Source organism: Amphiura filiformis, chromosome 2 (assembly GCF_039555335.1).
Source record: "Amphiura filiformis chromosome 2, Afil_fr2py, whole genome shotgun sequence".
Lineage (NCBI taxonomy): Eukaryota > Metazoa > Echinodermata > Ophiuroidea > Amphilepidida > Amphiuridae > Amphiura > Amphiura filiformis.
In genome coordinates, this window is record NC_092629.1 from 59,198,410 (window position 1) to 59,342,588 (window position 144,179).

Genomic DNA, 144,179 nt, shown 5'->3' on the forward strand with positions numbered 1-144,179 from the left:
ATTGGCGTAGGTGCGTATTTTGACATGCACATACATACCCCGGGATACATACAAAGGCGTTTGTTGGCACGCTTGCGGTGCTATGAAAACACTGACGTCACTACTAAACTTGAAGTGAAACGAAGTGTTCATGTGCAACCATGATACTTCGAATTTGTAAACAGCATAAAGATGTAATGCTTTAGAATTGTAATATATAACATGGTACTATTGGCATCTTCATTAGAATGTGCTATTATTTTGGCGCTCATTTAGAAGAGAGTGGTGATTTAGTATATCATCTGTTTGTATTAAAAGCAAAATTGTAATAATAAGAACTGCTCTTTAGAATTATTATTGACAAAATGTACATATGTGACGTGTCATGTCAAAAGGAGACACTTTTGGGCAGGATCGTAAATGGAGAAACAGCCAAAAATCTACCCGTGGTGATTTTTTCACAATTTGGGTTTCTTGCGAATTTGTGATGTTATTAATGTTAAAAATATTGGCCAATAGTTTCAGACCGGAATATAACTGGCATCTTGTATTTTTTTGAGACATTTTTCAAGGTAATTCCTACTCTCAACATTGTCAATAATATTTTTAAAGGCTGATATCTCAATTTCCAATTTTATAATACCATAACTTACGAACTCAATATCTTCGCTTAGGAATGTCCGATTTCATTGGGGAAAACGGCGTTGTGGAGCAAAATATCTCTATATTTAAGATATGTAAAAACCTCAAAATTGATAACCTGCCCAAAAGTGTCTCCTTTTGACATGACACGTCACATATGGTTTCCATATATGTAAATAAAGTATTTAAGTAGGTAAGATAACTATTTTAAGTAGATTATCAAGTGTTTTGGATTTAGTGTCATTTAAAGATTTCAACGTATTTGTGATGTAAACCTTATTATCCCACAAGTTGATGTTGTTAGTGTTGTTTTAAAACAATACATGTATTATTTTGGTTGATATGGTTAAAAAGTCCGAACGGATAATCTCGAATAGTTGAATGAGCAATGACAATGATAGAAACTTAGAAAGATTGGAACTTGAAATCGGGCACTATCGGTGAATGATAAGTCGTTGTAATTGTCATTAGGTGTTTTTTCATTATGAAAAATATTGGCAAAACGGAAGAAAACATGCAACAATATGATTTTCGATTATTTGTTTTCGAATTTCTGATTTAGCGAATCGCTGATTTATTGCTGAAAAACTAACACCATTCCCGAATAAAAACGCCGATTTGAATGCATGCCATTGGCCTCATTATCGAAATTATTCATTTTGGTCATTTGGTCTACTGGCTTTGTTATGATTTCGGCTAGTAGTATTCAGGTTATAGAAGCCCTAAGCATGCTGGCCTATATGGAAAGTGAAGTGAGAAACAGATTTGGAGTAAAAGATCAAACAAAAGAAGGCCACTCCCAACAATCAAGTAAACAATTTCACTGTCAGCTTTTGGGTCAAGAGAAAGGAAATGCTTAATAAAGGATCACGATTCTCAGACCTGACCATTTTGTTCTACGAGTATAATAAGATTTATTCAACCATTTTGTTTTGATGTTTTGACTCGTATTTCAATAATACATAGTTACTAGTTAAAATAATAGTGCTAAGCTTAATTGAATACTTGTTTTTAAGTGTGCTTATATTGTTATGTACATATGTAACAATGTGAGTCTGAAAATCCATTTGTAAGAAAACAAATATGGGAATAAAATCTCTCATAAATTTGGTAAACAATATGACGAATTGTTTTTATTTACCATGATGATGTTTACGCCTGCGTTTATAGGAGAATAAAGGATAGGAAATTTTGTTTTTAATATCCTCTATCCTGTGTTAGACGACAGAAAGGTCCAATATGCCGGCACATTTCATTCTTAGTCAGTTAAATATTATTTATTGAAAAACCTTCTTCTTCCAAATGATTATTGGATGCTCTTGAAATCCCGGGCTTGAAATGTCCAGAATGTATAGTTTATGACTTTTGTCATTGTACAATTAATATACACATTATTTGGATCGTATGTTGAATTTTGATGCGTGAGACTCTTCCATTGTATTTTATATACAGACTAGACCAAAACAGAATTAAGGTGCCAGTTATTTTCACGCCTGTACATCCTAAACAAAGACAGATATGTCATAATCATGATAGTTGGAACAAGCAGTCAATAATTAATATATGCATCTCTTAGCTTGGATTTAAGACCACATTCGTTGAAATGAAGATACGATGATCCAAAAGCCTAAGATACAATGTCAAGAGTTGCAGTTTACTCCATTGGATACTCGATTGATTTGTACACTAACTGGAACAAGAACTAGGACCTTTACGTGTTTATATATATATATTATTGATTAAAACATTACCTGCAACTTTGGGATTTCCATTCCTTCCTTGAGTTTTAGATCAGCGTTTGTTTAAGTAAGAGCTAGTAAGTAAGGGTACAGATATCAGGGTGAACATAACTGGTACCTTAATTCTTTTGCTGTTTAAAATACTTTGGCAAAACGGGGTTGCTGATCCCGAGCGGGCCGAGCGGCGATGGCGGGTTAAGTTTGGGTCGATAGAAGACCAGGGTGGTGATGGCTAAAAGTAACTGAGACTTCACGCAAGATGTACATAATCATTCAACGTTCTTGTTCTTTTCTTGGTTCATTAACATCACAATATGAACATGATGAAAGTACTTTCAATATCTCCAATGTTTAAGCTTATTGTACAAAATCACCCCAAAATCACTCAGTCAATCGTTCCAAATCATGCTCTGCAATCACAATATTCCTCTGCAATTTCAATGTCACCTCATTATTATTGATTTGATATGATTTTCCCTTGTATAAAACGGTTTTTCAATCAAGTTTCCCATTGTAAACACACTCGTGCAAGCAGCCATCTCCAATTCACGTGCAATCAAGGTCAAAGGTTACTACCAAAAAATAACAGCTTACGGGCGCACACCACTAAATTGAATGAGCAGAATACCATTTTACTACACAACCCCCTCCTTCGCGCAAGCGCTGACCCAGCGCGTCCAAAACAAGAAACAACAAAAACAAGAACAAATAATTTGGGTAAAGTAATTTGCATTGCCAAGAACTTTAAAGCTGCCCCTTATGTCTGCAGAGCAGTATCAACGATGAATGTGTCTTTAAACAGCAATATTTGGCACATAATATTACATGATAAAAATGAAGTACACGATTGATCACTCAGAAAAGCTACATTTTTCCCTGGAAGTCAACCATCCAACTAGTAAAAGTAAGACAGAGGACAACCACAAAATTTCAAGTCTCAAGCCCAACCAGTTAAGACAAGACTGGAAACTTGAAATATCTAAATCTAAAAAAACCTTCTCCTGGAAGGCAACTATCCAACTACTTAAAGCAAGACAGATGACAACCGTGGAGATCCAAGTTCCAACCCCAACCAGTTAAGGCAAGACTGGAAACTTGAAATATTTATCTAAAAAAAACCTCCTGGAAGGCAACTATCCAACTACTTAAAGCAAGACAGATGACAACCATGGAGATCCAAGTCCCAAGGCCAACCAGTTAAGGCAAGACTGGAAACTTGAAATGCTTAAAAAAATGATTACGATTTGCAATTGTGTACCAGAAACATTTTGAATACATTTTAACAAGCAACAAGAATGAACCTGGCTGTTGAAGATCAACAAACTCGCAGTTGCACACAAAAACCCAAAATGACAAAAGTGAATTCCTCTCCCAGTACAATCTTCTAGTAAATGTCTTTAATGCATTCACTAACGTGCTAAACACTCCACAGATTTTCGGTGCGAGCAATTTCCTTCCTAAGTTACAATCTCATAATAAATGTCTATACATGCATCTATATAACAAATCTACAGTTTATCACTTCAGTTCATTAATGACATTCAACACACAAATATAAATAGGCAAGTCAGTCCTTCTTCCATTGTTGCACCTTACATGTATAATAGATCTCAAATATCTACTACATTCCTCACATCGAAGACATGTCCATGTTCGTTTTTAACTAACTTATTAGAATTACACGGAGCCACAGTCACACTTGACCCCAACTTCAGGATCCAAATTATTTATTAATTAGACCAGTTTTTCTCGCTGTCAGCCATGCACACTTTTATCTACCGCGAAAGATCATTCATTTCCCATTAAGTTCATCCGCACACGGCTCACACGCGACAGTTTGCCACCAACAGCAACGCTCTCTGGAAACCAGCTCCTAATTTTACTCCATCCGGCAATTCCCTGATCACCTTTTGTCGTAATTCCTTGAGATCCACATGGCTCAACCAGAATCTGGTAAACACCCATCAGCTCCATCAACGTAACAGCACCACCCTCTGCATGGTTCGACTTCTAGTTAACACCTTTACTACTACATGAATTACTCTCCACTCAGTGCCTGCACTGAACGATAATTGGTTCCAAAATTACTGTTTCTCCACATGACCACATCACAAAATATCCAGGCACCAACATCCTGAATTCCGACACACACAAACTCTCCAAATCCCCCGACGAACATGAATAATCTTCACTTTTTAGTTCTCTTCTGTACCTGATGTTCATGTCATGTTTCTAACAACAAGAGCAGAGTCTTTTACTCATTGGAAGAAGTTCTCGGTGAGACAACTTTCTGACAAACCTCTACACGTGTTGGCCACCACAATCTAGGTTAATATGTGTGCTGAGTTCAACAGTCTCATGTTTATAATCCTGTTCTCATCAATGATGATCCATGCACCAACAAAACAAAATCCCACCGCTGCCACCATGTTTGGCAAAACGGGGTTTTGGACACCGAGCTGGCCGAGCGGCGATGGCGGGTTAAGTTTGGGTCGATAGAAGACCAGGGTGGTGATGGCTAAAAGTAACTGAGACTTCACGCAAGATGTACATAATCATTCAACGTTCTTGTTCTTTTCTTGGTTCATTAACATCACAATATGAACATGATGAAAGTACTTTCAATATCTCCAATGTTTAAGCTTATTGTACAAAATCACCCCAAAATCACTCAGTCAATCGTTCCAAATCATGCTCTGCAATCACAATATTCCTCTGCAATTTCAATGTCACCTCATTATTATTGATTTGATATGATTTTCCCTTGTATAAAACGGTTTTTCAATCAAGTTTCACATTGTAAACACACTCGTGCAAGCAGCCATCTCCAATTCACGTGCAATCAAGGTCAAAGGTTACTACCAAAAAATAACAGCTTACGGGCGCACACCACTAAATTGAATGAGCAGAATACCATTTTACTACAATACAGTAAACAGTTTGAAAAATACCAATGAGGTATTTGGTCAAAATGTTTTATAGTTGATAGCTGAATCAACATCTTGTTCTCCCACAGTCAATGGCGTGTGCTCATTAAAGGACTCAGTGAGATGTGTAAAATGCAGTTGCGCAAAAGGCAATTAAAATAACATGAAAATCACAGTTTCACTGCACTTTCCTTTCAGTATAATCGACAGAAAGCCTTGCAGAATTGTTCGGCAATCGTGTGATTGCTTTGAAGCACAAGTGGAATGGCCCTAAGATCTCCTAATCTTACACCTTTGGATTTCTTCTTGTGAGGCTATCTGATATTAAGTGTTTTCACAAGTCCTCCTGCAAACCGACCTTGATGAACTCCAGAGACACGCAGTGGCGGATCCAGAGCAGTCATATGGGGGGAATGGTCGCGAAGCGGCCATCCCGGAGCGCTTGCGCGACGCAGGGGGCTGTCTGAGGGGGGATGTGCCCCGCGCCGAAGTTAGAAATCCTTGAAAAATGAAGACCCAATTGAAGCCATTTGGTGGACCATTTTGTCACTATTATTGTGTAACATTTTAGTTTGAAAAAGCCTAAAATTTGCGAAAAGACAGCCGAATTGAAGCCATTTGTGGACAAGTTTAGACTTTTATTGTCTAATTTATTGTTTTACAATTATGTACCCATAAAGTTGCGCACGCAGAGGGTGTCTGAGGGGGATGTTCAGAAATGAGAAAAATTTGTAAAATGAAGACCTAATTGAAGCCATTTGGTCGACTATTTTTGCACTATATTATTGTGTAAAATTTTATGTTTGAAAAGGCCGAAAATTTGCGAAATGACGGCCCAAATAAAGTCATTCGTGGACAAGTTTTGACCTTTATAAATGATCCGATATTGCTTTAGACAAACATAAAGTTGCGTACGCAGGGGTGGCTGAGGGGGGATGTGCAAAATGAAGACCTAATTGAAGCCATTTGGTGGACCATTTTTGCACTATTATTGTGTAAAATTTTAGTTTGAAAAAGCCGAAAATATCACATTTGCGAAATGACAGGCCAATTGAAGCCACTTTTTTCACTGTTATTGTATGAATCATTGGTTTAAACATCAAGTGGTTGGTGTTAAATACAGACACGAAAACGGGCACTTTGTGTGATGTACGCAGGGGGTGTCTGAGGGGGATGTTCCCCCTCACCCGTCATAAGTTTGGAAAGTTTTCAAAATGACCGTCCAATTGAAGCCATTTGGTGCACCATTTTTACACTATTATATCATTGCTTTTTAAAACAAAAAAGGGCCCGAACTCAATTTTAAATGTTACACTGACACTTTATAGGCCTAAGACTTGAGATTCGCAATTAAAGCATGTGTGGATCGATGTTGAATTGAAGTCATCACGGAGTCTGTTGTAATGTCGTAATAGGCCTACTGACTTTGGTGACAAAATGTGACGGGCCCTACATATCGGCGGGCCCGCCGTAATTTTCACATGCTTTTGGGCAGAGGACCCGCCTTCAAGCAAAATAATCACAGACCTATATAGGTTGACCCGACTGCGATTTAGGCATGGGCCTGCTATACGTGTAATTTAACCTTTCCCCTTCTCCTTTCCTTCCTTTTCTCTTCTTTTCTCTCCTTTTTCCTCTTCTCTTCTCTCCTTTTCTCTTTTTTTTGGGGGGGGGGGCCGCCGCCCCCCTGAATCCGCGCCTGGAGACACGTAATTGCATAAGTTGATATTTACAGGCAGGATATAGACCTCTCATAGGACGTGATGTGAATGAGGTGGCCATGTGGAAGATTCAGACTGTAAATTACTAGTACTGTAAGTAAGGGGTAAAAAAATGTGATTTGCATGTTGCTTTGATTTTAATTGACTTTGTGCAACTGCATTTTTTTATTCGGCTTTTTCAAAAATGAGTAATTTTGTCCAAATTGTCGGGTTTTTCAAAAATGAGTAATTTTGTCCAAATTGCAAAAATCACGCAGGATCACTCAAAGTGGGATTTTTAGACATTGTTTTGCATTGTATCTTTAAGGTTATTAATTATTTTAAACTGGTGTGATTTGGTAGTTCACAGCATCTGACGAATGGTAGTGAGCTTTGGCAAAAACTGTATCGCTCAATTCATAGCGAGTGTGTAGAAGAATTAAAATATCACAGATATACTTTTATAGGTGCCGCGGTTCTTGAGTTACGTTGTAAAGAGGGCTGAAACAACAACACTTTTGTAAAACGTACATAACTCATTAACAACAATAAATTAAGCAAGTTTGCAAAGTATATGATTTGCAGAATGAACTTTCGCAAAACATCAAGGTGTTATTTTTTAATAATATATTGATCTAGATAATGAAAATCGATTTTTAGGTTGCTTCGACCAACAATACCTCGTCTACCCTTAAAAGTATACATTTTCAGAAAGGAAATGATGCAAGGAATCCCACGGTTGTTTGATGTGATCATTTATAATTTTTTCTAACAACACATTATTATAATGTTCAATTCTAGACCTGAATAATACCAACAACTATCACACTAATATACTGTATATACACATATATTTTGTAGCAATGTTTAAGATAGATTTGCGATTCTATTTCTTTTACTGTTTTTTGTGGTAATTTTAATTCTATAAACTGTACATTTGTGTGCAAATTGAGGGCGATATTTACATATATTTTTAATTCAAATTAGCCAAATAATATGAGTTATACCTTACATTTTCATGATCAAAAGTTTTTTGCAAATTCTTTTGTCACTTGTTAGTGTTTACGCCTTGTAAAGATGCAAACAAGATTTTAGATAAATAATGTCATCATTGTTCAACTTTTCTTTAAAATGACACAGTTTACATGTCATCAAACAACCGTGATCCAACTAGCATAGCAGATTTGAATTTTTGATAAAAGCGCCAAATTGATTTTCCATTTTTTTTTCGGCCCATAACAATATAACTTATTTATGTTATACAGACATAAAACTAGAAACAGTTTTCTCAAATTTTAGAATTTTTTCTTCGTTTTAAAAATATGGCCCCAAAAGACCAACATTTGACTTTTTTGAATTTTGACCAAATTTGTTTTTGATAAATAAAAAGAGTATCAGGTCTTAAGAAGTTATAATATGCAATTTTCATCGAATTGGAAATTTAGGGCAAGATGTTATGGCGCAGCAGGTGGACAAAAAAATTGGGATGGTAAATCAAATTTGACACTTTTTGTAGAAATTTGCCATGCCAGTTCGATTCCTTGCATCATTTTCTTTTTGAAAATGTAAACTTGTATGTACTTATCATCATTACTTTTGAAGATAAGAAACAACGCAATGTCTAAAGTGATCCTGCGCACAGTGACATCGCCCCGATATCTTCATAGTAGAAATCGCCATGGTAGGTTGAATCCACAGCCACACATGGCTATTTTATTCGGACCTTATGAGATGCATATTATTAGCGAAGTGACCTGACTAAGGCTATGACAATAGACGGGGTAATTGATTTCTCGCTGTGTGAGCAAGCTTGTATACGACATTGTGGTCAATGGTTAATATACTGTCTCCACTTGAGTGAGTGCCGCTATAGCCTGCTGCGCGCTGTAGTCCATAGGCCTACAGGACCAACGCAATATAAAATTGAGAGTTTTGGTCAAATTTTGAGTTCAAAGCGCACGGCCAATTTTCAAAGCGCACGCTAACGACTATAATATCTGTTCAACACGTATTTTCAAGTGTATGGGACCACATCTGGTTTCTTGAGAAAAATTCATTTACGGGAGATATTCATCATTTTCTAACTCAGTATCCGAAGATTTTCGTCTGATATCAAAATCGTGCATAGCAATTCACGTGTATCGATCCCGTGTATTCATTTTAATGTCTCTGCTGCACCAAATAATTATTAGCCAGGCGATGTCGGTGTGCTGCGTGCCCCCTTAATAAAGGCATGTGGTGCCATGGACAACGCATAAACGTGGAACTGGTAGATATCTTCAGTTGTGGAATAAATTCACCATTCTGTACAGTGAAATTGTGGCTATGGATTTAAGTAAAAATTGCAGTAAAACCAATCCAGTGTGAACAAGATTCCTGATAGAAATACTAGTATTTCGAGTGAGTACCTGATTAATTTAATTTGGATCAGCTTTGGAAACTTTTGCTATATTAATGACTTTTAAGAACGATCCCGATGAATCTGTTTCGAATTCCCGGTGCTGTCACTGGATACATATTACCTACCAAAAAGTCAAACACAATAATTGTCAAAAAGTCGAACACAGTGTTTAAACATTTTATTATCATATTTACAGATTACAGATTGTAATTAAATGCATCAAATTAATTGTAGAATGTAGATACATACATAAAACAATGGAAATAGTAGATGAGAAGGAATCACAACTAACCATCATCAAAGTTCCAAACACATTGCCGACATGTACATTGACGTCAACCGCTATAGTTATATCATAATCCTCAGGATTATATCCGAACACGATCGGTGACGTAACATTTCTATGACATGACATTTCAATTCTAAAGCTGCAGTCAAGCGACCAATGCTTATGGACTAAATGCGGCCTTGTGAGCAGGAAAGGGCGGGAAATATGAATGCATTATGGGACAGATGGGATAACATAGCCAAAAATAATGCCTTGTGGGAAGGATGTATTACCAAAATCGGAAGTAGAAAGTCATATATTTGAAACATTTAGGCGCAAATTTACCTATGTGGGCGGTCTGGGGCACATGTGAAGGCAATTTGATAGAATTGATTTTCCGTTTGTCTTATGATAGAATCTGTTCCCATTTTTCGGAAACAATCGGAACAACCTTTACATTTTAATTAAATTTGGGGTCAGCGAAAATACGATTATCCTTACAAAATGTAAAACTTTTTTAAAAGTGTCTTTAGTCGATGGTCGAAAATACAACGTATTTTGATTAAATTTCCCAATATTTGTATTGTTTTGACTTCTCTGCATCTAAAAATGCAGAAATCTGTTGCAAATGTTTATAAAATCCAGTCTAAACGAACGTTAAAAGTGCGCTTCATCAACTAAGGTCACAACAACCGGTTCAAAATTTGTTTGTGCGCAAAGATTTATCGCTATGAATTTCCAGTTATGCTACCAAATCACGCTGATGGCGGCAATATGAGTGTCCTCAAAAGGGAATTTGTTGAGTCCTCTTCCTTTGTAATGAAGAATAGATAAGCGGGATTAGTCACAGGCGATCGATTTCGTTGTGATTCCTTCTCATCTACTATTTCCATGATAAAACGAACATATAAGTTATGGGCTATAACTATACAACCATTTTAGATAGGTGATAATCTTAAGGGAGGTGGAATGGGCGTGGTCCAAGACCCCTCAAAAAATTTTCCAAAAAATTTTTTTTGCCATATTTTGTTTAAGAAAATCATAAGCTATCAGGTCAGCCAGATAAAGTTAAAAATTTCCTTTTCAAAATGCGAATTTGAGGGGAATTTCATCTCTTTCAATTTAAAACGATTTATGGCAGGGTTGACTTGCTATACATGCCGTAACCAGTTTGGTTTACGACTGGTGGGAGACTAATCAACGAATCAGCTGATCAGCTGGATTGGTATATATATGTACACACATGCGAAGAAGAATTCCAGTCATCTTATTCTTTCTAGTGAATAATTCATCCACTAATATTACTTTTACTGATATCCTGGCATGCCTGGAGAAAGAAAGAGGCGTCGTTAGCAGCTATCACCTATATTAAGTAAGTACTTCAGTCTAAAAATATGTGTGACGTGTGTTTAGTAACTTAGCCCGGGTAACAACATGGGTAAGCTTAAAGTAAACATGATAAAGATATTTAGCATTCTCTCGGTCGGGGCTGTTCCCGGGCATGCCGGGGACTGTTCTATCTATTGCACTATACCTACTTCTGACGTAGGGGCTGTGCAATAATTATGAGCCGGGGGTTGCGGGGTGGGGGAGTGCGATGTAAAATTGCCACCCCACCTGGAAAAAAGTCCACTTGTACAAAATAAGCACCCCCCTAATGCCCTATAAAAATTCCTGGCGGTAAAATGGGAGGGGGGGGGTGCCAAGAAATTTTTATCGAGCCGAAAGGGGTGGGGCAAGCAATTTTTGGCAAGCCGAGCCGAGGGGGGGAGCAAGTGATTTTTGGCACACATGGGTGCCTTGCTCCAAGTTGCTCGAGAAGAGATAGCCAAGAATTTGTTCACCGATAGCTTCACATTCTAGGTATGCCAGGCAAACACATTTGCTAGTCAGCCAAATTCGCCGACAATGTCAATGCATTTTTACATAGAAATGCCCGAAACTTGTGCCCGAAGAAAGAAACCTACATAAATAGGTTTTCTATACTTCACTTGACCCAAATATATGATTTTTTATGGTGATAAGTCACTCGCACATGGAATTTTGATTTTGATAGCAGTTCCATTAAAAAAGCTGCTATCATAATGAGACTAAGATCTAGAAACACCCCGAAATGCCGCTTTGGGGAATTTTGCTAGCTGAATCTTTTGACATTGTTTGATGAAAGTCAATCTTTGACAAGATGTAACTTTGCTACGGAAAGTGCTATGAAAAAAGGTTTTCAGTTTTGGCTTTGTTTACTCAAGGGCTTTAATTTGATATATAAAATGATGCAGTTTGATGGCAAATTTGAATTCACCTAGCATACCTACATTCTAGAGACCATTGCATTCAAAATCTAGTCGGATTTGCTGAAGCATGACACGTACCGTGTAAAGCAATGAAAGTTCAGAAGTAAAATAGTAAATTACACAGCTGATCACGACAGACAATCGCATCAAAAATGTTGCTAAAATTAAACTTTAGCAAAATTTTAGACTGTTCAAAATAGGCAAATCTTGCTCAAAAGATACCGTACTGTAGTTGACTCATCAAAATAACTTTCATCCAAATTTCAACATTTAAACAGAATAAATATAACAAAAGATTGCACCGCTGTCCCACCGAAAAACATTTTAGCAATGCACTCTAGCATCGAATGCGTAACTATCGTGTGCAAAAAAATTTGAAATTGAAGCTAGAGTTATCAAGTAAGGGCGCCTTTTAAATAAAACACTCTAAAATGGCTTTATAAAGGAAAACATTTACGGAAACACTTTGCCAATTTCCTGCTCGCTGCGTTCACAACAAGTATCATGTACATTAGGCTTCCTCAAATATGTTGAAGTGCCACATGAAATAAAAGAAAACAGCAAAGTGCCACTCAATGGCTGCTTTAGCACCTGGGGTGGGGGAGCCAGAGGGGTGTCCCCCCTGTGAAGCGATTTTTAAAAATTTGAGGTGCAAATGACGCCATTTGGTGCAATATTTTGTACTATTTTAGCCGTTGGTAGAGGACATAAAAAAGGGCAGAATGGCAGTCAGGAAGGGCATATTTTACCTGTATCAAATTTCGTGTCAATAAAATACATCATATAAAAAATTCGATATATACATCATGCATTATCTATAGTATATTCCTTTGCTAAATCGTAAATAAAAAATTGAAATGTAGAATATTGGAGATATTCCTGCTGGATGAAGTTTGATCAAGGCATTTGATTTGATTTTTATTTTATCCATTCTGAGGGATAAATCACAAATAGTACCACAAATAGTCTTGGAAGCTACAATCAAGGAATTTAATAGTTGGTACACCTTGACAATATGTTGGAACTCTTCATTGCCGCTCTGAGAGTTAAGTGAAATTAGTATAACTATGTTTGATGAGAAGTACATACCTTCTCCTTTCCTCTTCCTCCCCATTCCCCTCAATCAATGTTGGGGAGACTGGAGAGCCCAATGGAAAAAGTGCTTTCATCAACATTGAACTGGGGGAGAGGGTGGCGATTTACATTTAGTATGCCCGAGTGTACCAACATTAATTTCTTTGATTGTAGGGCTTAGGCAGCCAGCAAATGTTACACACCCAAATTTGTACACGCCCAGTTTTTGCCCACATGGCCTATACTTTGTACACAAATGTTTAAATTTACACACCCAGTTTTTTCAATTTACACACCCAAACCTTCAAATCTTGCCTAAGACCCTGCAAAGTGATCCATGGATGTTCTTTAATAAAATTATTTTTTATGTGCAAATGCCCCCTGCCCCTAGTAGTGCCACCACTGTTTAGAACTGAGGTATACTTTTATTTAGACATTTGATGAATTTAGTTGTACAGCTGTCTTTCAAAAGTTTCTTTAAGGGTGGTTATTAGGAGAAGGGAACTAATTATGGTGAATACAGTACCTGTAGGCTACTTGTGTGACGTTGACAGCTAAACAAATTTGAGCCAATTTTTTATCTTTCATTCAATCTCCATGAACTTTGCCAGTAAGTGTTATAATTATACTGAACTGTTTTACTACTTCCAGATGGTGGAGCTTACTCCAGGCATGGCAGTGTTTGTGTTTCCAAGTACACTGGATATGGAGAAGACATTTGCAAAACTATGTAGAAGATTGATGGATGATTTTTACAGTGGGGCAGAACAGGATTAGATGTGATCAAACAAGACCATGAATGACACACACCAGCCATTGTTGGTAAGAACAGCTATTCCCGTATATATGTTTCTTTTCATGTTGCCTGGTGTAGCTAGGGGTTGTGCGCCAAGGGCAAGGATACAAAATGGATGTGCCCCAAAGCTGTGAAAGTACCAACTTGTCAAAATTATCACTTGGTCATTTTGTGAAATGCAGTTACACAAATATCTAGAAACAAAATCAGTGGCTCCAGAATAGGGTACATCTCGTGCCCCCCATCACCTCATGTCACACAAATTTCTTGTCCCCATTGCAAATTTAAAATTATTCCAAAGTCGTTTTGGGGGTCAATAGCCATACCATATGCATAAGGCAGCTATTTTATTCATGCATTGTGTACATTACAAATGACTGCTGTACTAGTAACTTAGTCCTTACTACTATCAATGAATAAAAGATGATCAAAATAACAGTCTTACTCAAAAAATAACAAGGCCAAGTTTATGTAAACAAAATTGGCTGCCATTTGCTGTCTTTACTGTGTAATTGTGAATACATAACGTTACTGTTTTTGTGCCAACTTTGACCTGTTAGGCTGATACTACTACAGAAGAGTGATCGCACATTTGCACATTTATAGACCTTGCTCAATTTGATGAGACAGCAGTCACAGCACCCAATATGTTAAAAGAATGGAGGCTGAGGTTCTTCAAATCTTCAGATGGGAGTTCTCAGCAGAGGTGGTTTATATCGTGAAGTTGTGGATAGGTAGTGGTGAGCAAACTCAGAAGTTTAAAATTCTAGAGCATTGTAGATGCTAGGCCAGATGAAAGGCAAAGTATGAAGCAGAATGACGTAAATAATCATGACACATATATGCCTTATTGGAACTGGATTTGGGAAACCCTCATCAGTGTCTACAGAAATGACTCCATCTGCAGCCCTTGCTGATCTAGCTGTGCAATGTGCATGATCCTTGGATCACACTTCATATTCAGAGATAAACAATATGGTCCTGATTTCCTTTCCCCAGAATGTTGAGACTCTGAAGCATACATGTACCAAAGCATCACTCAATGACATTAATGCCCTCAATATCAATGAGCGTTGAGCATGGAGTAAAACCCAGCTCTGATTTCCTGCGAGTGCCAATCGAAGATATCCAATCTCAAGATTTGAAGAACCTCAGCCCTCTGGCTAGCCCTCTAAGTTTCCTCCCTGTGTTTTAAGTTGAACAATCAAACTCCGGTTGTGCCTGCGAGCTCGTATGGCGAGACAAGGCTGTTTGGCGGTTCGTAGACTGAGCCCAAGTTCAATTTTTCAGCATACGCACGGTCATTAATAGCTGTAATCTGTGGCCCTCACTGACTTCATGAGCCCAAAAATAGTTCAAGCAGGAGGAAATCTTAGAAGGCCTTGAACAAGGCTACCCTCGAGCTCATCAGGCCTGTGTGTGTTGTCTCATCAAATTGAGCAAGGTCTAGATGCAAGTGTGTGATCTCAAGTCTTTAGTATTATCTGCCTAACAGGTCAAAGTTTATAGCACAAATAGGAAAGTTATGAATATTTTAGCTATTTCACAATTACACATTAAAGACAGCACAAGGCAGCCATTTGTGTTTACATAAACTTGGTCTTTGTAGATAGCTCCCTTATGTTTAATTTTGAGACAAGTATGCTTTTTTAACATCTTTATTCATTAATAGTCCTAACTGCATGAACTAAAATGCATAAGGCAGCAATAATTTCTAACATTAACATTAGGGTATGGTCATTGACCAACAATTTCAGCATCACGGAGGCCCCTATTATGATTTTGGAATAATTTTAAATTTGGTATGCAGTAATATATTGACCAATGGCATGTTTTGAGACTAGGGACAAGAAATTTGCTTGACAAGAGGGGCATGAGATGCACCTTACTCCAGAACCAGGGAAAGGTTGGGACTGGGGGTGGCACCCAGCATACAAAATATGCCCGGTCAGTCGGCCATTGGCATGTAACTTTTTGGCCTGGCCGGAAATTTTCTGACTGGCATCTAGTTGGCTGGCCGGTAACTTTTTTAAAAGGTCAAGCCTGGCTGGCCTGTAACTTTTTGAGGCATATTTCGAACACTGGTGGCACCCCCAATATACGCCACAGTATTGTTGTGATGAAAATGAGATTTTAATATGAAAATTTTAATGTACACAAAATCATATAGATCTACATCATGGTTTGTATTTACACAGTGCACTCAAACTAGCAATTTTGAGTTAAGATGTTATGTCCCTGAGCCCTTGATTTCTTGTTTATTAGGAGAAGTAATTATGGTGACAATTAATTGAAGATAATATATACAATGATTTGGTACATTGTAATAGTGTTTTAGGAATGAGAACATTTCAACAGAGATATGTCAATAATAATCGTATTTTTTTCTATCCACAGCATACACACTTGCTGCACAACTTGATGTGGATACTGTTACAGAAGCCAAGCGAGCATCTTAAAAATAAGGAATACATTTACCATGTTTACAGGGGTTGCTATCCCACAATAAGAAGATCCAGTAGACATTAATGTGGGCATCATTGTGAATCTTGGAACTCAGTACCCTCCTCAAGCCACGTCAAGCTTCACTATTTTCTTCTTCTTCTTGGATACCGCTTTACGATGATTAAGTTTAGACTTATCAAAATGAACTTCTGGGTGAAGCTTGAACTAATAAAAGCATTCGTATGATTAAGGTTAAACTTGGCTTTCGCTTTCAGGCATTATTATCGTGAACCGATGCATGGTGACAAATTGAACGCATAAATGGTGAGACAATGAAAATCCTTTTGGATGCATGGTGAAGCTTGGCCCAACAGAACACTTTATATAGTGAAAGTTGACTTCAAATTTGTGAGCAAAAAGTAAGCTGATCGAGGTGAAGCTTGACCTCCAATATCAGTTAAGGTGAACAAGGATGAATGCTTCAGGTTGGCTCAAAAGTGCTGAATGACCTTTGCATAAAAGACAATTTTTGTGCATTTAGGGGGCTGTCATTTTCTTCAGAATGGGGTCATGAATATACTAGGGGTCATACAAATTGTATACCAAAAATAGTGAGGGTCATAATTTTTTTACACCAAAAAAGGAGGTTATAATTACTACAGTTTCCTTCAAAGAAGAATGGCACTTGTTTACATTTTGAGTGGGCACAGTGTAAACACGGTAGTAGGGTTCTGATCAGTGGCGTAACTAGGTTTGGTAGCGCCTGGGGCAAGAAAAAAATTTATGCTCTACACCCCCCAGAATATCTTAGACGTGGGAAATTTTTAAACATTTGCTTGCTGGACGACGCGCAAAATTTTGGACAAATAAGGCCTACCACTAATTAATTTTGGTTACCAGAAGTTGCATATCGGTCTTAAAATGTTCTTTCAAGTGATTTTGTGCTGAAAATTTTGACTTTCATCGCTTGAGAGGCGCGGAATCGATGCTGAATTGGTCAATTTGGTGCCCCTTAAGGGTAGCGCCTGGGCACGTTGCCCCCTCTGCCCCGTAGTTACGGCACTGGTTCTGATTGGCTGATTCAATCGCCTGACAAACATAACTACAGACGTGATAATTTGATTGGCCGACACGCGCTTTAGACATTGGTCTGCACAAACAAAGCTCCTTGTATATGTCGCTCATTAACAGAATAACAAGGCATTCAGCGTCAATCTGAGCAAGGGCTGCCGTTCTTCTCTGAAAACGAAAGTGAAAGGGCGTGTGACTTAAAAAAATGTGGGTGCCCTACGAGCACATTTACACTTTCCATCACAAATTTTACAATCTTTAGTTACAATGACAAAATAATGTTTCTGTACTGTGCACACCTTTCCATCAAACACACATTTCTTAACTTTTTGGAAATTTGTCTCTGGTATGCATGTACAAAAGGGCGGTCATCAAAATATTCCGCCAAAGATAGGGGGTCACAAAATTTTCAGCCCACGATGGAAGGGGTTCATAAAATCGACTCTGCTCACTGACATATTCATGACCCCTCACCTTTGTTTCATAACCACTAAGGCCAAATAAAAAATAAACATGTTTCACGCCCCTCCCGCTTCCTTTTTGAGGTTTCTTCAATTATATTTTTATTTTTTGAAATTCAGTTACAACTTTTCAAAAAATATGTCTAGGAAGTAGAGATGCTTTCTATAGTCTAAAGGTTTTGTGATAGTTAGAGGGGCCTATCTCTCAGAACAACAAATAAAAAGAGGCCTCCTCCTTTTTCCAGGCATTATTGTATACGCTAAAACAGCTCTAATTATGGGTATTTACACTGATTTTGCGATAAAAATACAAAATAAAAGGCCCTCTTCCTCCTTTTTTTCAAAAACCCGGACGTGAAATATGTTTATTTTTTTACTTGGCCTAAGGTGTAGGACATTTTTTTTGTTTTAGCTATAGCCCCCACTCCAGACGTATTTTTAATTGGACTTGCTCAAGTGACATTTTCTATTTTATTACACAATTTGTTGCCATTTTTTATGAACTTGTAAGTTCTTAAAATAGCCTAAAATGAGGCTATAGCATCCATAATTAACAGCCTTCTCTAATATTAATCTCCATAGACTTTACATGTAAAATGAAAAGGTCCATAAAAAAGAACGGTAACAAATTGTGTACTAAAATTTGCACAAAATGCTAATTGAGCAAGCACAAATGCAATGCACTAGTTTTTGTGAGGGGGCTATACTGAAATATTTTTTATGTATTGTATATATATGGTCTTTTAAAATAAAATGTCCATCTGAAACATAGGTGCCCTCCTGCCCGAAGAAAATAACAGCCCCTTAGCAGCCACATATCCTGGCTATATGCACCTGGTCAACTTTACAAGCAAAAGTTGATGGTAAACTTTTTGTTACACCCTGTATATCCCTTTTCTGTATCTTTTGTGTAGTTATGTCAATGCTATTGTTGATAGTAAAGTAATTGTGTATTTTTGTATCACACAGAGCATACTGCATATATAGTGTAGCACACTGAGCAAAGTGCATGCTGCTCTCTGCATGTATCATATTAAAAAGGGCATTTTGTTTGTATTGCATGGTTTGCATTAACCAATTTTTTAGGAGCTTCAAAAACATGCATTCATAATGATAGTCAGAAATGAGTGAACTATTTTGCATCTGACGATCATGTCAATCCTCACCACGGCCTGTGATATGTTTAACTTTAAAAGCACACAAATCAGAGACAATGGCCAATGATGTCTGAACTTTAGGAAGGAAAAGGGCAACTTTTCTAGGAATTGTTTTCTAGCATTAGTTTCCTATTACTAAGACCTAACTTTTTAGAGAGTTTGTATGTTTAAAGGTAAAAAACTAACCATAGGGCATGCTGTTTCCCGATGGGTTAGAAATTTCAATCATCAAAAAAAATGTATACAAACAAACTGTTTCTGAGTTTGATTGACAGGTGAACTAGGCCTACATTGTAGTATCTTTAAAGGAAGTCTCTGGCAATCACAACATTATGCCTTATATGTAAAAAATAACTATCAACACGAATCACATGGTTTTATTTAAAACAAACTCGCCATCGTGACTATAAAGCGATTAAAAACACCCCGTCTCTCAGCAGGCGACATTCAAAATTCCTGGCGCTGAAATTGTCGAGTGTAATGACAATTGAGTACTGGTACAAATAACCATTATGTCATTGCACTTAGACAGATTCAGCGCAGGAATTTTGAATATCGCGTGTTGAGAGCCGACTATTTTATTCGTTTTTATAGTCAATATGAGTTTGTTTTAAATAAACCATGCGATTCATGCTTCATAATTATTTTTCTAACATAAAAGGCACAATGCTATGATTGCGGAGACTCTGATTTTATGCATCATTTTGTGCATATTGGCATATGTGAAATTTATTAAGTTATTTTTTTTTTGTTAATAAGGCCGATATCAAAAAAATAAAAAAAAACTGTTTCTAGAATGTCGTCTCAAGATAAAAAAAAGTATTTTTGTGTTATGATGTAGCAACAAAGGAATATTCTGTCCCAAGAGGTATAGGCAGTAGTATTAACTTCAAGATCATTCATCCATGGTAGAAATATCATGCGATGAAATTTGACCAACCTCCTTTAATGTTACTTACACCTAAACCTTGATGTACATTATAAATTGAAGGCTTTAAGGTGGTATGGTACTACGCCCCTTGATAAATTTTGTGACTAATTTTGCATTTTTCTTAAAAAATTACTACACTCTGGTAACAAAAGTTATGTATAATACTTCACTGACATTTCAGTGATTGAAGACAAGTGGTTCATTATATAAAGAAATGAGGTACATTCTAGCGGTACCTCTTTTCTTATCATCAATAACATACCGCTTGTCTTGAGTCACTTAAATTACAGTGTAGTAACTGGATTCCTTGCCCCTATAATATACATAACCTTTAATTGTTACCAATGTGTTATTACTTATAGAGAAAAATGCAAAAATAATCGCAAATTTATCAAGGGGTGTAGTACCACCTAGGTTTTGCCCGTAATGGGCATTTTTCAGTTGTTTGTTTCTTTGTGAAAAGGCAAAACTCTAATCATTCATAATTTTTAAGTGCAAGTATTGTATTCAACCAAATAGCTCTTTGGGTGCTTATACAAAGACAAGCGGTTTGATACTTGTGATAGAAAATGAGGTACATGTACCGCTAGGATGTACCTCATTTCCTATCATATTTACTGAACCGCTTGTCTTGATTCACTGAAATTTCAGTATAGTAATTGGATTCCTTGCCCCAATAATATACATAACTTTTGTTACCAGTATATGTTATTAATTTTTGAAAAATGCAAAAATAGTCACAAATTTACCACAGAGGTGTAGTACCCCCTTAAATGGGTTATGATCAAGTTTGAAAGTTCAATGACCTTTTCCCACTGAATGCAAGGTGTTGTTGAAATGGCTCCATAGCCTAGATTAATAGTGCTATTTCTCAGCCAAATATGGCAACTTGTAGTGCATATGAACTGAAATCATTGGATTTTGAAATGTTTGCAAGCTCCGAGACATAGCATTTTTTTGGAAAATGGCATCAAGGGTGTATTAAATTCATATTGTTTCGATATCACGCCCGCCCCCAACTCAACACAAAAGTTGACAACCATGAGAGTTACCAAATTACGTGGAAAAGGGGTTATTTTTTTACCAGTAGCAAGGACCTTGAAATTGGCAAATTTTCGTGAAATTTGACAGTGAAATTAGCATAATAGGGGTATTTAATTTGCACTGTCCGCGATATTTTGATAAAAAGTAATTGAGAAAATCCAGAAATTTTATGTCAATATTTAGTGTCATTGATAAGGGGTGTTTGAAATTCTAATCATTGAAAGCGGATGTTTGAAATTCTAGTCATTTAAAACCGCAAAAAGGGGTTGTTTTTGGCCATATTTAGTCCTCGATTTTGCATGAAAAAGGGGTAAATTTGATGAAAAATCATTGCAAAAGGGGCTTTTGAAAGATGAAAGATTTGGTAACTCTCATGGTTGTCAACTTTTGTGTTGAGTTGGGGGCGGGTATCTACGCTAGTCCTGTGGTGAGTCTGTTGACATGATAAAACAATATAAAAACTTGATCTCGAATTCAAGCGATTAACTGAAACACTCCTGGGGAAGCAATTCAACAAATGGGGACGCTTTATAGTTATATATTTAGTAAGTTGTTATTCGGCACTCTGTCATGTTATAACAGTATGATATACTAGTAATACAATACAAGTGGCAAATGATGTCAGTAATTTATATTCAACAAACACATTTATTACAAATGGAGATAACTTTATTTAGCAAATAAAAGATATTAATGATTAAGTACAAACTTGTGATAAAGTGTGTTTTTCATTGTTATTATTCAAACACATTGTTATACACCAAATGGGCTATTCAGTTGAAATCCATACACCCCTATGGAATACATGACCTTAATCTTTGACACAGGTGATGTAGATTTCAAGTGGAGTCACCCATTCAGGTAACCACAATTGAAATTCACACTCCCTGGGAGATTAAGGTCATATCTTCATATTGGGCTATTCCAGTTACAATCCTTCCACAGGGGAGTATGTTTTTCAAATGTAATTGGTCAGGGTTAATTATTTTGAAACCCATACACCCCCTGCATTATGGCTTTAACTATAGACCACTTGACATCAATGTTTATCAACAAAGGCGACTAGGCGAGGGATTGGTCTTTCGATTTGCTCGAACGAACCGCTTCACAGTTCAATGGCTTTCTTGTACCATATGAAATGTGGTGGGAGATTTAAAATACACACGCCCTGAGCAAACTACGATGCGCACGCACAATGCAGGGCAAAGAACAATGGAAAGTGCCATAATGCGTGTGCATACTGCCGGGTAATGACGTCACATGTCAAGTGGTCTATATCTTCCATAGATGGAGTGAGTATTTCAAATGGAAGTTACCCAACTGTCTATTCTATTCGAAAACTCATACTCCATCTGTGGAAGACTTTGGCTAAATCTTCCACAGGGGTAGTGTGGATTTCAACTGGAATAGCCCAATGACCAAGTGGATGGTGGGAATATTGGCTGCTCATGATAGAAAGTGTGCAAATTATTACCCCAAGGTGATCTGGAGAGTATATGTCTACTATTTTCCAAGACTGAAGGTATAAGGAAAATAGTAGGCCTACATTCTTGAGTCACTGAGGGGGTAATGGAATTCAGCATTCCCTGAATACAGATCAGTCAAGAAGCGATATCAAGGTTACGATGTTGGTAAGGCGCACCATTAGATTTCCAGGGGGCATGGGAGTTTTTGAAAAAAAAACTTAGCCCACTAGTGAGACGAAAAAAAAAAACTTCACCCGCTAGTGAGACGAAAAAAAAAAAAAAAAAAAATTTTGCCTCACTGATGAGTAAAAAAAATTCCCCAACCAACTTTGTATAAAAGTATACATTAAAATTGAAAAAAAAATATCTAGCCTTTGGAGGCGAAAAAAAAAATGAAACTACACAAATGAAAACCCATGATTCCTTTATTATTATATTATAGGTCATACACACATGTAGCTGGTTTTAATAGCAAAACAAAAATCTACCAGAACTTTTCTTTCTGAAAAAATGCTTTTTGGGAGGCCTATCCATGTATGTGAACCACAGACATTGGTTAGAGATCAGTGGGGTAATCTCCCGGGTAATGTACTATCCAGCGCCATAAAAATTTAAAAATATCTAGGACCCAAGTTTTTAAATATTAATAATTTAAAACAAAATTTTGGCCCAAGAATTTTTTGTTACGATGTACGAAAAAGAAGTGGGCCAAAAACTGTTATTTGTGGGATTTTGGGCGAAAAATGGCATTTTGGCCCACATTTGACCTCACAGATGAACTTATCAAGTCTTTGCCATTCTAAATATGTATACTTTTATATACTTTAGACCAACAATTTAGAGGCCGAAAGTTTCCATAATTCCAGGTTTCAGACCAACCTTAAGAAGTATTACACCCTGCCCAATTTTGTGCCTATTTTTGCATTTTTTTTCTTACAAATTATAGTGCATTGGTGACAAGTAAGATATGTATATTATAGGGGCAAGGACTACAACTACTGCACTGAAAATTCAGCAACTCAAGGAAAATAGTTATTGATTTATTGATCAAATATTGGTTTTCCCTCATTTTTGACTGTAAATCCACAACTGTTGTCGGTGCTGAAATAAAATTTCCAGTGCATTAGTTGTAGTCCTTGCCCCTATAATATACATATCTTACTTGTCCCTACGCGCTATAATTTTAAGTGAAAAATGCAAAAATAGGCACAAAATTTGGCAGGGTGAAGTACCCCTTCAAGTTGGACGTTTGAAATTGTAAGTGCAAAGTGTAATGTGTACAAAATCTTGAAAACGTACATGTTCATTTAAAAATGATTTGATATACCTGAGAATTATTTTCATCTTGTAGCGATAGACAACAAAAATATACCCTTCAAATATGAGAATGAAGTTCAATGAACCATGTTATTATATAGCCATAGCTAGTGGGGGGGGGGCAGGTGGGGGCACGAGTAAGTGGTAATAAGAAGTATTTCCTAGGGAAAAAAATGGAGGAGAAAATATTTGGTCCACCCCTCTCACTTTGGTCAACAATTAAGTGAAATTGAGACACATCTTTAAAAAAAAAACCTCTGGGCAATGTGTTCCCAGCAAACACAAAAATGTTTTTAAAACGTTTATTCAATACGTTTTAACTAAGGTAACACTAGTATATAGATTTTTTTTTCTAATTTAAAAGTCCATGCTCTCCTGATTACAAAACTGAAATTTTGATTTTAATCGGACATTCGGTTCTCAAGATATGGTCTGTCAAAATGGTACAAAACCAACAAATTGGCAACAACTTTCTTTTTATAATTTTCTTTATTTTTGGCATGAAGTGTTGTCAGGTAATTTTTTCATTATATATGCATGAATTATGCAAAGTAAAGTTTTCAGATACAATTATAAGAGGTATGGTAGTACTGAAACTTGGTACATGGGCTATACACATAAAATGCAACAAACCTATGGATGTATTTGGCAAATTTCCATAATTTGCATAAAAATAATTAGGACCCTAATCAACTTTTCTAATTAGTGGCCCTAATTGATTATGCAAATTGAAATTTGTCAAATGCAACTGTAATTTTGTAGCACCTTGTGCGTACTACCCATGTAACATGCCTCAGTACCTCTGTGAATACTACCCTTTTTACATGTTTTTATTATTGCGGATGGTGTACATGCCCCTGCAGGCCACAATGGGGTATATGTAGGCTCTTTATTATTATTATAAGTGATCACTATTGCCCAGGCGAGGACAAATTACTGACCAACTGTCCTGTTTTAAGCATTCCCTGGTTTTCCTACAAAATCATTATTTTTGTTGATGGGGATGGGTAAAAGCCACAGACTGCTACATGTATAAAATGATATAAACCCATTATAATTCTTTCCTAAATGACACTTGATAATTTGCATACCCTGTAGAGCGGTCACTGCCAGCCAATCCAATTACATAGCCCATCTCCATAACATAATAATTCATTTTATTTTAATCTTCCTTGAAACTAGCTTTTTTTTTTTTTATTAAACCAAATTCTTCCTCAAAGGGGTAAAATTATTTCCTCCCCTGGTGTGTGTGTGGGGGGTGAATAATAGAAGAATAGACTGGCCCTGACATTTATTTGATGTCTGTAATCATACACTTCAAAGTATCAAAATTGAAATGTGTTCATGGTTATCCAAAGCAGTGTGTCAAATGTCAATAAACTTCCTATAAATATAATACATAATTAATGTCTCCGAGTCTGTTTACATCACTTGAAGAACACTGAATTGTCTCACTTAGAATCTGCAATTCCTTAACTATTGACACTCATCATAAAGCCAGTCATCAACAAAGTGTCATATACACCATTTCACTTCAGTTGTGCTGATGTGGTTTTACACGGCATAGCTGTGAACTGAAAATGTCTGCTGCAGCCTTTATTGTTGTTTTATAAGAAGAAATATCTTCTCTGTCTGTCTCTTTTACCTGCTCTACGAACAGGTTATTCAACTTTTTGAGTCTTTGAGGCTCTTATGACTTTCTCTTGAACACATGAATTCACAAACATAAACAGCTGGATTGCTGTATCTACAAAGTATACTCTACATGTACATTATTCCTGGGAGTTGAAGTTGAGTTGGTAATTAATATGGGATAAAATCCCTGTAGCATGTTGCATGATACTTCAAACCACTAGCACAACACAGTTTGTCCGGTCCTGTAAGCTGCTGCATGCACCTTCAGTCTTTGCTATGATTTGTCATCTACGGCTTTCGTCAATTTCTGTCTTATGAAAGTACAAGATGTCAGAGCCCCTTGGCATCTCAATCTGCTTCCTTTGTGGCAGGGTATTATACTTTGTTGCAGACAATGCAAATATGTGACAGCACATCTTTGGAGTGCTGCTGTGGCTGTTCAGTTGAACAAATACTTAACCGTTATATGCAAGTAGATGTTTTTTTCTTGGGAGTACATCCTCATCACTGCTTGTGTCCATGTCAGCAACTGCATTTGAGATACAAAACAAATGCGATTCAGTGTATGTGTAAAATATTGCCAGCATTATCAAAATGAAACTCAAAATTTTAATTCCCGACCAAACTGCTTATATTGCCAAACAAAGGGTTTCCATGTGTTAGCCTAAATGCAATGTTTGTGATGCGAGAAATTAACATATAGGTGAGTTTGTCTAAGGGGTACTACACCCCTGCCCAATTTTGTGCCTATTTTTTGTATTTTCTCAAAATTTAGAGCGCATTGATTGGTGTCAAGTAATATGTATATTATAGGGGCAAGGACTGCAACTCTTGCACTGGAAATTTTATTTCAGCACAGACAACAGTTGTGGAGTTACAGTCAAAAATGAGGGAAAACCATTATTTGATCAATAAATCAATAACTACTTGCCTTGAGTCGCTGAATTTTCAGTGCAGTAGTTGTAGTCCTTGTATGCCCCTAACATATACATATCTTACTTGTATCAAATGCGCTATAATTTTTGAAAAATGCAAAAATAAGCACTAAATTGGCCAGGGGTGCAGTACCCCCTTAACCTGACCAACTGACAACTGTAAAAAAAACTCTGCTGAGTGTGATTTTTTGTTTCAATCAATGTGCACAAAGGGGTATATGACTCCAATTTGCCACTAAGTTTGCTCAATCTGTGGGAAATGTTGATTACAGCGAGAAAAGTGAACCAAAATATTTTGAATTTCTCGAAATAGGCAACATTTGCTCGAAAAGATCAAGTAAAATAATTGACACAATATTTTGCTAAATTTCTGACATAAACACAAAAGTTCTCCTGTGTTGAAACCATGAAACGCAGCGTAAAAATGACTGCACTTACCACCTACCGCTTTGATATTTTAGTGTTCTCTATCGTAAACTAATGAAGCTCTCAGAGCCCAATTTTATGCAAGACTGGGGTGCGGGGGGGGCAGCCCCCCCCCCCCCCCAATTTGCAAAAGTATACAAAAAGCCCCAAAATGTAATAATTTGCAAGCGATTTTTAAAGCTTTTTTGGTCAAAATTTGTGGAAGAAAGTCTACTTCCACAAAATTGCCCCCCAATCAGCACCCCCACAAAGAATCATGGTTACGGTCTTGACAAAATAAACATCTTCCCCATAAATCCATTATCATATTATTATTAGCCTGGGAATGCATAAGTTTCACTTAGAGGCTTTGCAATAATTATGAGCCCTAGGGGAGGGTACCGTATATATATTTTTTTTGGGGGGGATTTTTTAACGAGCCAAAAGGTGAGAGGGCAAGCAATTTTTGGCTGGCTGGGAATGGGGAGGTACAATTTTGGCATACATTTACAGAGCACCCTTTAAATTACACATGCTAAAATAGCAACACACTACAGAAACGTTTAAAATGTACAATTTCCTGCTCGCTAATCATGTAATTATAAATCTGAGAAAGTTTGCAAATTGGGAACCCAAAAATGTGGCATGTGCAAAGGGGGAAGGGGAAAAGATTTGTTGGCAGGTCGAGGGGGGGCAATTTTGCTGAGCCAAGAAGGGAAGGATTTTTGGCCAGCTGAGAGGGAGGGACAAGCGATTTTTGGCACATATTCATGCCGGGCCGCCTTTAAAATAAAACGCTCTAAAAAGGCTTAGGAAAAAAGTACAGAAACGGTTTTAGTATGCAAATTTTCTAGCACGCTGCACTCGCAACATGATCTAGGCCATTTAAGGTTTGCAAATTGGGATCCCAAAATTTGACATGTGTAAAGTTGGGGAGCAAAGATATTTTGGCGGGCGGGGGAGGGAGGGCAAGCAAATTTTTTGGCGGGCCGAGGGGGGGGGGGCAAGCGATTTTTGGCAACCGTTTGGAAATCGGGGCTCACAATTTATTGCACCGCCCGGCCATCTTTTAGAATACCCTGGTACCATCTTTTTACATTCACACTGTATGTGTATGGGTCGTTCATAAAAGATGACATTGAAAATCTGCAGTGGTAGGTAGGGTATTCCAAAAGAAATCCCACCGCCCCATATTGCACACAGCACAGGCCCAATAGTACACATATTCATCATAGCTGGCTTCATTTTCATGCTTTATCATGTTTATATTAAAATCAAACATTACCTGGTTCAGGTTGAAGTTTTTGTTTCTTCTGCATCCTTTTGACCTTGTCTTTGTGCGCCGGGGTACGAACGATGTGTCTTAATGGTTATAACATCTCTGGTGTGGTTATACATGTTATAATAACTATGATAAAGACTGCCGAATTTTGATCGCAACGTTTGTGATTCTTGTTTGAACATTATGCTATAGCTAGGCAAAATAATTCCATTGAATGATTATAGGGACTAACATTCACGGATAACTGGACAACAAATTTGAGCAGCAAACAGTCAGAAAAGTAGGAAAGAATTGCCATAATAGTGCATGATCATGAAAAGACATGATGTGAGCTGAGTGATCTAACTTTTCTTCGCATGTTTGACCTCTGTGGGGAAATTCCCACTATGTAGTCTCATTCATATTACTTGTGCACGCTAAGCGCAATAGGACGTTAATAGGACGTGACCTGAGATCGTACGTAATGATACTGATAAATATTTATATTTTTGGGCTTTAAAATGGCTGAAAATGTCTTTTTTTTCTAAATTCTTGCAAATGTTGCAAAAAGCAACAATAAAAATTAGGTTTACTATGCACAGTTGAAGTAGAATTGTCATAAGGAATTACTTTCTGCCTCAAAATAGATCACGTGTCATCATGGGTCAAGGACGAATAAATAAAATGGCGTGCCATTTAAAACCATATTAATTATACGAGCTAGCTCGACTTTCTACCAGAATTGGACTCAAAATAGACTATAAAAATAGTCTATTTCAGAAGAAAATGGAATATCTAAACTGCAGGCACTCTGAGGAAAAACAATGTGAGTATAAATATCAGAATTACCCCAGAAACCGAAGTTTTTCACGAAACATCTAGACTGCCAATTTACGAGAAAAAATTTTCTCGCTTTTTTACATGTGTCTCACTGTGTTTATATCACTTGCAAACTTCGGTAGCAACCAAAATATACACATAGAGTGACTTGAATAAAATTCGGTTGTAATGCGCATAATGTTTGCAAGAAATGCCGACGGTCAGACCAAAATTTTGAGCATGTCATTGTGAAAACGATTCTTAATGCGAAAACATACATAAAACCGACAGAAAACAGCAAAATGGGAAGACAAATTCGAGTGTAATATTTAAATGGAAAACTCGCAGGTGCTAAAACCATACTGAAATTTTGTGTGTATGTATGTATAATAACTGTCCAACAGCGATTGTTTCTGACATTTCTCTTTAATGAAAAATGTGCAAAAACCGATTTTTCACTAATTTGCCCCAAAAATCTGACCAGATATAAAAGTTAGTAAAAAAGAGTATACATGACATGTACTGACCCATGGCAGTTATCACACATGATAATGAGTGTAGGGCATCTTTACTTTTCGACAGGGGCTACCCTGACCAACGTCGCTACCCCAGCCCTTAAGGCCAGGGTATAGCTGGGACGTTTTGCGGGCGTTTTTTCTCTCATCGATGTATGTAAAATACATGCGACATTCTATTGGACTGTGAATGACAGCAACAACGACACAAAACCATGAAAACGATGAATGCAATTTAATTACCAGTAAGGTATGCATCATTACAATCTTATTGCATTTATAAATCTAATGATATTTAGTTAAAATATATGTAGCTGGGAGGAAAGCCGACGATCATTTGAACATTGACTTCTCGTATTAATCGTCGGCTTTTCCTCCCAGCTACATACACTTTAAGTACATATCATTATATTTATAAATTGTATTTCGAGGATCGACTGTATTATGAAAAATTAATTAAAAAAAAAATAATATGCCATAAAATGTGTATTATGTCGCCAATTTGTGCTCTTATGTTACACAAAAATACTGTGCAAACGTTACTTTCCGATCCTTTACAGCCATAATGTGTGATTTGCTCCACAGCGACGCCCTCAATTTTTCTCGAATTTCTTTTTGCATGATTGTATTGCCCAAAGGTGTACTAAAATACCACGTGAAAAGAATGGAGTGCTCTAATTACAGTAAAATTTACCGATCGAGTGGTGGCTAAACACATCGCGTGCGTGTGAATCATATTGAATCAATGTCGTATCAACTGTGTGCATATCACTATTCGTCTTACTTCTTGAGCGTAAAGCTACGCCATAATAATACGATCGGCAAGCTAATACACGCATTGTAGGCACTGGAATGAAATGGCAATTTTCTTCGTTTTATCCCATTTGTTTGTCTTGAAATTAAAAAGGAACAATGTGATCAGTGAAAACTAACATTTAAATAGGAACATTATTCTTTATGCAAATCACACACTATGGCTTTAAAGTAATCTGTTGAGGCGCGGAAATATGGAACATCAACTGGATAGTGGAAGGAATCATCAACATGCATTTACAACATTGTCTCCATTTCAATGTAACAATTCGGTCGTAATCGATCTACAAAATGATTGGACACGCGATCAATAGCATGTAACATAAGGTTACCATTAAACATAAAAGAAAATTGAGCCCAAGAAATATTCCAATTGAGAAATAGTTCCCTAGTTTTGAGCCAATTTCGGTAAATGTTTGCAACGAAACATGATCAACTCGCGTGTCCAAGGGATACGTTATTGCAACGTTTCTATAAATTTTCTCATACAGTTTTCTCCTAATTAATGGTAACCCAATACAAACATCTGAAAATTGATACAATTTATCATCATACAAAAAGATAGTAACAGTACTTAATGCAAGAGCAATAACCCATGCAAATGATGTCATTTTACCGAAGAGTTTGCGGGTTATGAATATTTTTCTAAATGCCCAAACTCTATCAACAGCTATGAGTGTTAGAAAAAGAAGGGATGCTTCACTTGATAGTACGGATAAAAATCCTGCTGCTATACAAAACGCACTGTTTCGTCAATGTTTAGCATATAAAGGAAAATATTCATTGTAATATTGATCCGCAGATGCAATTAGCAACAAATACAGACCCATAAGTAAATCGGCTAAAGCTAAATTAGTTATGAAAACAATTTGCTTTACATGCTTTTCCTCAGCTGATTTAGACGTCATCTTTTCACAACCCCAAATGAACACTACGATATTTGCAAACAAAGCACAAAAACCAAAAATCCATGTACAGCATTTGACTGCGGTGGATGGAAGAAGCTGTTTACAGGTTAAGTAAGGAGATTTCTTATTTCGTGGAACGCATTGAGACTGACTTGGTGGTTCAAGAAAACAACATATGGATGGATCATCTAGGTTGATATAACTATTATTCTGCAGAGTCAACCCCGTAAAAGAACTTTTAGATATTTTAGTTAGATTGTTGATGGCAAGGCTAAGATATTTTAGTTTACTTAATCCATAAAGTGATTGACTTCGGATTTCTTTCAATTCATTGTTATGGATGTCGAGGGCCAGTAACTCTGCTAAGTTTGAAAATTGATGCGGGTAAAGTTTGTTAATTTTGTTTGAACTGATAGCTAAAATCTTTAGTGGCATTCCCTTATTGTGGTGGAAAATATCTTCAGGTAGTTCAATTAACCTGTTGTTATCGATAGCGAACATTTGTAAGCTTTTGAGGTCTTTTAATAGAGCAGCAGGTAATGATTCAAGGTCATTTGTACCCAAACGTAATTTTCCTAATTTTGTCAACCCATTGAAAAGATCATCTTGAACCACATTAAGTTTATTTTCATTCAGCCAAAGTTCTAACAGCTGAAGAAGATCGTTGAAATTTGTTTTCATGCAGATAAAGCTTTTGCAATTGATGAAGATCTCTAAATACACCTGATGGTAATGAGTCAATGCTGTTGGGTCCCAAACTCAATATCTCTACCTTTGTTAACTCATGGAACAGGTCAACTTGAATCACCTTTAGCTTGTTGCTATATAACAAAAGGTTTTGCAATTGGTGAACATCTCTGAATACACCGAATTGTAATGATTCAATGGAATTGTTATATAAAAGTAATTTCTTTAAATTTACTAGTCCATTGAATAGGTCAATTTGAATCACCTTGAGTTGGTTTTCATGCAGATAAAGCTTTTGTAATTGGTGAAGATCTCTGAATACACCTGACTGTAATGATTTAATTTTATTGTTACTCAAATGCAATATCTCTAGTTTTGTCATCCCGTGGAAAAGGTCAATTTGAATCACCCTGATTTTGTTTTTATGTAAGTAAAGCCTTTGCAATTGATGAAGATCTTTGAATACATCTGACTGTAATGATTCAATGATATTGTTATATAAAATTAGTTCCATTATATCGGGTAACCCATTGAACAGGTCAATTTGAATCACCTTGAGTTGGTTTTCATACAGATGGAGCTTTTGTAATTGGTGAAGATCTCTGAATACACCTGACTGTAATGATTTAATTTCATTGTTACCCAAGTCCAATATCTCTAGCTTTGTCATCCCGTGGAAAAGGTCATTTTGAATTATCGCTATCTGGTTGTTATTCAACCAAAGATTTAGCAATTGGTGAAGATCCCGGAATACACCGGATTGCAATGATTTAATGCTGTTGTTACGCAGACTTAATACCTTTAAATGTATCAACCCACGAAAAAGGTCAATTTGAATCACCTTCAGCTTGTTGTTATACAACCAAAGTTCTTGTAATTGATGGAGATTTCTGAATACACCTGGTGGTCTTGATTCAATGATATTGTCTGTATGAATCACCATAATAGGATTTTCATATAGGTAAAGTTTTTGCAATCGATAAAGATCTCTAAATACACCTGATTGTAACGATTCAATGCCATTGCTACTTAGATCTAATATCTGTAAATTTGTCAACCCATAGAAAAGGTCAGTTTGAATAATTTTCAGTTCGTTGTTATTCAGCCTAAGCTGTTGCAATGATTGCAGATCCTTGAATACACCTGATGGCAATGATTCAATGCTATTGTCAGCCAGATGTAATATCTCTAAATTTGTCACCCCATTAAAAAGGTCCCCTTGAATTACTCGAAGCTTGTTACCAAACATCCAAAGCTTTTTCAATTGATGAAGATCTCTGAATACACCTACTTGTAATGATTCAATAATATTGTCACCAAGATGTATTATCTCCAACCATGGTAACCCATGGAAAAGGTCACTTTTTATCACATTGAGTTTGTTGTCATACAGCCAAATCTCTCGCAATTGATGAAGATCTCTGAATATACCCGACTGTAATGATTCAATACTATTGTTGACTAGATTTAATACCTTTAATTTGGTCAAACCACCGAATATGTCAAATTGTATCATATTCATATTGTTTTCATACAGATAAAGCTTTTGTAATTGACGAAGATCTTTGAATGCACCTGACTGCAATGTGTCGATGCTATTGTTGCCCAGACATAGTATCTCCAACTTTGTCAGCCCGTTGAAAATGTTAATTGTTATATTCGTTAATGAAGTGGAATTCAAATAAAGGCGTTTTAAACTATTACTGAACATGGCATTTGGAATATAAGATACATCATTCCGTGATAAGACCAGTGATTTCAATATGGATTTATTGTCACGAATTGTTTGGTTCAGAAAGGAAAGTTGATTGTTGTCAAATGATACGTGGGTCAAATTCTTTGGCAGATCCAATGGAAAACTTGAGAACTGATTTGATGCAAGATCCAACAAAAGCAGTTCATTAGTCAGGTTTGGTACTTCGGACAAGTGGCAATTAGGTAAAGATAAGACTTTTGTATTCTGAATTTCAGAAAATATATCTATCTGTACTTTCCTTATATCATTTCTACCTAGATACAGTACTTGTACATTGACTAATCCATCTACCCAACTGTGTGCAATATAAGTTAACTTATTTACATTTAAGAGTAACCGTTTAAGCGTAAACAAAGGCGAGAATGAGTCCACTTCTATACTTGAGATTTGGTTAAATGACAAGTCCAATGTATGGATGTTTCTTATACCTTCGAAAATACCCGGTACTATGGTACTGATCCGATTTTGACTCAGCAATAAAGTGGAAACATCGGATAGAGTGAAGAAGCTGTGGGGTTCTATGTGAGTAAGTTCTTTATCAGAGAGGTCTAATGCAATGGGGTTCGTAGATATCAGGGTAGAATATTCGCTGATCAATAGAATTGTATTAACGGACACACCTGGACAATCAGCAAGAAACATCTGGAAGCGTATGGAACAGGAGCAACCAACAGGACAATCTGGAAATTCAGCCAAAACTATATCATCTGGAGGACCTAAGTCCAATCCAGGTAGTTCATATGGATTGAAGAACGGATCACCTTGTAATGTTATCTTCAGAGATGGGTTGAACTCTTGCAGTTGAACATAAGAAATGGCGTAATATGGAATTTGATACGTTTCAGCAACAATATGGATATTTTTACACTGGTGAAACTGAAGGTTTTCCGAGACATGAAGTTTCACTGATTCAAGCAATTCGATGTCATTTTCTGATGAGATCATACTACGCTCTTGTATTTCCAGTATGGACGAAGCTCTTATGGTGACATGTACTGTGCTACAATTAAGAAGCATCGCGCATGCTTTTAACGCCATGGATCCAATCCAGCCAAAAGACCCATTGAAGCAGTCTTCTCCCGATTCTTTCAGGATAAAGTAATCATAAAAAGACCACGAAGACAAACCAAGAACATTCACCGCAATTCCGCGGCTATTAAAAGAGGACACAGTGAAGTTGCACGTCTCATTCTTGTAGGTTTGAATTATAACTGAATCATTCCGTGTGATACTGAAGTCCTGATTTTGACATCGTCTAATCTTGTAGCTTTCCATCTCTTGTGACCCTGTCAAATCTACACAGGTCATCACAAGCGTAGACAGGAGAAGATAATAATACGATCTGCCTGTCATCATGTAAACGGTTCGATCATTGGTATAACGTCAAAAATGAAGCACTGTAGACCAATCCGAAAGAGTCTACTTAATGTGTATCAATATGTTTATGTGGTTTAAGGGTACACGAGGTATTGTTGGTCGAAGCAGCCCAAAAAAATGCAAAAGTTCATTTAACAAATCATATACTTTGAAAACTTGCTTAATTTATTGTTGTTAATGAGTTATGTACGTTTTACAAAAGTGTTATTGTTCAGCCCTCTTTACAACATAACTCAAGAACCACAGGACGTACAAAAGTATATTATGTGATATTTTAATTCTTCTACACGCTCGCTATGAATTGAGCAATGCAATTTTGCTAAAGCTCACTACAATTCGCAAGATGCTGTGAACTACTTTTTTTCTGCTGCTTCGACCAACAATAGGCCTACATCGGAACCTTAACTGAGGTAAAGAACATGGAGTCTTTTCGTGTAAGCGGTTACCCGTATTAAGCAGTTATTAGATTTGCGTATTTCCACACAGTGGTTTGATAATTTGTTTTAATCAATGCAACAGACCGATAATTTGTACATAATGAAATCTTCTTTGTATCAAAGTACACTGATGCCAGCCGCGACAAGTCCGTTCAAAGAATCAGGTAAGACTGACGCACGTAAACATTGTAAAATCCCGGAGTAAACTCTATCAATTCAAAACCAATAATTCATTTTGCTTCTGTCGATCCATTGTCTGTTACATACACATGTAGTTTGTTTCTGATGTCTGTTACCTACATATTATAGGCATTTTCCCCTCTGTCACGTCACATAGACAGTTTGTTTCTGATGTCTGTTTTACCCACATATATGTTGCAGAGCTGATGTCAGTTCTCAATGCTCAACGGAATTCGACATTAACACCTTCAATTCCCGCTTCCGATTTACTGAAACAACAGTTACTGAGTCGTCCGTTGTCTTCGCTTTTCTACTGCAATTAAAGCTCCAATCTGATGGTTCACTTTCATTTGCAAGAAGTATGTTAATCAATGACACCATCAAAGGCACTTCTTTATTCTATAACTATTGCTTTATCCAATGTACTTGCCCAATATACACTTCATAATAGTTTGCTGTTAACGTTGAAAGCTGAATTCAATATGCTATACGTCGTCGTGGTCCTATGGGTCATGACTGACCCTTTGTGACCCTGTTGATGATGGTATTCCAGCAGCTTCTGTCTTGAGCCAGACGGTGGGCTGCGACGAGAGAAAGGCCTGTTAATTGTTTAATTCCATCAGTCCATCTAAGCTTCTGTCTACCTCTTCTACGACTGCCTTCTATGTGACCTTGCATAATTATCTTCTCAATGCTGTCACCATCTCTTCTAGAAATGTGGCCAAAATACGCCAGTTTAAAACGATCTATTTTATGGGACACGGAAGCATGGTCTCCAATTTGGTTTCTTACAAATTCGTTGGTCTTATGTTCTTTCCAAGATATTCTCAGCATCTTCCGCCAGCACCACATTTCAAACGCCATGATCTTTTTTCTTATCTGTCATTCCAACCGCCCACGTTTCACAGCCATACAAGGCAATCGGGAAAACCAGAGCATCCATAATATGAATCTTGGTAGCTTTAGAAATACCTCTGTCTTTCCATATATCTGTCAACGCAATTGCCGATGATCTTGCCATGGCTAGGCGTCTTCTGATTTCCTGGGAACTGCCCCTGCATTGTCTATTAGTGATCCCAGAAAGTTGAAAGTGTCAACTTGTTCCACATCTTCTCCATTCACCTTCACTTGCTGATTTGTATCTCCTCCACAGATCATTATCTTTGTTTTCTTGACATTGAGATGCAGCCCAAATTCCTCACTATTTGCTTTTACTCTGTCTATAAGGTCCTGAAGCTCATCTGATGACTTTGCAATAAGGGTGGTGTCGTCAGCGTATCTGAGGTTGTTAATCTTTCGTCCTCCGACTGACACCTGACCTGTAACACCAACAAATGCTCTCCTCATGATGTACTCTGCATATATGTTGAAAAGGTACGGTGACAGAATGCATCCTTGACGAACGCCTTGGCCAATAGTGAACCACTCACTGTCTCCACTCTCTGTTCTAACGGTGGCTTCTTGGTTGTGATATAATGAGCAAATCAGGTCAGTCACATGCTCGGAGAACCCCATTTCTTTCATTATTCTCCACAGCTGCCTATGCTGCACACAATCAAATGCCTTTGAGTAGTCAATGAAGCAAAGGTATAATGGTTGCTGGAATTCCCTATTTTTCTCCATTAAATTCCTCAAATTGCCAATTTGGTTTCTTGTCCCTCTTCCCTTCTAAAGCCAGCCTGCTCTGGTGGTAATTCATTCTCAAGATGATTTCTAATTCTCTCAGCAATGATATGGAGGAGGACTTTACTAGCATGTGAAATTAAGGCGATGGTGCGGTTGTTAGCACATTCCCTTGTGTCTCCCTTCTTTGGTAAAGGTAGGAATACAGCCTTTTTCCAGTCCTCTGGCCATTCTTTACTGTGCCAAATCTTGTTACATAGTCTGTGAATTATTGCAACACCTTCCCTTCACTCTCTTTCAACAGTTCTGCCTGGATGTTGTCAATTCCTGGTGATTTACCATTCTTGAGCCTCTTCATTGCTTGGTTAACCTCACTCAACAGGATCTCTGGTTCACTGTCAGTGTCTTCGCTTTCAACCCCATCTTCCTCCTCTGCATTGTCTTCTTGAGATGCATATAATTTTTCACAGTATTGTTTCCATCTTGATTTAATTTCTTCAACCTCCGTTAGGATGGTTCCATTTTCATCCTTCAGTACGTTGAGTCTTGGAACAGGTTTGGAAGTCAGTGCTTTGATATTTTTATACATATCTTTGGTGTTGCCTGATACACTATCCTTTTCCACTTCAGCACATTTCTTGGTGATGAAAGAAGTTTTATCTCTTCTGATTTGTTGCTGGATTTTCCTGTTCAACTCACGATACTCTCCACGTTGATCTTTGTTCTTCAAACCATTTGCTTTAACCTTTCTTCTTTGATCAGCCAATTTGAAGACCTCTTCTGTGAGCCAGGGTTTTTTCTTCCTCTTACATCTGGGAAGAGTCCCTTGAGCTGTTTCTGTCACTGCTTTCTTGATGTTTTGCCACAGTTCTTCTGGAGTAGATTCTTCGGAGTCAGTCTCCATTAGACTCTGGAACTGGTTCTTAACTTCCACTCTGTATTGGTCATTGATCTTGCTTACATCAAATCTGGCTGGTTTTCGCTGTCGCTTGATCCTCCTTGTTTCATTTTCATGGTAGATATCAGAAGTTGGTGATCAGATCCACAGTCCGCTCCTGGGAGGGTCTTCGCAGATATGAAACTAGATTTCCATCTTCTTTGTACCAAGATGTAATCAATCTGATTTCTGGTGCTTTGATCTGGTGATGACCAGGTATATAGTCGTCTTGGGTGTTGTTTGAAGTAGGTGTTGATGATTGCAAATTTATTCTCTTGGCAAAAGTCAACAAGCATCTCTCCCCTCTCATTTTGTTCTCCTAAGCCATTACTGCCCATCACATATGTATTGGTACTCCTTGCTCCAACTTTAGCATTGAAGTCACCTGTGACGACAAGAATGTCTCTCTTGTGAATGCTGTCTATGGCCTGTTGTAGCTGGTCATAGAATTGTTGGATTTCTTCATCACTTGATGCAGAGGTGGGTGCGTATGCCTGGATTACTGACATATTCATTGGTTTGCCTTGGATACGAATGGTAATGATTCTTTCATTTATCGGGTTATAACCTAGAACACATTTGGCGACTTCTTCATTGCTATACAGTATATTGTATTATGTGTACTTTTTGCTTCAATAACTATGAGTATAGGCCTATTGGAAAAGTCCCAATACAGTCCATGACAAAAAACAACAACTAAAATAGCTATATAAAGGGCAGTTGTTTACAAGGTCACCCATTCACCCATTATATTGAATGGCATACAAGTAATTTAACGGGGATTTCCATTTGACTTTTTAGTTTCCTTATATTACACAATATTCTTCTTCAGACAAAGTCAGAACGTTACTGGTAGTCAAAACACATGAAATACCTGATACATGATCGATTATTGTCTTAATAACACTGACTATAAAGTGATTTTGAATAATTTTACTTCCAAAAAATAAATAATTCCATTTGCGAAGAGTTATATTTGTATCTTTTTGGAGTTGTGAATATTTTTGTTTTTTATGGAGAGGTGAGCAACTGTGGGTGGGGTGATATAATCGCCCATAGAGGGTTAAGCGGCAAAGATAGTAAGTGAGTTTTCTTCTATTTTACCTCATTAAAATGATCAGAAAACTTTCTTGTCAGTTGTTACCAATAATATTTTCTAATATTTGGCAAAGAATAACCAAATTAAAATTTGATCGAAATCAAATGTCAAGATTTTAACCCTTTAGTTTCATTATTTGTCATGTCAGGCCGATGCACACATCGTTAGCGGCCAACTTCGCACAGTAAATCGCAAATGCTTTTTGGGATTTTCCGAAATGATCTATTTTGAATGGTATAAGCCTAGGGTGACTTCACTTGGAATTCCCATAGTTGTTCATTTCCTTCTATTGCACAATATTTTGTTATGATGTACTCAATAAAGCGAGTTTATCTAACAAAGATAGTATTAAGGGCTTCTGTTATAAGCCACCTGACGATAACTATTGCCGATAGCAATGTTGTTATGCTATCTACTGAAAATGGCAATGTTATATCTAACAAAGGCAGTATTACACGTTGTTGTTATAAGCTATCTATTGAAGATAACTACTGATGAAAGCATTGTTGTTATGCTATCTACTGAAGATAGCAATGTTATATCTAACAAAGGTAGTGTTATAAGCTATCTAATGAAGATAACTACTGACGATAGCAATGTACGGTTATACTATCTACTGAAGATGGCAATGTTATATCTAACAAAGGCAGTGTTATAAGCTATCTACTGAAGATAAGTATTGACGATAGCAATGTTGTTATACTATCTACTGAAAATAGCAATGTTATATCTAACAAAGGCAGTGTTATAAGCTATGCTATCTACTGACGATAGCAATGTTGTTATACTATCTACTGAAGATAGCAATGTTATATCGAACAAAGGCAGCGTTATAAGCTATCTACTGAAGATATTACTGATGAAAGCAATGTTGTTACACTATCTACTGAAGATAGCAATGTTATAAGCTATCTACTGAAGATAAGTATTGACGATAGCAATGTTGTTATGCTATCTCCTGAAGATGGTAATGTTATATCTAACAAAGACAGTATTACACGCTGCCGTTATAAGCTATCTACTGAAGATAAGTATTGATGATAGTAATGTTGTTGCGATATCAATGTTATATAATATATGTGCAGTCAAGTTAGCTCAATCGTTAAGGCGTTCGACTACGGTTGACAATATACGCGATAGCAATGTTATTATGCTATCTCCTGAAGATAGCAATGTTTTATCTAACAAAGACAGTATTACACAATATTGTTATAAGCTATCTTCTGAAGATAGCAATGTTATATCCAACAAAGGCAGTGTTATAAGCTATCTACTGAAGATAAGTATTGATAGCAATGTTGTTATGCTATCTTCTGAAGATAGCAATGTTATATCTAACTAAGGCAGTGTTATAAGCTATCTACTGAAGATAAGTATTGATAGCAATGTTGTTATGCTATCTTCTGAAGATAGCAATGTTATATCCAACAAAGGCAGTGTTATAAGCTATCTACTGAAGATAAGTATTGATAGTAATGTTGTTATGCTATCTTCTGAAGATAGCAATGTTATATCCAACAAAGGCAGTGTTATAAGCTATCTACTGAAGATAAGTATTGATAGCAATGTTGTTATGCTATCTTCTGAAGATAGCAATGTTATATCTAACTAAGGCAGTGTTATAAGCTATCTACTGAAGATAAGTATTGATAGCAATGTTGTTATGCTATCTTCTGAAGATAGCAATGTTATATCTAACAAAGGCAGTGTTATAAGCTATCTACTGAAGATAAGTATTGATAGCAATGTTGTTATGCTATCTTCTGAAGATAGCAATGTTATATCCAACAAAGGCAGTGTTATAAGCTATCTACTGAAGATAAGTATTGATAGCAATGTTGTTATGCTATCTTCTGAAGATAGCAATGTTATATCTAACAAAGGCAGTGTTATAAGCTATCTACTGAAGATAAGTATTGATAGCAATGTTGTTATGCTATCTTCTGAAGATAGCAATGTTATATCCAACAAAGGCAGTGTTATAAGCTATCTACTGAAGATAAGTATTGATAGCAATGTTGTTATGCTATCTTCTGAAGATAGCAATGTTATATCTAACAAAGGCAGTGTTATAAGCTATCTACTGAAGATAAGTATTGATAGCAATGTTGTTATGCTATCTTCTGAAGATAGCAATGTTATATCTAACAAAGGCAGTGTTATAAGCTATCTACTGAAGATAAGTATTGATAGCAATGTTGATATGCTATCTTCTGAAAATAGCAATGTTATATCTAACAAAGGCAGTGTTATAACCTATCTACTGAAGATAAGTATTGATAGCAATGTTGTTATGCTATCTTCTGAAGATAGCAATGTTATATCTAACAAAGGCAGTGTTATAAGCTATCTACTGAAGATAAGTATTGATAGCAATGTTGTTATGCTATCTTCTGAAAATAGCAATGTTACATCCAACAAAGGCAGTGTTATAAGCTATCTACTGAAGATAAGTATTGATAGCAATGTTGTTATGCTATCTTCTGAAGATAGCAATGTTATATCTAACAAAGGCAGTGTTATAAGCTATCTACTGAAGATAAGTATTGATAGCAATGTTGTTATGCTATCTTCTGAAGATAGCAAGGTTATATCTAACAAAGGCAGTGTTATAAGCTATCTACTGAAGATAAGTATTGATAGCAATGTTGATATGCTATCTTCTGAAAATAGCAATGTTATATCTAACAAAGGCAGTGTTATAACCTATCTACTGAAGATAAGTATTGATAGCAATGTTGTTATGCTATCTTCTGAAGATAGCAATGTTATATCTAACAAAGGCAGTGTTATAAGCTATCTACTGAAGATAAGTATTGATAGCAATGTTGTTATGCTATCTTCTGAAAATAGCAATGTTATATCCAACAAAGGCAGTGTTATAAGCTATCTACTGAAGATAAGTATTGATAGCAATGTTGTTATGCTATCTTCTGAAGATAGCAATGTTATATCTAACAAAGGCAGTGTTATAAGCTATCTACTGAAGATAAGTATTGATAGCAATGTTGTTATGCTATCTTCTGAAGATAGCAAGGTTATATCCAACAAAGGCAGTGTTATAAGCTATCTACTGAAGATAAGTATTGATAGCAATGTTGTTATGCTATCTTCTGAAGATAGCAATGTTATATCTAACAAAGGCAGTGTTATAAGCTATCTACTGAAGATAAGTATTGATAGCAATGTTGTTATGCTATCTTCTGAAGATAGCAATGTTATATCTAACAAAGGCAGTGTTATAAGCTATCTACTGAAGATAAGTATTGATAGCAATGTTGATATGCTATCTTCTGAAAATAGCAATGTTATATCTAACAAAGGCAGTGTTATAACCTATCTACTGAAGATAAGTATTGATAGCAATGTTGTTATGCTATCTTCTGAAGATAGCAATGTTATATCTAACAAAGGCAGTGTTATAAGCTATCTACTGAAGATAAGTATTGATAGCAATGTTGTTATGCTATCTTCTGAAAATAGCAATGTTATATCCAACAAAGGCAGTGTTATAAGCTATCTACTGAAGATAAGTATTGATAGCAATGTTGTTATGCTATCTTCTGAAAATAGCAATGTTATATCCAACAAAGGCAGTGTTATAAGCTATCTACTGAAGATAAGTATTGATAGCAATGTTGTTATGCTATCTTCTGAAGATAGCAATGTTATATCTAACAAAGGCAGTGTTATAAGCTATCTACTGAAGATAAGTATTGATAGCAATGTTGTTATGCTATCTTCTGAAGATAGCAATGTTATATCCAACAAAGGTAGTGTTATAAGCTATCTACTGAAGATAAGTATTGATAGCAATGTTGTTATGCTATCTTCTGAAAATAGCAATGTTATATCTAACAAAGGCAGTGTTATAAGCTATCTACTGAAGATAAGTATTGATAGCAATGTTGTTATGCTATCTTCTGAAGATAGCAATGTTATATCTAACAAAGGCAGTGTTATAAGCTATCTACTGAAGATAAGTATTGATAGCAATGTTGTTATGCTATCTTCTGAAGATAGCAATGTTACATCTAACAAAGGCAGTGTTATAAGCTATCTACTGAAGATAAGTATTGATAGCAATGTTGTTATGCTATCTTCTGAAGATAGCAATGTTATATCTAACAAAGGCAGTGTTATAAGCTATCTACTGAAGATAAGTATTGATAGCAATGTTGTTATGCTATCTTCTGAAGATAGCAATGTTATATCTAACAAAGGCAGTGTTATAAGCTATCTACTGAAGAGAAGTATTGATAGCAATGTTGTTATGCTATCTTCTGAAGATAGCAATGTTATATCTAATGAAGAGTGTATTACATGCTACTGTTATAATCAATCTACTGCAGATAACTATTGACGATAGCCATGTTGTTATGCTATCTAGTGAAGATAGCACTGTTATACATGTATGTAACATGTCTTTGCTTCTCATATCAAAACGACTGGAGCAATACAACTCAAAATTTGGAAACATTGTTTTAATGGTAGGGCAAGACTTGAAATGAATACATTAATACCACCTTTTTTTTTTTATTTCGTCTGATTTTAATTTCATTATCATTTTTGTCAATTTACAATTCATAATTAAAACATCTATTATGAAAATACAAAATTATTACATTAAATTAAGAAATGATACTTTCAGGACATAGAATTAAGACATTTTCCACAAACAATACACCATAAATCAAGATGATGAAGTCCTGATGAAGTCAGATCCATGCATGACGAAAGCTCAACAACATTTTCAATCTGACGGTGCACCCGTGATCCTGGTCATAAATTGGATGTTGTTACCGAATGCATGCTTTATGAAGATAGCAAGATCATTATGCATATTCCATATTCCGTCTGCAACTTGTGGTACAGTACCACAACTGATTCACTTGTCCCAAAAGGCAGCTATTCATTAAATTGAATCCAAAACTGAAAAATAATCAAATAAGTATCAATTTGCAATAAATGTTTTGCTCTCTTTAACATCGCCTTATCTTATAAACTAATAAAGAAAAGAAGATGTTTTAGTTCCGAGATTCGAAGCATAAGCATCCAGTTTGGCAAGCCCTAGACCAAAACACTATGAAACTGATTGCCGCCAGAAAGACATTCTTTTTTCAATACTTTGATTTTAAAATGGATAAAGTAACAGACTAAAAGGTTCATATTTTGTGATTACTGTAAATAAAATGAATAGCGCTGTTATTTGGTTGTGGTAAGGTGTCACAAAAGTTGCTGATGGAATCGGTTGTCATACAAGATTCTGCCTAGTTGATATTTCATACGTGCTGAAAAGTTAATATAAATCAACATGCAAGAAGTCATCTCTACATTGTTTCTATGAAGCCATGACCTATGCTTTGTATACCGGAGGTTTGTGTAAAATTTGCCATATTCTGTCGGTCAGACATCTGGGCATGAACCGGCGGACAATAGCACTGGAGTGAAAACAACATTCGCATTCACTTAACTCTGGAGTGTACCACAAGCTATCACACTATTTTGCCAGGTTCGACTCTCTGCAAATAAAAATATGCGATAAGTTGTTTTCACTCCAATGCATGAATGGATGTGACGTGGCCCCGACCGAGAGAATTATACTGTATGTGCTCTGATTAGTAAAAAGTACTAAACTTACAACTACATACTGTACATTTACAATATATTCACATTTCAAATATAAATTTATTGGACCAAAATGATACTCGACTACTTAATTGTTTCATATCTTTGTGATACCAAAAACATATGGAAATTTTCCATTATCAAGGTCTACAACAGGGCTGCTAGTCTTGTTTCAAAACATACATTTTTGCAGCTTTTAATTTTTCATTACAGTCTGAAAACTGATTTACCTTTCAGAGTTTCAGTGTGGACCCTGGGGTGTGGAGAGGGAGACAGCTCACCTGATGATACTTCTTTTTTTTTTTAACCCTGTTTACCTGATCATGTACCGTACTACCTACTTTGACCTTCATCCCATCTACATTTTTTGTTTTCTATTGGCCTCTTGCTCCAAATTTTTTTTAATTGGTCAAAAGTTCCATTTATATGTTTTAAATGAAATTTATTCTTGTCTGGAAATCAGAGTATCAATTGGGTCTTACCCTATGTCATTACACAAATCATACATCAAGATGTCTAAGTAAAATACTATGAGAGCCTGAAACAGCTACAGCCTATCAACACTAGAGGTATATAATAGTTTAAGCATATGATGGGATCAATGTGATATATTCAGAGGCTCACCAGGGTTGCCAAACCCACGATTTGGTAGCCCAATGGCTGTGCAATAATTATGAGCCGGGGTAAATTTTAAATTTATCAAAAATTGCTTGTCCCCTCCCCCTATCGACCTGCCAAAAATTGCTTCCCCCCTCAGCCTGCCAAAAATTGTCTGCTCCCCCAATTTTACCCTACCCCAGGGCTCATAATTACTGCACAGCCCCTAAACACTATTTTTCTCAAAAAGAATGAAAAAATGTTTGTTTTATGGTTTCTTTATAATAAATATTAGTACATGGAAGTTTCAATTTCAGTTCTAAGAAATTTGAAATTTTTGAGCAAGGTGTGATAATTTCAGAACCAATGGAATAACTAATATCACCTTTCAATGTTTGTTTACAGTGGTGCAATCTTATCTCGTCAGACGAAAGACAAAAATAAGGACCAATAAAATACATCAAAGTCATCTTCCATGGGGGTGTATGGAATAGCCATATTTCTGGTTACAGAGCAAGCTGATCATGATGATAACTCAAGTTTCAAAATGGACTCCTTTGGCCTGGTCAAATGAGACTACAACTAACATAGAAATATCATTATGAGTTTGGCAAAATGTTGAATAGCAATTCATCTTTCAGGTTCATGTTCTTGAATTGGAGGACAGGGATCAGATGACATGGCACAACACCATTAACTAATCCTGTATGCCGCCCTCCTTAGCTCCCTTATCATACTGAATAAATAAATTGTGACAGTTAAATACTAGTAATTGATATACTGCTCTCTGGCTGTCTACTGCCTGACCCTTTGTCCTCTAAGAGGTGAATCGCTGTACGGGATTCTGCCAAACTCAAAATATGATCAGTTTTGACAAGTTGAAGACTATTGTAAAGCTTGCTCATACAGCCTACAGAATGACCAATACTACATCTGTATGTTTAATTGTTTATGTCAAGTACATCTATAATCTCCTATTCCAATTAATATCCATAGACCCCCTATGGAAGACATGACCTCATCTTCCACACAGGGTGTGTGAATTTCAAATGAAAGTAACCTGAATGGGTGACTCGATTTGAAATCTACACCCCCTGTGTGGGAGATTAAGGTCATGTCTTCCATAGGGGGTGTATGGATTTCAACTGGAATAGCGTAATATGATTTCCACATAATATCAAATACCAGATTATCATAAAACCACCCCTATGTAACCAGTGTAGCTTCCTACAAGATTCACTAAGTGCTGGCAGTGACAATGGCAAAATCCTACTTCACCCTCTATAGTTAGTATAATACAAAGGTACCAGTTTATATTTATCTGTGATTCGTCAGTACGTGAAAATCAAGATGATATTATTAGTTCTTCAAGTTGAAGACTAGTGTCAGGAATTGCTCATAGCCGATTTGAATCCATCCATTGCGGTTTCTATCGTGGGCTTGAAATGAAGCAGACAGCGTCTAAAATAGAAACAAAACATTCATTGAATACACATAAATGTTTCCCCAGAAGGTAATTTCCCCAAGCAGTACTGCAGACATGGGAGGGGGTAACTCCCTCATGCTAGCAGCTGAGAGAAACAAGGGCCAATAATTAGCCATTTGGCTTTTTAGAGAACCACTTTTGTTGGAAAAGAACTAGGGCGCTTTATTTTCATCTATCATTTTTGGCAGGTTCACTTTTTTGGGACAAGTTAAATTAGAAAAATAATTTTTCACACAACATACTGTGAAAAATGCAAGAACATTGCATGTACCTTTGGTTTTTCATGTATTTATTGGCAACACCAATTTTTTTTTTTGTGCAAAAATATCAATATGTATCAATTTTGGCATTTATAGAACGGAAAAACTTTTTCGCTACCTTCAAGCTGCTTAAGGTCAAATTTGGATCACATGCACTGTATTGTAGAATATCATAATTCAAGTGACTTTTGGTGTAACCAATGCTACCCATACTGTTTATTCATGGAACCTCATCGCACATCACCCACTATATGCGTTAACTATGTCGTTGACAGTGAGGTTACCCAGCTCTTTCTTTTCATGTTTCTACTGGGGCCGTGTATTACCTCACATCACCCCACACTACCTGTTAACCTTTTGCTCAGTAGAAACATGTTTATTGTTATCTGCTACATTCTTGGGTTCTTCAATAACAGCTTAGAACTTAAACTGGCTACTGGTTGTTATGCTGGTTTCATACTTTCCTGTCGCTCTGACAACGATTTTGCTTCACTGTGCAGTCGCCAGTGCTGTACGGTGCGACCAATTTAGGCTTTTTTAGATTTTTTCTGATGCGACTAAACCTTTAATCCTTGGCGCCAATGGCGACCAACTGTTGAAGCTTTTATTCGCCAGCAAATGCAAAATGTGTAAATAATGTAGTGTTCAATAGTACAAATGTACAGCTATGAATATCATGACATCTCAATGGGGACTTTCTGGAAAACATATCTATAGGCCTACACAGTACATGCTGTGTATGGAGTATGTTGATTGAGTACAGCAGCTATGATTCATTCAACGCAACATGTGGCTGTGACAGGGAAACCCCCTTAAAATTGAACGTAGATATAAACATTGTGGCAGAATGACTTGAGAAAAGTTGGAATACGGTGCGTTGACGCCTCAGTTTTTTACTTGGGAGCAAAATTTGGGCGCCTTAATTTATAAAGTTAGGAGCCATTGGCTCCTCAATCAGTTTTTGCACCGTACAGCACTGGCAGTCGCACCAGAAACGCCAGTGGTGACCAACGGTAAGCTGATTTGTCGATCACTCCACCGCTTTACCCAAAGCGGCAGATCACTATGAGTTGAATTCAAGTCAACTCGACGAGGTGCTACTCTAATGTATGAGAACAGAATAAGATTTTGGAGCGGTGCTGAGCGTCCACATTGCATGGCTTTCAGAGTCATGCCGCTGCCACTCAGCGGTTTGCCGATGGGCTGGCAGAAAGTACAAGCGGCATGATGAAGTGTCACACCGCTCAGCGGCAAGCGGCATAAAATATGAAACTAGCATTACATGTAGCCAGTTCTGGTTACAAGCACTCAATATTCTCTCCTTATTTCATCAAATCGTGAGACTAATTTCTCGGAAAATCATGTACATTATATTACACAAATTTTGTACAGCAGTCCTTTAATACAAACATGGTCATTGTTTTAAGCTGAAAACAAGGTTTAGAAACTGCTCATATCCAATGTTTATCCAACCAGTTTGGCTTGTGTCATAATATCGAAAGGCATTTGTCAGGGTCTGCAATAAGAAACGAAGAAGAACATGTCATCAATATGAGAATTAAAAACAAACACAAAGTGATTTTAATATACAGACTGCAAAGCAATTCAGGTACCAGTTATTTTTGACCCCTGTATACCATAAACAAAGACAGATATGCCATAATCAGAATCATCTTTAAGGGGGTACTACACCCCTGGCCATTTTTTTGCCTATTTTTGCATTTTTCTCAAAAATTATAACGCATTGGTGACAATTAAGATATGCATATTGTAGGGGCAAGGACTACTACTATTGCTCTGAAAATTCAGCAACTCAAGGCAAGTAGTTATTGATGTATTGATCAAATACTGGTTTTCCCTCATTTTTGACTGCAACTCCACAACTGCTGTCTGTGCGAAATAAAATTTCCAGTGCAGTAGTTGTAGTCCTTGCCCTATAATTTACATACCTTACTTGTCACCAATGCGCTATAATTTTTGAGAAAAATGCAAAAATAGGCACAAAATTGGTCAAGAAATAAAGACATGATGATCCAAAAACCCAAGATGCAAATTCAAAAGTTGCAGTTTACTCCATTTCATGCCCTATTGATCTGTACACATTAAGTCAACTATTGATTTTGTTACTTCCTTGGGTTTCAGATCACAGTTTCTTTAATTCTCAAACTAAGCAAACAATACTTTTTTTTAAAAGATTGTTTGTAAATTATCAATATTAATAAAAATTTAATCACTACATTCTGGTTAACACTATTCACTGCACTCTCAGCATCACAGCAAAAAAAAGGGTTTTTTTTTTACGAAAGGCAGACACCCTCCACAAAAATATTATTTGGAGTTTGAGCAACTATATTACTGACACAGATAGCTGAACAAACATGTAATATAGTAAACCAGTGTATTGTAATGTTTTGTGAAGGGTGTCTGCCTTTTGCCTCTTTTGTCAAAAAAACCTTGTTTAGAGGCTTGTAGATGGAATTTTACGGTATTTTAGCAATGTATTGTACAGGCGATACAGTGATTTTGCAAGTTTCCTAGCCATTTATTATGTTACTCCCAATTACAGAAAAATACAGCTATAAATATTTGAATTGCTAAAACGAAACAGCTCAATCTTAATTATTATAGTTTGACCTTAGAAGTTAAAGTTCCATATCCCATCAAGTTGAGAAACAGGGGGCTATTTATTAAATATGCATTTTAGGGTATGTTTTTGTGTTTGTTTGTACATGTAGAACAATAACTCTAAAAAGAATTGTACAACGACTAATTTGTACAAAAGATATATGAATTGAAGGGGCTTCTTATTCTCTTATAATAAAATACTAGTAAAGAGGAAAGAGCAAAATAAATAAAATTGATATCTTACCCTACAAATTTGATATAGAATGCTTAGACTTATGACCAGTCTGTGAATTTAATGATTTGCAAGAAAACATTAAAAATAATGGTTTCTGATCTTTTCGCCCTAATAAATGTATTTAATTTGAATTCAGGATTGAGTTGATTCATCTAGCAAGAAAAAAATTTAAGCAAAAAAAAAACACAAAATAGTTGTGTATTTTTCTGTTATTGGGAGTCCCATGCAGGCAAAAGTTCTCACTTACATTGTTAGGTTGCAATGTGGTACTACAGCATCACATGGGTGGCAGCATAGGTCACTCCAGGTTCACAGCATGCAATAGAATCACAACAAACAAACACACATGGGGGTTTGTATGGTAGCCCTATACATATACTTTATAAGACAGGGTTCGCAGGTTTTTGCCGCAGGTGGAAAAAACCGCGGTTTTAACCATGGTTTTAACCGCTTAGCAAAAACAGTTTTTGCCGGAAAAAAAAAAAAAAACTAAAAAAGTGATTTAAAGTTCAGATTTTTGATCTCAAAATGAATTATTAAATTAAAAAATTATTTTCGGAGTGTAACAAGGCCAGAATTTGTAATTAAAAATAACATAAACTCCTCAACAAAAGTTTGGAAAGTTTTTTCAAGCATCTGTATCTCAAATTATTTGTAACATATTCATATCGTGTTGCATATCAATGAATAGCTACAACACTCCCCTTTACAATGACACTTCTGTTTGAGACCCCACTACATTCACAAGGCGCATACTCAGCCGTGAAAAATGTTATTGTTTCAAATGGGGTGTCATTGTAATGGGGAGTATTGTAGCTATCCAGTGATATGCAACACGATATGAATATGTCACAAATAATTGGAGATACAGATGCTTGAAAAAACTTTCCAAACTTTTGTTGAGGAGTTTATTAAGAAATTAAAGGCATGCATTTTCATTGCTCACTTGGTGCATTTCACTGAAATCTGGCATATCAAATTCAAAACTTTTTCATTGGACTTGATGAGACAAAAAATATGGTGAATGATTCATTAAAAGTTGTATGTTTACTGTTTATGAGCTTTCTGTGTACTTGTTAACATTTGAGTGACTATACATAATTTTTTTGCCAGTTTTTGCCGGTTTAAACCAGGCAAAAACAGGTTTTTGCCGGCAAAAACCGAACCCTGTTATAAGATGATGAAAAAAATCCTGTTTTACAGGCTTGACTGACCCAGATTTTATGCTTTGGGAGAATTTTTGTTAAAATTATTTAGCTAAAATCAGCTGTTTTTTTTGCCAAAATTTGTTGATTTTGACTGAAAAATTTAGAATATTTTACAAAATGATAAATTTTATGTTTGCAAAACAATCATCAAGTTTTTGCCAGATTTTTCAAGCTTAATTTATAAAACATACTGTACAAGTAAGTATGGTATAGAGCTGGATGGTTTAAGCAAAACTGATTGGACTGGGCTATTGTAGTTGAAATCCAAACACTCTCTATGGAAGACATGACCTTAATCCATTACTCGTTGACTGCCGATAAAACGCCCAATAAAGACTTAGTCACCGGACCGCACCGGCCAGTTAAAGTACATGCCCTATCACACCACTCCACACCATACATAAATTCTCCCAGTCACATTTCCCAAATATGAAATTAAAAAAAGTCAAATTTTAATTTACTTCTTTTAAAGTTTGGCAGAGGCGGGGTTCGAACTCACGGCGGCATAACGCTTAGTACTCTATGAGCCTAGCGCCTTAGACCACTAGGCCACTTGTCTTGTTATTCAGCTGAAACTTATTTAAAAATATAATCGCAACTTCAACATAGGCCTACCACGTGACAAGCAAAGGCAGAAAACGTATTATATTTTGGAATTTTATCTGCTTAAAACATTAATGTGTATTATAATAGAGCTACCATTATTTATATTGTTGAATTCTCAAGCGCATAGAGACAATTAATACGAAGCGTCCTATGATACATACACAATACATAAAATCGATTTTGATCTTCGGCATTACTCGGTGACCTCCGATAAAACGCCTAATAACGCCGGTCAGTTAAAAAATGCTTAAGTACATGCCCTATTGAGATAAGCAATCCTTTTGTGATATGTCCATTCATCCATATAATAATAGCAATCAGATTTTTGGATGGATGTTTTACACAGTGATTGGAGAAGAAGCTATGTAAATAATCAAAAGTACATGTCTACAAATTGACAAGGACAACTCCTTTTGTCAAAATTGTTTTCACCTATTGCTCAGTATGTTAATTAATCCGATTAATTACGTAATTTCGCCAGCGTATGATATATCAGTAGGCCTACTAATATGTAGGCCCAAGGAGGTTGGATATAGAAAGAAGAGGAAATAGATTACGTATCGCATATTGGTCCTTTGTGCCTATTAGAGTTTCCGCCAAGGGGAGGAAGAAAAAAAGGAAGGAGGGGGGGGAGGAGGATAGGGAGAGGGAGACCGATGGAGTCACAGGGCTCTAAATTACATAGGCGTAGATCGGGGGATAAATGCCACAATATTTTGCCAGGGGATGGTCAATATAATCACCCCCAATATTAACGCCTGTGTATTGGTTTGTGTCGAAATTAACCTCATATTTGGCCATTTTATAGCCACAGAATGCCATTTTAGCGCTTTGCATGCAATTTATTCCACTTTTGTCCCATATTTCACCAGTTTAGTTTCAATAGGCCTATGCTAAAATTTTCGCACGCATTTGTACCATAAGGTTCACTGTACTGGGTACTTTAAAAAAATCCTAACCTAACCTAAAACATAACTTTAACCCTTAGATTGGAGCTCTACTAGAAGTAAAAATATAGATAGTGAACGAATTTAGTATTTCTATATCTATGTGAGAATGATACAATAGAGGCCCTGCATGAAATTATTGATTGGCTCCAAACAAAGGTTTTCAACCGTGTCCTTCACCGTAGTTATGGCGGAGTGCAGTCCATTCAATCAAATGTTGTCATCAACCTATTTGATCGTAGTGCAGGATTATGTGTGTGAGACGAACTGTCACGGTAGATTGCAATCATGCTTTTGTTGAATGCATTTGAGTAGTCCGCCATATTTACGGGATGATACGTCGCATGCAAGGCCTCTATATGACATGATGAACATAGTCATTGATGCATCAGTTTTAAAATAGACTAGGCGGTTACCCATATTTGGCGGTTCTCGGCTGGGCGCGATTACCAGGCTGATGGTGACATGCCCATATGACAATTTTTACTAATTTGACCTCAGATGACCCCAGGGTGACATTGGATGACCCCAAAATGACCTAAACTTATAACTCTAAATGTTGACTGTACCTACCAAGTTTCATGCCCATATATGAGCTTTTACTAATTTGACCTCAGATGACCCGTGGTGACCTTGGATGACCCCAAAATGACCTTCAAAAATGCTGCTTTAAATGTTGACTGTACCTACCAAGTTTCATGCCCATACGACACTTTTTAGTAATTTGACCTTAGATGACCCCTGGGAGGGGACCCCGTGGTCGGATGACTTAACGAACATAGACATCTTCTTGCCAGGACAGAACTACACCCTCCCACCGAGTTTGAGCCCGTATGACCCAGTTTCATGCCCATATGGCTGTTTTTAGTCATTTGACCTCAAATGACCCCTGGGAGGGAGCCCCGCGGTGTCGCACGACTTAACGGACATAAACATCTTCTTGCCAGGACAGAACTATACCCACCCACCGAGTTTGAGCCCCGTACGACCTAGTTTCATGCCCATATGACAGTTTGTAGTCATTTGACCTCAAATGACCCCTGGGAGGGGGCCCCGGGGTCGGACGACTTAACGCCCATAAACATCTTCTTGCCAGGTCACCCACCCACCGAGTTTGAGTCCCGCACGACCTAGTTTCATGCCCATATGACAGTTTTTAGTCATTTGACCTCAAATGACCCCTGGGAGGGGGCCGGGGTCGGATGACTTAACGAACATAAACTTCTTCTTGCCAGGACAGAGCTACACCCACCCACCGAGTTTGAGCCCTGCACGACCCACGACGGCCTCACATTAGCAGTCACAGACAAAACCTAAATCTACAGAATATATCCATTACTCGTCGATACTCGAAAGAGCTCAAAATAAATAACTTAGAAAATTTTCTTGATGTCCTTTAACATGTTTTCATAGTTAACCATCGTTAGCCATGGATATCTATCATGAGAACTGACCGGTGACTAAGTCCGATTTATTGGGACGTTTATCGGCAGTCAACGAGTAATGCTTCCACACAGGGAAAGGTGTGAATTTCAAGTGGGGTTACCTGAATGAGTGACCCCATTTGAAATCTATACCCGCTGTGTGGGAGGTTAAGACCATGTCTTCCATTGGAGGTGTATGGATTTCAACTGGAATATCCAAATAAGCATGTAGATAAGGAGGAGTTGCTTTTATGTCACTTCAGCAACATGCCCAATGTCATTATTACTGATGATTGAAGCTAATGTGGGCAGGATGCAGTGGCGTAGCAATGGGGCCAACGGGCAGCTTCACCCTGTGAGACACCCCTCCCTTTTGCCCTTTCAATGGTGGGGTAGGGGTGGGGGGAGAGCACTACTGCTAAACTGCTTCAGATGGGAGATTTGGGCACATGTATATTAAAATCAAAGGTTTAGGGTTAAGGTTAGGGGTTAGGGTTAGGGCTTCTCAAGTCTATATTAAAGTTCTGGGTGAGGGTCTATGGACTAATATCACAAATATGCCTTCAGGGAAATGTGCAAATTGCAAAAATTTCATGCCGTAGAAACATGGGTTCTCTCCAAAACATTTTTTTAATGCTGCAAAAATATCAGGCCAATTAGAGGCACTGCAAGAGAGGTATATGTAGTGCTGTAAAAGTGGACATTTTCGTGCTACATTTATTTTCACACTTTTCGCGTTCCAAGCTTCTACTGCAAAAATACCAACACGCGAATATATTCCTTTTGTGTACAGGTCAATGTTATGTAAGGAAACTTAGAATCGTGAATTTAAAAACAAGCGAAACAGTTCAAAATTGGCAAAGTGCAAAAAGTTAATCACACGATAATTTCCACTTTTGACAGTAGGGTCAATGGGGTTCAATCTTTGCACACAATGAATTGACCTTTTTGGCAAATCCCATAAGCCTTCACAAATAGACCTGAGTTGTTGTCATTTGACATCACCCCGATGTGTGCACATCATTTAGCAAACATTGTTACTGCTTAATATTTCAAAGCCATAAAGTGCACAGTAATGACATCACAGGTCTCCCCGCAAAGGCTTATGGGATTTACCAAAAAGGTTAATTCTTCACACAGAAGGACAACTACAATGGATGCTTCACTCAAGGAGAGTTTAGTGTAAGAATGTCCCATCTGCAATAGCTGCCAGGTGACATACCTTTAGATTGTATACAATAATACAATGCTGACATTGTCAGGCTCTATGGGGCAGCTATTACAGATAGGCTTTCTTCACTAATAACCCTCTATATAGCTAGTTCAGAACAATTGGAATGGTTTTAAATTAAAGTCTCCTTCAAGTTCTAAAGACTGCCAAAGTTTTTACCTTTCAACAAGTAATGTTCCTTGCTTGGGGACATAAAACTTCACTCAATATTTCTGTACATTTGCACTTATGATAAACTTAAAATATTAAGGCTAAAATAGTTGTAACTTGTAATCAAGTTGTAATGATATCACAACAAAATTGCCAAATCATGTTTTATTTTGACTCTCTCTTGGTTTTGTATATGAAAGTTTTTATATTATAATTTACACGTAAATAACATCACACCAATTGCCAAAAAAAACCCCATACCACATGTTTACAGAAAAATGTCGTATTTTTTTATTGGACATATACCACTCCAAGTTGACTCTGTGGACTTGGCTCACAGCACATCAATACAATATTATTTCACAGCAACATGTTTACCCTCCCGAGTAAAAAAAAAAGGAGGGGTGGTGGTGGCCAAAAATGTCCACTTTACGAGCATAGCAAACAGGGGGATTATGCATTTCAAATGGAATTATCACATTAACCAACTCATTGAAACTTACCATCCCTCTGCTGATGATTCTAGTTGAATCTATCTCAGAGTGTGTATGAAATTCAAATGGAGCTGCCTAATGTGTTAATTCCATTTGAAATTCATACCCCCTCTGTGGAAGATATTTCTAACATCTTCCACAGGGGAGTGTGGACTTTAAAATGGAATTTTCCAATGTTAATTATTTTTTGTGGGTATCTACTGAAAAATGTCATAAAAAGAGCATACCATCACAAAATACTCTTTTTTTTGGGGGAGTTATTACTAATACTACAGCAAACAATGCACATACCTGGATGACTACACAGCATTGGATGAAATCGTCAAAAGCAATTGTACCACGGCCACTGCGATCAAATTTTCTGATTAAGATGCCATAAAACCTATCTGATAGACGATAGCCTGCAATGGAAGTATTGAATTTATTAGTTAGCATTAACAATCATGTATATTACAACCAACAACCATATACTTAGTTTGCGCAAGAATAAAAACACAAAAGTTCTTTTATTTATCCAACCTTCGTGTTAATAGTAAAATGTTCACTTGTCTAAGATTGCCTTTCATATTTGTCATTTGAACCATTTTAGTTGCTTGAAAGATTAATTAAAATGTTTATTCTTTCTTTCCTTTAAAAGTGTAATAGTGGTTTTTCATGTATATTTATTAGTTATGTATCAACTTTTAATGGAGAGAAAGATATTGGAGCTATGCAGACCTGCCAAATCCAGTATACTTCAAATCAAATTCAACAATTCTTCCTACAGCTTTTTACAGGAGTTACCCCGTTGTTAATATGTGATGAATCCAATTGTACAGTAAAGTGTACGCGAATGCAAGCGTGAATATGTGTTACACATGAGCGCATAAATTTGTCATGCCTGGAACCTGTGTGCGCATACACACTTACAAGTTGAATTATTTTTGGAGGTAGCTGCTAAACATTGCCGCTTTTAATCTGTAGTTTTATTGCTTTTTGTAAGGCTGAGTGGCAATGATTAACGGACATTCCTCATGAAATAATCATTTGAATTTTACAGCCTTTAGCTTGTTTTCGTTGTTGAAAGGGATTCAATCATGTTTCACCACTATTCATCACCGTTTAACAACTCGCGTCCGGAGCATCTGTGTGGTTTACTTCACTCGGGCAGCTAAAGCTACCCTCGCGAAGGTAACCATGCAGACGACGCCAACACATCGTTGTTGAATAGTGATGAACAAGGGTGAAACATGATTGAATTGCATGTGCATGCATATAATTTTAATTGAGACTTTTCAACTTTGTGTCGACAACATGTTGATGTCGGGATTGATTTATGTTGACATGAAAAACATGTGACAGCATTAGAAGCACTGTTCAAGGGTTGCTGTGTGCCACACTACTGTCACCCACACTGGTTGTTTGTTGTTCGTTCTATGTTCTACTGGATTTATGGGTAGACAACTATGTACCTTGTATCGCGTTCATCTTGTCATCTTGAACCTAGAGGGCTGACTACAGGTATCAGAACAGAGCTTTTGAAGAGCTCCAACATTTTAACATGCACAAGGGTGACCCGCGTCCTGTACACAGGACCAACGGCTACCTGACTTCTGACTTCCTTCCTATACCTGCACATGCTAAACAGTGTATGGGGTGGGAAGAAATTCTTACATTCTGTGGTGTAATTGAACTCAATTGCAGGATTTCTGACCTTTTAGGAACATTTTGGGAGAAAGAGAAAGCACAAGGCTTGAACCCTCGCAGATCATATTCTCCCAGCCGACAGTGCAACGCCTTAACCGCTCTGCCATCTCACCCTCTCACCTTGTAAAGCGTGCTGAGGCTTGTGGATCAACGTCTAGGCATTGTGCCTGTGTGTAGCGCACTATAAATCAATGCGCTTTAAAAAAAAAATTACTCACCGAAGCTTGTCAAAGCCTGTTTGAGTTCATTCTGATCGATTGATCCCGAGTTGTCCCTGTCGTAACCGCGAAACGTCTGCTGCCAGTCTGTGATGTACTTCCATAATGATCCAAATTCTTGGAAGTTGATTGTACCACTGTGGTCTCGATCAAACATCCCAATCATGAGACGTACTGTTTCTGGATTGAAAGGGGTCCATGTTCCTGTTCAGAGTTTACAAATGTATCAAAGGATAATTAGTGTAACTCATCTCTTACATAAATGTATCATTCCAAATTGGTTAATTTTTTTCAAACTTGATTTTTGTTTTGGCTTATTTGTAATGCTTACACATGACCCACCTTAAGTTAAGGGGGCTATCATTTTCTTCAGAAAGGGGGATTCAAAATTTACAAAAAGTCAGCAGCAATAAAATTACACCCCCACTATTTTGGCAACACAAATTTTACGACCCCTCACCACTTTACCACCTAAACAGGCTAAAATTGAATTGAAATCAGTCATTTTGAATAAAATAAACACACTTTCTGTGGTCATCTTGTGACTTCCTACATTTTGGTCATCAAAATGTTATAACCCCCCTATTTTTCTTTCCAAAATTTATGACCCCCCTTATATTTGGGACCCCCCTTCCAAAGGAAATGATAGCCCGCTATATGGTCATTTTCACGGTAAAGGGTGTAACTTTGGATTTTTAACATTTTGATCCGTAGTTTTCTAATAAAGCCACAGAATTCCATGATTTTTGGCCACATAAGTCATCTAGTTAGCAGCTACCTTGGGTAGCATAATCATCTTCGGGAGTTACTGCGTTCAGTTTTAGCAGGCTTAAATGTACCTAATATTGCCATTTTGAAAAACTGTAAAAACAGTAACATTTTTGTAAAACCCTGTGTTTTCTTCAGTTAGTTCATGGATAATTTTTCTTATCCTGAAAGTACGGTCATATGTTCAGTAAACACTGCCACATTAGATTTAATTGTGAACAGCCCTGTATTTTTGAGAACCGGACTTGATATTTGTCGCTTTTCGGAGGCTTCATTTTCCGTTAACAATTGTTAACAAACTTTGTGGGTATAGCTTTGGTTCATAATTCTTGGTTATTTCTTCACTTCTTCTTGATTCATAACAGTTGATATCTTAACTTGAAATGGGTAACAAAAATTAGTTGATTTGCAAGCTTTTAAAATTTTTATAAAATCTTGACTTCAAAGAGCCGATTTTCCGTTAACTCTTTTGAAGCCTCCGAAACAAACTGTTCAGCAAGCTTGGGCAAATATAAATAAAAGAGCTCATCCAATCTATTTATCAAAATGTAGCAAAGTAGATCCTCAAGTCACTTGTTTTTAAATCATGGAGATATATATCACCGTTTGAAAATGGGACCCAATACAAACTTTCCGTTAACAATTGAAGCCTCCAAACAAATGAAGCCTCCAAACAACAGTAAACTTAATTATCATCTATGCATATCTAAATTGGTATGTTCCATATTGATATCTGCATTGTAATTGTTGCATGATATGTGCAGAATGTCATAAATTTAAAAAAATTGATATTATGGTTAATGCTTGAAAAATATACTGATATCCAAGAAAGCCCGTTCGGAGGCTTCACATGCAAATAACACCATACTTAACAAATGGGTGAAAAAATTATCATGTTATAAATCTGCAATATCTGCCGCATAGAATCATTGATTCAATACACACAAGAAAATAACAGCTTAGATGATCCCAACAGTGTTGTTTTCAAAAAAACTACTTCTGCCATGTTTAACCATTGTAAACATGAAGCCTCCGAAACAAAAAAAAATGACTTGCTGTGATAATTTAATTTTGTCACAACTGAAATTCAATACTTAGAAGCAAAGCATGAAAATTGGTAATTGTGATATTTTTACCTATTTTTTCATGTCAACTTGTAGTAGTTAGCCAAATATTTTACTTTTATGATCACCTGTGTTGTTAACTGAAGCCTCCGAAACACAAATCGCTTGAATTGCCAATTCTAAAAATAACTCCAATTTCTGTGAAACTTGGCTGGGAGGTTCCTTTCATCAAGTAGTATTTGTACATGAAGTTAGACATTTAAATTATTTTAGGAACCCAATTAAAACTTAAAAAATATGTTGGGAAATTTCCATTGCAAATGACCCTTGATGTTAAAAATTTTCAAAATTGCAATTACAAACATAGCAAAACATGGTATAAAATTTAACTTATATCTGTTGACTTACTTTGGAATGGGATTTCACATGTATTCCAGCTTTCATGTCATAATTTTCTGAGCTTATGTAAAATACATTTTTTCTTAGATTTTAACCAAAATGTTATGGAAATGTCAAATTTTTATCAGAAATCAAAAGGTTTAAGCCTTGAAACACTATTTTACTGGAATTTAAGTTGCTTCTATGCATGATTACAGTAAACAGAAACATATTTAAGTGGTTTGAAATTTTGACCCTAAAAATCAAAAGTTACACCCTTTACTGTGAAAATGACCATATACCAAAATGGAATCAGCATCGTGGATTGATATAGAATTGCGCTTTGCTTATTGCATGAATGATGTGCACTTTTGTGAAATTACGCAAGCGTAAATTTGGACTTTATTGAATCGCGCAGTTACAAGAACCGAATAATCCCGCCTATTAGGAGCTGATCATAGTATAAATTTGTTGTGTTTGTCAGATCAACAAAGCAATTTTGACATAATGTCATATTGCAGACATAAAGTCTATGTAGACTCTATGTTATGCCAAAATAGCAATGGGTTTCTTTTAGTTTACCTTGTTATTTTGGCTCAGGGGTAGCATTAAGGCCCGAAAGTTGGGGTTGTTTTCCCATGTTTTTCACTCCCGAGCTTGCAGAAAATCCAAATACATGGGGTGAATATTAAATCTCGGGGGTGAAAAATATTTTGCAGAGGGGTAGGAGTAAGGTCCAAAAGTAGAGGGTCAGAGTTCACCCCCGAGCTTGCACATTCCCAATATATGGAGGGTGAAAAATTAATATTTTTTAAATTTAGGGGGTCATTCACCCCCGATCGGGGGTTAATGCTACCCCTGTTTTGGCTTACAGGTACTAAATATTATTTTGAGCATTTTGAGTACAAAATAACCAAATTAATTTGAATACATCATGGCTCTGGTATGCAAATATATGCGCTATCAAAAAAACAAACAATTAGCTATCTTAGCTAAGATTTTCATTTTGCAGACAGTTTTAATATATGGCTTTTTTTACCTTACATCATATCATCATTTGAAACACTAAGTTCATAGAAGCAAATAAAATTATACTACAGTAGCTGTTTAGCGCAAAATACCAGCAAACTTAATATTCCACAAAAAACGTCCTTTTAAACCATAATGCACAATTTCCTTCAAATTTGTTAATCTACATGGTATATACAAAATGCTTATAATACTAATAACTGTCGGGAAGGGTTTCTGTCCATTTTAAGCTGAAATAACAAGGTATAGTGAAAGAAACCCTACTGGTTATTTTGGCTTTTTAACATGTAGTTCTATATAATGGGAGCACATAAAGTCATAATATTAATGACTTTATGTCATACTTTCCTTTGTTAACCTACAAACACAACACAATGAACCAATCCATAAGACAGTACATTAAGGCTTTAGGCAGCCAACCCTGGTGATAAATGCCTCATTTGGCCTGATCATGCAAATTGATCAATACAATATGAGGGCACAGACTGTTGGTAACCAACGCTTTAGAAAGGGTGGGTTTGAGAGGTCCAAAAAATGCTTAAAAGGGTGGGTTTGAAAAATTTCTGGTTAAAATATGTGTCCAAATATAAAGGGTGGTCACTGATAAAAAGGGTGGGTTTAGAAGTCAACAATTGCAATCTCAAAGCTTACTGTAATTTCCGATTGAATGACACTATTAAAATGAAACACAAAAAACATTGAAATCCCATTCTGTAGTGTTTGGTCATCTAAAACATCAATATGTAATTCTCTTTGGATGCAAATCTGCACCTCCGAACCATCATAACCACTTATCTATGATTAGTAACCACGCTTAGAAAGGGTGGGTTTCGGAGTTTTGGTATAAACTTTATAAAGGGTATAAAATAAAAAGGGTGGGTTTGAAATAAAAAGGGTGGGTTTGTATCACCACTGCCAACTATGGAGGGTTGGTGCAAAAAGGCACTAACTGCAATTAGGCCAAAAAAAAAAAAAAATTGTTGTGTTGCCCTCAAGTGGGAAAATGGGAAAGTTGGGTCGGACGGTCGGATTTCTTTTTTTTTTCAAACCTTCAGTTTTTAAAAATCCCCTCAAATATTAAATAAATGCTTCTTCAATTAGGGACATTTGTCAATTTTGACTTCTGGATACCTGTTAGACATCAATTAAAGACTAGTCTTTCAATAAAATATTAATTTTAAGTGAAAAACATTGATTTTTTGAACAAATCTGTAAAAATCATCATTCAAAAAAAAAAAAAAATGCTGACCCTGATTTTTCAGGATTTAGGGTCGGTCGGTTGAGGGCAACACAACAATTTTTTTTGGCCTTATAGCTGCCCTTGAGATATCTGACAATATCTGCATTCTATATTGCACCCATCTCTAAAAATGTGACAGCTGGCAGCTATTATGGGCTTTCTCTTATCTCTTCAATAATGATTTTTACATACCATTAGATAAAGCCTTCTGTAATTCTTGAGAAGATATGGCTCCACTTCTATCACTGTCAACCCTGTAAGAGACACAACAAAAATAGTATCAATGTCATATCTGTCATTTGGGTGACCTCATTCAAATTTCTCACGGCTTAGTCCATGTAATTTTCAGGACCTCCTCCTGTATTAAATTAGATAATAAAGTCTAGAAGCCTACTATATGTTATGCAGCACATCAAGGGCATACCTGCCAAACCCAGAAACCCCAAAAGTGGAACACTTAAGGGCTGGGGTATGAACGTTTGGACAGTATTTATTGTGGGACATTAGAGCACATCAGACATATCGAATTGCATTCTGAATACGAAGAACGTCATTCTGATATCAAATAATTTTGATTTTTTGAAATTCGCAATTTAATACACATTTTATGGCAAATCATTAAAAATTGATATTTTTGATATTTAACGAGGACTGTTATATATCAAAAATTTGAAAAATATTAAATTTTTATAATATAATTTGTCATAAAATTTGTATTATATTGTGATTTTCAAAAATGAAAATTATTTGATATCAGAAAGACATGCTTCAGATTCAGAATGCAATTCGATAGGTCTGAGGTGCTCTCATGTCCCACAAAAATACTGTCGAAACGCATAATAAACGCTTCATTCTAGATCCCTTAAGGGTAGACAAGATTATTGGTTGAAGCAGTCGTAAACAAAATTGATTTTCATTATGTAAATCATTATATATTATTGAAAAATAACACTTTGATGTTTTGCAAAAGTTCATTCTACAAACCATATACTTTGAAACCTTGCTTGATTTATCGTTGTTAAATGTTAGAGCTGCTAAGAATACGCAATTGCGTTATTTGCGCAGCAATTTGCGTATTTTGGCTCCAGAAGTAACTGATTAGTCTCGACCCCAGAGTGCAACGTGGCTGTATCGCGAACATGACTTGACGGTCCAGAAACCGCCTGTATTAAATGAGGTGGGTCATCTCATGACTTGCATTGTTTCACCACCGAACAGCGAACACGCTCGTCGGACGTAGAGGGTCGATGGCTTGGAAATTATCTTTTTATAAAGTATCAGAAATTGATCATTGAATAAGTCTTAAGATAATGATTTGGAGATCAGATATGAGTACCAATTTCATATAGTACAACAAGTCATACAGGAATATTTTCTCAATTTGAATTTGATCCTTTCTAGGTATGACTGCTTTTTTACCGTAAAATTTGCGTCAATTCCCGATCATGATATGTGCGCCACGTTTTTTAGGTTCCGCGATTGCCGATTACATATAGATGAGAGCAACTGGTAACCAGCGATCTAGCGAACCTGTGCAGTATCGGGCTGCTATTCAATTGCGTGGTGCATGGGTTACATGTATTTTCAATGTAAAATGCCTATACGGTGATACACCCAAAATAAAAAAATCACCGTATAAATAGATCCCTGTACTAAATTTCATATAAATTGACTGAATTGCAAAAAAAAAATTGTTGAAATGTTTGAGCTGCGCAAAACGTTAAGTGTGTAAATCCCATTGACTCCTGTTCACATCTTATATTTTTGTAATGTCTTGTTTTGTTTGTATTTGTATTTTCGTTTGTACTGTTTGCCGGCAACCCGCACCCTTCCTTCCTTCCTTAAAAATGCAAGCTCACATAAAGTGAGAATAGACACACTACGTGGCGTGCATGAGCCGGAGCAACAGCATGAAAATGATGGCAAGTGCAAAATATATACAGTTTTGCTAGTAATAATAGGCTGGTGGTGAGACTACTTCAGTGGACAGTCCCTCAACATGATCTTGAAGCTGTTGAGAGATTGGTACTCCGCTGGATCCACTGGAAGATTATTCCAGTCCCGGATGGTACGTGGGAAGTAGGAGTTTGCAAACACTGAAGAGTTGGTGTGAGGCTGCATGAATCTAGATGAATAGCCTCTGGTGGATGAAGAGTGAAGGGTGAGGTAGTGATTCCATGGGATGTCAACCAGGTCGAAACAGATCTTGAACATCATGAGAAGGCGACTAACCAGGCGTCGATCCTGGAGAGAAGTCCAATTGAGATGACGGAGCATTGAGGTTACGCTGCTTGTTCTCTCGTAGTCTCCCATGACGAAGCGGGCAGAGTTTCGTTGCACCTGTTCAAGTTTCTTGTTGTTACGCTGTGTGTGTGTATCCCACGCCGATGCTGCGTACTCCACAGTTGGTCTTATGAAGGTAGTGTAGGCTGCTTCCTTGACTTTCTGGCTGCAGTGGCTGATGTTACGAGACAGGAAGGCCTTGGTTGAGTTCGCCTTTTTGGTGATGGTGTCTATGTGAGTGTTGAAGCTCAGTTTGGAATCAAGATGGACGCCGAGATACTTAGCCGACTTCACGATCTCCAGACTGTGGCCATGGATGGAGTAGGATGCAAGAGTGGGCTTACGTTGTTGGTCACACATAGCACTTGGCAATTCGAGGTGTTGAAACTCATCAGCCAGTCAGATTCCCACTTCTGGAGAGCGTCGAGGTCCCGTTGGAGAGCGACTGAGTCCTCTGGGGATGTGATGTTCTGGTAGATTAGGCTATCGTCAGCGAACAGTCTTGTTGTAGAGGCAGACACACAATCTGGAAGGTCGTTGATGTAAATATAGAGTGTGCACCTTTGGTAGCACCTCGCATCTGTCTCTGAAACAAATTAGTCCCAAACAAAAATGTTTGGTAGACTCATAACCGGTGCGATCTTACCTTTCCGATGTTGATTAAGATACTTCTTGCATCGATCCCGAGATGCGGAAAAAACCAATAGTCATTTTGTCCCACATAAATGAATAAATAACAAAACCCCGATCCCGAGTGGACTCACCCATTCGGTGACGCACACACGATAATCATCCCTTATCCGACTTGGGCAGCCCCTACCGCCAAACTTGTAGGGGCGGCCGGGTCGGGATAATCAACATCGGAAAGGTAAGATCGCGACCGGTTATGAGTCTACCAAACATTTTTGTTTGGGACTAGACTCAGTACACCGGTCGATCTTACCGCTTCGATGTTGATTAAGATACTTCTTGCATCAACATCTGAAAGATCGATCTAGCACGTAACCGACGGATGGAGGTACAAGATTGGCCAGCATCTGATAAGGATCGGGAGAGTGGGTAGCATGGTAATCGCGAGGTCAAACTATTTCCCCCCCTCACGGACGAAAAACAGAAAGACTACGTGAACAGACAAAAACCCTGAACTGAAAGTTCAGTGGTTAAGAATAGAAACACTGGTTCTTACCATGTTGGAATTCTGATTGTCCATAAAACACCTGATACCCAACCACCATATTATCTCCGCGAGAATAGCCCTGGAGAACTTATCGCCTGGTCGTTGGTTTACGCTTTTTGTAGTAAACCGTGGAAAAGGACGCACGGGTTCTTCCAAGACACAGCCTGACAAATCTCTTCTATGGGGACCCCCTATGGTAGGCCCACGAAGATGAGATAGATCTGGTTGAGTGGGCCTTGGGGCGAAGCGTCTTTTGTCGCCCGAGTCCACCAACACCTGGACCAGCCACCGTGCCAGAGTCTGTTTAGCGGCTGGACCGTGCGGTTCTGGCGTGAGTGATAAATAAGCGGTCATGAGCCCCTCTTAAGGTTTGTGTTCGCCAAGGTAGTGCTGTAGCGCCTCACCGGGCACCACAACCTGTCTTCGGCTATTGATTAACCCTGCCCAATACTGGGGAGGAAGAGGGCGAGTGTCGGAATGTACTTCGCTCATTTTTGCAAGGAAATCCGGCGAAGAAACAGCGCCGCCCGTTGTTAGTAGTAAAAACGGAGGCTGACTTCGAGACTGCGTGCAACTCTGAGCAGCGCCGTCCCAAGCCAACGCCAGAAGAAAGGCCGCTTAAGAGTGCGTATTAAGGGTCGCTTTTGACAGGGGCTCAAAAGGGGACCCTTAATATACTCCAAGACTGTGTTGAGGTCCCATGGAGGGACCACCTTCCTTTCGGGCGGGCGCGTTGAACATACCGTCGAGAAGAAGACTTAGGGACCCATCTGAATTGATAGTCGACCCGTCTTCAAATCCCCGATGAATCGAGAGAATGGCTGACTTATAGTTGGCTATCGTTGCCTGCTGAAGTCCTGACCTGAACTTTTCTGTCAGAAAATCTGCCACTAGAGGCACAGAGGCTCTAGTGGGAGATGTATTTCTCTCATCGCACCATGCGTAGTAGGGAGCCAAACGCTGACTATACGTACGGAGGGTAGACTCTCGTCTACCCCCGGCGATGAGAGAAGCAGCTTCTGATGAAAAGCCTCCCTCCGCCGCACGTTCCCTGATAAGGGCCATGCAGCTAACTGCAGGTGCTCTAGTGGAAGACTTGGTACCTCTCCTCCGGCATCCGGAGTAGATTTGGTAACTCGGGGAGGACTCGCGGCTGTGCCGCTAGTAGATCCACCATCGGTCGAAACCACAGGTGTTTCGCCAGAACGGTGCTATCAGAATGACGTTGCAATCCTCCCTCCCGATCTTGGTCACCACCCTTGCGAGTAGTGAGATCGGGGAAAGCGTAAGCAGTCATTCCTCCCCAGTCTACGGACAGAGCGTCCACGGCGAACGCCTGTGGGTCTGCGGCCCTCGAGCAGTACACCGGCAGCTGATGATTGCGATGAGATGCGAACAAATCTATCGAGGGGTGGTACATCACCTCGAAGATCGTCTGGGCGACCTGCGGAGCAAGGGACCATTCTGTAGGTCCCGACACCTTTCCTCGTGACAGATCGTCCGCGAGGATGTTGGTGACTCCGCTATGTGCATCGCTCTCAACGTAATCTGCCTGGCCTTGCACCACCCTATCAGGCGTGAAGTGCGTGCAGGCACAACCGTGGTGACCTTGTGCCCCTTGTCTGTTGAGGTAGGCCACCACGGTTGTGTTGTCCGCTTGGACAACGATATGAGATCCACGATCACCTTCTCGAAATGCTGGAGAGTTCTCTCCACTGCCCAAAGTTCGAGAAGGTTGATATGGAACTCCGTCTCCGTGGCCGACCATAGGCCCGAGACTGAGTCCTCGTGGATGTGGCCCCCAGCCCAGTTTTGACGCGTGCCGGTCGTCACTACGTGGACGCACCGCTGGTGCAGGAACCTGACACCTTGAGTCAAATTGGGCTGATGGGTCCACCACCAGAGTTCCTCTCGCCGATCTCCGACATCGGAACCGCGAGGGATATTGGTGACGACTGGGCCTGTAAAAGGCTAGAAGGTGTAGTTGTATAGGCCTCATGTGAAAGCGGCAGCACAGGCACGAGGTCTACCATACTGGCCATAAGGCCCAAAACCTTCATCCATGCCACAGCGGTGCTCCCTCTGACTCGGCCAAGAGTCGGGCACACCTCGCCATGTTCGTCACCCTCTCGGGTGAGGGCGCGCGATCCCTCCTTGAGGTTGATCTGGGCCCCTAAGAATAGTGGTGTCTCATGTCGGGACCAAATTGGATTTCTTGACGTTGATCAGAAATCCTAGGTCTCGCACCGCACGGACTACTAACTCCACGAGACACTGTGTCTCCAGTGGGGTGCGTCCGTAAATGAGCCAATCGCCCAGGTAGCAACACATGTTGACTCCCCTGCGCTTCAGGTACGCTGCCACCGCCTGACCAGGAGTGTAAACACTCTGGGGAGGTGGACAAGCCGAATGGCAGGCATCGAAACTGGTAAGTTTGACCCTGTACCTTGAAGCGTAGAAACCTCTGATCTTGAGGTGCGATCGGAACATGCAGATATGCGTCCGAGAGATCTAGCGATGCCGCCCACATACCCTTGATGGGGCAGGCTAGCACCGAAGCGAGAGTCTCCATTCTGAACCTCTTGGGCCTGATGAACTCGTTCAACGGCTTGAGGTTCAGAATGGGCCTCCAGTCGCCGGTCTTCTTTGGAGCCAGAAAAAAAGTGCTCCAAAACCCCTTGGTGAAAGGGGTAGACCGGGACAATCGCTTGCTTCGTGAGAAGCTGAGTGATCTCTGACAGTAGTGCCCGACGCTGGGGGCCGTCTGGCGGCACTACCGTGGACCTCTGAATCGTGCAGGCGCACGAGGGGTGGCTGGTAAATTCCAGTCTGTAACCCCACTGACCACTGACAATACCCAGGCGCCCGGTGAGATGGCATGCCATCTCTGGGCGTGTAATGCACAGCGGCCGCCCACAGGGGAATCCCTGTGGAAGTCCAAGGCCTGCCGGCATGGACTGTCGCCCGCCGTGCCCTCAGGACCGATCTGGTTTGCCACCCTTAGAAGAACGGCTCTTCTTAGGGGGCTTGCCATACGATCCAGCACTACTCTTGCGCTTCCCAGATTTTTTGGGAGGTGCTGGAGTAGCCTCGGCTCGGGTGTAGTCTGTGGTGCGCGCCCCTGCTGAAGCCGGAGCTGGCGCTGAAGAACGCTTAGAAGACTTCTTCTTCTTGTGCTTCTTCTTCGCTTTTACTGCCCTTCCCTTGGTCAGGGCAGCCTCTGACTTCTTCAGAGTGCTCCCATTGGTGGCCTTCTTTGCCCGGTCCGCCACCGTAGCGCAAAAGGCCTGTCCAAAGAGTAGCCCCTGTCCCACCGAGTCTGACTTCTTCATTGCTTCAGCAAAGTCGGAGCCGTAAGTTGACTGGAGGGACAGACAGGCATTCTCCGGCGGCGAGATGACATCCTATGGGCTAGGCCCATAGAACTCTCGTTGAGGTTAGCTGTTAGCACCGCTAACAGATTAACCTCGCGGAAGAGTTCCGACGGTGCCCCGTGGTCGTTCGCTACCTTCCTACCGAGGTGCTCGGCAAGCGTGGTAGCGACGCTAGAGACTCTGATAAGCGAGCGTGCTCGCTTATCGATGAGCTTTAGCTCCTCCTCCCACTGGGGGAGAACGACCCGCGCCTTGGCCGCCAGCGGCAGGCGCTAGCAACGTCTGGATCCATGTCAGGGACCCTGAGGTAGGTTTCAGAGTCCTCCTGCGAAACACGCAGTGGAAGCGTGCAAGCACGCGGCGTCGAAGCTCCAGCGAGCCTGACAGCCCTACTGAAACCTACCCTTGAGGTCCGCCGGGAATGCAAGTGCGGGCGACCCTTGTGTGTGGACGCTAGCTGGGCATCCTACTGAAAAGATGCCCTGGTCCTCCTGAACGGACTCCTCCTGAGAGAAAGCCAGGCCCAAACCTTGGGCCACACGGCTCATCACCTCAGCGGTGTCCGCAGGCAGACCATTGCTAGCGAGTTCCTCACGGGAAGCGGGGAAGGATACCTGAAGCTAGCTGCACAGTCTCATCAGACTGTGAGTCGCTACTGGTTTCATCTTCCGACTCCTTTCCCTCGCCTTCAGACTCTGACTCACTCTCTGATGAGGAAGAGATCTGACGACGGGCATCTGAAGGTGGACAGGGAGGTGTCGCCACCGTGTGGCTAGCCAACTGAACACCAGCAGAAGAGGGAGTACTCCCGCTAGACCCCGAGATGCTAGCTACAGCACCCCGGGCTCCGCACGCTCTCGCTGCTGTCGCCCTAGCCATAGCAGTGTGCGGCCTACCCTGAGCTGTATCAGGGTTAGCCACTCGCCGCCGGTTGGGTAACAACTGGTGGTACTGCTTGCCCAACGCTAGGCGGCACTTGCCACGGTGGTAGACCGTGGAAGAAACCACCCTGCGGCGGATACCACGGGCATACCCTGTTGGTAGCTGACCCTGAAAGGATCCGCCACCAGGGAAACCCCATGGAACGGCAGTACCAGTACCGCCTCCCCCTGTTGCCACAGAGACTGTGGTAACCAGGGGCAGTACTGCGGTACCTGCGTGGTTGTAGCGTAGGTGCCCGGTAGGGCTCCCGGCTGCGCACCACTGTACCCATGCCTCACAGCGTTCCCCGCTAGAGGATCAAGCGTGTGTATGGGTACCCGCTATACTGGCTGTCCCTTGGCTAAAAGGAGCTTGCCTAGTATCACGGGTAGCTGAGCGTGTATACCCTCGATCAGTCACCTCGCTACCTGAATAGGCAGTATCAATCAATGGAGCCATGCTCCGCTGAATAGATAGTGATCGATCATAAGAGGGTAATTGACCCATTGACTGTAATGGATCACCACGCTCTGCTGGCTCTCGAGGACATAAGTGGGTTGTTGATCAGCCAGGCTGTTCAAACTACCTACTCTAACCTCTTGAGCCTCGCCCAAGGTCGCTGTGTGTGGCGGACCACTCACGGCAGCTATGGGCGCGTGCATAGTGGCGGCCACTGAAGTCAAGCCGTAGCTCGCCTCGGTAGCTGCCACTGTTTGCACTTGGGTCGCTGTCCCGTGAGAGACTGCGAGCCCAACCCCGTATAGCCGCTAGCCAGTCCCGGAGGACAGCCGGCAGCCATTCCAAGGCCCAGGGAATCACTCGGCGGTCCCACCATGGAACGCTGCCGTGTGACAACCCCAGTTGGTTCTGCTAAGACTACACCTGAAGCGTTAGCCCCGGTATCGTCTCTGCTAAACCCATGCGCGTTTTCATTCGACCCTTGCGGGGAACGAAGGCGTGCTGCGTGCGTGGATCAACCCAGGCAAGCCCGGGTTCCACTGGCACGCTGCGTGCTACAGACCGCCGAGGCAAGTCCGCTGCACGCTGTATGCTAGATTCAACCCAGGCAAGCCCGGGTACCCTTGGCATACTGTCCGTCGCCGGCTAGTTCCGCGGGGGCTGGCCCCTCTCGTTCGCCAGCACTAGACGGGTGTCCACCTGCAAGAAGCTCGCTAGAGATCTCACTGGTAGACTGGTACTCGCCTGTTAGGGGCAAGTACCGCCTGCTGCCTGCTACTAGCTTAGACGTTAAGTCAGTGCTTTCGCTGGCTGCTAGGCCTTCGGGCTCGCTAGCAGTCCCCGGAGGGTCCGCCTGCTTGCCCGGGACCGGAGCCCCAGAGGTTACCTTAGCGTGGCCCTTGCTGGCCGCGCTAGTACCTACCATATCAATCTTACCTGTAGGCTTCTGTTTCTTAGTCTTCGTCTTCTGTCTGTGTCGAAGACCTAAACGAGCGCTACTTTCTAAATCCTGGAAGTGGATGTCCGATAAGCCTATGCAAAAGGAAGCACACTTATTTGATTTAGAGCACTCCCTGTGGGTGTAGCAGAGTGGATGCGGGTCCCACTCTGCCACAAGGGAAGGGCATGATTGACAAGGCCTAGACATTGTAGTACTCGGGGAGCGTACAGCACTACCCCCCCGAACACAAGCTCACGCCCAATAAACAGACCCACACGCACAGTGGCTGACGCTGATGTAGTGGTATGATATAAAAATATATATACAAAGGGATGAAAACTGAAAACCTTTTGGGAAGATTTGTCAGGCTGGTCCTTCGAAACCCACCGAACTCTTAGCAGTAACTCGTCATCAGACGCAGCACTGAAAGATATAACGATAGAGCACACCATAAACATAGCGATAATCACTCACCATACATGTATACACAGTACTGTACAAACATCTATTGTAACTTACTAGTCTGCTATAGTTGTTTTACGTGAGAACAAAAATAAAATGGCGCCCTAAGGCGGCTATTTTGAAAACGTGTGTCCCGTATATGAACGGAAACACACATACAAGCTAAGTTTTTGGATCGTTTTTGTCACTTTTCTAGGCGAAAAATGTCGTCAAAACTATCTCCCTAGCGACTATACTGGTTGGTTTTTACCTCAGTGTAACAAACAAACTGTATATCTAAATCCTTTGGTTCGTAATGATACTTAGCGTTGGTAAAGAAAAATCCACACGTCTATCTCATCTAGAAACCAAGGAGGATAAGGGATGATTATCGTGTGTGACGTCACCGAATGGGTGAGTCCACTCGGGGATCGGGGGTTTTGTTATTTATTCATTTATGTGGGACAAAATGACTATTGGTTTTTTCCGCATCTCGGGATCGATGCAAGAAGTATCTTAATCAACATCGGAAGCGGTAAGATCGACCGGTGTACTGAGTCTGTGATTTCTCCAGCTACGGTGCATTTGCAACCTTCCATTTGATGTACATATGTTTGGATAACATTTGTGATCAAAGTGGACACATTGTTTTGGAGTTTCTACAACTTTTGAGGAAATATTAACTGTGACTTGTTTTTTCATCATCCTCTTGTATAATCTAGCCCATGGCTGCCATACTTGTACACAGTGTTAGCTTTTCACTGTTGTTGTTGGCTGTACAGTCAATTACACTTGTTATTCCATCAATTGATCAGTCTAATCATCTGAATGATCAATATTTTCATCTTCAAAGTACTTATCTGTGTGATAATCCAGCTGATTATCACTCTACCACAATGTGTTATACTAGGAGTGATCTCCTTAAGTACAATACTGGTATTTCAACTACATGTAGACTGCCTCAAGAAGTTTGGTACAACATTAAGTCACTTGGTTTAAATAAACAGAAACCAACTCGTCGAGGAAAGAAGAAGATACTTTCAAACAACTTTCCAATTATGAGCTGTGTGGATCCATCTGCATCACCTGCAATGATTTCTCATTCCAATGAGCAAACTGTTCAGCAAAACCAATGTGAGCACTCACCAGGTAACCATAGCAACATGAAGTTAGGTCTATGGAATGCCCAGTCTGTCGGCAATAAAGGGGACACAATAACTGATATAATCTTGAATGCGGACTTGACTTCTTCTTCCTCACGGAAACCTGGCTCCGTTCTGATGATCGTGTCATCACTGGGCAAATGTGTCCTCCTGGTTACTCATTTTTGGGTGTACCCCGTAACTCTGTCCATCGCGGTGGAGGAACTGCCTGTGTTTTCAAGAGCCAACTGAGTCTCGAACTCTGCGAAGAGAAACTACCTAAAAGTGACACTTTTGAACATTCATTATTTTATATGAAGAACCAGAACCTTTACTTTGTTGTTGTGTATAGATCATCATCTTTAAAGCAAATGCCTCAATACTTTCATGATTTTGAAATATTTCTCAATGCAGTTGACCTCCTTCCTGGACGATCAGTGGTATTGGGTGACTTCAATATCCATATGGACATGCCCGATGAAAGCGACACCAAATCTATGCTTGCTATCCTTGAGTCTCTTAGTTTCGAGCAACTTGTTGATGAGCCCACTCATGTAAAGGGACACACTTTGGATTTGGTTATGGTTAAAGAGAATGATCATGTTGTCAAGCCATATGACATCCACCCTGTTCATGTTTCTGATCATTTTCTCATACTTTGTGACATTGATTTTAAGAAGCAGTCAATTGTCAGAGCCACCAATGTGTACAAAGCGCGTAATTTCCGCAATATTGATCCTGTTGCTTTTGAGGAAGACCTTGTGTTCAAGCTCAATACCACTGATGATTCCATGGATGAGGCACATGTAGACCTTGTGCAGTTTTATAACAAAACCTGTAGCCAAGTACTTGAGACCCATGCACCTGCCAAAGAAAAACCATGTACCGTTAGCATCAAACCTGAATGGTTTAATCAAACTGTTCAGGATGCGCGACGCTTACGTAGGCGGAGTGAACGGCGCTGGCGTAAAACAAGGACTGAAGTTGACCGTCAAGCCTATATTGATTCCCAGAGGAAGCTGCAACAACCATTAGCAAAGAGAAAGCATCTTTTATAATGAAAGGTTACTCAATTGTAACACTAAGGACATGTATAAGACTATAAATGCTCTTTTGAATAAGACCTCACGTGACCTTCCTGATAGTAGCTCTCCAGCTACATTAGCTAATGATTTCTGTAAATATTTCATTGGTAAAGTAGAAACAATTCGTGCTGATGTTGATGCTGTCCATGCTACCTCTTCAAACACCACTTCTCAATGTTCTACATCTAGCACATTGCAATGCTCGCTTGACAAATTTGAAGTTGTGTCTGAAGAAGAGTTATCTAAAATAATAACGCCATGGACCTCCAAGTCATGTGACCTAGACCCCCCCCCGACCTGGTTGTTAAAGAAACATATCCATATCTTTCTCCCTATTCTTACTAAGATCGTCAATAACTCCCTCCTTTCTGGCTGCTTTCCTGCTGAACTACGAGGGCTACCATCACGCCTGTGCTAAAAAGGTGTCCCTTGACAAACAGCAGCTCTCGAACTACCGGCCTGTCTCCAATCTGGCCTTTGTTGGTAAACTGATTGAGAAGGTTGTCAGTGTTCAGCTCACCGAGTATGTCAAGTGCAATAAACTGGCTGAGCCTTTGCAGTCAGCGTGTCGAGCTGCTCACAGCACTGAGACAGCACTCTTGGCTGTTCATAATACCATCCTCAGAGCTATTGATGACAACAGGGCTGTCTTTGTGGTGTTACTGGACTTGACTGTCGCATTTGATACGGTGGATCACCGTATTCTGTTGCAGCGGTTGAGCCAAGAATTTGGCATCATTGGTGATGCCCATAGAGTGTTCCAGTCCTACCTTGAAAATCGCAGTAGTCAGGTCTTTGTGAAGGGATGCTATTCTGATAAGGTTCATCTGCCTTATGGTGTCCCCCAGGGATCGGTCATTGGTCCGATATTGTTCACCTATTACACTCATGCCATCGGGAACATTATTCGTAATCATGGCCTCCAATATCACCTCTATGCTGATGATGTTCAGCTGATTATCACCTTTAATCCTGCCATCCCGGGTGATGCAGCTTGTGCCTTGTTCAAACTTTCCAACTGCATCCATGAGCTACAAACTTGGCTCACCAGTAACAAGCTCAAGCTCAATATGGCGAAGACTGAGTTTTTTACTGCCTCTTCTGATTATCACTACATTAATCTCAAGCATCTCACCCTTTATTTGGATGGGTTGGAGATCTCTGTATCTTCATCCATAAAGAATTTAGGGTCATTTTTGACCATGACATGAAGATGTCCAGTTATGTTGCACATTTGTCCAAAACTTTGAACTGGCAGATTGGCAATATTTGGAGGATTAGGCGATTCCTAAGTTTTGATGCGTGTACCAATGCGGTTAGGACTCTTGTCCTGTCCAAGATTGATTACTGCTCCTCCTTGCTTAATGGCATCTCCCAGAAAAACCTCACCCGCCTACAGCTTCTCCAGAACAAGTGCGCCAGACTCATTTTCAGAGAACCAAAATATACGCATACTTCTCCTTTGCTTCATAGTCTGCACTGGCTTCCAGTTGCTAAACGTGTCCAGTTCCGCACTCTCGTCCATGTTTATAAGGTTCTTGCTTCATCTACACCTGAATACCTGTCCTCCATCCTTCACACCCGTCATTCTGGGTACTCTTTGCGCTCTACTGCTGCCACTTGTCTTTCCATTCCTAGATCCCACAAGTTGGCTGGTGACAGAGCATTTTCCATCATTGCCCCTGTTCTATGGAATGGCTTGCCTTCCCACATTTGTGACTCTCCCAATGTCCAAACTTTCAAAAAGAACCTAAAAACTCACCTTTTCACCTAATGTTTCCTCCCTCTTGCATTTTTCCTTTTCCATAGCGCTTTGTTTCTTCATTTAAAAAGCGCTCTCTAAATCTGTGTATTATTATTATTATTATTATTAAATGACGAAGAGTAGAGGGCCCAAAACACTTCCTATGTCACCTGCGCTTCAGCTCTTGTTACCATCAACAGCGACTACTTGGGATCGGTTGGTAAGAAAGTCCCTGATCCAGTTAAGGGTACTGCCATGGACTCCGTAGTGTTTGACTTTCTTCAAGAGGTGACGATGAGAGACCTTGTCAAATGCTTTCTCGTAATCAAGCAGAATCAAATCAGTCTGGGATTTGGTGTCTAATCCTTTGGCCAGGTCATTCAATGTGATGATCAGTTGAGTCTCACAGGATCTACGCTGGCGAAATCCATGTTGTGCATCGGACAAGACTTCACAGGCACTGAAATGGCGAATTACAGCGCAGTGTATGATGTGTTCACAAAGCTTGCACAAGACTGATGTGAGGGAGATTGGCCTATAGTTGGCTGCATCGAAACGACTACCCTTCTTGAAGATTGGGACGATCTGAGCTTTCTTCCACTGGGATGGAACCTTGCCTTGATTGATGGATGCTTGAAAGAGAAGAGTCACAATGGGAAATATTTCTTCTGCTGTTTCTTTTAGAAGCTTTGTTGGAATGCCATCAGGTCCAGATGCGGAAAAGGGCTTCAGTTTTCTAAGCAGCTTGATGACACCATTCCTGTCTACAATAATTTATGCAGTCCATGGAGGATGTTGACTGTGTCCGAGATCAGGTACCGCAGAGCCGTCATCAGTGGAGAAGACAGAGGTGAACTGGCGGTTGAGAATATTAGCCTTGGTCTTGGGATCAGAATGCAGAAAACCTCCTTCCTTCAGGGGAGCAACACCCATCTGATCACGCCTCTTTGACTTGATGAGGGCTCCAAGCCTCTTATTACGCCCGCTGCCAGGATCACTGTGAACAATATCATAGATGTACTTGTTGTATGATCTACGGCAAGTCTTCTGTGATTCTCTCTTCAGGTGTTTAAAACGAGTCCAATCTCTCTCTTTGTTGGTTTGCCGAGCTTTCCGATAGGCTCGTGCCTTACGCCTGGTGGCCCTTTTAGCGCTGGTATTAAACCAAGGTTGGTTAAAAATGTTTCATCGTGATGATCAGAAACATCAAAAAACTTTTTTTGACTGCGCTTGATATGCTAACGATATACAGGTACATTGAAGGATATAAATTGGATGGTAAATAAGCCAAATATTGCAAGAAATCTACTCGTTAGAATCCTAGCGAGCCCGCAAAAAAATGTCCGTCCATGCGAAAGTAATATTGACAACGTAAAATCCCGACCGAAACCGGGGGCACTCCTATTTGAAATGGCAGGGATGTGCCTCGGCCATGTTAAAAGTAGGGGCATTCAGGTCAAATGTACAATTACAAAAATATGGGGTCATTCAGTACACAACCTGAAAAAATGGGGTCATTCGGTATGAAACTTTGAAAAAGGATGGTCATTGGGGTAACAAAAAGTAAAATGGGAGTCATTGAGTACAGGATTGCCAAAAGAGTATCATTAAGTACACATAAATAAGTGCCAAACTGCGTAAAAACAACTTGGCCACCTTGGAAATGTGAAAAATTTCATTATTTCTGGAGGAGAACACAAATACCACCTAAATTTGGGAATTTAAAGGGGGGTCATTGGGTATAGCAGCAAATAGAAAAAGGGGGTCATTGAGTACATGAATTTTTTTAAAGGGGGTCATTGGGTAATAGGTAGGACCATAACACAAAAAAGGGGGTCATTGGGTAAAACTACAAGCCCGTTTGAAAAAGGGGGTCTATCGCGAGGCCCATGATGCATATCTGTCATTGACATGGAAGTGCCCCCCGGGCCGAAACCGCTACGTGAACGAGCTAGTCTCAGTCATGCAGTGTGTGACCACACCCTAGTCTGAATAAACAGATTAATTTCTGACATGATCATGTACGTACTGGGTCTGAACTGTTTCCATATGAAATCTTGATGGCAAATTGGACAATTGAAGCACATGGTTCTACTACTACGTGACAGCTTTTTAATCCTTCATGTTACGTGAATCACGCTATTGTGGACCATCCTTCTGATACTTGAGTGTTTGGACAAGCGGAACGGTCTTTTGTCTACCTCTCTGTTTGTAAACAAACCAGGAGGTCGAAATCGTCCTCCTCGCCGAATACGAAAGTCAGCGTAAATAAATAGTACGGCACTAACATGACTAACCACACCCCTATGCCTGCCACTTCCACATACTTGTGCATAAGGCTATTGAAACTTGATGTTGAGTTTAGCGTCCCATTTTTTTCAGCTCATGATGCGGCAACTATTTCATTATTCATTATTCATTATTTTCAAGGTTTCATTATCAGCGGTCTTTTACCAATGCTTATGCGCTTTTGTTCATTCTAATTGGGTATCGCCAGTCGCAATATGTCACAAACACACATAAACATTTATAAAATTATAATTATCAAGTTTTCAAACAAACTAAATGTATTTAGAAGTATACCATGCCAGTTTTCTTCACTCCAATTTGTACTTACCTCTCCGTATTCATTTGAGGATAGGGGAAATGGGGGGATTGACTCATTTATATACAAAAATAACAATCATGCAGAACATTATGAAATAAATTTTTGGCACCAATTTGTCAAAACTAGGTCTTTCCTAGTTAAATTATTTACAACATCAACAATGTCCATCTGGTAAAAAGATTTTGGCTAGGTTGATTTCTCTTTTGTCTACCCTGGTATCCCAAAGGTATAATTGAAATAATTGGATAGAGCAAGGGTCAAAAACCTGCAATTTTTAATGCTAAAATATTTAGGATTTATCTAATAGTTCTCAAAGCTTTCTATAGTTTTTGAAGGGTTCAAATACAAAAAAAAAGGGTTTAAAAATTTTGCAGAACAAATTTTCTTTCTGGTTTAGTAGTAATTTGCAAAATAATGAATTATTTTCAGATTTTACATCTCAAACGCGGTACAAAATTCATAACGCGGGCGGTGGACGCTAAACTCAGAATCAAGTTTCAAGTGCCTAATACGGAAGGTCAATTTGTGCCCATAAATGTTTAGGCCTATGTTAAACTGTATGTTATACAAATTGTACAGCTATCATTTCTACCCTATGACGAACCGACATACCTGTAAATCAAATAGCCCACATAAAACTGGTCATCGCTGGTATTTTTCATGTTACGCCGGAACATGTCCAAAACACGTCAGCTGACGTACAAGCCTCCCCACGCATGTACATAAACAAGCCGTGTTCATTGTTTAATTGTCACCTGCAGCTGTTCGCAAGAAAACTTTCTGCATAAAATTACCTGGGGTCGTTATCAGGCCTGAGACACACTGGCGCTAGTTTGAGGACAGTCACTATGAGTTACTAATGTCGGCACATGCAGAAAATGCGTGATGGGTCGCCATTTTGTGACTCGTGCAAGCTAACACAAACAAATTATTGGACTTAATAATCTTTTCAAGTTTTAATAAAACATGCATCTATCATGATAATATTACATTTTATTATTTGAATTACATAAGCTATGTCAATTTTGTGTCCATGTTAATTTTTATATGGATTTACCTGTGTTGATTTTAAACTGTTGTGAACGTGGAGCTACGCAAACTGGCAGGCGATTACCCACCATGCAATGCGAGTACACGGAAACGATCCAGTTTAGGATGCATCGCAGTTCCTATTGTGTAAACCAGGCGTAAACCGCCCATCCAACCTGATCGTGTGCACAGGATTTGTGCTGGAGGCTTGTTAATGCGCACAGCCAATGCGCAGAAGAAGACCTTGATACTAGGCGGAGCTTACGTTTCACAAGAATGATTGACAGCTGTGAGTAAGTGAAATTCTGTTCTGTGATTGGTACAAAAATATGGTTCTCGTATAAATGAATATATTATCCATGGCTTCAAAATCAGGAACCGTTTCTTCCACAGAGCCCTATATAGGGCTCTATGGTCTCTACTCATCATACCACGACCAGAGAAGATCTGGCCAGCGGCACGCTTGCCAATCAGGCTAGCTATTTGTAAAGCGTGGCCTCTCATCCTTTATTATCTCTGGTCTTGTCACGCTGGTAGATTCGCCCATCTGTGATTACTGACCTGGATCTGACAGAAGATTGTGGAATTTACGATTTTCAGCAGCAGGATTTTATGAAACTGCCAATATTTGCAAGTATTCTGAAGGATCGGTAATAATTAAAATATTTTTCATGGTGTCGGTAGTGCAAGTTGAAGTTAGTGAATTTGTGGTTTTGTATGTTATGTGCAAGAGTGTTTTCAGGAAGCGTAAATAGGCAGGCCGTTATGCTAAACTCTCCATCTTATATGTAAGTTCGGCGACGAACTGGACACATCACACGGTAGTGTGATGTGTCCAGCCTGGTCTGGATATACCACACCCCCAAGCATGCCAAGTTACAAGTTTAGTTAAAACATCATGTCATTCTTTCAATCTCTTTGCCTTCTCTAAATACCACATTGCACAATGAGGTATGTACAAACACAAATCATGCAAATGAATGATACTTACTTCTGAAAAACACCCCAAAGAAACTGTTGATCTTGAACTGCCATTTTCACCTGCTGTGTGTATAAGATACGTTATTTTCTATGCACCAAAATGCGACTCCAATGAAGTTTTCCGATCTGAAAATTATCGATCTATCGAAAATTGTGTGTTTTGATTGCGAAAATAACGTGCAGTTGGTGCTTGAAGGCCATTGGGCCAATGATATTCACTGAACTTGACGGAGCATACATGCATATGTGGTAAGGTTGGACAATTAAAACTTTACACTTGTGCCCTAAATTATAAGTAAAGAGTTGGACGGAATCATTCCTGCTCATATGCTGTGCTGATCGGGAAAGTTCAAGGCCTCGGCTGTCCAAAAACCAAGGCCCAAGGCTATGATATGATATGGATTGTGGAATTGAAGTATTTTTTTAGTACATGTAAGCTTACTTTTAAAGGAGTATTTCGTGATCCTAGCATCCTGTTTTTATGACATTTTTCAGTACATATCCACGAAGAAAGCATATTCCCAAAATTTCAGTTGATTCCGATATTGCATTTGCGAGTTATGCATGATTATGTGTATTACACTGCTCCATTATGATTACGTTGTAATTTCGTTCTGGTGCACCAGAACGAAATTCAAATTTCACGATATCTTTGCTAAACGAATTAATCTGCAAGAAATATTTTGTACATAAACATTATGTAGCCAGAGGTTTCAGTGATATAAAAATCTCAACTTTTTTGAGAAAAGTGGGGGATGAGGCTGTGGATCACGAAGGCGCCCCTTTAATAATCATGATAATTAGGTCCGTTCATCATTATGTGATCATTCATCATTCATAATGCTGCAATTGCTTTGCGATGCGGTGTGTTGATGATATATCGATTACTTTTTGCCTCAACTCATCGCATTTCCAAGTGAAAATGTACGGTATTTAACTTTATCTGTGTCATGAATCTTGAATTAGAAGAAGCTGATACTCCAGAAGAAGCAGAAAACATGTCCAAGGAGGGTGTGGGTAGGATGCAGTGCACTCGGCAGCGCATCGCATGCATCGGTGATCGCATTCGCAATTGCGGATGGCCATTTAGTTCAGTTCAGTTCAGTTTTATTTTCATCTCAACACACATACATATATAATAACATGATATAGAAAAAAACATTTTGTAATAAATTAGTAACAATGCAATGCCAAATAATTAAGAAATAAAGGGTAATGCATGATCCTTTACACGAAAATAATGTGTCCGAGGCAGTAAAAACGTAAATAATGGGTGAGGCGCAGCCGAACTCATTATTTTTTTACTGCCGAGGACACATTATTTGCATGTAAAGGATAATGCTGCACCCTTTATTTCTATTCTATTACCACAAAATAGTGTGATTTATAGAGAAAATAGCAAATTTTTTGCCCAAATATTTCAAGTTGTTTACCTCAAGGTGGAGCGCATACGCGTAGCCAAAGCGTATGCACATTCCAATAACACAACCTAACATTCCATTTTCCCTATAAGCAGGTATGCACATACAATAACACACCCCTGACATTCCATTCTCCCCTACATAAGCAGGTGTGCTGTGCGCTCTGCTGTGCGCTGTGATGATAGAAGAACATAAAGTTTGTTGCCCTTGACACTTTATCGCTAATTAATGGTCTGTCACGTGACGCGTTTCAACAAATCACAGTGCGCGATTTTGAATAATGGGTCGTGGGGGTAATAGAATTTACAATTGAGATACCAATATTAATATTACAAAATAACATTTTTATAATGTGGTATGAGAGATGTGGATGCCACAGAAACGCAAAGCGTGTAAAGTTGTGGCACCCATTTGATGGTTACAGACAAGTCTATAGCTAAAATACAATATTCGATATTTATAAGGTTACAAATTCTATGAATGCCATATCATGATATATAATTTAATAAATAAGTTTCGCATAACAAGAACCTGGTCATGCCTACCTCACGCGATGCTACGCTACACAGCTTGTTCGGCCAATGATGTGCCAACGCGATGTGATGATGACATATTCATTTGGACATAAATTTCTGTTTAAAACACAGCACTTTGAATTGGTAGTGGCGTGCGAAAGGTCTTTAATTTAGTCTTGCAATTTAATGCTTGAGTAAACGTTAAATGGCATGATTTAATTTAATTTAGCCATAATTTGCAATCTTTATGAATTTGGGAATTTTTTTTTCAAACCTAATATTTTTGCATATTTATTATTTACACATGCCACAACTTGCACTCATGACACAAGACTGCGGAACTCAGTCTTCAATCCTATAGTATACTAAAATGCAGAAAACCTTAGACGAGCGCGTATTGTAAGGATACATCGCGTATATACTGCGTTGAACGCACTTGTCTCTGATTGGCTGCTAAGGCGATATATTGTTGCTGAGTGGAAATTTATGAATGAACTGTGCGCAGACGTCTGCGTTGTTAGCGCCGAATTTGCAACATCACGGTAGTCGCGCTCGTAAAAGGTTTGCTGCATTTTAGTATAGTCATAAATCGAGGCTAAATAAGCCTTACCTTAGCCTCAAATTGGCCTTGATATCTTTTGAGGCTAAAAATTAGCCTCAACTTAGCCCTTGAGGCTAAGAAATTAACCTTATCGGTGAAAGGCTAAGAAATTAACCTCATCTTAGCCTGAAATGTTTTTGAGGCTAAAAAAATAACCTTGTCTTGGTCTGCTTTAATTTCGAGGCTAAAAATTAACCTCAACTTTTTTTGAGGCTATTATTAGCCTCAATAATATGGTCACATGATAGGAGGTCAGAGGTCACCAACTGTCAGGGAGCAGACTATGAATGCTCCTCAGAAACTGCCAATAATGTTGAAAAATTAACAGTTTAAAGGGGATTTTAGGCCTTTTTACTAGTGTCTAGTTGATGGGGAGCATATCAACCATGTCTCTGGAAGAAAAATCAGCTTTTCATAAGTTTCAAAATCTGTATTTTATTGCTTCTTTTTCCTCAGGAAATATGGCCTTTTTGAGGTTGTTGAACAGACATGCATGCATTGTAGCCTGCAGACATGTATATATAATTATATACTGCAATTTGATGCTGGTTGACCCAGGTGAAAAGGTGTTACTGATGTTGTTGGGGTGTTATGTTAATTGATGTTTGGGGATGTTTGTACTTAAATTAGGGATGGGTTATTTAGAGAGTTCAAATATGGTGAGTTAATATGTTGTTGGGAAAGTTCAAATAATGAAATATGATAGCTAGGTTGTCATATTGGAAGTGTTGTTTGGTTTTAATAAGTTGGGATGACGTGGTGTGCATGCAATGTCAATGTATTGGAGATGTTTCTACTTTGAAGTGGGGGAGGGTCATCTGGAGAGTTCAAGTGTGGTGAGTTTTCACCGTCACCAAATTGGAATTGTTATGTTTGGTAAAGTTGGGATGTGGTGTGTTATGTTGATGCATAAATTGGGAGTGCTTGTATACTTTGAAGTGGGGAAGGGTCATTTGGAGAGTTGAATGTGGTGAAGTTTTTGATTATGTAGTCAAATCCAATGAAATTCTACTCACTTAGACAGTTTCGTCTTCCTGGTCGGAAGACTTCTTCAGTAATGCGATGATCCACTGGTTTTCCGCATGAGACTTCTCATCCCTAGGGTGCACAGTTCTTAGTAGTGGATCATATATGTGATTTAGAGAATATACACCTTCATCGCGATTTAGCGTCTCCTGCCCCCTCTTTCTGATCCATAATGCCTCGCGTATCCATCTTGTGTGTTTGTTTGAGTCCTTTTCGAGAATCTTTGCCCCCCTCCCAGTCAATGACATGGTTCTCCTGTGCTACATGGTCGGTGATGGCCGACTTATGCTGTTCAGTGACGGATTCTTTTCTTTTGCTCTGGTATATTTAACATCTTTGATTTTTTCAGTGTCTTTTCTGTGTTCATTCAGTCTTGTTTGGAATTTTCTCCTGTCTCGGCCGATATATGATTTATTACAAGTTTGGCAAGGGATTTCGTATACACAGTCGCAGGATTGTGAGGAGTCGATCTTGTCCTTAGGATGCACAAGCAATCTCTTGAGGGTGTTATGGGGCTTCATGGCCGTGCTGATACCATACTTTTTGAAAGATCTTTGCAACCTTTCAGAGACTCCTTGCACATAGGGAATGACAACCATTCCTTTGCACCGATCCGCACTGTCTTTACTATTCCTGCTCACCTTAGTCTGTTTATTTTGAATTTGTTGTTTTGCCTTATCGATGGACCATTTAGGGTAGCCACACTAATCTTATTTTGTTTTCTTCCTCTTGTTTGTCCTCCTCCTCAGTGACAATGTTTTCCATCCTGTCAAGTAAGGTTCTAACCACCCCTATTTTTTGATGGAGTGGGTGCTGCGACGAAAAGTTCAGATATTGATCTGTGTGAGTCTTTTTCCTGTAGATTAACAGCGATGAAGGTGTATATTCTCTAAATCACATATATGATCCACTACTAAGAACTGTGCACCCTAGGGATGAGAAGTCTCGCGGGAAAACCAGTGGATCATCGCATTACTGAAGAAGTCTTCCGACCAGGAAGACGAAACTGTCTAAGTGAGTAGAATTTCATTGGATTTGACTACATAATCAAAAACTTTAGTTTATTTCACAATCCTGATGAATTTGTTTCAAGTTGAATGTGGTGAGTTGTCACCTACTACACCCGATTTGAAAGAGTTATATGCGGGAGTTATATTTGGTAAAAGTTGAGATGTGGTATGGGGATGTTTGTACTTTTAAGTGGGGGAGTGTCATTTTGAGAGTTCTTATGGTGATTTGTAACCTTCAGCATATTAAAAGAGTTGTTAAGTGACATTGGGATGTGGTGTGTCATAAACATAAACTCTTCCAATACGCTAAAGGTGACAACTCTACATATTTGAACTCTCCAAATTACCTTCTCCCCACTTCAAAATACAACCGTCTCATTACATTGACAGCACACCATATCCCAACTTTACAGACAAAACTTTCCAATACTAGTATACTCAAGGTGACAACTTGTGCCATATTGGAATGGAACTCTCCAAATGACAACTCACCATAGTTGAATTCTCCAATTGACAACTCACCATATTGGAACTCTCCAAATGACAACTCACCAAATAACCCTACTCCCACTTCATAAGGCCCTTCGCACTTGATTATTAGTTTCCTGTTTACCGCCCGCGTCCAAAATTGAAAATCTCAAAATAATTAATTATTTAATTTTTATTTCTAATTTTCTCCTTTAAAGGTCCGTAACCCGATCGACAGCATCATCCCCGATTTTTTCATTGTTGATGAGGTTTTGGTATCACATAATAGATACTATTTTTCTCATTACTATCCTGAAATTTGACGCTCCAAGTCGATGTATTTCCGGAGAAATCATGAAACACAGCGGTTTTACAGGTTACCAGTTGTTCGTGATTTTACACAACACGGGAGTTTTGGGTAGTCATAGAATGAAATCGAATAGATTAGGAAGACTTCACCCCAGTACCAATTAGTCATAAAAATACATCAAATAGGCCCCTAATGTCAAACTATAGATGGCGCTATAATGATATAAAACAAAAACAAAAATAAAGAAATACATAAGAGGCGAAATAAATAAGGAAACATGACCTATATTGTCAAGCATGATACGAGGATATGAAAAAAATTATGAGAGCACCTCCCCCCATTAAAAAATTAGTTAAAAAAATAAAACAAAGAAAAATCATAAATATGTGAAAATGTGCATCATATACGGTAGCTAAAAATAAAGAAATAATTAAGCGAAGTAAATACAGCATGGGCTATCTTGTCAAGAATGATAATGAACGCAGTGATATGTAATGTTTTTTAAGATTAATCAGTATGAATATGATATGATATGATATGATTTTATTAACCTGCACAACATCGCGGCCAAACGGCCGAATTGCATTATACAAGAGACAATAAACAAATATTATGAAAGAAATCAAATACACATAATTATAAAGCAAAAAAAAAAAAGCAACTTGGCATGGAAAAACAGCAGAGAGATGCAAAAGGGCACAATGGGAAGCCACCAGCACACAAGCTACTACTGCTTATTCAACAGATTAATGTAGTAGGGAATGGGGCTTTCAGCAAATCTGCTTGTGCGTGCACGCAATTTGGAGATATGGGCTGCATTTCTCAGCTGTCTTCCATGGACTTCACTTCTACTAGGAGGGAGCAACATGTTGGTACGCTCTGATTTAGCGATTATGCGAACTTAAGCGTAGTGTTGTTCCCTCCTGGCAGAGAGAGAGTCTAGCTTACATACACTAACTGCATTATCATACGAAATATAATTAACACCCAAAATGATTCTACATGCCCTTTTTTGGACTCGCTCAAGTGTATTTGATTGTTTCACAGTGAGCGATGAATGCCAAATGGCATCAGAGTATTCCAACAGGGGACGATGTAACCAACGTAAACTGTGGTCAGCTCAAACGTTGAAACCAAAACGTTTCAGAGAACGGAGCATGAAGAGGCGTTTGTTAGCACACTTGCACATGTGATCCACCTGGGCATCCCATTTAAGATCTTGCTGTATGAAGATGCCCAGGACTTTGGCAGATGAAACAAAAGAAAGCAATGAATGGCCTATCTTCAGAATGGGATGAGAAGGTGGGTTTCTCATGAAACAGATTTGAATGGCTTGACATTTGTCAGGGTTGAGTTTCAGGTGGTTACTTACAGACCAGTCCAGGAAGTCATCAAGATCAGACTGAAGGTTGCCTTTCTCACTACACGCACGGTTCTCAACGAATGTGAGATCGTCGACATATTTCCAGTAGTGAGAACTGCAACCTTCAGCAGCGTCGTTGATGACAGCCTGGAAAATGATGGGACCAAGTTTGGTACCTTGCGGGACACCAGCACACAAGGGGGCATACTCAGATAAGGTTTGGTTATATCTCACACACTGAGTGCGATTATTGAGGAAACTGCAAACCCAAGGAGCGATAGCCCCCCGGACCCCCCAAAGCAATCAACTTTTCAACAGCTATATTGTGGTTTACCAGGTCAAATGCCTTGGAGAAGTCCGTGAGGACTACCGTTCCTACATTGTTGCGTTTGTCTGAACCTTGGAAAAGTGTGTGCACAAGATTGATCAGGTAATGGGATGTTGATATACCACTGACATTCCCAAATTGATTAATATCTATGTATGGTTCAATATCATACACAATCCATTTTGCCACAAACCCTTCGGCAACCTTGGCAAAAATATCAGTAAGTGATATAGGCCTCATTTTATCAATGCTGGGCGGGTGTTGCTTTGGAATGGGGACAACAATGGCAGATTTCCACTGGTGTGGCACAATTCCCTCCTCAAAAGAACAATTCAACACATCTGTTAAAGGGCCACTCAGTTCATAAGCAAATTCCTTTATGATTTTTGGAGGAATTCCATCCGGGCCACTTGATTTAGAAGTTTTAACTCTCTTAAGCTCGCTATACACATCCCATGGATAAAGAACGGGGGCAGGTTTCACAGCGGGCAAGAAGGTTGGAAGCTCAGAATGATCCAAGGGATTAACATGGGAGGACACGCTCACAAACTTGGAATTAATGGCATTAGCCATTGCCTTGTGGTTAGCCCTATCCACACCTGGGATGTGCATGTCAAGATCAGAATTGCTGGAATTAAGCATACACTTGATTTGTTGATACCATTTACGAGGTTCAGTCTTTTGCAACTTTCTCACTCTGTTTGCATTATAATTCACTTTAGCTTTCTCAATTTCTCTCTTCACCTCATTACGCAACTGGCGCCATTTTGAGGTTTCATGAGCTTCAAATGCTGCTTGACGTTTTGCTATGTCTTTCTTTATTCGTGGAGTGATCCACGGTTTATCAGTCTGATGAATTTTGAGTAATTTAGTAGGAAAGTAAAGTTCCATACCCTTGTTTAACACAGAATACATAGCATCCATTTTATTTTGAGTACCATTGCATTCGTGGACCTCACTCCAACTCTGATCCTGAATCCATCTACCAAATGCTCTGATATTATCATCACGAAAAGGCCGTGTAATCCTGGACTTAACTGTGTTCTTAGCAGTGGTGTTTTAGGCTTCCATAGAACACATGCATGGTCACTTTTACCAATTGATGAGAGAGCAGATGGTGGTAAATAATGGGTTTGGATATTAGTTAGAATGAGATCCAGGGTTGCCTGGCCTCGAGTAGGAAATGTAATTATCTGATTAAGATCATTGCCACGAGTTATAGCATTAATGTTCATTCGGTTGAAATCACCAGAAATACAGAACCCCATTTCAGGATAACGAGTGCGAAGATGGTCAGTCGTTTCAATAAGGTGCTTCTCGAGAACAGGTTGGAAAGGGAATCAGTTACTATGTAAACGCAACAGAAAGTTATAGCAGATATTCCTCTTGGTAATCGTTGAGGCCTAACTTCAACCCACAAACATTCCAGCTCGTCCGGTACCTGAATGTCAAGCATTTTTGAGGGGATCTCGTTCTTAACATAGATGGCCACACCACCACCCCGGCAAGCTTCTCTACTTTGGGAGTACAAGGAGTAACCGAGATGTTTACTTGGCATGGGGATAGTTCAGGGGTGAACCAGGATTCACTAATGATACCAATATCAATCTGTTCTTGGCGCCAGATAATATCAACTTCATCCATCTTGTTAACTATAGATTGAGCGTTAGTCATAAATACTGTTGGTAATTGAGAGGTAACATTTTTGGGAAGGTTAGGCTGTCTTTTTTTTTCCACCACGTTTACCCGGTGGCGCTTAACGTTTCCTTTCAGACTTTTGTGTCCAATAAGAGGAATATCATGATGGTGGATCATGCAGGGTTGACGGAGCAGATTGAGAGAATCTAGATGTTGGCAAGTTTCTGCTGATAGTGGACATGTAGTATATTCAGTACATAAACCATGTAAAAATAAAGCTGAATACTGAATGCATTTGAAAGCCAATGACATGGATGACTGAGATGAGTTGAAAGAATGATGATCACTGTCCATACTCGAAGAGTACTTGAGTAGATTGGGAACAATCTCATGAGTAGATCCAGTCAATAAGTTGAGATTGATAAAGGGGACAATATTTGACATTGTATGTAAGTTTGAAGAGAATCCATATCCTAAACCGATAGGGTTACCCCCCTTTAAAATAACTTTCAACTACTTCTACTTGCCATTTTCTGACTTTAATAATGTCAACAATAATGATGAATGAACAACGAGTACAACTCCACCTTCACTTATTTATAAAATCAAATATTATTGTGAAATAATTAAATGCGGCTCTAGTCAAAATGAGTTGAAGGTTGCTTGTAATAGTTCAAACTAAATAAAGAAAATAAAAGATAATTAATAATTAATAATTAAAAGTCACCTCGTCCCTTTTTCAAAATCTTCAACAGGAAACTAATAATCAAGTGCAAAGGGCCTAACACCCATCACCTGGAGCACTAATAGCCCAACCGTCCCCGCATGCATGTAATGTTTAGCCTCGTAAAATAGCCTCAAATTATTAGCCTCATCTTAGCCTCTAAATATTGCGAGGCTTAACTAATTTAAATAATTAGGCTAATTTTCAGGCTAAGGCGAGGTTAAGATGAGGCTAAGACAATGCTAAGACAAGGCTAATTATTATGAGGCTAATATTCCGAGGCTAATATTTTGAGGCTAATAATGTGAGGCTAATGATACGAGGCTAATTATTTGAGGCTAATTATGCTAATTATTTGAGGCTTATCTAATTTAAATAATTAGGCTAATTTTCAGGCTAAGACAAGGCTAAGACGAGGCTAATGATATAAGGCTATTCATGAGGCTTATTTTCTGAGGTTAAGTTGAGGCTTAGAATTAGATAAGGCCTCGACTTGGTATTGGCTGTTGTAGGCCTACATTGTATCTGAGATGAAAATACCTAAAGGGATTAGCAGCGCTGCCTGAATTATGCATGTGCAATGAGCCAGGTCTGTTGTAAAACGGCTTTATGCTCATGCTCAGATCAACCAACTTGTTTGTAACAGAAGAATCTAATCCATCCGACAAAAATCAAACTTGATTGATACAATATAGATAGCAATCTTTGTTAATTCAGGGTATATGAATTCAGATATATATTTTATAATTTTTAAAATAAGATAAGATTTTAACTAGTTTTACATATCAAGAGAGAAATTACACATGTAATATAAAGCAAGATGATATTTATAAAACATGAATCTTAACAGGTAGTGAAATTTAGTAGTAGGCCCTACAGAGGTGGAAAGGTGTGAATTATAATGTATGCTTATGTGTGATTTTAACACATTCATTGATGTGTATAAGATCAGAAGACGGTCTGCATAACAATCTTTATTGACTATAAGTAAAACTAGTTCAAAAGAAAGAGACAACATAACAAGTCACTCTCTTGTGAATTGAAGTACAAATTTGTCTTAACTTGTATCTGGCCCATTCCATGTCAACTCCAGGGATGTGCACATAGCACCTCTTCAATTTTTTCTTTTTCTGTGTGGTGGTAGATATTGATGAGAAAAGTAAAATCCTGAAAATTTGAGCTTCATACTCCATTTTGTTTTCCGTGGCATCAATTTGAAATTTAGGGGAGAAGCGTAAAAAATACTAATGTGCATAGCCATCAAGAACTAAAGTTGGAGGTCCATAAATGTATAAAGAACCCTTTAAAACTTTGAAAAGTATGTATCCTGGGGTAAATTGTCTTTTTGGTGTCAGGGGAATTCAAATCTGCTATCAGAAAACTTTTAACTCCTAATATCTTTAAAGTATAAGGGCCCTCAAATTGATAAGACTAATCGTCCAACCAGGACCAACTTTGGGGTCAAACTCCAAAAGTAAAAATAATTTTAGTGTCAATTTTTTTGACAGTCAAAGCCCTTTGGTAGGACATTACTCTTATCAATTTTGAGGGCATATTAGAATACATTTAGCTGAATATTAAAGCAGTGAAACCAAGTTTTTTATAGCAGATTTGAATTCTGAACACCAATGTCAAAAGTACCCCAGGATACATACTTTTCACAGTTTTAAAGGGTTCCTTTATACATTTATGGACCTCCAAACATCGTTCTTGCTATGCACACACATTACGTAAGGTTTGACTTCCCCTAAATTTCAAATTGATGCCACGGAAAATAAATGGAGTATGAAGCTCAAATTTTCAGGATTTTACTTTGTCATCAATATCTACCACCACACAGAAAAAGAAAAAAATTGAAGAGGTGCTGCGGTGCACATCCCTGGAGTTGACATGGAATGGGCTAGTATGTTTTTTCAGTTTGTTTGAGTGGTGGGCTCTAGCAAAATAAACCTTCAGTGATGGGCTCTAGTGAGTGGTGGGCTCCTGGTCTCAGTATATGTAATACAGATAACCAAAAAAGACAGTCCGTATTGCATATAGTCTATTTGTGATGTCAGCAAATCAATGCAAGCTTGGTTGTTTCTATTCATCATACATGTTCATTCAAGTGGCTACATATAGAATTTAGAACTTTTGATCATGAATCATAGTGCACTTACGTCCACGGTGAATTCACTGTGACCTTTCCAGCCATAAACCCGCTTATTGAAGATTAAACCGATATATGCAGTACCAAACCATTATATAGTAATCTATTTTCCAATTCAAATTTATTACCACCCGATAATATTGATCCAATGAGCGACCGAATTTTCCGCTACGGACGACTAATCCAATCGATAATGACTCTATTGACTACCAGCTGAGCTCCACTGACCAAGTTTTGGGATATTTTTCACTGGTTTGCAGCTGTTTGCTGTCATTTACTCATCAAGGCAGACGACCGTTATTATAAGGACTATGCCAATTATTTAAAGATTGACATGTAGAGAATAAGCCATAATTGATTGACAGAGAGTACTAAATTTGTACCTATGATGGTTTTATGACACCAATCTTCAAAATATGAAAAAAAATGGCTGCCCGGTGAAGTAAAATGTGCATTGGAATAACACGTAGCGTTTGGATAGATGGTAGGATTTCTTTTTAATAAAAATGTATGTTCCCCCTTTATTAAAGCTTGTATCGGGTTGAAGATTCAGATATTTGCAAAAGAATAATAATTGAAACATAGAGAAAGTACTAAAATCATAGCTTTTATACTTTTGGATATATGATACTAACTAGTTCGTCCCCAATAGCTACAACATAGCGCTACCAGTAGGGTTCAATTGCCTATTGTGAGTGCCCCTGTGTTGTGTGCATACATGTAGTTAACAATAACTGCATGATGTAAGGGCATTGCCCAATATATAATTATGCAAATCTTGCATCTACCAGTATTCACCCTTCACTAAACTACACCAATTAATCCTCATTTTAAATTAATCCACTGCCTCACATTAACCCATCACACGGTCCTCCCATTCAGTGATCCCAGCGAAAGTATAAAAAAATGTATTTTCAAATAATTGAGTCACTCACTTTAATAGGTGACCATTTTGCAATTCATTCCTGTGCCCAGTCCCTGTGCAGGAGATTAAAGCCATAATGTGTGATTTGCTTCACAGCGACGCCCTCAATTTTACTCGGATTTCTACTTTTTGCATAATTATAATGCCCAGTGGTGTACTAAAATACCATGTAAAAGACTAAGCCTGAAATGCTTTTATAACAGTAAAATTTAACTTTTTATATTAAAACCGGGTTGACCCGGTTTTATTCAGAGTTTATCGATCAACTGCTTGCTAACATCTCCCGTGGATGTCAGCTTATGTGTACACACGTCGAGCGCGATGCTCCGTGTAGTATTACATGTTACAATTGGCAAGCGTAGTACACGCATTGTAGGCGCTGGAATGAAATAATTTTCTTCGTTATATCTCATTTGTTTGGCTCGAAATTAAAAGGGGATAATGTGATCAGTGAAAACAAACATTTAAATAGGAATCTATTATTTATGCAAATCACACATTGTTGCTTTAAGGACATGTTTACCATAGGGGTGTATGTATTTCAACTGGAATAAATCAGTCCTTGAAAATTATTGTTGTTGTTAATTTTACAGGTATACATTGATCACCGTATTTCACAATGGAGAAAGCAAGGCAACAATTCGAAGACTTAGCCAAGAAAATTGATGAGCTGGGCCTATCACCGGAGACATTGTCATCGTTACCTTCATATCACAAGCTTTGTACCATCATTCCATCAACTCCTCATCATCATCCAGTCCAGAGACCCAGATGGCATAAGCTACTGGCTTGTACTCTCATGTTTGGCATTGTTGTAGTCATTGCAGCTCTCATACCATTTATTTTCATGATTATGTATGAGGTAATTACATTACATTGTGGCTGGTTTTGAATGTGGTACTGAAAAATAGTTATATGTGAAGCAGAGATTTGGAAATGTGAATTGAGACCTGATGGCTAGGTGGTTTGTGACAATACCATGCATGAAACAGGGTTTCTCCTAGACTGAGTTTTGGGTCTTTTTGTACAGTAAAATCACAACCCCGTCAAGGGAACCTGTTTTTCAGAATTTATGTCCACAGACCCAAAATAGTACTCCTTAGGACCTTATAGTTAAGTTTAGTTTTCAAATTTGACAGACAGGGGCTACCTTTTGAGGAGAGCAAAAGCAATTGCTCTCTACTGCTCTCCTTAAATCTGATATAGGAGAGTGATTTTTAGCTCCCCTTAGTTGACCATTCTCTCACATTCTATTGTAAATGCGCTAAACAGCTGTCCTTGAAGGCTCTAGAAGAGCTATTTAATGCTCTCCATTCCTGAGATCATGGGATCCAACTGGATTATGTAAAGCAGGTATGAATGACGGAGATGCAGGGAATTGCCATGCAGTATAATCAATAAACCTGGTACCGTACAGGCTTTAGCATACTAGTAATTTATTCATATCGATGCTGAACCAATAATAAATATATCATACCCACAAAGTAATTCTAAAATATAATAATAATGTAAAATCAAAAGCTAATACTGTGATCTCTAGTAATAAAGAACTTAAAGCTCCCCCCATGAGCATACTTACATGTATGTGATAAAAGGCCTGTGCGCAGTCATCAACCTAATAGTTAATTAGTAGTACATGTGGAGTACGCGCTCAGTAGCAAGGTACAAAAATATCTGTGATAGGTGGCTAATTCCTTTTATTTCTCCATGATGGTACAGTACATTTGAATAAAATTATTACAAGTGCAAAATCAAAATGGGCTATATTGCATTTGAAATCTGCCGTCCGAGGGAGTATGTTTTTCAAATGGAATTGGCTAGGGTTAATTATTTTGAAATCCAATCTCCCCCAGTACATGGTTTGACCGATTTGTTCTACAACTGCAGTCAGTATTTCAAATGGGAGTGACCCAATTATCTATTCTATTTGAAACCCATGCTCCCTCTGTAAAACACAGGGGATGTGTGAATTTCAACTAGAATAGCCCAATAGTGCACATGTTCAGCGGTGGCACCAACATTTGATTTTCATGATTCATAGTCAGTACTCACCAGGCTACTATTCTGTGACAGTTTAACCCCTGGCCACTACTGGTCAACTAACAGCATTTCTGATTGGTTGATAACTTGAAATGCTCATTTCAATTACCAATTATGACCAGGCTTTATGGAAAAACTTGCATAGCAGGTGATCTTATTACCGTATTGGTCCGAGTATAGTCCCACCCGTTTTTTATGTGAAATTTTTTCACAATTGGGGGTGGGATTATACTGAATTTCAACAAAAAAAAGTTTAGTTTTTTTGGTTTGAGTGTCCCTGGACCTAGACCTAGATGCTAGTTAAGATCATTCATGGTTGACCTAAAAATAAAAAAAAATTAAAAAAATTTCAAGATATTTTGTATTTTTAATATGAAAATTGATACTTTGTATTCATGTCATACTCTATTAATGATTTCAAAATGCATTGAATTTGAATGCATATTTGAAAAAATAATAAAATATCTTGAATTTCATTTTTTTTTTTTTTTTTTTTAGGTCAACCATGAATGATCCTAGCATCTAGGTCTAGGTCCAGGGACACTCCAAAACCGAAATAAACTAAACTTAAAAAAAATTTTTTTTTTTTTTTTTTTTTTTTTTTACAATTTCTGAAATTTTTCGAAAAATGGGGGGTGGGATTATACTCGAACGTGGGACTATACTCGGACGAATACGGTAATACCCTCCTTGATTGGTTCAAAATTGGAAGCAATATTCATTTTAGCCAATCGGCAGGTAGTTCCCATGGGGTTAATATAATTGCTGTTCTTTTTCTTGTCATTTTAAGATCAAGCTGTTGCCAGACAGACCCTGGATTCAAGGCTTACATAAGGAACTCACCTACGTATGGCTAGAAGATGTCATGCAACTGGACATTGAGGATGAAGAATGCATTGTTAATAACCTGGAAGAGATCCAGGATATGTTTAGACCACCAGTCAATTGCAGTGTGTGTGCAAATGTCACACAGGTGGACAGGGTGGAAAAACTGAGCTCGGATGACTTTGTCAAATACTATGCATACTCAGGTTGGTAGTTTGTCTGTATGTAGGGTTGTATTATTTTGTGTTCAACTGCAGCATTTGTGCTGATGTGACACAAGAAGATAGGGTCCATTTGAAAACTCCCCGTATTATAAAATGATAACTTCTTTTCGACCAATAGAGGAATACACAGAGCGTTGTCCCCAAAACTGAACCAAAATGACATTGGGTGTTGCTACAACACAGCCTTTGATGCTATAGTGATGGAGGCACCACATGTTAACCTCATGGGCACTACTGGTCATCTAATTAGCATTTTTGATTGGTTGATAACTTAGAATGCTCATTTCAATTGCCAATTATGACTAGTCGTTAACCTACCTATTTATGGTCAAACTTGCATTTGCAGATGATCTTATTAAAACCCTCCTTGATTGGTTCAAAATTGGACACAATATTCATTTTGGCCAATTGGCAGGTAGTTCTCATGGTTTATAACCTCATGGGCTCCCCACTACTGCCTTTCTGATAGGTTTCCCTGATTATTCTCGAAGAGGTTCATTAGACAAAACCAAACCAAAAGTTAGTTTTTAGGTTAGCCAAATCAATTAACCCTAAGGCCATCTTTATTCAATAGTTTGTCTCAAAGCCCCCGCACGCATTAGTAAAATCGCCCACTGGATTGAGTAAATTTTGTTTTTTTACTATCCTCTACCATGTGATAGACGACAGGCAGGTCCAATATTTTGAGAAGTGGATGCCGGCGCACTCATCCTTAGTCAGTTAAATATTATTTTAATAACTGTTAACTATTTTTTAAAGCAAAAAATAAGTTACCGTCATGAAAACTCCCTTTTTATAAAATGAACGAAACTTGTTTACAACTTCATGTATTGTGTTGCGCATACTGCTAGCGTCTATGCGTATTCCGCAATAGTCTACGCATACAACATGATACATACGCGCATCTCTACAAACGTGTTACACGTTATCAACACTCATGATGACGTGGGGTCATCCACAGCCTGATAGATGGCACCCGAAATCATGTGATTATCCAATCAGATTATGTGTCCACTCCCACTGACTAAGAATTTTTTTTCAAATCCACCACACAAAAATCTCACCTCTGACATTGTCAGACGTCAAAATAGCCTAAATCGTAAATCCAGGGTTCGGTTTTTGCCGGCAAAAACCTGTTTTTGCCGCAAAGTGGCAAAAACCTGGCAAAAACTGTTTTTGCCAGTTTTTGCCTGGTTTAAAAACAAAAAATGGCAAAAACTCACATTAGTCACTCAAATATTAAAAAGTGGCACAGAAAGCTCATAAACAGTAACACACAACTTTTAATGAATCATTCAACATATTTTTTGTCTCATCAAGTCCTTGAAATGAAAAAGTTTTGAATTTGATACATGCCACATTTCAGTTAAATGCACTTGGGCAATGAAAACGCATGCCTTTAATTTCTTAATATATTGCTTATAATTACAAAATCTGGCCTTGTTACACTCGAGAACTTATTGTAACTTAATAATTTTTTTTTGAGATGTAAAAACTGAACTATAAATCACTTTTTCAGTTTTTGCCATTTTTGCCGGCATAAACTGCCAAGTGGTTAAAACCGCGGTTAAAACCACGTTTTTTTCCACCTGCGGCAAAAACCTGCGAACCCTGCGTAAATCTCAATAAAATTCTTCATTTTGACCACAGTGAAACCTTGAGAGATGAAAAGGTGGTCTATTCTTGTCAAAAAGCTCGTATCACAGATAAAATTTTTTAATTTTTTATCTGTGATACAAGCTTTTATATACTTAAAAGTATATAAAAAAACCTAAAAAATGCATTCCTCATTAGATTTTTAACTTCGGAAGGGCTTTGACACAAACTACAATGTATGAAATTAAGATGGCCTAATAATGCCAAATCCAACACAGAAAACCAGTGCACATACATGGATCTAACTTGCCACTACACATTATCTATATGGTTATTGCAGGTCATCCTGTTGTTATAACAGATGCCACAGTCAACTGGACTGCAAACTCTCATTTCACATTCAACTTTTTTAAAAGCATTTATGACAAGGAGAGTCCGGTACTGGATGGAGAAGATGAGAATTGTCAATTCTTCCCTTACAAGACAAAATTTGAGAACCTTGGGGAGGTATTCCAGATGAGTGCTTCCAGGTCGATGCTAACAGATGGGTCTGACCCCTGGTATATAGGGTGGTAAGTATGTTTATATAGGGTGTGTCAAAGGTCTCTTAAAATAATGACTATTTAAGGTCTGTATGCACAAAACAAGTTATTTAATGTCTGTATGCACAAAACATACACTCTGTCCTGTTAAAACCATGTTCACAACAAAGTACGCTCCTGTCTCAGTCATGAATGTCAATAAAGTTGAATAAACAAACGTATATATACCACAATAAATGTAACTGACCGCTTTTAAATGTTTTTTCTTGTCAACATGTCCAAACAAATTATCAACATATGTTAGTACGCTCTTGACTCAGTCATGAATGTCAATGAAGTTGAATAAACAAATGTATAACCCACAATAAATGTAACTGACCGCTTTTAAATGTTGTAATCCAAATTTTATGTTGACATCAGCAACTTTTTCTGCTGTCTACAACATGTGGACATAATTGCACGTCTTGCATGAGTGTACTGAGAGCATATCAATGAGGTGTCCTATTACGGTATTCCTCATCAACATGGCATCGCCAGGCTAGGGCGCTCCACAGCATCATCATCCCTATATCTTTGTGTCAAAAATTGCTGTGATAGTATGGCGAATCTACTCGCTCTTGAATAGTTACGTCTGAGACCATAATACCTAGGTATTATGGTCTCAGGTTACGCATGGCGATTTTGTTCGAGAGTTCGCCATTACAAGAAAATTCAATTTGTTGTCAGGTAAAACTCGGGTTTTGTTTTCAATACACTAACTGCAAGTTCAATACACTCAGCTGCGATTGCTATTTTCTTTCAACACTTATATTTACTGCATTTTTACCATGTTTTTAAATTGTATATGTGATATATTCAACTGTTTGAGAATTATAATCATATGAAAAGAACATGCATAGCCCATTCAGCTCATGCAGATCCACGTACTGTATAGAATATTAAAAACACTATAAAACTTTCTTTATCTGCGTCAATAATAGAATATTGATTTAAATGGAATTGAATACATCTCTACATCCGAGTTTGTACTTACATAGCTTTACACCACTGAGCGATCTTGCAATCGGTTTCTAGCCAATCAGATAGGACTCCTTTTCTTGCATTCGGAAAAGCGAGCTATACCTTATTGGTGAAATACCAATCGCCCGTCGCGCACCAACCGATTATTAGAATGTGATTCATTGCAGGGAAAAATATTTATTTAGAGGCTGTTGACACTGTGCTCTCAATAACATAAAATCAATTTGATAAAATCAAAATATAGTAATTACTGATAATTTTCAAACACATTTTTATTTTCTTCAGGAGCAATTGCGACTCTACTGCTGCCAACATTCTACGCCAATATTACCAACGACCTTATTTCTTGCCATCTAATTCAGAATCCAGTAAAACAGATTGGATATTTATGGGTAGCCCTGGTTATGGTGCTCCACTGCATGTAAGTATTATTATCACCAATTACCGTTGATAATAATGTTCAAATTGTAAATCTTGATTATGATTATACTACCTTTGAATATGCCAGTATTGCTGACCTAATAAATGGTGTCCAATACATAGTGATCTATAGACCACCACCTCAAAAGAGAATGGTTTCCTTCAGTCAACATTTCTCAATGAGTTTGAAAGTTTCATTAGTGAAGTTGCGTTAATGCCCAGAAAGGTGGTTATCATTGGGGACTTTAACATCCATGTTGATATGCCATACAAACCTGAAGTCAAACGCTTTTTATCTAGTCTTGATACTGGTGGTTTCCATCAGCATGTTATTACCCCCACCCACTCCTATGGTCATATTTTGGATCTAGTAATTTCTAGACTTGATGACAACATTGTCAGATCCTGCTGGGTTCAAGACGATCATTTGTCTAACGCAACTATTTATCATTACACAGTTCATTGTCTCATGAACTGCAAGAAACCAATGTTGACAAAGAAAACTGTTACTGTTCGTAATCTTAAGGCCATTGATCATAATTTGTATAGCAATGATGTTGCTCAAGAACTTGAAAGTATCAATCTTAGTATTTCTCTGGATACGCTCATAGATCAATTCAATAGTAAGATGTTATCTGTTTTAGACAGTCATGCTCCTGAAGAAAGTAAATCTCGTACTATAAGGCCAAGATACCCCTGGTATAATAACTCCATAAATGATCAAAGGCGTTTGCGTAGAAAATATGAAAGAAGGTGGAGAAAGAGTCATTCTCCGGAAGACAAAAAGATGTATGTTAATCAGAAAACCCTTGTTAACCATGCAACTTATTGATATGGCAAAAACAGAGTACTATAAGGTCAAGTTGAATGCTAGTAATATTAAGGGAGTTTTCCAGACTGTAAATACTCTATTGAACAAAAACATCAAACGTTTGCCTACTGGTTTCTCAACAGAAGTGCTGTGTGACAAGTTTGTCACCTTTTTCAGGAACAAGGTTCTCAAAATCCGTCAAAGTCTTGATGAGGAAACCCATAGTAGTGAAAAAAGTGTGAGCAATGATAATGATGATATTAATATGTGTAGGAGTAGATTTGACCAATTCAGTCAAGTTTCTGAACAGGAAGTGTGTAAGTTGATAACTGGTTCACCGTCAAAAACCTGTAAACTCGACTGTGTACCAACTTGGTTAGTGAAAGAGCATTTAAATGTATTCCTTCCGCTTATTACTCATGTCATTAATAGTTCCCTTTCATCCGCTATTTTTCCCAGATCCATGGGTTGTGCTCTAATCACTCCAATACTTAAAAAACCATCCCTGGACTCTAATGAATTTTCCAATTATCGGCCTGTGTCTAACATCAGCTTCATGTCCAAAATAATTGAGAAAGTTGCCAGCAATCAGCTCAAGGAATACTTGTGTCAGAACAATCTTCTTGAGTTGTATCAATCTGCTTATGTTTCCACTAGGAGCACCGAAACTGCTCTCCTCAAAGGGCAAAGTGATATCTTGAATGCTGTAGACAGGCGAGAGGTTGTTTTTCTTGTGATGCTTGACCTGTCTGCAGCATTCGATACTATTGATCATGTTTTGTTATTGCAACATCTTGAAAGCAATTTTGGGATTTCTGGTAAGGTTCTCCAATGGATGAGATCCTATTTAGAGAGTCGAGTATACCAAGTTCAGATAGACGGTGTTTACTCTCATATGCATAAACTGGACACTGTGGTCCCTCAGGGCTCTGTACTGGGCCCGTTGGGTTTTATTTTATACACATCTCCTGTTGGTAATATCATACGTAAACATTCACTTAGTTTCCATGTTTATGCTGATGACACTCAATTGTATATTTCTTTCGACCCTAGAATACCAGAGGCATGTCATACTGCTCTTTCAAAACTTGAACTGTGTATCACCGAACTCAGCAATTGGATGACTGTGAATAAATTAAGACTCAATCACAGTAAAACTTAATTTTTCATTGCTGGAACCACCCAAGGACTGAACAAACTCTCTCCTGTTGAACTCAAAGTTGGTAATGAACGGATTAAACCCAGCACTTCCGTGCGCAATCTGGGGATGATTTTCGACGATCATATGTCCATGACTAAGCACATCAACAGTCTTATTTCTTCTGTCAACTTTCACTTACGGAACATCCGTCGCATCGCTAAATATCTTGATCAGGACACAAAACATATGGACTATGGCAATGCACTCCTGTATGGAGCCAAATCAAAGGACCTGGACTGTTTACAATCTCTCCTAAACAAAGCCGCTAAACTTATTTTCTGTGCTGACAGACGTGATAGCCCATCACCTCTCCTGGACATTCTACACTGGCTGCCCATACGGGAGCGCATCAAATTCAAGATATGCATGTATGTTTTTAAATGTCTTCAGGGTAATGCACCAGTTTATCTCACAAACTTTCTCACTCATAAAGTCAAACCTGCTACAGGACCCATGACACGTTCATCTTCTATTACTACTCTTCTCACCGCTCATGTCGGGAAATATCGCATTGGTGATAAATCGTTTTATGTTTCGGCACCCACACTCTGGAACAGCCTCCCAAGAACCATCAGGGAGGCATGCACACTGCCTAGTTTCAAGAAAGTTTTGAAGTCTCATTTTTATCCATCGTATTGACTCTGTTTTTTGTTATTGCTTTGTTTTTACGGCGCTTTGATCAAGTTGGAAAGGCGCCCTATTAAATGTTGTTTATGTATGTATGTATGTATGTACCGCAAAAACTTGATAGTTAACATATGTGCTTACTATCGAGCACTTTTGAAAATATGAAATTGTACCAAAGTCTGCCGCTTTACCAACTGAGCTAATGGGGTTGAGACACACATTTGCAGGTTTACTTGTTCAGTATATAATTATGTGTATTGATGATTTGCTCAAAACCCTTTACACTTTTGTGGCTGGTTCTCTTCATATTTGCATGTTTTAAAAGTGCTCGATAATAAGCACATATGTTAACTATCGAGTTTTTACGGTAGTACACAAAATATTAACTTGCAACTGTCACACGGATTCTTTCATTTCAGCAGCCAATTCACAAATCCAAGACAGTTAAATCCATTAAAAAAATGCAGTGATTTATAGTGCGCTACGCACAGGCACAATGCCTAGATGTTGATCCACAAGCCTCAGCACACTTTACTGGTTGTCACTGACCCAGGGATGCAAGTCTGCAAGTCCACATTAGACAAAAAGCCTGAAAACAGGGTGAAAATGACCAGAATTGCCCTCAAACGGGCTGAAAATAAAAGAAAGTGCGTAAATCTGGACTACAAAAAAGCCTGAATTTAGGCAAAAGCCTGAAAACTTGCATCCCTGCTGACCCCTACGGCCCGCATCATTCCATAAACTATTAAACGACAACACAGGGACTTGCAGCTAAGAAGCGCACACTCTAGACATTCCACCAATAGACCTTCGCAGCCAGGATCAGCTCCCCGAGTTTCCTACGGGTTACAACGAGACAATTAGCAGTAAGTTCCTTGTCCAGGGGCATTTCAAGCTAACCCAATTTTTACACGAGTAGGCCAAATTTGATTTATGTATGACCTTTTCTAAACTTGCCAAATATAAAAACTTGTGTTATATTTAACCATAGATGTGCATATTTGGTATAGCAATGGGTCAAAACTTCTTGATGGGTTTACTTTTAGATTCTCAGTGGCACCTCAATCGCTACCCAAACCAAACTTGAGTCCTCCTCAGGGCACGACACCACTACTTCCACATGTTGGCATCACTGACTGCGCTACAGTTCTATAGTACATACAGTTCTGTAGTACATTTGATCTTGATGCAATCACTACACATTCTTTTTTACAGATTGATGATGTAGAATTTGCATCATGGCAGGCACAGATCAAAGGCACCAAGAAATGGCTGCTGGAACCACCGCCTGAATGTTATCTGCAGTGTCAAAGTCTTGAGGTTACTGTCTATCCGGGGAAATTAGTAAGTTGCATACCCGAGGTTGCCTAGCAACAGCATTTCAATATCTTGAGCATCCTTCAAGTTCTTTGATTTTATTGTCAGTGCCATACCTCTTGAAAAATGTTACTTTTTCACATTTTTGCTGGAAGGGAATAATTCTCATTTTTTTACAATAAAATTGTATAAACTGCAGGATCTGCTCCAACTACATTGTACATGATTGTATGTAAAAATGTAAAAGTGTGGAAATTACTCTCGGAATGCTGGGAAATTTGACTTGGAATGATTTATTTTTGGTCCAAAACTGCATTGTAATTACAGTATGTGTTATGGAATGAAGTATAAGCTGGACCAGAAAATATGTGACGTGTCATGTCAAAAGAAGACACTTTTGGGCAGGTTATGAATTTTGAGGTTTTTACATATCTTAAATATAGAGATATTTTGCTCCACAACGCCGTTTTCCCCAATGAAATCAGACATTCCTAAGCGAAGATATTGAGTTCGTAAGTTATGGTATTATAAAATTGGAAATTGAGATATCGGCCTTTAAAAATATTATTAACAATGTTGTGAGTAGGAATTAACTTAAAAATTGTCACAAAAAATACAAGATGCCAGTTATATTCCGGTCTGAAACTATCAGACAATATTTTTAACATTAATAACATCACAAATTAGCAACAACCCCAAATTGAAAAAATCACCCACCGGCAGATTTTTGGCTATTTCTCCATTTACAATCCTGCCCAAAAGTGTCTCCTTTTGACATGACAAGTCACATATGTGCAGGTTTTGTGCAGGTTATGTGAAGTCACATATGTGCAGGTTATGTGCAGGTTTTCAAACATCCGATTTGAAGAGAAAGCATTGTTTTTGAAACACTAATTTCGTAATTTGCTGAAATCAAAAATTTAAAGCATGGGCTCTCTAATTTTCCTGTTAACTTTAATATTTGATGTTTTATTTCTTCTGTTTCAGTTGTCCTGGATACAAACAAATGGTTTCATGCTACACTTATCCTTGGAGAAGAACTCAGCGTTGTCATCGGGTCGGAATATGACTGATGAGACGAGCGCCCTCTACCCTTCATCTTGACGAAGGTGTTGTTGAATTATTGAAATGATATGACGCCTGATTTTGTCCAGGGTGTAGTAGTACAATACAGTGGCATACCAACTTTTCCAGGGCCGTTGTCATCGTCATCATCATTCGGCTGCAGAGCAGTTGATAGGGTATATTGCTGATCGAGATCGATGGGCAAATGTGATGCATGCTGGGAATGAAAAGGGTTCAAAAGCTATAAAATTTGTCACCCGAGATCGCGAATTTGGGCGCTTTTCCTTCCCAACATGCATCACTTTCGTCTATCGATCGCTATCAGCAATACATCTTATCACAAGGTCTTTCTATGTACTCTGATTGGCGACCAAGGTAGCTATAGCATCGGGTTGTCATATGTTATCTGTGTCCCCCAACAGCTTCTGTATGGAAGACAGGTAGGATGTTCTTTGTTGACCCAGTCTGGTCTCCTCTTGCCAGGTATATACAGGGTATATGTGACGTGTCATGTCAAAAGGAGACACTTTTGGGCAGGATCATTAATGGAGAAATAGCTAAAAATCTGCCGGTGGGTGATTTTTTCACAATTTAGGTTTGTTGCGAATTTGTGATGTTATTAATGCTTAAAATATTGTCTGATAGTTTCAGACCGGAATATAACTGGCATCTTTTAGTTTTTGAGACATTTTTCAAGTTAATTCCTACTCTCAACATTGTCAATAATATTTTTAAAGGCCGATATCTCAATTTCCAATTTTATAATACTATAACTTTCGAACTCAATATCTTCGCTTAGGAATGTCCAATTTCATTGGGGAAAACGGCGTTGTGGAACAAAATATCTCTATATTTAAGATATGTAAAAACCTTAAAATTTATAACCTGCCCAAAAGTGTCTCCTTTTGACATGACACGTCACATATATTCAGTACAGGCTTCTTCATCCTGCATCCTCAGAATGTGTCTCGGGAAGCATAGTTATTGTGGTCTTATACAATAAATGTGATGTGTTCAAACTAAATGAGTTGGTTGTCACTAATATTGATTTTGAGATATAGCCGATAATAGTGCTCAACTTCTTGAAAACAGAATTTTGAGTTTGGCGGACAAACAACTTATTTTGCTTTATCGCATCACAGTTTATTACAGATGCTCAGTGTTGATGATGGCAGGGTATAGTAATACAATACTGTAGCCTGTGGCATACCATCTAGGTGAACAGAGGGAAAGTTATACTCATACTCTTTACTGTTAAAGTATTCTATACTGTGAAATGTTAAATACCTTAAGATTTGAAGGAATATCATATTTTAATGCACTTATTCATCACCATTGCAATTCACAAATCGAATGTATTGAAAACTAAAAAAAGTCTCCTCAATAGCCTGAGAAATCTTGGTCACTGGAAATTGAGTTGGACTTTTAAGCCTAACGGTAGGGCTTTTGACTCTTGACAGTGAGATTTCAGGGCCAACATAATTATTGTGTGTGTGAGCAAAGCACTTTGTATCTCCACCCAGGAGTAAAATGGGGAGCTGTTGGGGTAGACATATTGGTACCTTGATATCCATTTAATTGTGGATAGAAGGCGCTATATAAAATATGCCTACATGTATTTTGTTTTATTTATTTTTGGTGCTGTATACTATTTATTATGCCAAGAAATATGTATATATTTGAATGAGCTTATATTTGGGTAGATTGTGGGAGCTTTATTAATTTTAAAAACCACTATAGCTGTTGTTTAAGTATAGACATTTAAAGTTTTGTTTTATATAGTTACCAATACCCGCATTGTTATAAACAATGGCTCCTTTGTTATAAATGGAGCATGGTGACCTACCCAGCAAACTGAACACATTTTCGATAATTCGCAAAAGGTTGCCAGAAAATGTTTAAATGTCAGGTTATATAAAGGGTATAAACGTTTTCTAAACATTCACAAATATTTTTTGAAAACTTGCTGCAAAATATTTTCACATGTTATTTAAAGCCATATTATAACATTTGCTGAGGAAGACACCCTCACTGAATTCCTTTTTTTACACAATTAAATTGTACTTTATTAAACCAATATACCCTGCAAAAATCAAGACTCTAGGTTCTGTAGTTTTGTCAAAATCCAAGATTTTGAATAAAACGCCAGAACCGGCGCTTTATTATTACGATGGAATTATTAGTCGAACACATACACGATGTTCATAACACACAGTATGTACACGGCGTGCGGGTACGTATTGGCGACATGTGCGCTGGTAGTAAATTCCAATTTTCGTTGCTTTGCTGTAGTTGTTCGGCTCAAAAATAAAGGGGGATATATCTGACAGTAAAAGCTCACATTTTATGGCAAAGAAATGCTAATCTATTTTGTTTGAAAATGTTATAATATGGCTTTAAGTGCTAACAAACTATTTGGCAAAAAATGGGCACAAAAATATTTTACAATAACATTTTGACAACATTTGTAAAGTGCTGTTCAGAGATGTCACTTTTCAGGTTTTAGCTTGAATTCAGGGTTTTTTGTAAGTCCAAATTCCCACACTTGTATTTATTTTCAGCCCGTTTTGGGGCTTTTTGGCCTGCATTCAAATGCTTTTTCAAGTTTTTCTCACCAGTTTCAGGTTGTTTTGAGTGAAATTGAGTGGCATCTCTGGTTGTTATAGTGTGTTTTCATACAAAATGTTTCATGACCGTTACAAAACTCAACATTTAATGTTATTAAAACGTTTTTATCAAAACCCAAACCCAAAATGTAACCTATTCAAAACATTTTGTGTTTGCTGGGCTAGCGGTTAGGGGCTGTGTAATAATGAACCCTGTGGGGAGGGCAAATTGGGGGGGGGGGGGGAGCAAGCAGTCTTTGGCAAGTCAAGGGGGCAAATAAAGCATGCTAACAAGGCTTGGGAAAATCAAAACATTGTAATATGCAACATTTTCTGCCCGTTCTGTTTGTAATAAACGCACCGGGCGTTGCATTTTTCTAAATGGCGTGGGGGGGGGGGGCGTTTATTGGAAGTGAATTGCCAATGAAAAAACTTAAAAATCTGGTTCAATTTCCCGATGGTGCTCCTGTAGAATGGAGGGATTTACATGACTCATAACTTAGCTTACTCACACGATATGACATGGAAATGTTTGCATTTTTGTCAATTTTTCACAGAAATATTGGAGGGGGGCGTTTATTAGAGGGGGAGCATTTATTACAAACAGTACGAAAACCAGTTTGAAACCAGCAGCCAATAGTTGCATCTTTTAGCTCGGATTTAAGACCTCATTCATTGAAATCGTTCAAGAAATAGACTTCATGATCCAAAAGCAAGATGTGAATTCAAAAGTTGCAGTTTGCTCCATTGCATGCCCTATTGATTTGTACACAATGCATTCTAGTGTTGTGCTTTGCATTGACTAGCTTGTTAAAACTAACACAGTGTTTTCATTGATTAGAACATGAAAGTGTAACTTTTGATTTTGTTCTATCCTTAGGTTTTAAATCACTGTTTCTTTACTGCTTTAAATGGGGTCTTAAATCAAAGCTAAAGAGTACATATATATTGGCTGCTTGTTTTAATTTTGACATATTTGTCTTTGTTTAGGATATATGGGTGAACATAACTGGTACCTTAATTCTTTTGCACACAGTATATCTATATAATATGATTTTGCATGATTTTTTGTTGTTGGAAGTTTGTTTCTTTGCCAATTTAATGAGCTAAAATATTCTGAAAACCATCCAAATTGAAAACAAATAGGCTCAAAAATAGAAATATTCACATGTTTGACACAAATTAATCACTTGCTTTCGACCATATTAGAATTGATTTTGCCGACGAACAACTCATCTTTTCATCTAATGAACACATTTTATATTTGTAACATTTCTTTTATTGCAATTTTGCAAAAAAGATAGCGTAATGTATTACTTGGAAATACTTGTGTGGCGGATAGAATTGTATATAGTGGGGATCGCATATTGTAAATACTATACCGTAAATGTTTGCCTAATGGTTCAGCTGGACTCCTTTGCCTTGGGGTAAATTTCATGTGCAAATAAAGAGCTCTCTCCTCTGAAATCCTAACAAGAAGGTTCTGTGCCCTTATTTACGGGTGGGAATTTACAGGAGGGCACTTTTAGGTTGTGCCTAAAACTCCACTTATGTCAAGGGAGCCCATAGCGCCATTAGGCGAACGTTTACGGTATTTTTGTTTACACTAAACAGGTGTATTGATCTCTATTAAATTAAATATAAAGATTGTATTTGTCAAAGTTGTACCTTCATATTATCCACATCTTGCATATGGCAGGCATTTGGGCTATTTACTCCTGATGAAAAACATTACCTTAATCTCCTATACAGGGGGTGAAGATTCCAAATGGAGTCACCCATTCATATTACTGTACAAGTGGTAATTGTTGCGAGGTTTTTATTTTTGCGGATTTCGCGATTGGAGTGCCATCCACAAAATTAACACCTCACAAATATATGTATAATGTATTGCAAATATAGGGCAAGACTAAGCATCGCAAAAATAACAATCGCAAAAATGTCTCTCTCACTCCAATTTGCGAAAATAACTGTACGCGAAAATTACCACTTATACAGTACCCCATTTGAAATCTACAACCCCTAGATTGATGTCATGTCTTCCATAGGGGGCGTATGGATTTCAGCCAGAATAACACATTTTCAATAAGGTATGTACGGGAGCACAAATAGGCTGCACTCTAGTGGGGCTGCTCCGGTTTGGCCCTGCTACTCTGTTTAATTTCGGGTGTGCTGTCTCGGCAAGGTCAAGTAGGTAGAGCTCCTGCACTATGATCAGCTTGTAATAGGTGAGAATTATTCAGTTTTTACACAGCCGTGACGTTAGTCACGGCTGTGTCTTTTTTCTTTACAGGTTCTTTCTTCTTTCTTTCTTTCTGCCGACCACTACATTTGCTCTAGCACTTACATGCTTACACCGATTTTGACCTAACTTGGTCACAATCATCATTGACCATGCCCCTACATGTCGTATGAAACTTGTGGGGTCAAAGGTCACATGAGGGGTCATAGGGGTCAAAAACGTGATTTCAACTCAAAATGCTTCTTCTCTCACAGATTACGTGGGACAGTGACCCCACGTGCACACATGCAGTGTTATTATCCAGTGTCTATGGGGTCCTCACAGATTTGGGGTCAAAGGTCATTAAGGGGTCACTTCCGTATAAAACGAAAAACCGTCAACATTTTTTATTTGCTAAGAAAAACATAGGACAGTAACGGTATGTTCACACATAAATTGTAGTTACCCTGTGTATATGTGGTATTTTTTTTATTTAGGGTCAAAGGTCATTAAGGGGTCACTTCCGGTATAAAACGAAAAACCTTCAATTTTTTTTTTATTTGCTAAGAAAAACATAGGACAGTAACGGTACGTTCACACATGAATTATGGGTACCCAATTCATATGTGGTATTTTTTATTTTTTGTGTCAAATGTCATTAAGGGGTCACTTCCGGTCTGAGTCGAAAAACCTTCAAAATGCCCCTTCTGCCACAAGTAACATAGCAAAGTGGTGCCACATGCACCCATGCATTGACATTAGCCTATGTCTTTGGCCGTTTTCATATATTTTGTGGTCAAAGGTCATTAGGGGTAACAACACGGCTGTGTTCGTGGGTTAGACCACAGCTTAGTCTAGTTATTTCTGCGCGAGTCAATAAAGCCAACTTACACCAGCGTAAATTCACGAAAGTGCATGTCAGTCACAGAATATGCAAAGCGCACTTTGGGCAAGTACTGTACCCAGCTGTGTGTACACCATTTATATCAATCCACAATATTACCTATTACAAGCTGATCAGAGTGTAGTGTTCCTAGGTTTTTCAAAATTGATGAACAATATATGATTTTGAATTTTAGATTATATAATTACATAATTATTATACTTCAAAAATCCACCATAATGCCACAAATTGCAAGCAAGTTGCCATTTGTGGGTACTTGAAACATTTGTGGGTATGCAGCCTGTCAATTGGTATAGATTGATTTGAATTCATGTTGCTACATAAGCAGTGGAAACTTGTGGGGCGCATCCAGTAGTCCAAAGTGTCATCATTCAGAAAGGGGTTAAGTTAGTATTTAGGACATTTTAGGTTAGGATTGGGTTAGTATTACAGGAATAGGGTTAGGATTAGGTTATCAAGTTATTAAATTAGGGTTAGGATTAGTTTAAGATTATGATTAAATTAGGGTTAGGATTAGGTTAGGGTTAGTATTAGGTTAGTGCAGAGTTGGCACAAACCTGCATTTGGGGGGACAGGGGACAGGACCCCCCAATTGTCACAACCTGATGACCCCTAAAATTTAACTTTTAACGTAGTAAAGAATCTATGACCCTTCCAGGTTTTACATGTATGGACTAAAGACCCTTCATGTAGCAACCGAGCAGCTCCTATTGAATCAAACTTGTAAACAGTAAACTTCTGTGCTCAAACCATGAGACCACGCCCGTCTTGAGGGGAGAACAGAGTTACGATAAAACAGTAATAACATGCCATGACATGCTCTTTTCTTGTCTTTTCAATTATGTATGAATTTAACATTGTATAGAATATTTTTATTAACAAATTTGTATTCTGGTGGTATTTATGATGAAATAAATAACCATTTTGGTAAAATATATTTAATTTGGTATTTTCATATGGATTATTCTATTGTTTGAATGTACAGAATGCAATTGAATATACTTGAGTGGGAGATGGGCCCAACTCCATCAAAACTGCTTTTGAGATATTAAAAAAAACTTAATATTTGCAAAAGTTTTATAGACAGAATGTTTTCAAATTATATATGTTTCCATGGCAACGGTACATGTCTTAATACGAGCTGGAGTTGGGCCCTTCCACTAATATACTGCAAGTGCTAGTTCCGTAAGCAGATGTGTTATAAATAGCTACCGAAATTTGGTAATTATCCATTAATTGCACAAGTAGAAGCATGTAATATGTTAGCAAGAAAGTTTATTGTAGTGAAAAGCAGATTTCATGGATGAGCAAAATTCCTCTTTGACCCAATATTTATGGAAGAAGCTTAAGGACCCAACTCCATGATTCTTCCATGAAAACCATGATTAAGTATATGTGTAAGACTATTTAGAGAGTGGATTTTGGCTGATCTTTCACACACAAGGAAGAACAGTCTGCCGGCAATACAATGCTGGGTCTAACTCATTTTTGTAAAAAAATAGGAGTTGCGCCCTTCGTCCACTTTAGGTATTCAATTATATTGGATATCAGTTTTTGAGGAGCCGAGAGGTGATATGGCCTATACGAATCACACTTATCTACCCTGGTATTTTTCAAACAAAGACAAGTTTATTTGTTTTCATATCAAGTTATAACACAAATTACATGTGTGTTTATTTTTTTTTACATACACATATTTTGCAAATTCTTTTGCAAAATTTGATAAAACTTTTTGAGTTAAGGCTACCAACATCTGCCCTATACTAGCTTCAAATTGGTATTCTCAAAAATTTCAAGTTAAATTTTTGAAACTACATACGATATGGTTGAAATATAATCACAAAGTAAAAGATGTATTGCTCCATTCTGGCTCACAGAATGGAATAATACATCTTTCACCAAGTGATTTATATTTTGACCGTTACACAAATTTATTTCACTTGCACTCATTCTGCATCTACAACTTTTTAAAAAACAGTTTGTACTCATTTGATAAAATAAATGGGCTGCTCAGACAAGAACAAATTTTTATGTTAGTTTGTTAAACTTTTTTTCTTCTTATTTACAAATATGTTAACATGTGTTAACATTTCTTTACATTTTAAAAGAATGAAATGAAAAAATTGTTTTTTCAGTGCAAAGCTGTTTATGCCATGGTATACAATCACATTCGCTTGTTCTATACATATATTAAAGTAATTTGTTTAGTCAATACACTGATTCATAATTAATAATGTTACTAAAAATTTAAGTTATACTTTTACACTGATTACAATGTAATTAAAAATAGAAGTTATTAAAATAGAAAGAAGTTGACCTTCTTTTACTTCAGTAATAACATTACTTTTTATCTTCTTCCAAACATATTATCACGATTATTTTCATAATTCTGATCAAGCTTCTCTCACTTTATAAGAGACTAGATCCATAATCACTATGTCTTAAAGGCAAATCTGCTTTGTGATCCATCCATGTTCACTGTAGAGTCCTCTTCCATATCTTATTACATCATAATCTGCTTCACTCAGACCAAAGCTGGACATTTTGAAATTTAAGTTATTACCATTTTTAAGATGCTCAATATTTTCATTTACTGATGATGAAATCCCCAAATCTGTGGCATATTTGGTTGCGAAGTGCACCACTAGATTCCAATTCCTGCCACCCCAAAGGTAGCCCTTCATTGCTACCCAGTTACTCGAGAATACCAGTGCAGCACCAGTCCAGCAGAGTGTAATATATGTGTGATTCTGATGTGCGTACTCTCTTTTGGCCTATGCACTAAAGCACACTCTCGGTTTAAAAGATCTTGAGTTCAAGGCCAGGCAGGACTTGAAGATAGTGCAGGATACTTGGATGAATTTATGCCTGAAGGCTGGGCGGCTTGTGACAAAAATGGTGGCAGCAGTGGCCCTTGTATTTATTAACACCAGGCGGACCCAGGCATCCATTACACAGAGTAAACAGTCAATCAAATTTCCTCTCAAGGATGACAAGAACTTTTCAGTTTCAAAAGGCACAATGCCTTACAAGGAGGGGGAGCTTTGCCACACAGGTATATAAAGTGGGTTAGTGCAGTAGCATAGCCAGGATTTTAGTTTGAGGAGGAAAGCCAAATTGTTGTACCCATTTGTGACCATCCATCTCAAACCGCTCGTAAAGTCGGCAAATTATATTTCGAGTTACAGTCCAAAATGTGTACAAAGCTTGTATTCATAATGTACCTAATAATTGTCCTACAAGTGTCTCATTTCAGTCCAGTCAAAATACCAATCTTTAATCCTATTGTTGAAGAGGATAATAAGCTTATACTTATAGTAAATAGCTTTAGTCTTTGTTTGCTTTGGCTAAATCCTGTTCAAGTGGTGAGTTAACCAACAATTAACAATGAGAGGACATGTCCTGCACCTCGTTGACTTGGGGATGATTTGAAGTGACCGCCAATTATGACCATTTGATATTTAATACCAGCAATGTAGAAAAAGAGATATATTGTAGCACCAAAATAATGTACCTTTTTACTGAAGTAGCAAAGTTTAACAAGCTATAACCCCGCTTCTGGATATTGTTTGAAGTCAAATGATATATCATTGTAAAACTTATGATATATATTTTCTAAATACGCAAGAAAACAAAATTGACCAGGGGCCGACTTTACGAGCGTTTCGATGTGGATCGTCACATTTATCAATTTTTGTCCAATTTGTAATCATTTTAAAGACACTACTTTACTTGCCATCTGCATTTTATCCTTTCTTTTTTTGGGGGAGGCATTTCCCCTGGCTATATGCCCCTGGGTTAGTGTCATATACATATGGGAAGTCCTCTTTTTGCCTACGCACTATTGTGCTTGCCTTTTCACCACATGGTTGTGGGTTTGAGGCTCGGCAAGACCAAGTGACTCAAAGATAGTACAGAATACTTCCATGAATTTATGCCTGATGGCTGAGGAGTTTGTGACAATATATTGATATTCATTTTTGTTGTTGTTATTTTGCTCCTTATCTTTGCCTTTAACTCAATTTCATTATTACCAGCTGCCTTTGGTCTGCTTTTGTAAAATCTGAATCATTTGATAGTCTTCTTTCATGTTGGCATTCCACAGCTATGAAATTCACCAAAATCTGGACCCAATGCTGAAAAGAATCAAAGAACAATACATTTGGAATTACACTGGATAAACAAAACTAGCAGAAGTTATATAGTAGCAAAATTTGTACATTATAAATGTTGCCTATTCCTACGAAATGAGTGTAAAGTTGCAAGTTGGTAGTTTTGAGACCTATTGGCTTGCTTAGTTGATGTACTTTATTTGACACACTACTTAAATTAGCATATTTTACGCTGGAAATCTAATCGGGTCAAGAACTATTATTGCCAGACGTTTTCATGAATGTGCGAGACTGCACGGGTGCTTAAGACAAAATATTGTTTTTCAGATAATATTATATATATCTAGAATTGCAGATTCATACATAGTGGTAATAAAATAAAAGTAATTGAAATTAAACTTCAACACTACTACTATTTTACTTACCAGGAGCCCTTTCGTGGAACTTCCTTGTTGTTAGCTGATGTTGTTAGCTCTGATGTTTTTCTGGCGCCGGTTCGCTATCTCTTAAGGTTCGCAATCACTAATTACAAAAAAGGTCCACTATACCTAAGGTTCGATATCACTAATTTGAAATAAAGGTTCAGTATTTCTAAGGTTCGATATCACTCATTTTAAATAAGGTTCGCTATCACTATTTTCAAATAAGGCCCGCGATCACTAATTTATTGAAGGTTCGCTATATCTAAGATTCGCTATCACTAATTTAAAATAAGGCCCGCTATTTCTAAGGTTCGATATCACTAATTTTAAATAAGGTTCGCTATCTCTAGCGAACCTTTATTAATTAGTGATAGCGAACCTTAATCAAAATTAGTGATAGCGAACCTTAGGTATAGCGAACCTTAATTGCAATTAGTGATAGCGAACCTTAGAGATAGCGAACCTTCAATAAATTAATGATAGCGGGCCTTATTCAAAATTAGTGATAACAAACCTTATTTAAAATTGATAGCGAGCCTTATTTAAAATTAGTGATATCGAACCTTAGAACTAGGGAACCTTATTCTGAATTAGTGATATCGAACCTTAGAAGTAGCAGACCTTTTTTTAGGTATAGCGAACCCTTTTGTCTATTAGAGATAGCGGGATTCTCATCTCCATAGACTTTACACATTAGTGATAGCGAACCTTAGAGATAGCGGTACTTAGAGATAGAGGGATGTTGCGGTTTTTCTTGAAGCAAGGATATTCATTGAACAGAGACACAGAATTGGAACTAGATCCTGTATGGGACAACCTGATCCAACCCAGCGGCATCAGGGGCAGGAATTTTTCAACTTGGGTGACGTTATATAGTGTGACGTCATCTGATCAGATTGGTCTCTTGCCAATTCCAAGAAAACATCAGAGCTAACAACATCGGCTGACAATGAGTGCTCCTGCTAAGCGAAATAAAGAAGTAGTGTTGAAGTTTAATTCAAATTACTATCTTAATAGTATATTTACTTACCACCTCCTGAAGATTTCAAATACTTGTCCAAGTCCCTATACCTAGTGGTACGTCCCTTGTCAAGGAGCTCAAGAAACCGGCTTTTTAATGCCTCTGCTATATATCCCTGATTGAATTTCTCACCCAGTGCAAAACAGAGATCATTAGGCCAGTTCTGACCACCAACATACATAAGTCCATCATCAATGAAGACATCCATTGCAATTATGCGTCCCCGTGTGTCTGCGGTGGCGCGTACTTTTTCCCCTACTTTATTAGACATGTATGGGAAGTAAGCGTTTATCTCGACTGCATCTACGTTTTCTCGTAGGAGGGGCTTTTCACGTCGCACTGTGGTTTTCCATAAATCGCAGTACTGAAGCATGGCTATATAATAAATAGATAAATATCATCAGTATTGTTTTGGTTGAGATCAAGTAAAGTATGCATGCAGCTATTTTCCAGTTCAAATCCATACCCCCTGTGAAAGACATGATAATCTTTATAATCCTCCATACAGGGAGTGTTCACATGGATTCCAAATGGGATTGCCTGAATAAGCCACTGGTTAATATCACTAAATGCAAAACTATGACATTAAAAATCAAATCAACTGTGTGAATGAGGTTTTTTAACTACTGATTTTTATTCGGGTGCGCCGTCGGATATCACATTACCGGTGCAGCCGGTCAATGTGTGAAAACTACAGTACTGGTGCAGCCAGACACTGTGTGAAAATGGTCAAGCTTTCATCAGATGTGGCTCTGACTTCATCAGGACTGGTTTCTAGCTGGTCTCTACACATAGTGACTAGCTACACCAGTACTGTAGTTTTCACACATTGACCGGCTGCACCGGTAATGTGATATCCGACGGCGCACTCGAATAAAAATCAGTTGTTATGGAATCCCGTCGTGAAAGCCTATCAACTTAGAGGTTTTTTTTCCCAAAATTGTTTGTGGTGATTTTTGTTTTTCATCAATTTGTTAAAATTTATTTTTAAGGCTGAAAGGGGGGAAGAGGAAAAGGGGAAATGGTAGGGGGAGGAGAGAGGTAGGGGGGGAGAGAGAAATAAATGGTCTACTGATATGACAATATTCCATTGAACAAACTTACCGTTTAATTCTTCTCTGGGTATTGATGGCTTGTATTGCATTTTCTTGACTGATTCTGTAAAAAAAAAGTGTAACACTATTTATAGGCTATACGCCGATCACACAGTCATCTCAAAACGAAGTTCTACCGGTAAAGTATGTGTTGCATATGCATACGCCTGTCAAAAGCATGCTTTAATTGTCACATACACATTGCAAAAGCCTTCTGGCACAATGCATTTGCAGGGAAACCTCAATTTGGTAGCAAGATGGCGGATCCATGCAGAGAGCAAATATGTTTATTGCTAATCATTTTATCATGAGATACATATAATTATACAATTTTAAAGATATCCAGCAAACACAAAAATGTTTTTAAATCTTTGATGACAATGGGCTTTTTATACTTTTGGCTTTTGCATCTCTATGATGTGGGTCTCTAAGACCTGGGTCCCAGGGATATTTTTCCATGGTATTAACCCCTATGTTGGTATCAGGTCATATAAATAGTTAGTATAATAAAGCAATAATTTATAAAAATTGAGGGGGGATTCTTTTTCAAATATAATAATATTGAAACAGTTAATTAAAATATGTGAAACAAGAGCTCTGCTCATGCCTTAAATGCAAAACTACGCAAAGCCTAACAATTGTGGGCTTTTACATTATTCTTGCATTTGTTTATGTGTGAAAAGGGCTTTAGTGTTTAATTAAAAATGCAGGGGGGGGGTTACAAAAATAGGCTTCAGTAATCACAGATACATTTGGGACCCCTTTCCAAACAATCAAACAGCTCTCTTAAGGGCGGTCACTAACCATTGCACAGTATTTTTTGTGGGACCTGAGAGCACACGACACACCAAGTTGCATTCGGAATACGAGGAACATCCTTCTGATATCTGCTTTTAATTTGTGATATGATACAAATTTTATGGCAAATTTGACATTTTGAGAAAAATAAGTACTTACTAATGTCTGCTTTAAGTGTTTCATGAGCAGGTGCTTTACCACCGACAGTTCTTTGCACAATCCTCGCATGTTCCTGCTCCAAGAGATCAGACAGGTGGCGCTGTCCAATTTCTCGCAACCCCTCACATAAATCCTCTGGCCAGGCAGGATTACCAAGACGACCGAGTACATCCAGGAATATTTCCACACCTGCTGTTCTACCATTATTTCTCTGTCTACTTTGTATCTGCTGTTCATCAGCTACTGGCATGTAATGGAAGTAGTTTGTGATTACTGACGCGTCTAGATCGTCTAGCAGTCTTCGACGCACTATTGAGAGTCGTAGTACTTCCCTCCATTGGTCCAAGTGTCTTAAAGTGGCTGAAATGAACAATGAAAGTTATATGATCAGAACCAGTGAGAACAGCTAGAGTTCAATTGGTATAATGAAGATTATGATAATGGTGATGAAGAACAATTCATCTTCTTCATCAGCATAATCATCTTGTCATCATCAACCTATTATCATTGTTATCTTTCTACGCCTCTTCTTCTTCATCTACTCAACTCCTCTTAATCTTTTTCCTCCTCCTCATTGTCATCATCAACATCATCATCTTTATACTCCTTGATCTTCTTCTGCCTCAACTTGTCATCATTAACCTGTAATCGTTGTCACCCTTCTACTCCCCCTCCTCTTTCACTTCCTTGATCTTCCTCTTCATCTTTTTTTCCTCCTCATCCTCATCACTGTCATCATCATCATCATCATCATCATCATCATCACTACCACCATCATCATCGCTGTTGTTGTCATCATCATCATCATCATCATCACTATCATCATCTTTGCCTTCCTCGATCCTCTTCTTCCTCATCTTCTTCCTAATCATCATCATTGTCTTTGTAGTACGTCATCATCATCATCATTGTCACCATGGTCATCATCATTATGTAATGACAATGTTACTGTTTTTGCTGCTGATAATGACATTAACTATATGGCAGGGGTATAACAATGGGGAGACACATGCCATCAAAGCTGATGAAATATGCTGCCCATGATTATCTATCATTGTCATCGTCATCATCATCATCATTGTCATCCACATCCTCAATCATTATCATCATCAATATTGTCATTTCTATTCATCATCATCATCATCAATCACCATAATGGTCATCTTCATTGTAGTGATGATGTTCATGATGATGATGACTACACAGTATAAAGGTGATGATGATGGTAATTAATCTTAGTATTGAGAGGTAAACAGCAGGTTGGTGTGGGATGATGACATTGTAAAATATATACTCCTCAATTGAAGTTATTTGTAAACTGTGCAATTTCATTGACCTTTAACTCATCTTGGAATATAGGCACAGTTTTAGGAGAATCAATTTTGATTAAGTTAGGAGGATTATTGCTAGAATTGACAGCATACTTATACTTACTGTGTACAGTTTGTGCTGTGTTATTTTGGGGTACTGGTCCTCAATTGAAGTTATTTAGGAGTACCGGTAAACTGTGCAATGTGTGCATGCATCAACCTTTGTGTGAAACTCATCTTGCGAGAAATCAATGGAATATATACTAAAATGCAGTAAACCTTTGACGAGCGGGTATTGTAAGGATACATCGCGTATTTACTGCGTTGCACGCACTTGTCTCTGATTGGCTGCTAAGGCGATATGTTGTTGCTGAGTGGAAACTTATGAATGAACTGTGCGCCGTACGCGTTGTTAGCGCCAAATTTGCAACATCACGTTAGTCGCGCTCGTCAAAGGTTTGCTGCATTTGACTATAGGCACATTTTTAGGAGAATCAATTTTGATTAAGTTTAGGAGGATTATTGCTAGAAATGACAGCATACTTACTGTGCACAGTTTGTGCTGTGTTATTTTGGGGTACCGGTCCAGCAGGTTGCCAATCAGCTGAAAATGCAAACTGTCTTCCACTATCTATAATGTATAAAATAAAATGTTGTTAAAATGAAAATAAAATACCAATTTTTTTTTTAATTCACCATTGTGAATTTAGTAGTCATGTGACAATGTGGCTCGAGTGACTCGGCTCACTGGCATAATGTCATAGGGCCGGGGGCCTGGGCCCCTTATGCAGGCCATGCCGTCTAGATTTTTTAAAAAGGTTAATTACTCGCTAGCATCACTCTGCGAGTGGTCTAAATTTTGCAAAATACCACTTGGGTATAATCAAGTAGAGCTTCGGTCCCGGGGGCTTCGGTCTTGAAACGTTATTATGTATTTATGTTTAAACTCGCGCAAAGCGCGCTATAATTGGTCACTTTCTCTGCTTTGAGAGGGCACGGAATCGATTAAATGTTGAATTGGCTGATTCGATGCCTGATTTTGGGAGATTCGCAGCGAGTGATATTTAGTGTGTATGGCGAGTGGAAAATCGCTCACTAGAAATTGAGTTTAGGCGTAGTGGTGGCGGCGAGAGCGATCGATCGCCTCAAGCGGCAAGGCCTGCTTATGGAAATGAAAATTTTGAATTATCGTATTGCGAAAAAAGTGGCCTGTACCCCCCCACCCAATCAAATGACATGATCATGCTACACTACTGACTCAGCTTTGCAACTGGAGTGTCATCTCAGGCTGACAATATACTAGTAGACATTTTCAAAGTTTTCCCAAGATAGTTGCTGTCATTAAAATAATATTCCAGGTTATCTCGTAGCTGTTGAGTGCGCAGTATGCAGTTACAGTACTTGTGCTTTGCATAATGCATGTCACTGGTGATGGCTTCTGTGAATTTACACAAGCGCAAGGCTGTTAGCGTACGCTTATCACCTAACATTAAAATTTCCAATGAGGGGTTGTTAAGCTCTGTTACTTACAAAGGGGACACAAATTCCATTTTGTCCTACTGACCGGCTCCCAAAATGACTTTGCCGGGACAAAAGTGCACAAAGACGCGTGAAAATGTCCCGGGGAAAATGTGCAATATTAATGCTAACATGGGTCAATAAAATGGTTTAATGACCAATATGATGGTACCCTGCACTTAGGCCCTTTACAATTAATTCATAGGTTCCTGTTTCCCGCGCGCGTCCAAAGTAGAGAATTGCAAAATATTTAAATATTTTATTTTTATTTTGGATTTTCTTTTTTAAAATAACTTAAATTAATGACTTCCATTTGCTACTTTCTGACTTTGCTTATATCAACTATAATGATGAATAAACAAAGAACATAACTGTACCATTACTAATGTATAAAATCAAACATAGTTGTAAAATAATTAAATGCATGTTCCTAGTCCAAACGGGTTGATGTAGGTTGCGACCACTTGTTTTAAAATAAAGAAAATAATAGATAATTAATAATTAATAATTCAAAGTCGCCTCATCTCTAGTTTTCAACCATGAAACAGGAAACTAAGACTCAATTGTGAAGGGCCTTAAATGCACAGAGATGTACTTTAAAAAAAATTTCTGGCAAGTCCCACAACCCCTTTTGGAAGAGGAAGAGGTTGTGACCCAAAAAATGTTTGCGACTCTATTGCATGAGTACACTGACCTGTTGCATCTTGTCCTTGGTCCGATGAAGGCTGTGTTACTGGCTGCTGCTGGTCTGAATACATCTGCATCATTTAAAGAAATATATTTAAGAAAGAAATATATAAAGAAATATAATAATTATAAAGAAATATAATATAAAAAAATATTTGGAAAATCATACAATTTATAGAGCCTCCAGTGCTTTTACACTGAAGGAGCTACCCTGTATAAAGAAAGTTGAAATAATTAATAAGTATACGGGCGATTTATCCGTACGCTGGTGACGCAACTGCGTTAACATATGCATAGCGGATTCGAATCTGCCACTGTGAATTCCAACATGACGTTACTTCGGGCGTTACTCTCGACTTGAGACGAGACACAGTATAGGTTCCCGATAGGTTGAGGTCGTTAGGTAAGCTTAAACATGTACATGATGTAAAACCAAATATAAACACAGACACAAAATGAATGTGACCATGATCATGACTAGCTATATTGCGTATGTGACAGACACTAACCTTATTATCTTCCTTCACTTCTCTGATTTGGGTGTATAATGACCTGCAACATCAGAAGATTTGTTTTTTCCCCATGCAGTTTTACGATGCAGATCAACTATCCAATATTTCCGTACCCGGAAGTGACTCATATACGATGACGTCATTGACTGGGAAATCCCCGCATGTCGAATGATGAGGCGCTTGATTCGATCGAGAGGATGGCAGCACAGATTTTGGAAGGAGCTGCAGACTGAGGAGCTGGAACTGCTGGAAGGGCAGTGGCGGCACCAGGAATTTTTTCGGAGGGGTGGGGGAATTGGGGGGTGAATTTCAGGGGGGAAATCGCCCATTTTGCGCAAAATTGCTGTAAAAGTGGAAATTTAAGTATATAGGCCTAATTGTGTTTTTTCCCTCAAAAGTGGGGGGGAGAAAAACATGGGGGGGGCCGCCAATTTTGCGCAAAATTGCTGTAAAAAGTGGAAATTTAAGTAATTGTGGGTTTTTTCCTCAAAAGTGGGGGTGGGGAAAACTGGGGGGCAAGAAAAACAGGGAGGGGGGTAAATGCCCCCCTTGCCCCCTCCGTAGCACCGCCATAGAGGGCTTAGAAGGGGGAAGGGTTGTGGGACTAGGTTCATGGGACAAGAGCAAGGTGATCAGGATGGTTACAATAGGCCCTAATTACCCTAAACAACTTTGCCCCCCCATTTGCTTTCCCCCATGGCTCATAATTCTTGCACAACCCCTTATGGTATTATTAAAATTGTTTATTTTGATCAACTTTTATAGTATAGCTTCAAACAGCACTGGTGGGTTTTTCTGCCTCCGCAGGAGGTAGTATGCTTTGAAATTTACACCTAAAATGCCGCACATTGCGCGGCATGTAGGCCGATTGTACAAATTTATATTCTGACAAGTACTCTAATTTCCGCCCAATATCGAGAGCCCAATCTGTATCCCCCCTCTTTGCGCCATACATAAATTCGCCTATCGCCATTTCCGAATGTTCAAAAAGGTAATCACGCTTCCTCAGCATGTGCAATAAATTAGCATTAAAATTAATCTTATTCTATAGGGATTCTAGAAACGCCTAGCACGTGGCGCCAATGGCGTGGGTCTATCAAGTTAATGAATTATGCATTAGAATATTTTCAAACTCATATGTTGTATAATTGAAGACCGAATTAAAAAAGATTAGCTTGCGTATGCCGTCCTGTAAACCAGACCAAAAATGCCATACTGCGCAGGTCAGCAACCAATCACGGCACGCCTTTGTCATGACGTCAGACGCAAACTAGTCTTTTTTAATTCGGTCTTTAATTATAGGTTGTAGCCTCAGCGCTCATCAGCAGCCACACCACCTCAATGCCTTCGGTGTGATCAGCAGCTTTATCGTTGAAGACAAGTTGGAAAACCGTTATGCTGTGGCAATGGGAATACACCTCAAACAAGGTTTAATTTCATGATTACATGAAACCTGATTATTAATGCAAAAACTTTGGCTGGAGAAGTTGAAGCTGACGTTCATGGCGACACTTTGGATGTGATAATTTGACATCATGGATTGTTTTGTGCAAAATTGAGGTATTTTTTGTGCCACGGCGAGTCAGCAGACCGACTGGCATGCATGCTAGGCTCGACTAGGCCACAATCATGATCCGATGCATTTGAACTGCAATGTATGGTATGATACGCCTAGCCGCGCCTATGGCCGGCTTCATTGCTGCCCGGGCATTGCTGTTCAAATACATGTACTAAAGTATTGCAATTTTATTGCGTTGATATAATTCGGAATAATTCGTTTTAAAGTATTTGCTTCCCCAATTCCCATGCGTGGTTGTGTTTTATGTTCTACTGAGTACTGTTGCAATATTTTTGCATGCATACCCATGACCGTTTCAAGACTTTGACTGAGAAATTTGCTTTTTGTTTGTTAAGATAAAAATAAAAATAAAATGCAAGAATCATCTTTCCCACACAATACTTCTTACAAACAAGGTGTTGATATTGGCCCTTTCGATGCAAGACAAAGCACAAATGAAGGAAACAAAACAAAACAATAATGTTTTTGATTTTTTATTCAATTACACATACAAAAGAGTAATGAATGACCCCCTAAATATAATAATATTAATATTATTTTAGTCCTGAATACAAAATATAATAAACAAGCATTAAAAAAATCTGAAACGTTACAATCGTAATTTTCAGTCAAAAAATCCACGAGAAATGACTCTTGATACAACTTAGGCATATATGCATTTAAAAAACAGAAACGGCTGCCTGCATCTGGAACTCTTCATATCTGAAAGTTTGAAGGTCTTATTTCATACATCAGAATTATCTGCAAGATTGCAAGATGGCTTTAGGTGACCGTGGCCCTATTGGCTAATGCACAAATTTAGATTTTCTTTCTATTTAAATAATATGTTAAAGCTTATGCCCTGTAGATTACATTCGGTTCTTGAGATATGGCCTGTCAAAATGGTGCGAACCCAAAACAAAAAATTGGCAACAACTTTCTTTTTATTTTCTATATTTTTGACAAGTCCAGTTGCCAGATGATTTTCTAATTACATGTATGAATTATGCAAAGTAAAGATTTCAGAAACAATTAAAAGAGCTATAGTAGGCCTACTGAGGCATGGTACATGGGTAGAACACACACTGTAGACCTACAAAATTACGGTTGCGTTTTGGCAAATTTCAATTTGCATAATTAATTTGGGCCACTTATTAGAAAAGTTGATTAGGGCCCTAATTAATTATGCAAATGGAAATCTGCATGGAAAAAGGCATTCATGGGTTTTATATCTTATTTTGTAGCCGATCTGAACATTCTACTTTGTACAATTCTTGCATATATAATTAGAAAATAAGGCCTACCTGACATCATTGCATATCAAAAATAAAAGAAATTTGTTGCCAACTTCTTGGTTTCGCGCCATTTTGACAGGCCATATATTTTGGTAACCGAATATCCGATTAAAATAAAATTTTCAGTCTTGTAATCAGGAGAGAATGGACTCACATATTTCAATCAGACAAAAATCTATATCCAATAGCGTTACCTTAAAGCTAGCATTATAAGTGTCTCCTTAACTAATAACAAAAGGTGCCCACTGGTATCTTGGAGGCATTGTCTTTTTTAAAGACATTTCTTGTTTATAATGGGCCTACTTCCCAGGGCCTGCTTGTTTTCAGCCTTACATCGCTAGGCATATCGCTTAAAAAAGTGCAACCTTTTGTCCCGCAGGGAGCACCCTCAGGAAGCACCCTCAGGAAAGGGTTCTCCAATTGCACAGAGCCTGCCTATGCCTAGTATGCCCTGCTGGGTTTTTTTTCAGATTTTGTTTTTAAATAATGGCAAAAAATTGCAGAATCACTTTAAAGGTGTATGACCAGATTACGGACAGCCTCATCCGCCCCATTTACCTCATCAAAACTGAACATCAAAAGCTCATTAGCCCAGTAAAATTATCTCATTTAGGGACCTGTAAGTCAGTAAAATTTAAAGGCCCATTCAGTGATTTGCTCATCCGGACGATCGTAAAAATCATCAAAATTCAGATTTTGGTACCTTTGTCATTGTCATAAATATGTAAACTCAAAAATAAGGAATTTACACGAATCTGTAATTTAGATACTGACAGTAGGCCTATCTAAATTAGCTATATGATCCTGTGTCATATACTGGGGTATTCAAAAAGGTGGCTTTGTTACATTTTGATGTGCAGTTTGGATTTCAAAACACTGTCTCTTGAGTATTCCTTCCCTTAGAAGATTCAATTAGGTCTTAAATTGAGGCTAATTTATTCTATATTACTAATGTTTTCATCCTGTTTTAAAATATTTTTTAATTTTTTTCTTATGACATTTGGCATGAAATGTGCCAAGGGTGGCTGAGGATTAGGGGGAGGAGGATTAGGGGGAGGGATTCATATCGTAAAATTGATTTAAAACCTCATTAAAAATTTGAATCTAGTAAAAAAAATGTCTAAATGAGCTCCCAGACATCTAAACCAAATAAATAAATACAAAAGTTCATTTAAAAGACCAATACTTGCTCAGAATGATTGTAAATGTGGCAAAAAGAGGTGGGGTTACATCCTCCCTATTTTGTGATTGTTTTTGCCCGCACTCTCTCATTTTTAACCGATTTCCGTAAAAAAGGTGTCAAAATGCTCGGGAGGATGAACCACTTCAAATAAGATGTGTAGGTAAAATGTTTGAACCATTTCATTTTTTTACTATGTAACACAAATGTACCCCAGGTTTTGACACAGGACCACATGTATTTGAATGGGGCTTCAACTTCGTTAATACTGCTGGGTCAGTCCATGTCGAAACAGATTGAGTGTACACCCACCCTCTTGGATTTTGCTCTCCTTTGGCTCAGGGGTACCTTTCATGGATCCCTAGGTGAGGTCACAAGAAAAAATTCAAATTCCATTTCGTTTGCGAATGGCGGGCAATCAAAGTTTGGCGACCTCGACCAAAATTGTGAATTTAAGGGGTCCACATGACAAAGTGCTCTCTTTGAGGGGCACTTTCTTCTTAATTGAATCAGTTGTGATCCTCTTTTTGAATGTGGTCACTCACTGGCTGTGTCTGAAATACCTAATGCCAAAAAAGATAGATTTCGGAATTTCGTTGGGATTTCAGAGGGGGTCAAAATCAGCACTTCGTACTGTTCAATCAAATTATCTTGATTTTGAAGGACCCATGATAATGTCACAGTGCACTTATAGGTCCTAATTATGTTCAGAATGGATTAACCATATGCCAATGTCTATGAGCAATTAAAAAAAGAGAAATTTCTAGACCCCTACAGAATTTTAGGCCACCCCTAAAGTGGTTCAGCCACAAATGGCACTTAAAGTCGGCAAATTTTGACCCCTAATAACTTTAGGTGTACACCAGATATGAATTTCTAGTCTTTTGCATCTGAAAGAATGTAGTTTAATGTTACTAGGAACATAAGATTTGTTTTGTATTTTTGTGTTTTAGTATTAAGTTGACGCTTTCAAAAATAGTCATTTTTGCCTAACATACCATGCATACAGGATACGGTACAAAATGCCAATTTTAGTATGATATTTTTTTATATTTTGATCACTTTATAGCCATTTGTATTATTTATCCTGATATTTCAAGTTGCTCTTGAGTCAAGTAATAAGAAAAAACTACTTTCTAATCCTCTGTATGGATTTTTAAGGGGGTCAAAAATGCACTTGCTGGCAACGATGCACATGCAAAGTACAGGTTATGGGCGTCAAATTTTCAGAATGCTCCCAATTATGTCAAGTAATATATCAAATTACTCGTATGGTCATGAGGATTCCAAAAATGTATAGTTTGTTATGTGTCAGACCTTTCAGGAGGGCGCTATGACGAAAAATGTTCATAGGTCAACGACCTTTTTGAAAGTATCAAAACACAAAAATACAAAACAAATCTTATGTTCATAGTAACATTAGACTACATTCTTTCAGATGCAAAAGACTAGAAATTCATATCTGGTGTACACCTAAAGTTATTAGGTGTCAAAATTTGCCGATTTTAAGGCTGAACCACTTTAGGGGGCCTAAAATTCTGTAGGGGTCTAGAAATTTCTCTTTTTTGAATTGCTCATAGACATTGGCACATGGTTAATCCATTCTGAACATAATTAGGACCTATAAGTACACTGTGGCATTATCATGGGTCCTTCAAAATCAAAGATAATTTGATTGAACAGTATGAAGTGCTGATTTTGACCCCCTCTGAAATCCCAACGAAATTCCGAAATCAATCTTTTTGGCATTAGGCATTTCAGACACAGCCAGTGAGTGACCACATTCAAAAAGAGGGTCACAACTGATTTAATTAAGAAGAAAATGCCTCTCAAAGAGAGCGCTTTGTCATTTGGACACCTTAAATTCCCAATTTTGGTCAAGGTCGCTTAAACTTAGATGGCCCGCCATTCGGAAACGAAATTGAATTTGAATTTTTTCTTGTGACCTCACCTAGGGGTCCATGAAAGGTACCCCTGAGCCAAAGGAGAGCATAATCCAAGAGGGTGGGTGTACACTCAGTCTGTTTTGACATGGACTGAGCCTGCTGTTTTCTTGTGTTTTGCCAAATTTTTCATTTCAAAAATACCAAATGACAATTTGAATGACTTATCCTTCACTTTTAAGCAATTTATAAACAATTTTAATTTTTATTACACTTTCGCTGGGATCACTGAATGGGTCTTTAATGCCCAAATTTCGTTTGGTGTACAAATGTGGTAACCACTTACACATATTAGGCCTTATATATAACTATCTTCTTGATGTTTTTGCTTCTCATATCAAATCTTGGTGGAGCAATATAACCTAAAAATTTGGAATCAAGATTTCTTTAATGGTCGGCCTCAATGTTAGATTGAAAACTGTTAGATTGTTAGATTAAAAATTGAATATGAACAAATCTGACCATCCACCTTTAAAGGGGGAAGTATGTACAATTCACACCCAGATAAGGTTTGCAACATTTCTAAATGATACAGAAAATATGTTACTTCCACAACATATGATCATGCCTTCCCATATTACCTCACTGCAGGACCTACATATGACTAAACCACACATTTTAATTTTGTAAAATTGAGATGGCTGAAGAGGCAGTGGCGGCACCAGGATTTTTTCGGGGGTGGGGGAGGGGGCAAAATAATTTTTAAAAAAGGACATTTTTTGGTTTTTATTGGGGGCATTGCCACTGTGAAGAGTTTAAGTCTCAAGATTTGTAATTGACCTTGTTGACATTTTATGAACAATCACCACCCAATGAAGTAGATGTGCAGCCAGAATTTCTTTAAATGAGGTTACATGCAAAAAAAGTGGCACTAACCCCCATAAAATTGATTTTTCAGGTCAATTTGAACGGTTTAACACAAAAAGTGGTCTGTTTGTAAATAATTATTGTTCTTTATAATTTTGTCAAGAGTGGATCTTTTTGTCAAGGGGGTGAATGACACCCCCTGGCTACGCACCTGCAATCAACCAAAGTAGAGCAGGATTCTAGGCAAAGACCAAAAATTAACTACAGACAATACAGGCATAGTCCAGCATCATCATTCTGTTTATCAATAAGGGCCAATCATTCCACGAAGTGTGACAGACAAAACTGACATGTCTACTACACCCGCATGTTAAGCGCGCTTCAGACTCCGTATTGTACGTACAATATTGTATGTACAATACTTTTCGTGACGTCAAAAAGTATTACACGTGCAATAAATAGTATGTACCGGGAAAATATATATTTCGCTACAATCATTGGTTGCTTAATTGATACGGAGTTGCCAAATTTCTAAGAGTTCTAAATTTAGTGAGTGCACGGAATGATGAACATCTTTTAATGTCTTCTTGTATTCAACCAAGGTAGGCCCCAGGTATCATAATACCTACCATGATTCAACTGTACTTGAATTATTATATAATCAATGGGCACCTTTTTAAAGTTAATAATACGTCGTATTAATACTAATATTAATAATATTAAAATTGTAATAATAATATAAATGGCACATTCAGATCTTATTTATTTATTTATAGATTTATCTATTTAGGCCTATTTATTTATTTATAAATTTTATTTATTTATTTATTTATTTATTTATTTATTTATTTATTTATTTATTTATTTATTTATGTATTTATTTATTTATTTATTTATTTATTGATTGATTTATTTATTTGTTGATTTATTGATAACTGATTGATTAATTGATTTAGAGATTCATTTATACTGATATTTAGTCATATATTGATTTAGAAAGTTTAAAGTATTATTTGTAGGCCTTTGTATTTATTCTGGTTCTGATTTTATTGATACTGATATTTTTGTTAATTTTTAAAGTTTTGGCATAGCATTCGTTACATTATAACACGCTGTGTTATGAATTTGCAACACCTTTTTACATATTGATATCGTTGAGGCATGTTATGATAGGCCTACTTATGATCATCACAATACATCCATAAACGTGTTAATGCAGTAACCGTAGCGTTAGGGGCACGGAAGCCCCCCCATTGATCTGAAATATTAGAAAATCCCATAGGAAAACTGCCGAAAACGGCTTGTGCCCCTCCGCCCTCATCAGAACCGGATGCAAAGCCTTCTATACTTTTTCATTCATTAATTATAGGCGTATTAATAGTAATGCGTCGAGTTTTTAAAAAGTAATATCCGCCTTTTTTCTTTCTTTTTGAAATGACATACATGTATACGGTACTTGTTACAAAAACAAATCAGCATGGAAAACACATTTTTTCGTCAGAGGCAGATATTTGGCATATTCAGTGTCATAAAGCTACAAAATAGACGATCTTTTAAAATCATTTTTAAATGGCTATTTATTTTTCAACCTTATTGTTTGTATTTGTAATGTTCACACAATCTGAACATGTGCTTGTAGGACAACGATTTTGAATTAAACATGTTAATTGTGATATTTTAATTCCCCTAGAACACCACAGTTAAGCGTCTAAAATTGTAAGTGGGTTTTCTTTTATTTAACCTCATTATTTCGCTAAAATTACTCGAAAACCCTCCTAAGAGTTGTTGTTACTAATAAACATTTCATAATTTTGGGCAAAGGATAGCCAAATAGTTGACCGAAATCGTATATTTGCACCAATATTTGACTGAAATCGTATATTAACATTACCGCCCCTTCGTGGCTTTATTGCAAGCCAAAGTGTGAAACGAGATTACTTGAAATATATATTTCAGAATTGAAAGAGTTTCAACCCTACGAATATATTTCTGAAATATGTCTCTCTGATTGGTTGATGGTCAAGAGGATTACGGCATCCTCAAATCTATTATAGGACCGATCTTCTGAAATCCATACAACCGTGTCAAATGAAATAGTCTCGAATCATAATTTGTGCACGATACAACGTTGATACGTCAGATTTCGGAATTTTATTAAAAATAGGCATAAATCACATTGAACAGGTTGAATGCTGGCAAAAGTAGATAAAATAACTATGGGTCGAATTTACATTAATCAGTGTCCTGGGGCCAGGATAACATTTAGGACTCCTTCGAATTCTAAAACAATACTTCGCCAAATGTCCTTGCTTTCATTTTCTCATTTAATTTGTTTTAATTTTAATTAATTTCTTTATCCACTGGCTCTCTGGTAAATCCGGTATTGCCAAATATTTCTTATCCATTACCCGTGTTAATCTATTTATTTATTAAAATGAACCATCTATTAAATTCCTATAATACAATGTATAGGCCTAGTGTATTTGATAACAAATTTGTTTTATTTTTGATTGGAATTTGGGTTCCATTACACGATTTCATAATAAGATATGTTTGGGCATGGCGGAATTAGTATATGATTAAAAATAGACATACTCTTAAGCCCCCTTTTTTAATGTTTGTAGGCCTACATTGTTGATATCAATATTTATGTACAAAATGCAAAAGAATGTATATATATTTGATTGTTTTGTAAACATTAAATTTGATGTTTACTCGTAATTATGTCTGGAAAGTCAGGGAAAAACTAAGGAGTATCGGTATTTAGTTTCCTGGGAAAGTGGAGCAGTGAGTAAAAACATTTGCCCTAAATCTTTATTTGATTTTTATTGTTTTATGAATTTATTAGGGCTACTGGTAAAGTGCAGAAAAAAACCTCCAAACGCGCTCTAGGATTTTTCATCAGCAGCAGTAGAAATTTCTCTTGCATAGATTTTCTGGTGACCTCGCTTGGATTTAGCAAACAATGAACCGTCAGGGTTATAGCGCGTTATTTAATCTGATTCAACTCGTCGTGGCACGTATATTTATTGCACGTGTAATACTTTTTGACGTCACGAAAAGTATTGTACATATTGTACGTACAATACGGAGTCTGAAGCTAGCCTTACTGTGTATTTTTCGCATAAACGCAACAACATGTATGATTTGTGACACGGTTGATGAAAACAATTCTATTTGAATAAACGCAGGCTTTTTTGGTGTGTTATCTCGGTGACATCCCGCTATCTCTAAGGTCCGCTATCTCTAAGGTTCGCTATCTCTAAGGTTCGCTATCACTAACGTGTAAAGTCTATGGAGATCAGAATCCCGCTATCTCTAATAGAGAAAAGGGTTCGCTATACCTAAAAAAAGGTCCGCTACGTCTAAGGTTCGATATCACTAATTTAGAATAAGGTTCGCTAGTTCTAAGGTTCGATATCACTAATTATAAATAAGGTTCGCTATCACTAATTTAAAATAAGGTTCGCTATCACTAATTCTGAATAAGGTCCGCTATCACTAATTTATTGAAGGTTCGCTATCTCTAAGGTTCGTTATCACTAATTCCAATAAAGGTCCGCTATACCTATAAAGGTTCGCTATCACTAATTTTGTTTCAGGTTCGCTATCCCTAATTAATTAAGGTTCGCTATCTCTAAGGTTCGTTATCACTAATTTCGATTAAGGTTCGCTATACCTAAGGTTCGTTATCACTAATCTTAAATAAGGTTCGCTATCTCTAATTTTAAATAAGGTCCGCTATCTCTAATTTCAAATAAGGTCCGCTATCTCTAATTTCAAATAAGGACCGCTATAGCGAACCTTATTTGAAATTAGAGATAGCGAACCTTATTTAAAATTAGAGATAGCGAACCTTATTTAAAATTGGAGATAGCGAACCTTATTTGAAATATAGTGATAGCGAACCTTAGAGATAGCGAACCTTAGAGATAGCGAACCTTATTTAAAATTAGAGATAGCGAACCTTAGGGATACCGGGATTGTTAAAATTAGAGATAGCGGACCTTATTTTAAATTAGTGATAGCGAACCTTAGAGATAGCGAACCTTCAATAAATTAGTGATAGCGGACCTTATTTAAAATTAGAGATAGCGAGCCTTATTTAAAATTAGTGATATCGAACCTTAGAAATACCGAACCTTTTTCAAAATTAGTGATATCGAACCTTAGGTATAGCGAACCTTTTTCGTAATTAGTGATAACGAACCTTAGAGATAGCGAACCGTAACCTTGTCATCTCTCTCTCTTTACAGTGGCATAGCCAAGGGGTGGGGCAAGGGAGGCAACTTCACCTGTGAGAAGTCTTGTCCCCTGTGGGCTGACTGCTCTAATATTTAAGATTTTTAGGTCTTTTTTGTACTTTTTTAGCAAAATGGGGGGGGGGCGGCGGCAAGATGTTGCACCATTTTTGTCATATTTCAACCCTTGAAACTTTCCTTGCCTCACCTTCTAAAGAAATCCTAGCTACACCACTGTCTATGAGCTAGGCCTCTACTGTGGTCTTGTTTGCGCTAAGCACTCTGGGATACCATAATTTTTCTGCTGTGCTTCCTAATCTATTAAACCAAGGCAACCAAACCAAACAACATTTTTAGAGTTTGAACTTTATTACAAGTTCACATTTATTTTTACATAATACATACAAGTTACATAGAAATGGGTTCAGTAATGGGTTAAATCTTTACAATGTTTTTCTGTCGGGTTGAATTAGTATCTACCGCTAGGATCTCAATCATGCTCAACTGTGAAGACACAGTTCCTTCACCCCAATATGTTTGTACATTCACATAATGACCTTTACATGTTGGGTATAAAAACTCATACCAACAACTTGAGGTCAACTTTTGCACTATGATTGTTGTATGGAGGTCTCTGAACGATGTCATTGGAGATGAGACTAATGTGGCTCTTACACTTGGATCTCAATCATGCTCAACTGTGAAGACACAGTTCCTTAACCCCAATATGTTTGTACATTCACATAATGACCTTTGCATGTTGGGTATTAAAACTCATACCCAACAACTTGAGGTCAACTTTTGCACTATGATTGTTGTATGGAGGTTGCTGAACTATGGCATTGGAGATGAGACCAAATAAAAAATGTGGCTCTTACACTAGTATCTCAATCATGCTCATCTGTGAGGACACAGTTCCTTAACACTAATATGTTTGTACATTCATAGAATGACCTTTGAATGTGTTGGGTACAAATACCTCATACTACCAAATCAAGGTCAAATTTTGAGCTACTGGTGTTGAATGGAGGTTCTTGACTATGCCATTAAGGTTGCGCTTAACCCTGGAATTATGGAAATGTGTGGACATCAAGGAAGAACAGATGATTAATTGTGTTTTCAACTGATTGAGTGTCCCAGGTTAAAGAAGAAATAAAACAAACAAACATCATATTCCTGCTAAATTGTTGGTCTAAAGTATATTATAGTATATAGGATGGCAAAGACTTGATGAATCTTTGTGTAAGGTCAAATTTGGGTAAAAATGCTCAGTTTTGTAAAAAAAATTCCAAAAAACATTTTTAACCCAATTTTTTTGGACAACATAACATAAAGGTTTTCATAATTCCAGGGTTAAGACCAACCTTAAATGAGATCATTTTGGCTCATGATGTAAAATTCATATAGTACATGTAGTGAAAATGAGATTTTCATACATTATTCACTAAAATGCCTAAAATTTATTAAACCAGATTAAAATTTATATTCTGATAAAGAGAGTGTATCGTCACTGGGCAGGAAAAACCTATGTACGTGTGGCCCTTGAACATGCTTAAAACAAAACTGCCAAAATGTTACATAGGAGGTTTTGCTTTAAAACATGTTCAGGGGCCAATGACGAATGGGAGGTTTTTCCTGCCCAACGACAGTATGTGTACTTAAGTGGAACTGACTAACAATGGTGACCCACAATACAAAGCCAAGGGGATAAAAACACTGAAAAATCAGGACTGTATCCACACTTTTTTCATGGGAGGTTCAGATTTTCCAAATGCAGACCTTTTTAATAGCTTCATTCTGGCCAAAAGTAGACCTTTATCCCCTCTGCAACTGATTTTTGGATCCTACGTTTTTAACAAATTTCACAGAAAGTCTTGATTTGGGGTATATTTATCAACATGCTTGAAAATGTTGGCCCAATTGTGCTATTTTTTACAGACAAAGCAAACTTTTGCAGATTTGGGGGGGGGGGGGGTGCATCACCCCCACCACACCCCTCCTGGCTACAGGTCTGCTGAAAATCCTTATTTTGGGTAAAAATTGTCAAATATAAGGTAATTTTTCAGTTCCTCCCCAGATAAAAATCCTCAGTGCCACTACTACCAGGAAATACACATAATATGAGTCATGATGTGTGCAGAAGCAGTTTAATACAAGTTGTGCTGCTCCAATAGGTTCTTACAATTGTTTTACAACCATTTTTATATACACATGTGGCGTGTGAAAGTAAGTGGTGGTCATTATCTTGTATTGGTCTATTCCAGTTGAAATATACACACCCTGTGGAAGACATGATCTTAATCGCCCACATTTCAAATGGAGTAACCAAGGTCTTCCATAGGGGAGTATGGTTTTCAAATGGAGTAACCAAGGTCTTCCATAGGGGAGTATGGTTTTCAAATGGAGTAACCAAGGTCTTCCATAGGGGAGTAGGCCTATGGTTTTCAAATGGAGTAACCAAGGTCTTCCATAGGGAGTATGGTTTTCAAATGGAGTAACCAAGGTCTTCCATAGGGAGTATGGTTTTCAAATGGAGTAACCAAGGTCTTCCATAGGGGAGTATGGTTTTCAAATGGAGTAACCAAGGTCTTCCATAGGGGAGTAGGCGTATGGTTTTCAAATGGAGTAACCAAGGTCTTCCATAGGGGAGTATGGTTTTCAAATGGAGTAACCAAGGTCTTCCATAGGGGAGTATGGTTTTCAAATGGAATGACACATTCTCCGCAATCTGTGCTATATTAAAAGTAAAGTGCATTAATTTGTAAGCATCATGTTAAACACTTCTTTAATACTCTACTTGTCTAATCTGATTATTGTGCATTTGTGAGCAGATGTGACGTGGTTATGATCACAGGGATATGATGGCCATCGTGGGGACACCCGTCAGTCCGAAACGCCGTCTAGCCGAACCCCCATCAGTCCGAAAACCCATCAGGGTTAGGGTTAACCCTAACCCTTGCCCTAACCTTAACAGGTTTTCGGACTGACGGGAGTTCGGATAGACAATGTTTTGGACTGACGGGGATACCCCTCCATCTCAGTAGCATAGCCAAGGGAAGCATCTTGTCACCCTCTCCCCCATTTTGTGATTGTTCTTCAAATGCTCTACACCTTTAAACCCAACATAATGTTTCTTGGTAACCTGTTTGTGCATACTTGAAAATGTTTTTCTTTATATGGGATATTTTATTTCCTCTAGATTAAACACCATCTGCACAATATAAAGTTGGCTAGTCCAGTTAAAATACATACACCCCTGTTGAATATGAGACCTTACTCTTCCACACAGGGAGTGTGATTGTGAATTTCAAATTTCTGAATGGGCAACTCTTATGTGTGGGAGATTAAGGTCATGTCTTTCAAAGGGTGTATGGATTTCAACTGGATAATCCACTGTTAATAGTTTTGGATAAAATAATGATAACATGTTGATTTCATATTAATGTTCACTGATTAATTTGACAAACTTGGGTACTCAATGCTTTCAATTTACACAATATCTGAACATAAGTTTTTGATATATTTACCTAGCTGGGGGATTTACACCCCCCAGCTAGGTACTGTAATGCTCTCCGATTCTTACCTAGCCGGGGCTCTCCCGGCTAGGGTTTGTTTTCCTACTCGGTCAACAAATTCTGGCAACAAAATACACATTTTTTGCTCCAGCTCAGACATGCTTCGACCGATTTTGACCTAACTTGGTCAAAACCATCATTGACCACGACCATACATGTCACGTGACTTTGAATGGGTTAAAGGTTACAGAGGGGTCAAATAGGCCATAAATGTGATTTGAGCTAAAAGTGCTTTTCCTCCTACATGCAACATCCTACAATGACGTCACTTGCACATAAGCATCTGCTATATCCACTGTTTATAGGGTGCACACAAAATTGGGGTCAAAGGTCATTAAGGGGGCGTTACCGGTATAAAACCAAATACCTGTAAAATGCTTCTTGTGCCACAAATTACATAGTACAATTTATTACTTCCACATATAGCATCGGCTATACCCAGTGTCTAAAGGTTGCACACAGAATTGGGGTTAAAGTTCATTAAGGGGTAATTTCCGGTACAAGTCTAAAAAAGCTTCAAAAATTTATATCTGCTACATGCAGCATAGTACGTTGATGCCATTTGCACTGATGCATGGCCCATTGACCAGTGTTTGGGGAGAAATGTTAATTTTTTTAATAGCCACTCGTTAAAGTGCATATTTGAAGTAATTAAGCCATTTTTGCTAACATTTAGACACCTCAGGACACCTTGTAGATATGAAGCACAGCTGGCTATTGCTGGAGATCATCCCTGACACCTGTATACTTGGGTAATCACAGCCACAAAGTGCAATTTAAGGTGTGTTCAGACATGGGGTATAGTATTCAACTCGAGCAAATGGGCAGGCCTATTTACCTTGAGTAGAGTGCCCAGTCGGGGTAAACTTGTGATGAATGTTGAGTTTGTGCATGTCTGGACATATTTAGCTTCCCTTTGCAATTCCAAAGCTGACTGGGGCAAAATTTGAGGATTTCTACATGTAGTAGTGTGGACATAGGAATAAGGAATCACAATTCTCAAGGATTCTATCCTGTCTGAACATGATTGGATTGGGTGTCGGCTTTCATTTCTGGATACACAGGTAGTACATTTTTTGGCCACATCGATATATTTATATGTTTCTTTGGCCAAAAAGATATAATGATCTGTTTCCCATTATAATATGAATACGGAAAAATAAAGTCCTTAACTGGTGATGGTGGTGGTGATGGTGGAGGTGTGGTGGTGGTGGTGGTGGAGGGGGGGATGATCCCGCTGGGTAGTATGAAGCCATGAAGGTCATCTGAGGTAAAAGGTCAGGTCAAATTCAAGGTTGCTCCAATGGGGCTGTAACTCGGGGGGGGGGATGAAAACATGACATTTCACATGCCCCCTCCGTTAGAATGGAACATAGTTTCCATAAGGCATGTCTATAGTATAGATCTCAATTCTTAGAACATGTAGGCCTAGTATAATATAATCAATGTTTAATAATACAATATTGATGAACATATCAATAGGCCTGTATAATTATCAGTAGAAGCAGTCCATAGAGTTAGAGTTCTCAATGTGAGATAGATGATCCCTGAAAGGTGTAGTTTACCATTGAGAGTATTTTTTATTACAAACAGTTATATATCTGGAAAGTTAAAGTTCAGCTGTGTTGCTGTAGCAACAAGAAATGATCGTAACAAACTTTTTGTAATATTAATCTTAATAGAGTTCAATAGGTCAGGTGGTGCATGTATATAGCTTTGAATTTTGGTCATTGTATACAGGATACAAGCATAGACCATGGTCACTAGGATCCACAACATGCTCATCTATCAGGGGAACAGTTCTTAAACCCCAATACATTTGTACATTCATTGAATAACCTTTGAAGATTTGGGTCCAAAAACTCATACTCTGCAAACTTGAGGTCAAATTTTGCACTATGATTATGTAATTGAGGTTATTGGAATATGCCGTTGGGATGAGGCTCTTGTGACCATATAATTATAGTGTGTAAAAGAGTTTTGTTTAATAGCAGCATCTTCCACTTGGAGTGAAGGATAATATTATTATGGAATATCACTGGAATATAGTTCATGTTGTAATCTGGGACCAACATGTTGCAGAAATTCTTGGACATAAGTAGGCATTGGAAGCTTGTCATTTTTAACAGTGCTCAGCATTATATAGTTCAGGTAAAAGCAGCATAGTTCCTAAACTGGAACGTATAGTAATTTCATCCAAATCTGAGTAAATACACATTATTCAAATGCAATTGCTATTTCAATAGTGGGTCAGTTAACATAAGGAGTTGTGCATAATTATGTGTAGGCCTACCCCCGGGGTGGTGAATTCTCAAAGAGGTCTGCCAAAAATTGCTTGCCCTTTAGCCGTGCCAAAAAATCTTTGCTCCCCCCTTTTAACATGCTAAAAAATCTTTACCCTCCCCCCTTTCGACGTGCCAAATAATCTTTGTCCCCCCCCCTTTACAGTTACACACTAAGATTTAGGGGAACCCAAATTTAAAACCTTAATTTGTCTTATCATATAATGCGAGTGCAGCGAGCAGGAAATTTTGCATATTTGAACGTGTTCCTAATGTTTTCCTACACCATTTTAGGGCGTAATATAGAAATGGTGCCCAAAACATCTGTGCCATAAATCGCTTGCCCTCCCTTTCGACCTGCCAAAAATCGCTTGACCCCCTTTCGACCTGCCCAAAATGCTTCCACCCTTTTGGCCTGCCAAAAAATCTTTGCCCCCCCCCCCTATAATTCACCACCCGGGGGTATACAAAATTATTGCACCACCCCTAAGTAAAGCCCGATTTACCCTTAGAAAAATTATCAGACTATAATTATAATAATTATAATTGATCAAGGGAAAATTACATAACTGTATAGGCCTATATTTTATTTACAGTCAATGATTATTTAGTTTACCTAGGCTCAACATACATCATGGCAACCAGTTTTTGGACATGAACTTACATGTATATTAGTAGGGCGTACTGAAGTGGAAGGAATGTGCTCACTGCTGTTAAGGGTGGGACGGTTATAATTATATGTACTACCGGGGTGGTGAATTATAGGGGGCAAAGATTTTTTGGCGATTTTGGCATTTCAAAAAGGGGGGAGCAAGCAATTTTGGGCACAGATGTTTTGGGCATCGTTTCTATATTACGCCCTAATAGTAAATAAGGTGTAGGCAAACGTTAGGAACATATTTAGATGAGAAAAAAATTTCTGCGCTCCTTGCATTCACATTATATAAATTTAAGGTTTTACATTTGGGTTCCCCAAATTCTTGCATGTGTAAAAGGTGGGTGGGGGCAAAGTTTTTTTTGGCACAAAGGGGTGGGAGGGCTGCAAATTTTGGCAGACAATTTTGACAATTCACCACCATGGGTGTAGGCCTACACAAAATGATTGCACATTCATGGTACAATCTTCAACATAAACTCCTCAACAAAAGTTTTGAAAGTTTTTAAAAAGTGTCATGTATGGGCATGAAACTTACTGAACCTCCAAAACACATACGGCCCGGCTAGGTTTGTGGTCTATGACCACCATTTGCCACTAGTTCTTTCTTTCTTCTTCTGGCAACAAAACTTCAAAATGCTTCTCCTCCTACATATTACACCCTACAATTACGTAACTTGCACACATGTATCGGCTATATCCAGTGCCCATAGGGTGCAAACAGAATTGGGATCAAATGTCATTAAAGGGCATTTTCGGTATATAACCAAATATCTTCAAAATGCTTCTTCTGCCACATATTACATAGCACAATGTCGTCACTTACACATGTGCATCGGCTTGACCCAGTGCCCATACCTTGCACACAGAATTGGGGTCAAAGGTCATTAAGGGGTAAAATCTTACAATTGCATTATCTGGACATCTGTAAGGGTATGGGGCTCAAACTCAAGACAATAAATCTCATGACCAAGGGAACATTTTGCGGGGGTCAGGTCAAAGGTCATGCAGAGGTCAAATTTTAGAAACGCATTTCCTGGACATCTGTAAGGGGTACGGGGCTCAAACTTGGTGACAACAAACTTAATGATCAGGGGAACATGTTGGAACACTTTGCAGGGGTCAGGTCAAAGGTTATCTGGGGTAAAATCTTTATAACTTCATTTTCTGGATATCTGCAAGGGGTATGGGGCTCAAACTCAGTGACAACAAATCTCATGACCAGGGGAACATTTTGCAGGGGTCAGGTCAAAGGTCATGTAGAGGTCAAATTTTCTAAATGCATTTTCTGGACATCTGTTAGGGGTACGGGGCTCAAACTCCACAACAACAAACTTACTGACCTGGGGAACATTTTGGAACACTGTGCAAGGGTCATGTCAAAGGTCATCTGGGGTCAAATCGTAGAATGTCATTTTCTGGATATCTGTAAGAGGTACGGGGCTTAAACATGGTGACAACAAACCTCAAGACCAGGGGAACATTATGGAACATCATGCATAGGTCAGGTCAAAGGTCATCTGGGGTCAAATCTTAGAATTGAATTTTTTGGACATCTGTTAGGAGTACGGGACTCAAACTTGGTGAAAACAAACCCCATGACCAGGGGAGCATTTTTGGAACATTTTGTAGGGGTCAGATACCTCCACAACACCAACATGCCCCAGCTAGGTTTGTGGTCTATGACCACCATTTGCCACTAGTAATAATTGTATTTCAATTCATTGGGAAAATAATATACATACAAATAAGCAACACACAATAAATGATATAATTTACAACAGTAACACAAATAGACAAATGCACAATTCTTATTATTGACAAGGGGTACTCTTTTAGTAGTATTTTATAAAATATATTTGTGACATGATCAAGAAAAATAAGTCATTTGTTGAACAAAATCAAAATCCAGTTTTTAAGTTCATTTTATGTTCCATTTTTCAGACCTCTATTTTGATGAAAACACCATCACAAATGGACTTACAGTTCTAGAGATATGGTCATTTTAATGTTGCTTCGAACTATAAAATACAAAGTTGAACGTTGTTAAAATATTGGCTATATCTCCAAATCGCCGGCGACAAACAACTTTTTAAGCTTGATCACATCACATTTTGTCATACTGCTCATAGTAATGACGCGAATATAGACCTGAAAATGGTGGATTTTATTCTAGAATCACTTAATTGGGCTATAGATCAGCTTTGCTATCATACATAGTTCTTCACATGTTTTGATTTTTCTTTGCCAAGATTTACGAGTACAATGGTACAGTGAAGCAAGATTAGTCACTGGGCTATTCTATTTGAAATCCATACTCCCCCCTGTGGAAGTTTTAAGAAAAGTCTTCAAGGGAGATGAGTGAATTTCAAAAGATATGAAGTTACAACTTGTAGACTACAAAAAGCTGATGTTGCACTGCCTGCCCAATAAGTTACTGTATAAGTGGTAGTTTTCGTGAGGGTTTTATTTTCGCGAATTTCGTGATTAGAGCTCCAACCGTAAAAATTACACCTCGCGAATATATGCAACAATGTATTACAAGTATAGGGAAGGACTGGACAATCGCGAAAATTTGTCTCTCACTGCAAATTGCAAAAATAACTGTACACGAAAATTACCACTTATACAGTACCACATACTATACTTTGATCAGCTCGTAATCGCCGGGAATTATTAGGCTTTTATCGCTACGGCAAAAAGTAGATCCACGTTAAGAGTGATATATAGTTGATCTGCCTGGTCTATATTTTGTGTGTTAAAGAAAGTAGATAAAGTACATAACTTCCATAAGTAATTTGTAATACTTCTGGTGAGATGTCAAGTAGTAGGTTTTTGCCGTTTCTGGAACACCCCTTGTCATTTCCCGTGTAAATCATCCCCAACCATCAAATACACATAAAATCACAGAAACCTGTCTATTTCTGTGTAAATCGTCCCAACCATCAAATACACAGTAAAATCACAGAAACCTGTGTAACTGCCGTGTAAATCGCCCCCAACCACACATAAAATCACAAAAACCCGCGTAAATCGACTCAACCACCAAATACACAGTAAAATCACAAAAACCTGTGTAACTGCCGTGTACACAGGATTACACAGAAAAACATCCTTGCATTTTTAATTCACCCCAATCCAAATTACACAAAAAAATTCCCCCTGCATTTCAACTTATCCAAAAAAAAAATGCAGGGGAAAAAATTCCCCCTACATTTTTTTATCGTTTCCATAGACCCTTGCAACAGAATCGTGTTCGCAACCAATGTAGTGGCTGCCACTTCTGGTGTAGACATGTAAAGCTGATTCTAGTTGTAGCCGATGCATTGGTTATGAAACTCAAAAATTAAATTTTTTGTAATCAATATCTTACCTTTACAATAGTCGGTTGAGAAATCTTGTAGATAAATATACGTGTCTAAAAAATAAAAGCAGTGCTAATGAAACACAAATGGAAGATCAATAGAACTGTGTTTAAATTATAAACAACGTACTTGTACTGGCTGCAAAATGTCGAAATATATCCACTTCGAGTTGTTTGTTGTGTATTGCTGTTGACCTTTTACCATACTAACTCATATAACTGCTCACACAATACAGTGTGTGTGTGTTGTACTACATGGCGTGGTTATTGCTTTTCACATACCAAAATCGTTTGTTTATTGCTGTTAGCAGTCATATTGCTCCGGAGTTACTCACAAAGTTGCTTTTGATTTTCACTGTCCCTAAAAACTTTTGAATTCACGATTACTTTTATGTGATTTTGTCTTAAAAACGCGATTTAGCTGTCACCACTACATGTAGATTACACGTCAGCAATTTTAAAAATAGACTGCGGTGTTTCTAGTATGTTGTTGTGATGGCGCACTATTTGTTTTTTTAATCTGCCGTTACAGAGAGATTTTTGAAGATAAATATTGTAGATTTGTTTGTTTTTAAATAACAGATTTTTTGGGTAATATTTGAGGCTGATTTAGCCAGTTTTTGAATTTTTTTTTCATTCTAAGGTTTAAATACACCAATTTCCTAATTAATATTCATGAGATCTGCTAGCTTAGTGGTTTAGATTCTTGGTTCTGTGGAACGCGTGACGTCAGAGCAGCGTGAGTTCGAGTCCCCTCGGGGAAAAAAATTACCAAAAAAGGAAGGGTGAATGAAAGGACGAAAGTCACAAATGCATTCATGAAGGAAATGTACAAGAAATAATTGTCAAATGGACCTCAAAAGAGAGTGAACGGAATTGTTTCTTAGGATTTCTGACCTAACTTTACAGCACATATGAAGAGGTGAATGAAAGGGCGAAAGTCACAAATGCATTCATGAAGGAAATGTACAAGAAATAATTGTCAAATGGACCTCAAAAGAGAGTGAACGGGGTTGTTTCCCAGGATTTCCGACTCTTCAAAAACACAAACAGGGGGGGGGGGAGGGGGTTTGACACACGTTGAACTGACGTCACACGCGACATAGTCCAAAATCTAAATCGCTAAGCCAGCAGATCTCATGGGGGAGGGAGGGAGGTAGTTAGATGTAGATGTAGAACTAACAAAAACAAACCC

General features: G+C 38.1%; 6 protein-coding genes and 1 long non-coding RNA gene across 10 annotated transcripts; 2 read left to right on the forward strand and 5 right to left on the reverse strand.

Annotated features, from left to right (window-relative positions):
- The first annotated feature begins 10,753 nt into the window (after positions 1 to 10,753).
- LOC140146466 (uncharacterized) lies at positions 10,754 to 17,023 on the forward strand. Of its 2 annotated transcripts, none has more exons than XR_011858251.1 (3): positions 10,754 to 11,028; positions 13,673 to 13,843; positions 16,215 to 17,023. It is a non-coding gene; the product is annotated as an uncharacterized lncRNA (long non-coding RNA). The 2 variants fall into 2 exon arrangements; XR_011858252.1 differs by lacking the exon at positions 16,215 to 17,023 and adding an exon at positions 14,378 to 14,726.
- Positions 17,024 to 37,328: 20,305 nt separating this feature from the next.
- LOC140141729 (uncharacterized) lies at positions 37,329 to 37,964 on the reverse strand. The gene has a single exon (XM_072163621.1). It carries the CDS (start codon positions 37,962 to 37,964, stop codon positions 37,329 to 37,331), a length of 636 nt encoding a protein of 211 aa, XP_072019722.1.
- Positions 37,965 to 38,017: 53 nt separating this feature from the next.
- On the reverse strand, positions 38,018 to 38,506 carry LOC140141745 (craniofacial development protein 2-like). Its single transcript, XM_072163622.1, has one exon. The coding sequence runs from the start codon at positions 38,504 to 38,506 to the stop codon at positions 38,018 to 38,020; it is 489 nt and encodes a 162-aa protein (XP_072019723.1).
- A 6,443-nt stretch (positions 38,507 to 44,949) lies between these two features.
- On the reverse strand, positions 44,950 to 80,677 carry LOC140146467 (programmed cell death protein 6-like). Of its 2 annotated transcripts, none has more exons than XM_072168325.1 (5): positions 80,565 to 80,676; positions 62,563 to 62,624; positions 57,892 to 58,095; positions 56,279 to 56,388; positions 44,950 to 46,782 (listed from the first exon to the last, which is right to left on the reverse strand). In XM_072168325.1, exons 1-5 carry the CDS (start codon positions 80,606 to 80,608, stop codon positions 46,681 to 46,683), a joined length of 522 nt encoding a protein of 173 aa, XP_072024426.1. In that variant the 5' UTR covers positions 80,609 to 80,676; the 3' UTR covers positions 44,950 to 46,680. The 2 variants fall into 2 exon arrangements, with proteins under 2 accessions (XP_072024426.1, XP_072024427.1); XM_072168326.1 differs by lacking the exon at positions 44,950 to 46,782 and adding an exon at positions 47,967 to 48,583 and having other exon boundaries at positions 80,565 to 80,677.
- Positions 80,678 to 80,741: 64 nt separating this feature from the next.
- Positions 80,742 to 107,529, forward strand: LOC140146468 (bifunctional arginine demethylase and lysyl-hydroxylase PSR-like). Its single transcript, XM_072168327.1, has 7 exons — positions 80,742 to 80,803; positions 93,626 to 93,894; positions 95,863 to 96,103; positions 98,058 to 98,289; positions 99,565 to 99,700; positions 103,554 to 103,686; positions 104,643 to 107,529. The coding sequence occupies exons 2-7, from the start codon at positions 93,652 to 93,654 to the stop codon at positions 104,726 to 104,728; spliced, it is 1,071 nt and encodes a 356-aa protein (XP_072024428.1). The 5' UTR covers positions 80,742 to 80,803; positions 93,626 to 93,651; the 3' UTR covers positions 104,729 to 107,529.
- Positions 87,026 to 88,520, reverse strand: LOC140141759 (uncharacterized). The gene is made up of 2 exons (XM_072163630.1): positions 87,648 to 88,520; positions 87,026 to 87,415 (listed from the first exon to the last, which is right to left on the reverse strand). Exons 1-2 carry the CDS (start codon positions 88,518 to 88,520, stop codon positions 87,026 to 87,028), a joined length of 1,263 nt encoding a protein of 420 aa, XP_072019731.1.
- A 6,610-nt stretch (positions 107,530 to 114,139) lies between the features above and the next one.
- LOC140146470 (uncharacterized) lies at positions 114,140 to 122,213 on the reverse strand. Of its 2 annotated transcripts, none has more exons than XM_072168329.1 (7): positions 121,837 to 121,959; positions 121,580 to 121,643; positions 119,915 to 119,998; positions 118,058 to 118,417; positions 117,111 to 117,164; positions 116,016 to 116,381; positions 114,140 to 114,587 (listed from the first exon to the last, which is right to left on the reverse strand). In XM_072168329.1, exons 2-7 carry the CDS (start codon positions 121,641 to 121,643, stop codon positions 114,538 to 114,540), a joined length of 978 nt encoding a protein of 325 aa, XP_072024430.1. In that variant the 5' UTR covers positions 121,837 to 121,959; the 3' UTR covers positions 114,140 to 114,537. The 2 variants fall into 2 exon arrangements, with proteins under 2 accessions (XP_072024430.1, XP_072024429.1); XM_072168328.1 differs by lacking the exon at positions 121,837 to 121,959 and adding an exon at positions 122,082 to 122,213 and having other exon boundaries at positions 114,142 to 114,587.
- Between the last annotated feature and the right edge of the window lie 21,966 nt (positions 122,214 to 144,179).

Coding starts and splice junctions, on each gene's coding strand:
- LOC140141729 (XM_072163621.1), bottom strand. CDS start 37,964: ATGGAGACTGACTCCGAAGAATCTACTCCAGAAGAACTGTGGCAAAAC.
- LOC140141745 (XM_072163622.1), bottom strand. CDS start 38,506: ATGTCAGTAATCCAGGCATACGCACCCACCTCTGCATCAAGTGATGAA.
- LOC140146467 (XM_072168325.1), bottom strand. CDS start 80,608: ATGGCAGTTCAAGATCAACAGTTTCTTTGGGGTGTTTTTCAGAA. Junction 62,625..80,564: donor CTTTGGGGTGTTTTTCAGAA/GTAAGTATCATT, acceptor TGTCTCTTACAG/GGTTGACAGTGATAGAAGTG. Junction 56,389..57,891: donor ACAGGCTTTGACAAGCTTCG/GTGAGTAATTTT, acceptor CTTCCATTGCAG/GCTATCGTCTATCAGATAGG.
- LOC140141759 (XM_072163630.1), bottom strand. CDS start 88,520: ATGGATGCTATGTATTCTGTGTTAAACAAGGGTATGGAACTTTACTTT. Junction 87,416..87,647: donor GTTCAGACAAACGCAACAAT/GTAGGAACGGTA, acceptor ATCATTTTCCAG/GCTGTCATCAACGACGCTGC.
- LOC140146468 (XM_072168327.1), top strand. CDS start 93,652: ATGGAGAAAGCAAGGCAACAATTCGAAGACTTAGCCAAGAAAATTGAT. Junction 96,104..98,057: donor CAAATACTATGCATACTCAG/GTTGGTAGTTTG, acceptor TGGTTATTGCAG/GTCATCCTGTTGTTATAACA. Junction 98,290..99,564: donor GACCCCTGGTATATAGGGTG/GTAAGTATGTTT, acceptor TATTTTCTTCAG/GAGCAATTGCGACTCTACTG.
- LOC140146470 (XM_072168329.1), bottom strand. CDS start 121,643: ATGTATTCAGACCAGCAGCAGCCAGTAACACAGCCTTCATCGGACCAA. Junction 119,999..121,579: donor CCAAGGACAAGATGCAACAG/GTCAGTGTACTC, acceptor TATACATTATAG/ATAGTGGAAGACAGTTTGCA. Junction 116,382..117,110: donor ACCCAGAGAAGAATTAAACG/GTAAGTTTGTTC, acceptor TTTATTATATAG/CCATGCTTCAGTACTGCGAT.